At 37.4% G+C, this 143,507-nt stretch overlaps 9 protein-coding genes across 16 annotated transcripts in view; 3 read left to right on the forward strand and 6 right to left on the reverse strand.

Moving 5' to 3' along the window:
* The window catches only part of LOC120111326 (LIM domain-containing protein WLIM1-like), a 9,940-nt gene extending 5,676 nt beyond the window's left edge, over positions 1 to 4,264 (reverse strand). The window contains exons 1-2 of the mRNA XM_039128131.1: positions 3,734 to 4,264; positions 480 to 576 (exon numbers count right to left, since the gene is read on the reverse strand). Of these exons, the coding sequence (XP_038984059.1) occupies positions 480 to 576; positions 3,734 to 3,877 (241 nt within the window). The 5' untranslated portion in view covers positions 3,878 to 4,264. The remainder of the gene's footprint in view (positions 1 to 479; positions 577 to 3,733) is intronic.
* A 3,887-nt stretch (positions 4,265 to 8,151) lies between these two features.
* On the forward strand, positions 8,152 to 71,166 carry LOC103710026 (nuclear-pore anchor). 4 transcript variants are annotated; one of them, XM_008795599.4, is made up of 49 exons: positions 8,152 to 8,694; positions 8,814 to 8,960; positions 9,742 to 9,840; positions 11,551 to 11,679; positions 11,751 to 11,843; positions 11,932 to 11,997; positions 14,834 to 14,923; positions 15,119 to 15,196; positions 15,432 to 15,556; positions 19,847 to 19,946; positions 20,055 to 20,147; positions 23,900 to 23,948; positions 24,441 to 24,544; positions 24,613 to 24,681; positions 24,968 to 25,111; positions 25,209 to 25,313; positions 25,525 to 25,638; positions 27,006 to 27,084; positions 27,341 to 27,384; positions 27,490 to 27,563; positions 29,316 to 29,418; positions 29,688 to 29,822; positions 29,904 to 30,002; positions 30,323 to 30,364; positions 30,459 to 30,512; positions 32,651 to 32,830; positions 32,927 to 32,974; positions 46,241 to 46,291; positions 49,136 to 49,219; positions 49,301 to 49,375; positions 49,484 to 49,668; positions 49,759 to 49,861; positions 51,648 to 51,764; positions 53,419 to 53,511; positions 57,253 to 57,405; positions 57,488 to 57,541; positions 59,343 to 59,456; positions 59,557 to 59,634; positions 61,126 to 61,275; positions 61,357 to 61,428; positions 64,528 to 64,683; positions 64,769 to 64,822; positions 64,941 to 65,070; positions 65,146 to 65,207; positions 65,279 to 65,386; positions 67,119 to 67,181; positions 69,169 to 69,349; positions 69,430 to 70,667; positions 70,805 to 71,166. In XM_008795599.4, the coding sequence occupies exons 1-49, from the start codon at positions 8,389 to 8,391 to the stop codon at positions 70,880 to 70,882; spliced, it is 6,168 nt and encodes a 2,055-aa protein (XP_008793821.2). In that variant the 5' UTR covers positions 8,152 to 8,388; the 3' UTR covers positions 70,883 to 71,166. The 4 variants fall into 4 exon arrangements, with proteins under 4 accessions (XP_008793821.2, XP_008793822.2, XP_008793823.2 ...); XM_008795600.4 differs by having other exon boundaries at positions 64,941 to 65,058; XM_008795601.4 differs by having other exon boundaries at positions 64,941 to 65,028.
* Positions 71,167 to 72,308: 1,142 nt separating this feature from the next.
* On the reverse strand, positions 72,309 to 79,809 carry LOC120103657 (succinate dehydrogenase subunit 7, mitochondrial-like). The gene is made up of 4 exons (XM_039128133.1): positions 79,456 to 79,809; positions 79,298 to 79,366; positions 78,820 to 78,922; positions 72,309 to 72,646 (listed from the first exon to the last, which is right to left on the reverse strand). Exons 1-4 carry the CDS (start codon positions 79,510 to 79,512, stop codon positions 72,588 to 72,590), a joined length of 288 nt encoding a protein of 95 aa, XP_038984061.1. The 5' UTR covers positions 79,513 to 79,809; the 3' UTR covers positions 72,309 to 72,587.
* Positions 79,810 to 80,663: 854 nt separating this feature from the next.
* Positions 80,664 to 88,233, reverse strand: LOC120111327 (mitogen-activated protein kinase kinase kinase NPK1-like). Its single transcript, XM_039128132.1, has 17 exons — positions 87,837 to 88,233; positions 87,685 to 87,726; positions 87,474 to 87,539; positions 87,272 to 87,382; positions 87,120 to 87,200; positions 86,945 to 87,022; positions 85,389 to 85,471; positions 84,168 to 84,249; positions 83,941 to 84,041; positions 82,987 to 83,026; positions 82,783 to 82,842; positions 82,645 to 82,694; positions 82,384 to 82,531; positions 81,934 to 82,152; positions 81,413 to 81,753; positions 81,163 to 81,233; positions 80,664 to 81,080 (listed from the first exon to the last, which is right to left on the reverse strand). Exons 1-17 carry the CDS (start codon positions 88,158 to 88,160, stop codon positions 80,977 to 80,979), a joined length of 2,001 nt encoding a protein of 666 aa, XP_038984060.1. The 5' UTR covers positions 88,161 to 88,233; the 3' UTR covers positions 80,664 to 80,976.
* Positions 88,234 to 90,051: 1,818 nt separating this feature from the next.
* On the reverse strand, positions 90,052 to 102,237 carry LOC120111328 (NLR family CARD domain-containing protein 3-like). 3 transcript variants are annotated; one of them, XR_005512504.1, is made up of 18 exons: positions 101,774 to 102,237; positions 100,717 to 100,929; positions 100,343 to 100,401; positions 100,046 to 100,183; positions 97,881 to 97,955; positions 97,685 to 97,768; positions 97,509 to 97,570; positions 97,266 to 97,335; positions 93,969 to 94,044; positions 93,748 to 93,878; positions 92,932 to 92,991; positions 91,284 to 91,358; positions 91,101 to 91,205; positions 90,931 to 91,026; positions 90,768 to 90,848; positions 90,568 to 90,669; positions 90,349 to 90,493; positions 90,052 to 90,259 (listed from the first exon to the last, which is right to left on the reverse strand). XR_005512504.1 is itself a non-coding variant. In XM_039128134.1 (17 exons), the coding sequence occupies exons 1-17, from the start codon at positions 102,114 to 102,116 to the stop codon at positions 90,425 to 90,427; spliced, it is 1,839 nt and encodes a 612-aa protein (XP_038984062.1). In that variant the 5' UTR covers positions 102,117 to 102,237; the 3' UTR covers positions 90,052 to 90,424. The 3 variants fall into 3 exon arrangements, 2 of the variants coding, with proteins under 2 accessions (XP_038984062.1, XP_038984063.1); XM_039128134.1 differs by having other exon boundaries at positions 90,052 to 90,493; XM_039128135.1 differs by having other exon boundaries at positions 90,052 to 90,493; positions 100,717 to 100,936; positions 101,774 to 101,957.
* A 5,735-nt stretch (positions 102,238 to 107,972) lies between these two features.
* LOC120103906 (GPI ethanolamine phosphate transferase 1) lies at positions 107,973 to 114,378 on the forward strand. Of its 2 annotated transcripts, none has more exons than XM_039128137.1 (3): positions 107,973 to 108,371; positions 108,476 to 108,621; positions 110,927 to 114,378. In XM_039128137.1, exons 1-3 carry the CDS (start codon positions 108,266 to 108,268, stop codon positions 111,065 to 111,067), a joined length of 393 nt encoding a protein of 130 aa, XP_038984065.1. In that variant the 5' UTR covers positions 107,973 to 108,265; the 3' UTR covers positions 111,068 to 114,378. The 2 variants fall into 2 exon arrangements, 1 of the variants encoding a protein (XP_038984065.1); XR_005512505.1 differs by having other exon boundaries at positions 107,977 to 108,371; positions 108,476 to 108,681.
* Positions 114,379 to 114,503: 125 nt separating this feature from the next.
* Positions 114,504 to 123,190, reverse strand: LOC103710020 (IAA-amino acid hydrolase ILR1-like 1). Its single transcript, XM_039128136.1, has 5 exons — positions 122,344 to 123,190; positions 121,292 to 121,417; positions 120,195 to 120,509; positions 115,238 to 115,366; positions 114,504 to 115,142 (listed from the first exon to the last, which is right to left on the reverse strand). The coding sequence occupies exons 1-5, from the start codon at positions 122,779 to 122,781 to the stop codon at positions 114,762 to 114,764; spliced, it is 1,389 nt and encodes a 462-aa protein (XP_038984064.1). The 5' UTR covers positions 122,782 to 123,190; the 3' UTR covers positions 114,504 to 114,761.
* Positions 123,191 to 124,551: 1,361 nt separating this feature from the next.
* LOC103710018 (peroxidase 31) lies at positions 124,552 to 126,857 on the forward strand. The gene has a single exon (XM_008795589.4). The coding sequence runs from the start codon at positions 125,496 to 125,498 to the stop codon at positions 126,519 to 126,521; it is 1,026 nt and encodes a 341-aa protein (XP_008793811.2). The 5' UTR covers positions 124,552 to 125,495; the 3' UTR covers positions 126,522 to 126,857.
* Positions 126,858 to 127,573: 716 nt separating this feature from the next.
* On the reverse strand, positions 127,574 to 137,185 carry LOC103710019 (chaperone protein dnaJ 16). 2 transcript variants are annotated; one of them, XM_008795590.4, is made up of 11 exons: positions 136,658 to 137,184; positions 136,021 to 136,144; positions 135,706 to 135,788; positions 135,488 to 135,599; positions 135,300 to 135,404; positions 133,701 to 133,751; positions 128,752 to 128,838; positions 128,541 to 128,649; positions 128,286 to 128,434; positions 128,135 to 128,188; positions 127,574 to 128,034 (listed from the first exon to the last, which is right to left on the reverse strand). In XM_008795590.4, exons 1-11 carry the CDS (start codon positions 136,810 to 136,812, stop codon positions 127,816 to 127,818), a joined length of 1,248 nt encoding a protein of 415 aa, XP_008793812.1. In that variant the 5' UTR covers positions 136,813 to 137,184; the 3' UTR covers positions 127,574 to 127,815. The 2 variants fall into 2 exon arrangements, with proteins under 2 accessions (XP_008793812.1, XP_026661586.1); XM_026805785.2 differs by lacking the exon at positions 128,752 to 128,838 and having other exon boundaries at positions 136,658 to 137,185.
* Between the last annotated feature and the right edge of the window lie 6,322 nt (positions 137,186 to 143,507).

Raw genomic sequence — 143,507 nt, forward strand, 5'->3', positions numbered from 1 at the left:
TTCTAATTTTTAAGAATAGAAAGCAAAATCTTTGTTGATGTTCTTTTCAAATTCTCAAAAACACAAATATGTTTGCTGAAGTCAAGTATTTTTATTTTTCGTAAATGCAAAAAGTTCCAACCTTTGGTGCTGATAGTGGCAGTGGTGGCGGCGGCGGCAGTGGTGGTGGCAGCAGCATGACAGTAGCAGTGGTGGCAATGGTGGTAGCAGTGGAAGCGGTAGCAGCGGAAGCGGTAGCAGCGAAAGCGGTAGCAACGGCAACAGCAGTGACGGTGGTGGACAGGGTATTGAGTTTCCTAATTTAAAGTGAAAGCAAGATTTACTTGTTTTCTTTTTTTTAAGAAATAGTGAGAAACGTTTATAAAAATAGAAAATAAAAGTAGTAGAGCCAAACATGTTATTTGTCTAGGTTTTTGTGTTTCTGTTTTTAAGAACAGAAAAAAGAAAAATAAGCATTGTCAAACAGGCCCTAAAACAACCTTCGAAACTTTTATCCAAGCTGCCAGTCATTTTAAAGAGTTGGTCATAATGAGGCTTGCAGTACAGAACACCATCAATGGAGCTGTAATTGCTGAGCTGCATCATTAAACATTAAAAAGTGTCATTCAGTCCAATAGCATAAGATAACCAGATGCCAACTGATAAATATTATGCATAGTTTTCTTTGTATTCAAAACAAATGTCATGTCACTCATGAGATTGCAAAGGGCATTTATAGATATATTTACAAATAGTATGTTCTAGTTATGCATACTTAAATTTTTCCCTGAAACAGATAATAGAACATCAAGCTCCTGATAAAATGAGAAAATTAGACAAATGCCTCAGAAATTATAGTAGCAGCACTTTGTGAGCAAATAAATGAAACCCAATTATCTGAAGGGCCAAACAGATACATTTAAACTGTCATCGGAACATTTTACTCCCTTGTTTTATTGTTTAATATTGTTCATGCAAACCAGGGTACAACGCATTGTTGAATCCAGCAACCAGCCAATCTACCCAATTTGCTAGCCAGATTGCTACCCCTGTCGAAGAAAGCTATCCATTGTTATCCATTAAGCATGCGTTCTTGAATCCACTTACTAGTGCTTTCACAAGAATGGAAAATTATGTAATTCATGGCGATACAGAAAGTTATGGGACAACGGATATCTTTTCTTGGTGATGTAACTTTCACTTGAAGTAAGCATCAAAATCAAATAGCATGAAGTAGAAAGAGAAATGAGAAGGAATATAAGTTGCCTTGCGGAATAGACTCTTCTTCTAAAATTTTAATATGTTTCATTTTCATATTCTATTGAACTTTTCCAACTACTACTCAAAAGTGAATCTTTATCAATCAAGAATTATAAGAAATTCCAATACAGAGTAATAAAATTAAAAGAGTCTCCGAGTTAAATCAGCACGTATTAGTTAAAGCACCATAAGGATGTCTTGCACAAATGAAGTTACATACATACTGAAGATTGGCGAAATTTCATATCCATTACACTTGCAACATACTAGCACGGTAGCAGCTTATGCATGTAACAAAGCTAGATAGGTCCATTTTTGTTTTGAGAAAATTTGATTCTTTTTCCTTCTCTTGCTCGAATTGATACCTAGAAATGATAAATTTGCTAGTGCACAGGTTGAATACTTTCTTTTATAATAAGGAAAAAGATTTAATCACTCTGAAATTGTCCTTCCTGTTCATAGCTGAATGAATGTTGATCAAATTAATGCAAGACACAATCATCTCTGACTAATTACCCTACTGTACAGAGTTCAGAGTACTTCTATATCTGGTGGCCATAATTTTAGAATCCAATCCTAGAGAAAATTCACCATTTGGGGCCTAGCCAAGCAACTTGATCCCCTCTTTCCCATGGAGAAGGTCCAACGTTCGACTTGTGTTGTGTATCCGGAATTTCTAACTTATGTGGCCGTGGAGACCAGTGGAACTTGATATTAGCTAGATATGGTCAAAACAGTGAGGGCTGTGCTCAGATGCAGGGTCAAGGAGATGATGGAGGACGTGATGGAATGCTTAATCCAATGATGAAGCACAAAATATTGATTAAGATGGACAATAATCTAGAAAAAGTTGGTTGATTATTGATATGAGGATATGGCATGGTCAGATGACCTATTGGACCCACCCAAATCATTTGCTTGACCATCAGGGCCAAGGTGGTGCAGGCGGGCATTATTTGTATTCAACCTAATCAGACTAGAATTGCCTGTCTAGGACTCATATTAGAGAACAACCCCCCGCCCCGCCCACCAAAAAAAAAGGGAAAGGAAAGAAAAGAAAAGAAAAGAAAAAGAAAAATAATCCCCTCCCACTCTTCTCTTCCAAAAGAAGAAGAATCTGTGAAATGCTTAGCGTAGAACAAAATCATAGCTCTGTAAGACAGACAAGGACCATTATAATATACCTTTCATATGTCACATGTAATTTTTGTAAGAGTCATATAATCTGTTTTGCTCAGATGCCCTTTGTCTATGGGACTTGACACTAGTTGGTTGCAGACTAAGGGAGGTATCAAAGACCTGAATTTTCATTCTTTGAGGATTTGTTCCTACGCAAAAGTTCATGATCTCTAGATCATGGATAAATGTCCTTGTACTTGTAACCTATTAATAATTGCTAAGCAAATGTTGTTACAACCTATTAAAAATTGCTAAGCAAATCTTGTTATTAATTTTTTTCAAGAAAATGAGGAAATTAATTGATTGCAGCAAGGTAAGGCACTCATCAAGAATGGTTCTCTTTTTAATATAGCATAAACCATGCAATGAAATAAGTAATTGATTATTTACTTGCTATTAGCATAATAGGGATTAGAAGAATGGAAAAAAGAATCAATCAATTAAATAAGTGAGTGATTATTTACTTGAAGCACCTATTAGCATAATACGGATTAGAAGAATGGGAAAAACAAAATGCCCGTGATGATGCCCACACGGATATTTGTTCCGTGTACCTTAGTACAAGATCGAAAAGTGGCTAGCTTTTTTTTCCTTGTATATTGTAGTCAACTATGCAATTACGCAAAACTTATCGAAGAAACATCTAAATTACATAACCAAATTAAATTTTAAAACATGTTTGCCAATTTAACAGGTTAATTTCAGAAATTCACTCATAGGTTGACATAAATTTAATTCGGAAAAAAAAAAAAGAATGACAGCAAATGAAAGAATGAGTAGATTTTGTCAAGTAAATATCCAGTAGATATTACACATAAGAGGCGCAGATCCATGATAAATAATACACAGGAATAAACATTTTAAAGAAAATCGTGCACCAACTACAGAAGAAGAGAACGCAAGACATGCTTAGATGGTGAAATCAAGAGACACAGTAGAAATCAGACAAATCGGCAAAAAGAGTAGAGCCAAATAAAAAAAAGAAAACAAAAACGATCAATTACAGCAGCCATGGCAACAGTATTCCAATCTGATACGCACCAGACCAGAGCATACCTTTCCTATCTTATTGCTTTCTTGGGGGAAGGATGGTACAAGGAAAACGGAGACGCTTATACTTAAAAAAAAAAAAAAATCGAGCCAAACAAGATGTAGAAAGAGAAAACATACGGAAATAAATTGCGCCTAGATTAAAGAAAAACGTTCAAGAATAACAGAAGCCAGGTGGCAGAGAGGCAAGAAATCAGAACAGAGGCGAAGAAGACCCAAGAAGGCAATAAAGATGGCAGAAAGGAAGAGGATGAAAATCAATTACCTTGAGGGTTCCTTTGCAGTGGTGGCAACGGAAGCAGGCCTTGTGATAGACCCTTCCATCAGCGGTGAGCTGATCCACCAAATACACCGTCTTCTCGCACGCCTTGCACTTCTGGGTCGTCCCACCAAACGCCCCCGACGCCATCTCTCTCGTCCCCCGACCTTCTCTTCCAAATAAAAAAAACGAAGCGAAAGCCTGTGGTTTTTGGACCGGAGAAGGAAACGAGGGAAGAAGAAGAAGAGAACGGGAGGGGAGGAAGAGGAGAAGAGAGATGGGGACGAGGCGGCTTTTCTTTGTTACTGTCAGAAAGAGAACAGCTCAGCAACGCTGTCAGAAATAACGGCAGCACGCGAGAGTTGGCGATGGCGCTGCTTTAGCCTCTATAAAGTATTCTTGTTCTTATTCTAATATTCGACGCACTTGGCCTCGCCGGATTGTCATCACGGGCGCTTTGCTGTGGTAATGCCTCTGGTTTGCTGTGCGGCCCGCGACGGCTTTTTCTATTGTTCGCTTTTCGGCTCCCTTCTTTTGCTTTCGAGGACGGACGGCGCCATCCCGGGTTTAAGCGTAAGCGTGCGAGCGCGAGGCTGCCCCTCGCAATAAAGCGTCATGCCGGCGCTCCGAAAGTCCAATGATGGATGGACCCGCCAAAACAGTACACAATTATTTTACTTTGATGGCGAGAAAAGTAGCTTCTCCGAGCGCCTTCTCGCGCCTGGCAACGCCCCGTGGATGGCAAGAATGCGCGCGGCAGTCCAGATTGCCCTGATATCAACGGACACATGACACGCACAGCAATTCAAAAAAAATAAAGGAAAAATATATAAAATATAAAAGGACTAATTGGGTTCTCAGGAAAAAATAAAGAAAAAAAATATGATTAACAAAAAAAATACCTTAAAATTTTTAAATAATAGAGATAGACGGAATGATATAAAAAATCTAATTTTCATTGATTAAACATTAAGATTTTTTTTTCAAAAGTATTCTTAAACTTTTAGATAAAATGACATAAATTTTTTTTATTAAGAGCACAATAGTTACTTCATGCAACTTTCTCTAAAAAATAGATGATTGCCTAAATATAAGCCACTCTAGAATGTCCGATCTCTTATTGTCAATCAAGCATGCAAAAATTATTTTTCTAAGCATAATATACCCCGGCATCAGCTTTTGAGAAAAAAATCGGTGAAAAAAATTCTTCCCACAAACTAAACAAGTCTAAAGATAAAGCGCAAATAAATATTTTAAAATTTAAAATTTTATATTCTCAACTAATATACTAATGGATTTATGTAAACAATCCAAGATAAATATAAGAGTTTGCATAGAAATAGACTACTGGAGTCCTTGAAAAATCTAATTGTATAGTTTGCATAATTCTAGTCTTGTAGTCCACCTAAAAATAAAATCCTTTAGTTCTCGAATAAAACATTTTTAATTTATAGATTTGTGCCTAACACAAATTCATCTAGATTTTTTATTTCTAGACAGTTGCTAGAACAAAAAACAAGAAAGAGAAAAAATGACAACAAGCTTTTAGGTAGGGATGAGCATGAAATCAAGCTAGGTTAAGTTGTAAATAAGTTTTGATAGAGTCTATCACAATTTCACTTTACTTGCTTATGCTAGGAGTTTGAGAATGGGCTACTATCCAAATATGTTGCAAGTTGCGTTCGCATCAATGTTGACTACATATCAACAAACATCTTAAATGGATCATGCACAAATACAATTAGATCTTATTGCGTAGGGCAATATGACATTGGATGTATTTGTTGATGCTCACATCACTTTGGTGCGATCGACTCAAGTCTTTTGGGAGGCAAATAAATGAGATAATCAATTTTCGTCAATCAAAATTTGCTTGGAATTGGATCTGCCAAGTGAATAAAACTCTTACTTTTTCCCAGCCCTTCTATATTCCTATAGTGGATAAAATGTAATTTTGATTTATATTATGTTTATTCAGATCTCAACATTATATAGAAGTGAAAATTATTTCTATTTTTTTAATTTTCTTGACACCTCTAATTAAAATTTCTTGCCAAGGAATCATAAGAGATCTCTCTATCTCTCTCTTTCCACCCTGACCAAGCTTTAGTCCTAAAAAAGTGATGGTGAGAGACCCCATTATGTGTATGCAAGCAGTTTTCTTGCCATGTAGGAAAAAAAGGATTTGTATAACTTATGAAATTTGATGCCACGTATAGGTTGGTTGTTATGGAGCTGTTGGATCAGTAATTTGAGACCCTATGAACTTTTCACGTGCATATAACGAGCCTCTCAAACCATTTTCCATATTAAAAACTCCTTGACTTTATTAGCATGTCAATCCATGACCTTTCATTCACGATATCCATTTCTTTTCTGGATAGTAGTCAATTTATCTCAAAATAATTTAAAATTTATGATTGAATTCACTTGTTGCAGGTCCCAAATCTCGGCTAGCCACATTCATCCCCCCATGAATCTTAATTAGTATATAAATAAATAAATAAATAAATCAGTCTCCATTGTAGAAACTTGCTTATCCTTATCTTTAAAACACATTGCGTCTAGATCCCTGTTGCTATGTCGAAAAAATGTTGAAATATGCACTTTTAGACTTTCAAGTCTTCCTAGCCAAACTAGGATGAGCAAATGTTTAAGCTTAGGTGGGTTGGGTTCAATTTGAATCTAGACTGTTTCCACTTGTAGCCTAAAAGCCATTTTGGGTTTGAGATGTACATACTAATTCAACATGAAAGCTGGAAATATACATCTCGATTCAACACGTCCATTCGATGAGATGATTTAGAGTTTTTGTCCTAACCAAGATGTCAATTTGTATTAGTACATGGCATCCATTGATATAATATACATATATTGGCCTTTATTATCTTAATTGGTATAAACCAATAATTTTTGAGATGTTTGGTAGTAGGGGTAGCAACAAGTAGTTTCATGTCGGATTGAGACATGGATCTTAGGAAAAAATGTCAACATAAACTTGCATATTTATTAAACACGTTATAAATCCGAAATCGAATACGATTTGTTCATTAAATAACTAGCCTAACTTGTCCTTCATAGTCTGTTTAACAAATAGATCAACTACGTCGTGTGTGTATATATATATGGCTAGGTTAAATGTAACTTAAACGGTTTGACTAGGTTGAATAGGCCATAAATGAGTTCAATCAAACCTTGTTAAAATCGGTGTTCTTCGCTTTAGCCAAATCCAAACATATTTATCTTAGGTATGTTACAATCGGGTCATAAACTGCCACTTATAGTCGACAAATATTTTTAATAAAAAAATGTATAGTAGTACTTGCTAAATTTAGATTTACATTACCATTATAGATTCTTTGCCAACATATCAATTAAGATATTGAAAACTTTTGAACATTTTCAAATATTCCCACTTTCCATTCCAGTAAAGATAAATCAGCACATCAGTTCATCTTTTCTTGATCACCCACTGGATCATCTTCTTAAATCTCCCTGCTTTCTATTTAATACAAGATAAAACAAAGATATCTGTTCCTTTTTTCCCTTCATCCACGGAGATGATTGGCATCCAACCGTTGGCGTATCCAGAACGAGGGCCAAACTGGTTTTTGTGCAGCATGCATGGGAATTATGGTTTATTTACAGCTCTAACATCCCTTTAATCCCTATTTACGTATTTGTTGGTATAGATATAGCTCTAAAATCTGTTTCCCTTTAAAAATCCTGGACCAACCAGGTTTAAGTTCTTGGTCAATTACAGGTCGGTCTGGGTCCGCCGGAGCCACTTTCTCCCCAACTAGCGCCACTGAGGGACGGGTAAGCACGTGCAAGCCCGGCCATTCCATCAATCCTTCCGCCAATCCCCACCAGCCCATCCCAACGCGCCCCATCAACGCCATAAAACGGTCTCTCAAGCCTAGTCGGCCCAAGCTGGATTCGTCATCAAGGGTCCGAGCTTCAGTGTAGCGGCAGCGAAGGGTTATCAATTTTTGATATCTCGGCTTTTGGAACAGAGCTGCGGGCAACCTAGATGGGCATGTGCTATGCGCGATGCATGCTTCATGCTTCAGACGAGTTCAGTCATTCTGGAAGATGACTCGGCCACGGTTACCAGTTGGGTCTAAAAGAACCTGAACGGTGTCGGCGGAGTTTATTCCTTGCTCAGCGATATTTGGATGATGGTGAGTGAGGATGTTACATTTCAGGCTACACATGTATATTGCGAAGCTAACAGGGTGGCCGATTGGATGGAGGTATATGTAATGAGCCACTCTCGAGGCACCCTATGGACTGGAGAGGAAGGGTTGTCTACAGCGTTGTCTAGAGCGTTTCACGATCTTTTATTTTCTGATTCGATAGGGTGTATTAGTAATGGCCGCTTTAGCGGGGAAGGAAAAAAAGAAAAAAAAAGAAGAAGAAGTCGGCCCGCACCATCGAATGTACCTTTAAATGGCGCTCCGAGTCCCCCTACGCCACCACTAGTCCGCTCTGCACCGCTTAAGGGAGAGAGCGGCTGTCTTCGCTCTCGTCCTTGCCCTTTCCTCTCCCATTTCCCTCCTCGTTCCTGATCCGCCCCGCCGCCCACCCCACCTTCCTCGGCTTCTAAACCCTAGGGTTAGTGCTCTCTTTCCAAGGGCGATAGCCATCGCCCGTCGATCATGCCGCTCTTCCTCTCCGAGGAGGAGTTCCGGCTCCTCTCCCACGACGCCGCGGCGGTGGCGGAGAGGGCCGATGCCGTCATCCGGGACCTCCGCTATCAGGTCGACACCGCCAAGGCGGAGAAGGACGCCGCTGCCATTGCTGCCGAGCAGACCTGCGCTCTCTTGGAGCAGAGGTACGAGTCCCTCTCCGACGACCTTGCTCGGCTCCGGTCCGAGAATGCCCAGCTCTCTGTCTCTGTTGAGCAGAGGCTCTCCGAAATCGCTGAGATCCAGGCCGAGAAGCACCAGCTCCATCTCAAGGCCGTAAGATCCCCTCACCTTCTTTCTTGATTTTTGATTCTTGAATGTTCTCAAGGCCTCTTGCCCTATCCCTGCCGATCGCCATTCTCCTCATTCGCTTCTTGATTCTTGGTTGTTCTCAGATTGGAAAGGATGGAGAGATAGAGAGACTATCGTTGGAAACGGTGGAACTGCACAAATCCAAGCGCCAGCTTCTGGAATTGGTTGAGCAAAAAGATGTGGAGATCAGGGAGAAAAATGCCACCATCCAAAGCTATCTTGATAAGATCGTGAGTTTAATTCTTTTTTCATCGATGCTTGTATTGCAAATGTAAGATAGCATACCTTGGAATATGAATTGGGAAGGCATTTTGATATATATTACTATCTTTAGATTTTATTGCATAATTTACTATTTGATGCGTTTTTGTCTCCTTTATGCACTAGACATATCATCCCCTCACTTCTCATCACTAGAGAGGTCAAGTTTATCAAACCCTTATATAATATGACTTTAATGCTATATATGATGTTATCTATTGAAAGCACAAAATATGTCAATTTTTACAATACATAATGTTTATGTGATTTGTTATGAGCTGAAGCGACTTCTTCTGCGCTTCACTTGAGTGCTAAAAGGAAAAGAGTTGATGCCCTGCATACATTCTAGATGTCTTGCATACATTCTAGATGTCCTGCATACATTCTAGATGTCCTTGATGCTGGAATAGTAACGCTGAACTAATATCACTGCCTTCTGGCGATGGAAGAACCTTTGTGCAATATACCTGTCGATTTTTAGATTAAATAGGCACCATTAGTTAACCTGGTGATTATTAGAGGCGATGATTTTGCAAATTTGCATATAATCAATATAAGAGTTGTGACTTGCAATTCTAGAGTGCTATGATATGCTGGGTTGCTATTGGCACTTTTTGCCTGTCGCATGTTTGTCTGGGTCACTTGTTATGAAAGGGCACCGCATTGTCATCTTTGATGCAATTGGATTTACCATGGTATTCATTTTGTGGTTCAAAACAAGTAAACTTCTTGCTTTTCCCTTCTCAACAGGTTAGTTTGACAGATAATGCTGCTGCAAAGGAGGCCAGGCTGAATGATAGTGAAGCAGAATTGGCGCATTGTCGTGCTACATGTAATCGTCTTACTCAGGTCAGACTAAAGTCTTGACAGGGTCTTGTTCTATGGTTGGGATATGTTGGAATTCTTCTCATATTTGTTTGTCTTATGCTGGTTTCCTTCCTTTAATTGCCAGTTAATAATACAGATGAATGAGATTGATTATTTATTTATAATTGTGTAAGACACTATTATTAGGGTTATTAGTCGGTTGTTTCTCTATGAAATTTGACTTGGACGGTCTTCGAAAAGATCTAATCAAGCCAAAATATTTAACTTCTTGTTGGGACAAAAGTAAGTTCCATTTGAATTTCTATCATGGATGGTGGACATATCCTGAACCTAATTGCAATTAGGTAGAAAGTGGACATAAATAGGCTTTAATTAGTCTAGGCCCAGCCTAACTTCTTGTAAGACCCAACCTGATCTACTAACTCAACTTGCTGGCATGTTTTCATAATTGTATTTCACAACCAAAATGGCAATCACTTGTTTTTTTTTTCTTGATGAATTCCATTGCACTCTAATATTTTGTCACCAAAGAAAATCCTTTTGGGTCATTGGTTTTCCTTTATTTACGAACAACCTTTTTTTGAAGTCTATACGATCTATTACTTTGGTTTAAGTTCCATATTTTAGTTTAATTTTTCACTTTTGCCATGCTCTTGAGATGGCAAGGCTACTAAATATCATTTTGTTGCTATTAATGCAATCAAACTACTAAAGGCTTAGAGCTCTCCAAAGCATAGGTAAATAAAAAGGGGACATTATGATCATGTATATCTTCACCAAGAAAACTTAGCTAATTATGAATGGCCATGTCTTCTTATTAAGAAACCTATATAGCTTGTCTACAAGTTTTGCGAAGCCATTCTTGAAAGAAAATTATAGTTTTTTGTCATTTTATTTATAAAACTCAGCTAATTTTAAATCAATCTTGTATTTATCCTGAGAAATAGAGGTTTCTATGTAGTTATTTTTTTTTTTTTTTAATTCTTGGGTCTTCTTATATATTTTTAGTTATCTTTTTTTGATCTAATAGCTTATAGTTTGTATATTATTCAGTTTATATAAGGTGATTATCAGATGATGTCTAGGTAATTGCAAGCCATGCCCTGTCCCATACTTTGTGACATGTTATTAAATAGTTATGGCCTATGCCACTCTTTCCCTAGCCTGTTATGATACGAGCATGTAAAGCTATCAATACATGATAACCTCATCTAATCTCCATAACTTTGAAAGATGTCTCAACTCTCAACCTTTCTGAACTTTGCAGTCCCTGCATAGTGCTCTTATATTGCATTCCAGCTACCGAAGGTAGAAAATGGGATGCACTTTTGTTCCTTTCTATTGAAAACTTATTTCGATTTTCTTTCTGTATCCATGGTTATAATCAGCACAAGTATATGATATGTTATGATGAAAATCCAAATTGTTTCCTTTGGGATGATTTATAAGTTCAATAGTCATGAGTTCCGCATCTTGTTTTAATTAAACTGGAAACTAGTCGGCATTTATTAGCATCCTCCCATCTTTTGGTAATATTCATTTACATTGTTGCTTATTCTAAAATCATTTAAAGGTTTGTGTAGCTTTGGATGGTTTTTTCTTGCTCCATTATTCTTCATCACCCCCTCCCCAAGAACACATAGCCACTATTAGTATCTTGCCAATTACTTTGTGGACTTGATTATGAAAATGGAATGGATGATGTTTACTTTAGTACATATGCATGAGCAGGAGAAGGAACTTCTTGAACGGCATAATGTTTGGCTTAATGAGGAGTTGAGCGCCAAAGTTAACAGCCTTGTCGAACTACGTAAAACACATATGGATGTTGAGGCAGATTTGTCTGCTAAACTTGCTGATGTAAGTGTGCTAGTTCAAAAATATTCTGACAATAAGAGTGAATTGTATCATTAAGAATATTTGTCTTGCAGTTTGAAAGACAGATGAATGAGTCTTCAAGCTTGTTAAAACGGAGTAAGGAAAGAGTAACTGAACTGGAGATGAGAATCACGTCCTTGGAAGAGGTATCATGTCATTTCTTTTTATTGTGATGTTGAGTTCATTCTTCTATAGTTCTGTCTAACATGTATGATCATTGTCTACCCAACCAAGGAGTTATGCTCGTCTAAGGGTGCTGCTGCTGCTAATGAAGAGCACTTTGCTGCTGAGCTATCAACTGTAAGTATAATCTCTGGTAGTCAACCTGTTTGTCAGGATTCTTTTTCAGCATCTTGTTACAAATTCAGTTCTCTTCATGCATAAAACCATTGCCTTCTTTGCTCATGCATTGGAAGGCTTTCATCTTAGTTTATTTTGTCAGTTATTATTGGTTTTTCTATTTGCAGGCTAAAAATTGTTGTTTTCCTTTTCTATTTGTACAACATAATAATATAGGTAGCTACATGAAATATTTTTCTGGGCTTATTCTAATGTGAACTTACAAGAACTAGTATGCTTCATGTGCTCCTCATTTCCTAGACTGGAAGTGATTCTATGCGCCATCATTATATCATATTAGATGTTGTTATCTACTGAAATTAGATTTTTTTGGGTGTAACCATTGTTTTGATAGTAATTAGGATCTCTAACTTGTCTTAAATAGGTTGATACGAGATCATTTGAAATCTTTTTAGTTGGCCAATTATATTGGAGGAGTGCCTTTAGTAGCATTTGTTGGAAGACTTCTTACAATGAACGTACTATGAGGGGCAATAGGCCAATATATACAAATTACAGAAGACCATGGTCTCTCATTCGCATGGGGGTATGAACCACGAGGGGATAATGTAAATACAATATATGTATACCAAGTATTGCTGGGGTACTTTTCACCAAAGTCATGGTGGATGATATCTAGAAATGTATATGAGTCTTGATGATAAAGTTAAGGAACTGTCAGGCAAACTGGATATGAGGATGTCATGGATGGAAGGATAGACTTGTTGGACGTACGGGTAGTTGATTATGATAGCCTTTGTCAATTCATAAATGATGGGATTGCTTGCACAAATATTAACACCTGTCTGTTGTGGTAATCTAAATGAAGTTGGCATCGGTATTAAGGTATCTGGGTGCCCTAACGCGTATAACGATTGGCCACCATAAAACCTGACGTTGGGGCTCTTTTGTATAAATTGAATATGTGGAAATACACATGCATATCGAAATATGCTGACTTACAGCTGTTCAACAAGGTCCCTAAAAATTGCTGTCTTCTTCATGCTTATGTTCTCCTCAGTACCTTGTCTTGGCATTTGTTTTTCACTTGGAGTGACCTTCTTAACCCAACGTACTGGTATATAATCTGAATCATAGGATGGTTGTTGGACATAGCCTGCATTGACACAACACCTCTCAACTCAGCCAAGAAACACACACACACACACACATATAGAGAGCAGACTTGTGCTGTTGTACTATTATCCATTATTTTCTACCTGTCACTCAACAATATTGTTGCCATGGACCACGAGAAGGGGGATTCTTAGTGGAAAGGAATGCTAGGATGGTGGTGGGCAGTTATTGGGTTTAGGGGTGTCTAATCAAGGCACATGCTTGGTTTATAGGTCCACTAAAATCTTTTTTTCCATTGCGGGGTTATGCACAGTTGGTGGACTTGATATTTGTACTTTGGCCATAGTGCCAGTTGCGCTATACACTTGTGAATTTGAAATGGATGATGATTCTCCTAATCAATGAAATGTTGGATTACATTCTTGGCTTGATTTTTTTCCTAATAATTATTGTTGTGAATTAATAAGTTTCTCTTCTTTAATTAAAAAGGAAGTTTATAGTGGCAGGCCTCATTGTTATATGCACTCCGAGATTTTGCACTAAGTTTCATTCCTTTCCCAAATGTGGTTTACCCTCATTACTTGTGCAACAATTAGAATGTTTTTTTTTTTTTTAAATTTATTCATTGAACATAAAAATGTTCAATTTACTACTCTGCCCTTGAATTGTAGCTAACAGTCAAACAAATTTAGTGAATCATGACTTCACCCTTAGGAGTTGCTGTACTGTATGCCATTTTTGGTCCTTTCTTGCTGTGCCCCATATCTTTTATTTTGGTGGTTGGATGAACTTGACTCCTAGACAAACTCCTGCACTTGGAATCTGTACCCAAACATGTGACTTTGGTCATGCTATATCCAATTGTTCTCCAAAGTTCATTTTGTTTTAAAGTCGGCTTTCATGCTGGCAAAAGTATTAACCAATTATTCTATTTTTGTAATGTATAAGAAGAGGCTAGCAACTTGAATTTTAGTTTTTAATTTTATAAGGTGGCCTGGTTCTCTTTACAAGCCTTCGAATTTCATTGGTTGATATTTTTGGGCTCTCTTTGAGATGTGGGATATTGACATTTTGATCGCGATTTGGAAAATTGTTTCATATGTTGTTTTGCATTATTAGAGAAATTTTGACTGCAAGAAAGTAGAGACTGGTTTGATAGGAAAAAAATGGATGCTTTATGGTATATAGAAAGGCATGACTATTTGGGTTGCATTAATGTCGACCATATTATTGGTGGCGGTTTTACTTTTGCTCTCTCTCTCTCTCTCTCTCTCTCTCTCGCGCGCGCGCCCGTGGAAGCATGTGCATAATTTTATTTATAATTCAACTGAAAAAACTTACCTCAGAGGTTAACCAATTTTACGACTCTTTTTAGTAATTACATTATATAATGACATCGTTATAGATTAAATGTATTGCCGTGGTTATGCTATAGTTGCCCAGTTTTATTTATAATTCAACTGAAAAGACAAGACTTTTCTCTTCTGTGGCTGTTTCTTTGGAGTGTTTATATTTCTGTGGCTGGTGCTCTGATATCGCTAGGTTAATCGCCAATAAGCATCGAAGAAGGGCGAAGCATGCTTTTCATAGTTGTTTGTCACTTTTTTTATTTTTTAGTGGGTGGAATTAATTTTAGGTTCTCTCTCTTTTTTTTAAACAAAGTCCAAGCTCCTTTTTTTAAAATTTAAATAATGCTGTAGTTTTTCTTTACTTGTAACAGGTCACAAAGCTTGCTGAACTTTACAAAGCGAGTTCAGAGGAATGGTCCAAAAAGGCAGGGGAGCTTGAGGGTGTTATCAAAGCATTGGAGGTGAGGATTTCATCCCTAAATTGGTGCCTCAATACTTAGCATAGTTTACACTTGTGGTTTTTCTTCTTCTTCTCTCCTTCTTCTTCTTTTTCCTTTTTTTTTTTTTGGGGGGGGGGGGGGGGAGGAGGGACATTGATTGAAAGAGGCTTTTCATGTCAGGCTATCTTCTGATCTGGTTTTCTTCTGCTAATGCAGACACATATGACTCAAGTTGAAAATGAGTACAAAGAAAAATTTGAAAAGGAACTATCACTTAGAAAAGATCTTGAAAAGGTATTGTTGTACTATGTGTTGATGTTAGTGTAGTTAAAATTCAATGCTTGTTATTTATTGTCTAGGTCTATCATAGGAATGTTGAGAAATATGCATGCATTCTCTCTCTGTTTTTTTTTGGTTCTCTGATCTATATACACTGTGCCATCTGGCCCTTACAAATTTCTGTCAGTACTAAGTTGCTTATAAAGCCTTTATCTTCTGTTCTGGAAAATGTTTATTTCTTTGTTTGTAGGAAGCTGCAGTCATGAAGGAGAAGTTAGAAAAGTGCGAAGCTGAAATTGAGATTGCAAGGAAGGCTAATGAGTCTAGCATTCTTCCATTATCCAGTTTTCGTGCTGATCCAACCTTGGAAGAACTGTATGCTTTTGTACCGATTGCACTCCCTGCGTATTAAGTCTCCGCACTCTTGTTTAGGCACTGTATTGAACAAGTAGAAGCAGATAGCAAGTTTCATATTTTTACACTTTGTTTATTTTATGACATGCCAAAGATCATGTTTTCATCATTTATTTGCAGATGTATCAAAATGTTGTTTGAACTCATGTTTGGCAACTGTAGTATGTTATATAGTTATAGGTTTGTTTGATTTTATCAATTTCTTAATAATAGTAAATGTAATCTTGAAATTCAGGGGATTTCAGCTAGTTATTCTCTTGTTGTCTGTTTACATTTTCTGTCTATTGATAAAAAAATTGAGAACATGTTGCTGAAACTACTGGTTCATGTGGTTTAGGAATTAGTATCCATATATCTACAAGTAATGCATCGCTGGTACCTTTTTTGGTACTTGTACCAGTAGTCCGGTACCATGCCTGTAAATGTCAGTACGGGCTAGTTCATGGTACTGACACTCAGTATGCCTCCTGTACTGTATATTGATTTGCTAGGCATGAGTCAAAACAGTTTGGTACAACGAATCATGATCTAGTGGGCACCTTGGGCCAATGTTTGGTTTCAGAATAAGAGAAATGAGCCCACGGAAAAAAAATGGAGACTTAATATTTAAAATTATTCAATCATTTTGATGAAATAATTTTATACAAGTTAAGAGAAATAAGTGACTAAAAAAGGTGCTTGCCAGCTTTACTAGAATCTAGCTTTTGCCCTTCCTCAAACCTGCTTTATTTTGGTGTCAGAAAGGTTATTTGGCTGAATAAAGCTGGATGAGTGGGTTTTATTCATGATCCTAGTAGGCCCTTGAAGATCAAATCATTATGATCTTTTGATTGCCTGAAAGGACCAATGTAGTATTTGGAAAAGTCGAGAGATTGTCATATTGTAGGCTTTATGTATTACAATTTGAACAATTGGTGCTAGTGATATACATGCCTTTACCCCATTTAAACCCACTTAAAAATGGAATGCCTTGTAAAAGGTTTCTAAAAGCCAACCTTTTGTTCCCACCTCCAAGACCAGTTATCCGTGCTTACCTTTTATGATCAAGTATCCTCTAAGCAGTCAGTGGATTAATGAAGGCTTCATAAACTTTAGGTTAATTTGTAATTTATTAATAGAGTACTTGCCAATCAAACATGTTCATCGGGTGGGCTGGCTTGGGCTCGAGCTGGGCTCCACCCAAGGTATAACTAAAATTAGTCAGGCCTGGGCCTAGGTCGGCCTTCAGGCCTATTTCCTTGGCCCGAACCCGATACCTACTTGGGCTTTGGGCCGCCAGGCTTAAAATTCAGGCCTAGGCCCGCTCAAAAGCCTTCGGGCTTGAGTAGGTTAGGCAGGCTATCCACCTCGTGAATAAGTCTCCCACCAATATACCTACCAAAGTTGCTTTAGTTAAAGCCATGTTAGCTGGAGACTTGCATCTAGCTTCTAGAATCCATGTCATATGTATATCTGAATAGAACATGTGTCATATACTTGGATACTTATTAATTTTTCTTGGCTTGTATCTTTTAGAAATTAGTAGACAATTAGACTTTTTTGACCCTGATTTCAACCCATTATAGTAATGTTAAAAATGAGCTTTTGTTCTTTCCAGAGACCAGCCAAAAATATACATATAGAATAACTTTGTAAAATGCTATTTTTTTAAACTCCTTAAGCATATTAGGAAGTTTGATTGAGGAACATGTTGGAAGGCCTTAAGCAATAATATCTTTCAATTTTTTCTTTTGTTCAATATTTAAATGTACAATATTTTACTTGAATATTATTTTTTCATGTATTCCCCTATCTATTTCTCCCATCTTGCCGAGTTAGGCATTTAGGGCTTGTGTCTGGATCTGATTCTGGTGCCTATGTCCATGCAACACATTGAAGCCAACTTTATCTATGGGGATGGTTAACCATATTGACATTCATAGTCATCAACAATAACAAAGATTTTTTTAAAAATCTTCTGATATGATCCAAACAAAATCAAGTACTTGAATCAAATCTTTCAAATCTTGATCTATCTAAAGGTTTTTCCTTGACTTAATATTGCTTCATTGATGCTCCCATCCAGAACTATCACACTACAGTAGTAAGTACTCTTCTTGTCAGACATAAATAAAATCACACTGTATTATGTTTGGCCTCATTCCTGAACTAAAGCATCATGGCTTGAGTCTGACTCGTGTTGCAAATAAGTTAGTGGCAAATATGCCTTTATCTGATGCTAATCTCAGAAATGTCTAGCTTGAGTTTGCATGTTTTACCAAACACGGAAGGTTTTGGTGCCAACTGTTAATTGGAAGTATATACACATGAGAAATATAACACTACATAATTTAGTGTTTGCTAATGGCTTGTTCTTAGTTTTATTAGTAATTAATGAAAAAGCATATTAGTTGAAGGTTGTAACCAATAGGATTTGCACTTAGATCAAGACATTGTAGCCATCTTTCATTAAGTTGTTTTTCATTGACATGTGAGATAGCTTATTTAATAGCAAACATGACTTCACCAAAATTTCCATCAAGATCAATGCTTCTTGGACTTCAGTATGGTAGTCAACTAAGAAGATGCCTATCCATGCTGTGGACTCCTGAAAATAAAACTAAAAAAAGACGATAGGAATAGTAACATGAAAAAATGATGTGGTTTTATAAGTTTTACAAGTATTTTTTTAAATGGTTGTCGATTGCTACTATATAGCATGTTTTATGGTCACACATAGAATATATCTATATGACACTTGCATATTTAATAAGCATACGACCTTTTTTTCATTAAGCTTATTTTTGGCTTTTGGAACAATTCAGCATCCAAATATGTATATTATTAACTCGTATACAAGTTTATCATATGTAGATTTTTTTTGGATCAACTTGACATATGTGAGCGTTAAGTGTTTCAACCATGCCTAAAGCAAAAGTGGAATGGTAACTAAGGAAGTAAGGCAACAAAAAGATGCCATGTTTTTTCTATTTGGTAGACCTTTTCCACTGTAATTATTGCATTGCCATCTTGGTCGAGTCTTCATCCCTTATTTTTTTTATTTTCTTTTGAGTAATAGTATTTTGTTCATCTTTCTGTTCATCTTCTTTGGCCTTCATATTCTCTTTCTATTTTATGATCCCTTTCCTCTTTTTTTCCCATCCAATTTCTTTCTTGTTCTTTTCTCTCCTGTCGGTTATATGTCATTTTCACTGATTTGGCGGGTTTGATAAATACTTTGCATAAAAAACAAAGGTCCTGAACTTTGAAACTTCGGATTGGACATGTCGCTAGTTAGAAGTTCGAAGCAACATGTGTAACAACAATATTGCTCTGCAACTAACAGAAAGAATTAGTAAATGTGGATTCAGTCACTTATGAACCAGCCTTAATATAAGCTTATCTAAATGATTAGATGCAAGGTTTGTTGTACAGAGCTGTACAACCTGATACCAGGTATACCGTACCATAATGATACCTTACAAGGGCTCAATTCGGCACTGTATTGACACATGGTGAGACACCAACGGTACCATGTGTTAGTACAGGGGCTTATGATGCCATTCATACTGTGTCTGGAATGTCTATATCAAACCTGGGTTAAAGGAAATTGTAACTGACTACTCGTTCATCGTTTCCAAGTATCTTTTTTTGAAGGTTTCTATGTTGTGCTAAAATTGGAACTTTTGTCATGGTTGAAGTTCCATTTATTTGTTTCCGCAAACATATATCTATCTTGTTATGCATACATTTTTAAGTTTTAATTGCTTCTATTGTGGGCTTTTGTGGATTCGATTTTCCAATTTGGAAGAAGGGGTAGCTGAGTTAGTTGATCCCTTAGCAGATGGTTAATGAACATGACATGATTCTTTCAACTTTGGCACGTCACTAATGGTTCAATTGGCCTGAGCATGGCAACATTACTATAGAACCTCTTGTTAAAATTTAACGTCTAGAAAGTAATAGAAGCATATGTTGATGTCTATTAAAATTTAACTAATCTGAACATGTTCACATTACCATCTGAACAAGCTACTATTCTAATATATCTCATGATATAATCTGATTCTAAGTATGTTTATTATAATTGGTCTTGTCAATTTCACCAATTTTTTTTTTTCATTCTATCTTTATTTTCTAATTCACATCCAAATTGAATTGTTAATTTGTTTGTTGTATTAGGCTCAGTTTCATCTTACCTGAGGAGCCAGTTGTACATTTTTCTTTTCTTTTTTTTAAGTATAACCTAATGCCATCTGGTGAAATTGACAGTGATAACACACATGAGGATGGTCGGTTGGTTGTCCCCAAGACTCCATTAGGTATTTCAGGGACGGCATTAGCTGCTTCCCTTCTTCGAGATGGTTGGAGTGTAAGATTTATCACCCCATCTTATATGTTTAATTATCGCTCTCTCCTGTGTGAATGTTTTTCTTCCTCCTTATGCCTGTTTGTGTTGATTTATTTCTTTTGAGTGTAGCTTGCTAAAATGTATGAGAAATATCAAGAAGCTGCTGATGCTCTGCGACATGAGAAGTGGGGACGGAAGCATGCAGAGGCCATTTTGGAACGGGTATTAATTTTAACCAATTATCCTAAAAATATTCTTGACCTAAATTATTATTTCTACTTGCCTTTCTATGTGAGGATCCCTAAAGTTGAACCTACTTTATCGGTTAAGGTTAAAAGCTGTCACTTTTCATAATATTTGATTCTTGTATGCATGTTACAATTTATTTAAACAATTGTAGTCTGTAAACTCCTATGCTAACTATGACATTTTTTGCTATGGCCCATGGATATATCATATTGTTTAAGAGCATGCTTCTCTATAATTTAAATTTTTATGTGTTTGGATATTTATGAATTTGTGATGAGTATATAATTTGCAAGCATTCTATAAGGTATACGGACATGTCTTGTTGTACTTGAAACAGAAATTGGATTCATTTAGTACAATAAATAAGCTGTTTTGTTTAAACCTATATAACCAATATTTGTTGGTATCTTTTTTGCTCTCCTTTGACTTTAATAGTTACTTTTTCTTGAAATTAAACTTAGTTTCTGACTTTCTGTCCAAATTTACATGACTAATTTATCAAATAGAAACTTATTTTTGAAATGTCAAAAACTGATGCATGAAATCTCGAACATGTTAATTGTTAGAACATCCTTTTGGATTTATGTGTGATTAATCAATTGGAGACATTTTAAAAGAGTTTTGTTGGACATTTCCTTGTAATAACTAATGTCGGTTTTGTTGCAAAACTTTGAAGTTGCATATAGTTTTAATTTTATAATTTTAAATATATTTAGGGCATGCTTGGTATCATTTTTGTTTCCTAGATTTATGTTTTCAAAAGCAAAAGAAGAATATCGAGGCAAAAGTTTTGTTTGGTTACTATCATTCTTGTTTTCCCTTCTTAAATTTGTTATGTAACTTTTAAAAAGGTGAAAGCATGAAAATCTTGGGTGGACATGTGCTGCTCCCCCAGTCTTTGACCTGTTGCCTTGCATCTCGCTTCTTGCTGTTATCATTGCAATTGCACCTCCACCCTCTTCCTATCCAACATTCCAACATTCTAGTTCCCTTCTAGTCCCAAATCCTCTGAACGCCTGCCTTAATCCAAAAGCTTAATTGTTACACCATAGTGATTATGGTTGGAACTGGGCTGTCAGGTTTTCATATAGCCCAGGCCTGGAACAGAATTTTTCAGGCTTCAGCTTGAGCCCATCCATGGAAATTTTTTGAAAGTGTAGGCTTGAGCCAGTAACCAAGTCCGACCAAAGCCCAAACGGGCTTGCTACTCGAAATTAAGCTCCAGTCCAAGCCCAATTTGAGCCCAATCTTCTCCTCCATCTTTTGCTTCTTTGGGTTCCTCGATGGTGACAAGGGTGTGGATGATGGGTGATAGTGCGAGGCATGATTGATTTTGGGCAATAGGGGCGATGGAATGAGGAGAGCTCGAGAGAGAGACATCGGGAGGCAATGTGGGAGTGGTGGTAGGGCGTGGGGGGGGGGGTTCGGGGGGTTAGGGTCAGTTGGTGTGCTGGATTGGGCTGAGTTGGGCTTGGGCAGGGCCTTGTTTTTGTTTGAGCTTATAATCTAAACCCAAATGCTTTAGAGCTAGAACCAAAGCTCGTCGTAGAGCCGGCTCGACTTGATGGGCCTTCGTCCAGCCCATGTCTTGTTCCAATCCTTCTCATCACCTACTTAGAGGTGAACTTGTTGCCATCTTCACCATGTCTCTTGCTTTCTTTTGCTCTCTGCTATCATAACTGATGCTCTCACTGTCGAAATGGTAATTAGAAGCTCCATCATCAATATGTGGTTGCCAAGCATCCCTCTAACCAAGTGCAATCGTGACTTGATAGGCGCTCGACCTCCACTTGGCTTCTGACATTGGTGGAGACTTCAAGTTTCCATCATCAGAGGGTGGACACTGCTATACCAGCCTTTTTGATCTCCTTGCCTTTTCCTTCTTCCCTGCTTCCAGGCTCCTCTCACTGCATCCTCTGTTGCTGCCTTCATGCTTCGTTACCCTAGCAGGAACATGATGAAGAACTGCTCGTGAGGCAAGCTATGTGAAAACTGAAAAATGCTAAGGATATGGTTATTTTAGGAACATGGATACTCCTGTATTAGAGGTATAATGTTGGGAATTATGCAGGATTTTATATAGTTTGACGGTGTGCTCCTATTGGTTGCGGCCATCTTGATGTTCAAAATGGCGAGTACTGCTTCTAACTTCAAAGTCTACAATGGGACTGTTGCATATAAAGTTCTCAATGTTATATTTGCATCAGTCATCTGTTTGTAATGTGTTACCTCCCAAGTTTGATATGATTTGTTTTGTGATGACAGTGTAGAAGCTGGGCCTAAGGCCAGTGACTTTGTCTTCACAGAAAGGTGTCTGGTGCTTAACCTTCTGTAAGGTTGTGAGAGTTTAATAGATTTTGCATTCGAAGATGTGAAGTTGGTGCAGAGGAGATAGGTGATTGAGATTCGGCATCCAATTGGGCTGGTTGGCATGATGGGTCCTATATTTAAAAGTACTATTTTTTTTGAGTCATTAATGCAAGGTATGCCGTATTGGTACCGGTAGGCGTATCAGTCATCTTTTGGACCAATATGGTTCCGGTTCGGTTCCTTAGGCGACCCAATATGGTTCCGGTTCGGTTCCTAGCTCATGCCTGCGCGTTGCACGATTTCTAGCTCGTGCCCACGTGGGCGTGCTACCCAGCGCGGGGAACCACGTGTGGGCACAGTTCCCAGCGCGTGGGCGTGCTGCCTAGGGCGCGCGTCTGGTCCGCACTGGTACCAGGCTTGTACCGCTCGGTTCCGGTCTCAAACGGGTCAGAACCGTTTTCCACGCTTGAACCGGACTGGTCAGGGACCGGACTGGCGGGCTGAACCGGCTGGTACGGGCTGAACCAGCTGGTTCAACATACCATGCATTAATGTTTGTGCAGATTCTTCTCTCTCTAGTTCTGAGTTCATCCTGTTCAACTGGCGCAAAGGCCTAGGATGAACTTAAACGGTTGTTCAAGCAATCTTTGCAGTTGCATTAAAAAGTTAGACATCTTTAAAACTGATACAAAATTCCTTTAACAATTGTTTTAGCTGAAATCGTACTTATTAATTTGTTAGCTGCAAGTTTATTTTTTACCTGCTGCAAGTTTTTGAGGATTCCAGTAACGACATTATGGTTCCGTTTTGTGTGTACCAATCCCATTTCTTCAGGATCCGTTTGCTCATTTTTATGGATAACTCTCATGTTACATTTGGAAATAGAAGAGTTGGCATCATAGGCATCTAACAGTTTGGTTGCTGCCGTGCATAAATGTATAGTATTTTGAAACTTGTGTTAGGAGGTAATCCCACAATTAAAGTTAAGTGTTTTCGAGTATTTTTGTCAAATGATGTTGGTCATAATAAAGTAACCCCTTATATTTTTAACTTATTGGTGACTACTATTTTTGATGTGCTAGATATGAGCACCCAATAATTGTCACAATTATAGATGCTACTAATTTGCTATGGTGCCTTGATGGAATACAGGTAGATAAATACAAAGGTGAAATAGGTAGTTGAGTTGACCTCTATTTCTGCATCTTCTAATGACTCTGTTCCATAAGAATTTTGCCTAACAGATGTTGTACTTAAATGTGGCACTCTTTTGACTTAAAGATACATGCTTAGAGACTGTTTGTACCACTAATTTCTTTAAATGATAAATTTCACATGATTTTTAAGAAAGATGATGCTAGGTTTTTTTATTTGTTCACCTGTGATGCTAAAGTTTTTCTACTTTGATCCTGCAGGTACTACATGAAATAGAAGAGAAGGCTGAGATCATTTTGGATGAACGAGGTGACTTTCTCTTATACGATACCTACTTGCTCAACCACTTTGTTTTTCTAGATGAAATATGTTATGGGGGGTCTAGAATACTAGATAATCACTATTATTAAATATTCAGTTTATTGCTGTTTTTGCATTATTCGTGTGATTAAATTCCAAAAGGTGGTTTTCTGAATATTAACTTTTGCAGAGGATTGTCCTATTGGCATTCTGAAGCCACTATAACGCTATCTTAACAAATTTGTAGGCCTAATGAATTAAAATTAAAAATTAGTTAATTCACAACCTTATTTTTACACAACAGTATTGCTCACCATTTGCTATTCCTAAATTGTAAAGCTTTCAATGAATTTATTTTAAACTATATTTAAAGGTCCTTAATGTTTATTTATATTTTGACTTGATTTTTAAAATATTATTTTTCTTTGTTATTATATAATGTATAACGAGTGCACGAGCCTTTTCCTTGTCTACTGAAAAACTTTGTGTTTATTGTTTCAGCTGAACATGAGAGAATGGTGGAAGCATACTCTTTGATGAATCAAAAATTGCAGCAGGCACTATTAGAGCATGATAATTTTGAGAATACTATTCGGAACTTAAAGGTACATGGTCTTTACATTATTCTATTATAATTTTAGTGTATTGACTTACGTTGAAAGTCATTTTTCAGTCTGAGTTGAAGAAGCGTGAACGTGATCAAACTATTGCACAAAAGGAGATAAGTGATCTTGAGAAGCAGGTAAGCGTTTGTTAAATACATCTCTAGTTGTGGCATATGAACAGAGATGTAGGGTTGCTTCATTATTCTTAATTTAATTGTTTAGTAGGATAGCTTTTGCAAGCTTTAGTATGTGAAAGTAACCATTTGTGAAAAACTGATAGGTTAAAATTCGACTTTGGTATAATTCTGTTTGTTTAAATTCCTTTTCTATGGTTACTTTGAGTTTATGTATTGGAGTTTTCTCTTTTTGCTAACAAATCATGTTGTTAAGTCCTTTTTTTTGGTCCGTGTCTATCTGTTACAGGTAACAGTTCTTTTGAAGGAATGCCAAGATATTCAACTTCGCTGTGGTGCTACCCCTCAGTTTCCTGGTGAAAAATCTGTGACTATGATTTCAGTTGATATTGATGATGGCACTGATGCTAGGAACAAGATCTCTGAGCCCCATGTGAGCAACTTTAGCTTTCAAACATCCGTCTTTCTTATCTCGTCTCTTAACAATATAGCCATGTGTTCTGATGCAATGTATCAATTAACTGAACCAGATGATGTTTAAGGACATACATGGATTAGTGGAGCAGAATGTCCAGCTCCGAGGCCTTGTGCATAGTCTTACAAGTGAAGATGAAAAAAGAGACTTTGAACTAAGGGTGAATATCAAAACTATCGCATGATAGTCGGCAACTTATTTCTAGTTCCACTATAAGTTCTTAGATAACTTCCAGTCCATTTTCCTTTCATGAACCAGCTTAACATGGAATTTGGTTTGTTAATTTGAGCCGCGTTATTTTAATTTACTCTGCAACTTAGATAGAGCATTGTTCCTATTATAAAACTAATTTTTTCCTCTGAGCTTTTCAGGAGAGTTTCCAGATTGAGCTTCAGAAGGTCACTGATGAGGCAACTGCTAAGGTTGAAGCAGTGCTGAAGAGATCCGAGGAACAAGGGCACATGATTGAATCTCTTCACAGCTCTGTAAGTTTTACCATAGTACATTGTTCACTTTGGTGTCTGGATAAAATTTGACTGAAGACCTACTTGCTCATGTAGGTCTCTTCCCCCTACATTGTCATGTAGGTCCAAATCTGTCACATTTGTTATTTTATTATTTAAATGGGAAAGGATAGTAGGATGGAATGGGCTTCTTGATTGATGAAATTCTTCTTCTTATGTTATTACAAACCTAAAACTTGTTCTCTCATCCTTCTCACCTTCTTCTTTCTCCATCCATTTCCACCGTCAACTCTGCTTCCACCTTCCTCCTTTTGTCTTCATCATCACATCTTCTTTGACCTCGATTTCCAGTTCACCATTATAACTACATATGAGAACCATGATTGTTGAGGTGTGCTAAGAACATGTCAAGCCCTGTGGTTGTTGGTGATGCTTCGGAGGTTCATAGAGCCAGCATTAAGGTTTGCTGGACCAGTATCGGAGCTCGTAGTGGGAAGAGGGAGGGAGGGGGAGAGACTGAGAGGAGGGCTTACCTGGGAGCGACAAAGAGGTGTACGACAAGAAGACTCATGGAGAGAGGGAAGAGGGAGAATGAGGAGGAAGACAGAGTGAGGGAGGGAGGGGGAGGGGGGAGAGAGAGGAATGGATGCGAGGAAGAGGGAGGGAGGGAGATAGACTTGGTGGGGGGCACTTACCTAGGAGTGACGACGTTTGTGGGTGAGGGCAAGACGAGCATGAGCAAACAAGAGAGGCGAAGAAATGGAATCTTTGAAGCTCAACAGAGGGGGTTAGGGGGAGGGGTTTTATAAGTGGGGGGCTGAACTGACTTGAGTGGCTAAATCGTCATGGGTTGGCGTCAGCATGGTTTGGTACAGGCGAACCGCTCGGTTCGGCAATCACTAGCCAGCATGGTCAAGGACGATGTCCATCAGTGAGGCATTGAGCTCATGCGGGGCGTTTGCCTAATCTTGGTTTGACAATCTTCATGGTCTTCACTAAATATATGAAATGGTATAATGGGTTAGAGCACCTGTCTGACCAGATATGTGCCCTTCACCATATCCATGGCTATGATGGGAGATCAAGGCAGACTCTGGCTTTGCGGAGTCGGTAGCCATAGGAGGAAAGGAGAATGGAGAGATGGTGAGAGTGAGGAGTTTAGACATTGGAAAGAACAGAATAGTTTAACTTACTGGAGCACATTCCACTGGCTGTTAATATAGTTAATTTATTGACTGGCCAAGTGTTGGACACTTGGACCTATATGCCGTGTAGATGGAAATGACCTACATTTTGGTGTAGGTCTAACATTCCTCAAAAAATTTATTTTTCCTGTTGGTCAGACACGTTATACATTCTCAGAATATCCTGCCTGTATCTTTGATCAGGTTGCAATGTATAAGAGGTTATATGAAGAAGAACGTAGGCTTCGTGCTTCTAGCCATGTTTACACTGAATCTGTTCCTGGTAAATATATCATGCGGGCCTTTCTCTCATTTATCCTCTTCTAAATTGCATTACTTATGTGTTATGGCTATCTCCTTAATCTTTAACGAATGTCGGTATTCATACATTTTATCAACATTATTGCATAAAATTAAGTTGCAGGTGTTGGTGGCTACTGTGAAATATAACCCTCTGTAGTTCTCATTTTGAGACTAATATCATAATGTAAGATGACTTTTTTCATTTAGTGCTAATTCTTAAAAATGAATTTTTGCAGGAGATGGAAAGAAGGAGCTTATGCTTCTCTTTGAAGGTTCTCAGGTAATTTTCTGAAAGATATTTGTTGATCATGGTCTTGCTTATCAACATTAAATTTCTACCATATTCTTCCAATGTTATTATTATCACCGTTTGTTTAAACAACAGGAAGTTTCAAAGAAAGCATATGAGCAACTAACTGAACGCGCTAGAAATCTTGAAGAGGATTTGGCTAAATTGAGGTAGCTGTTTATTATTGGATGGCTTTTGTCTATATTTGCTTAGTTAAGTCTACAAATATGTCAGGCAGAAAATGTGTAATGTTTTTCCACACTCGCATTCCTTGTAAATTTTTGACTGAAAGCATGAAACTGAAACTGAATCTTGCCAGTTTGGATTGGCTAAAACAGATCGACAGCCTGGGTAGTTTTGGAGTTTTCTTCTGAAACTTGTTTATTGGCCATATTTATTGTATTTATGGTCAGTTCTTCATTTCTTCAAACTCCTAGAAGCATTTCCCAGAGAGTAAAATTGAAATTTACAAGTTTCCTGAATTTCTGGAGGCATTATGAATTTGTGGTATTGTGTTTCAAAGAAATTTTAAAAAATAATTTTAAAAAAAGAACTGGCTATCCTGGCGTAAGGCTAGTAGTAAATGATTTTTATATTTATATTGTAGACACCAGATGTGGCAGTGCAGTTCTGTTTCGCAAGCTTGTTCAAATCAGTAGTCCATGTGAATTCATATTGGCCCATAAATTGGTCAATATTTCAGTATGAATATGATTATAAATATTGAAGTCTATATGGTATATTATGTTTTATTGACTATTATTTTATTTTTTATTATTTTTATTTTGTCTTACAATTATAAAATATAATAAGTAAGTATATTTTATAATTATAAAATATAGTAAGTAAGTATATTTTATAATTATAAAATATAATAACATATTTAAGTTCTAACATTTGAGATGGATTGATGAAACTTTAGCTAGCTCACTAGGTGCTCAGCAGCTGCAATGGCTATAACAAACATTTGAGATAGTGCCTCTTTTTTAATTGGTGACTTAGTTGTAAGAATTTATTATTTATGAGCCATAGTAATTTCATCTATCAAGGAAACTCTTACACAAGTCGGCTCAGACTTAAAACTACATATTGACTCGAGACACTTATGTCAATAGTCAAAGAATTTATGATTAACTGTTTATTGTTTTCCAATCACAATTTTATACAACTCAGCTTAGACTTAAGGTAGATATACCCTTTTCTTTATGACTGCTCGCAGTTTTCTCATCTGTTAGACATATTTGTTTAAATGCTAACAAATCAAAGAGCACATTACTTTGGTATTTTGACTATTATTATTTCTTTTAATACCTTGTAGATTGGAATCATTATCTAGTTCCAGACTATTTTATTTGCTTGTTTTATTGGGAGTCTTAATTATTATGAAAATGTATACTGTTTTCATAATATTTCTTTTGTGTTTTTAGGACAAGTCGGAGCTATGTAACTCTCTTCTATATTTTGGTTTGTTTACTGTTTCTCTATGGTTATTTGTCATTCTAGGATGATAGGTGATCATTGACTGTATGATGCAAGTATACAGTCAAAAAAATTTTAGAGAATGACTGGAAAAATTAAAAATATCTTTTTACGAAAATATTAAAAATGGATTTAATTAGTGCCTTGTGGACCCAATGCTGGTCCTGGTACCAGCCTAGTGTGCTACATGCCTGCACTTGAAATCTTTTCGCTATGTGATTTTGATATTTTTTCAGAGGTGCTTATCAGTGCATAGATTAACCGAGCAGTCATCTGCATGTGGAAGAACATGTTTATTCTTTCTTTTCCTCATCTTTCTGTGCTGCGAATCAGTAAATGCTAGCTCCTGTACTTCTAGTTCTCCAATATTAATGTTTATATTTGCCCTCTTTTCATGCCTAGTTTTAAAAATTGTATTGGGTATATTCTTATGTTTCAATTAGGGGCGAGCTTACATCGATACGTTCAGAGCGTGATAAGATGATCCTGGAAGCCAGTTTTGCTAGGGAAAGACTTGATAGTTTCAAGAAAGAATTTGAACACCAGGTAGCTTTTAAACATATCCTTTCCCCTTTTTACGTTGCGCACTTTGTTGGTTGTCCTATGGCATCTTTTATCATCATTTCTCATTTTCATTTCATTGGATTTTATGTTTACACTGTACTTAATTGGATGCTTTTCGTTTATATGCAAGGCAGGTATCGAATGTTCACTATTAACCAAGAGGAATCCATTTTGAAAAATGTGTTCTGTTCATTTAAAGATTATTTTATCGTTGTGTCTGGTTAATGCATTGTCTTTTTAATTTACTGCAGAGAAAGGAGGCAAATGCAGTTTCAGCTAGAAATGTGGAGTTGACACACTTGCTGGTTGATTATCAAAAACGTCTCCGAGAAAGTTCTGATTCTTTACAAGCCTCGGAGGAGAATTTACGAAAGCTTTCTATGGAGGTAGGGAAATTTCCATTTTTGTATGTCAAAAAGCGTATGCGGTGATGAGGGTCATCATACCATATATATCTATGTCAACAGGTGTCTATTTTGAAGCACGAAAAGGAAATCCTTATAAACTCGGAGAAAAGAGCTTCTGATGAAGTTCGCAGTCTGTCTGAGAGAGTGCACCGTCTGCAGGTTTTAGCAACTTATTTTGATTGTCATCACCTAGCTATGTTTTGGCTTGGTTTCATGACCATCCTTGCTATTTTTATTTCTATTGCATATGTTCTTGTGATTCTGGTAGTGTGTATGATTATTTGTTGTGCATTTCTAGGTGTGTATTTCTAGGGTGCATTTTTAATGTGTTATTGCTTGTGTCTCTATATACTTACGTGAGTTTGTGGCTTGCACATATGTTTTCCTACTTGGTTGTCATGTCTGCTTTCAGTGCAGTTGACTTTATACAATATTGAGATGGTGTTTTGCTCCTTTTTGATTTGTTGATGTTGTTGCAGTCAAGCCTGGACACCATTCAAAACACTGAGGAGGTTCGAGAGGTATATTTTTCATAATTCATTTTCTTTTATAATCTTTTCTTTGACTTCATATTTCTAGTCATATATTTACAACATCTGTGCATGGATAATGCAGACTGCAAGAGCTGCAGAGAGAAGAAAACATGACAAGTATCTAAAACAAGTTGAAGTAAGGCTACCATTTTGTGTCCATACTGCTGTATCGGAATCATTCTTTATAAAGTCAATTACTTACTTTCTTGTCTATACATGGACCCCAATCTCACCAAACAAATGGACATGCTTCCCCAATGCAGTTTGGTCTTGTTCTATAATTTGGGGCTGTGCAGACCTCAATTTCCCTTGTCAGTATACTTCTTCTTCCTTATGTGTGGTGTAGGTACTAAAAGCATATGAAGGTTCTGAGAACATCACTCAATAGGGATTTTGAAATATTCCACTATTATATTACTAGCAATCATCTTGGTTTCATGAAAGAAATATTGGAATGTTTTTTTTACAAAAGAGACTGTACTTTCTCTGATCTCCACAAAATGAATCATTAACCGGACCATTCCTTTCATTAAATGGACAGTTACTGCCCATATTAACTTTGAGGAAACCATTGAGATTATTTTTATTAGTGGTGTTGCTCTGTAACTTTCCATGTGTTTCTCCTTTCCCCCCCCTCTGCCTGGGCATACAAGGGAAAATGTGGCACCTAGTCAGAAGGTGGGACTTGTGCAGGTGCTTGGGTAGATTTGTGTTAAAATATTTTCAATAAAAGTTACACTCAAATAATATATTATAATAACAAGAAAGTTAGAAATTGTATCAAAAAATATTAAACTGTAAAATAGGGAAATTACGAAGGCACCTTCTTATTTATTCTAAGACCTAGATAATTGAATATGGCATTAATCTGTAAGATTAAAAATATCCCTGTTTAACTGTATAATAGTGTTAATATTTGATTCATAAGATTACAAATGCCCCCGGGTAAATGTTTGGACCTGGTTTTAGAATTTGGTATGGAATGCCATTTTGAATTCTGTGCTTCAAATGTGCACCTTTTTCATTTGGGGTTACTGTGGGAATCATGCAATTGACATGGGCCTTCCATTGTGATACCCTTTGCATTCTGAAACCTTACCAATGGGATTTGAGGCAATTTTTGGAGGCCTTGCCTTGAGACATGAAGCAACAAACCTAAAACAATCCTTTTTTAAAGCAAAGATTGGGAGTAGACAGTTAATATAAACTTAATGAAGCTTCTAAGCTGCAAGTATGCTTTCTTGGCACTGCTGAGAAATAGTGTTTATAAGTTGATGTGTGATATGCTTTATATCCTGGCCAGCCTCACGTAATACCTGATCTTTGAAGAATAGCCAAAACCTGTCTCTCCTAAGCTATGTAGGGCGAGGCAAGTTTCTTGCACAAGGTGGCAGGGTCACATACTGGGTTTGCCCAGGTGGTCAGGTCTGAGGAAGGACAGCTGGAGGATCACATAACCTCAGGCAGTTACCTTTTCAAATGTTGCTGTTTTATCCTTCTTAATTTGTTCTGTTTCTTATTTCCTACTTTAAGGACCACTTTAAACATCATTTGTTTTATGTATACATTTCTGAATCCATTTCCCTTGTTGACAGTCACGTTTTCCAGAACATTTTATTCACTGACGTGAACATCTGTTGTGGTATTATTTTAAAACTAACTAGCTTTCATGTCTTGTATATTTTGAGGACAAGTATTTCTTTTTCAACCTTTAGGGTCTTTTCTTTTGACCATTGTTACACATCTCTTCTCTCTCTCTCTTTGTGTTTGTCCTAATTAAGGTTTAAAGTATTCGGTGTTCATAATGCTAATCAGTACCTTACTGGTACATTATGATACGTTCTTGACCATTGTTACACATCTGTTCTCTCCCTTTTTTGTTTGTCCTAAGAGGTTCAGAGTGCTGGTGTCCATACCCCTGCCATTACCTTACTGGTTCAGTACGATACTGGAAGGTGACGTGGTATGTCTGCTAGTGCTGGCACCTTCAGAATTGAAATGTCATACCATGTGGCTGTACAGTATGGTATTGACTATTGAGGGGCATACCAATGTTGGTACCTTACTGGGTTCACTATGAAATCACTATGATATGGCTTGAAATTATGATTACTACATTACTACTTTTCGTCATCATTACTCGTGATCTTTTGTGAGGTTTGATCATCTGACGCCTTTCTTGCATGTATGCTTAAAAATCTTTTTCTTTTTTAAATTATATTACATGTCACGTTGTCCTTACATGAGTGCTTTATTTAAATCTCTTCTGTTCAGAGAGATTGGGCAGAAACTAAGAAGGAACTTCAGGAGGAGCGAGATCATGTTCGTGCACTAATGCTTGATAGGGAAAAGGCAATGGATAATTCCATGAGACAGGTGGATGAAATGAGAAAAGAATTAGCTGATGCTTGGCGAGCTGTTGCTTCAGCTGAATCAAGGGCTGCCGTGGCAGAGGTTTTTCTTATGATTCTGGAATGATAAAGCACTTTAAATAACAAATTCTTATGCTTTTGCTGTAAGTCTGTAACTGAGGTTAATGTTTGTGTTTAGGCTCGGTGCTCTGATCTGGAAGCCAAACTCGGCTGTACGGAGAAAAAGGTGGCTGTTTAGTCATTTGTTTCGTTAATTACTTTAATTTTGTTTTCCTAATAAATTTTTTTGCCTTTACATGTTATCGACTATGTTGCAGCTTGATGTTATGCTATTGTCTTGAATCTCTCAGGATATTTCCTATACGATTTTTATTTTACAATGTATTTTATCTTATTATTCAACTGACTATCGTTATTATGTGGCTTGGCTGATGCATGAATGCATGAGAGGGCATAGAAAATATTCTTGTAGTAAGTCTCTATGTTATCTTGTTCATTATTTTGCATTTAAAAGACCATTTCATAGCAAGGTTTTAAATATTGGTAGGAAGGTGGGGCGTCCCACCGTCCCAAGTGTTGGGACGAGACGAGCCATGAAATGGCCCGCGATAAGATGGGGCATCCACCTTTTGGAGTGCTGGGATGTAGGGTATCAATCCATGGGAAAATTGGGATGGTCCTATCCCACAATATTTAAAACCTTAGTTTATAATATGGTAAGATTGAGGCTAAGGAGTCTTTGATGGCATTCTAACAACTCCTTAATTAATAAAGTTGCATAGAAAAAGAAGTGTTTTTGAAATAATTTTTAAAAAATTAATGAGCACAATGCATGGTGGTTGTGAAGACATATGAAAGGAGCATAAGATTACAATTTTTACACAGAATTTATATAAGCATTCGAATGAGAGGAAGTAAAAATCCATGTTTATTAATGCCCTAAGAGTTCAAATACATTCAGAGGATGAATTTTTTTCTTTTGGTTGGTTGGGGGGGGGGTGCAAAATATAAACTGTTAGTGAGTGTTCATCTGAATGGTATTGGAAATTTAGATGGCCTCCATAGGAGGTTGTTGCCCAAGGTGACAATCCAAGAGGGGGGGGTGAATTGGTTTCTTCTAATTTTGGTGCTTTTAAAAACTTTCGTAATTAAGTGCGGTGGATGCTTACTTAGATTATTTGAGTGAGTTAAACTAATGCAAGAATAGAAGATAATGCAAGAGAAAATGAAAGCACAAACACAACGCAAACACAACAATATATAGTGGTTCGGTGCTCTCCTTAGCACCTACGTCCACTCCCCAAGCGTCCCCTTGGGAATTCACTATAATCTCGCGGATTACAGTTGGATTATTTTCCGGGGTCACAATCCAAAAACCTTTGTTGGTTTTGCGGGCTCACCAACGAACCTATACACTTGGTTTTCCGGGTTCACCAAAAACCTTTGTTGGTTTTGCGGGCTCACCAACGAACCTATACACTTGGTTTTTCGGGTTCACCAAAAACCTTTGTTGGTTTTGCGGGCTCACCAACGAACCTATACACTTGGTTTTCCGGGTTCACCAAAAACCTTTACAAAGTGTTTAACAAATAAAAAAGAAAAGATTCAAACTCCTAAATGAGCATATAAAACAATATGAACTACAAAGAAGAGTTAGAAAGTATTTATCGCTTTGAAGTCGCTTTGCTCTTCTTTGTCAAGGATGCTTCACTCTTCAAGGGAGGATGGAGCTCTTGATGCCTCTTTGAATCTGCTCAATCCCTTTCCTTGATTCTTGAATGAAGCTCTTGATGAAGGAGATTAGGGCTCTTTTGTTTTCTTGTGTATTCTTTGATATCCCACTCAAAAGTTCTTCTCTCTGATGAATAGTGCCCCTTTAAATAGTTTCCAACCTTCCTTGGACAAGCCCCAATGGTCAGATTTGAAAAACTAGCCGTTACTCACCTTGGGAAGGACAAAAAGTACATCTGCAGAACTAGCCGTTACTGTTCAGCCCGTGTTTGGGTCGGCTCAACCTGTCCTTGGGTCGACCCAATTTTGCCTTGGGTCGACTCAAACATTCCTTGGGTCGACCCTCTCAGAAACCACAGAAACCTCAATTTCAGCCTTCCTTCCCATGGGTCGACCCAACCATTCTTTGGGTCGACTCAAAGTTCACTTGGGTCGACTCAACTTCTTCTTGGGTCGACCCTCTCAGTAATTCCAGAGAATCATTTTCTGTCTGTCTTTCTGTCTTGCCTTTGGGTCGACCCTCTCAGGGTTTGGGTCGACTCAAGCTTGGGTCGACTCAACCACTGTGTGGGTCGACCCTCTCAGTAAATCCAGAGAGCATTCTTCTGTTGTGTTTTGAGGTTCTTTGGAGGTTGGGTCGACTCATGCTTACCTTGGGTCGACCCAACTCACTGTTCATTTGTGCCATTTTTGCAGGAGTGTGCCAGATGACTTCTTGATGTACCGGGGTCGACCTAATCAACCTGTGGGTCGACTCAAACCACACTTTGCTGCATTCTCAAGGTTAGATTCATCCAAATGAACAAGGCCATTTATCCATTTTCAATTAAACAAATATACTGAGAGTAATGAACTTATAAATGAAGTATCAATTTAACTTATAGCATGCTCTAGATAATTGCTTGTTAATCATCAAAATAACACTATCATCCTCAATCTCCCCCTTTTTGATGATTACAAAATAAAGAGTATATGCCTATTGATACTTGTCTTTAAAATCAGTTTATAAAAGGGATTAAACTGCTGAATTTCAGCTTTTCATATATACTTGTGAAATCTCCCCCTATATCATTTAAATGTTGCCAATTTGACTCTTTGAATTGCTCCCCCTTTCATTTATAATTCATTAGCGATGAAACTTCAAAAAAATGAGATAAAACATGAGTTTCAGGTTATGTATCGAGGTGTGAAAGGTGCGTGCCAAATTCTGAAAATATATGTGCCAAATTCTGAAATTTGATATAAATTTTTGACTTGATCATTTTCATTGTTGCAAATTGCTCCCCCTTGGATGTATATGCTTTCCTATATGATTTTCAATTTGTTTTACAAAGTATTTCTCTTTCTTTCTTTACTTCTTCTCTTAGTTCTCTTTCTTTACTTCTCCCCCTTTTTGTTACTCTATTTACTTTATCTTTACTTCTCCCCTATTACTCTTTCTTTACTTCTCCCCCCTTTTGTTATCATCAAATAGGTACATGGGAAAAGATGCAATAAATAGCAAACATTCAAACTTCATTGATCAAAATAGGAACATTTGAGTACATTCATGTCCAAAAACAAAAACAGATACAATGTTCCTTAATCAAAGTTTAAAGATACATGATCAACACAAAATACATATGAGAACTAGATACATATCCTAGGCTCTAAACAAGATCGTGAGACTCTCCCGGATCGCTTGGCTACGGCTCTCTTGGGTCCCATTTCTCTAAGATCTTAAGGTAATATACTGTTTGGAGATGTTTGGAGGAGTTTGGAGAGTGGGGAATAGAGTATTCAGAAGAGGACAAGGGCAAACAGTGCCCTAACAATGCTCTCGGGTCCCCCTTTTAACAGTGGGGTCCCGATGTTGGGTCGACTCAAGAAATTTCTTCGGTCGACTCAACGTTGGGTCGACCCTATTCTGGGTTGGGTCGACCCAAGTGCAGAACTTTTCTTTTCTCTTCCTTTTTGCTTCTAAAAATTTTTTCTTGCTTCCAATCCGTATAAATTCTTTCTGGGACAATGATACATGAGTAAGGAATCTATAGATAACAAGTTTGACTCATGTTTCATGGGTTTTTGGAAATTGGAGGAATGTATCATGAGTTTTGTAAATATGTCGGCTAATAGTTTTTCAGTGCATATATGATCAATACATATGTTTCCATTTTGCACGTGATCCCTAATAAAATGATACCTTATTTCTATGTGTTTGGTTTTAGGAATGAGATATTTAGGATGTAAGCCAGAAGTGATCTCTAAATGTAGATTCCAAAGATAGTTTTGAAATCAAGTGTAGATGGAATCTTTTTCAAGTTATTTCAAGGAGTATCAAGAATAATATTCAAAGAAAGGCACGAATGAAAATCCAACATTTTTTTTTTAAAAATATATTAAGTATATAACAAAATGAGAGCAATCTAATTAATTTTCAGAGTATAGTATAAGAGCAGATAAAGATCAAAACTTATATACTCGAAAAACATAAGATTATGTTGAATCCTTAATTCTTAATGATTTCAAAGTTCTTTCATGATATGAAAATATTGGAGCATAGATACCAAAATATGAATTTATGCAATGTAGGATACATAAAATTCAGGGCTTTGAAAGTTCTATTAAAGCTCTCTTAAAGACTTTCTTTTACTCCTTTAAAGATCATAGCATCAAAATCAATTAAAATGAATTGGCTCAGGATTGAAACACTAAAGTGCAAGCCAATAAAAGCTCATTAGTGGATTCCAAAGTAAATTTTCAATACTAAGACAAATGGAATCCTTTTCACTTAGTTTTCAAAACAAGTGATTTACCGATTAAGTACAGATGAAAATCCAACTTTCAAAAGATATTCAATGAAGCACGAAGTTTAATACCACTTTACATTTAGTATTCTTTCTCTCATCTTTAGTTGTGAATTTACATGATTAAGTTCTATATGATCTCTGAAATTTTCTTTCTCCCCCTTAATTAATCATTCCATTTGAGAGTTTTAGAATTTGAAGATAATGTTCAATAAAATTGTCAATCTCGAAAATATATTTTATTTTCATAAGACTCAAGATTTGAGATAAGACAACCTTTATAGAACTCATCTCAAGGTATAAACTTATTATATAATTAAAGCAAGTCTTGCAATATAAGGAGGTTCATCAAAATCAATCCATAAAATTCAAGGTATGCATCAAATTAAGGTAACTTTAGGATAAGATACTGAATATCTAAAGCTCCCCCTTAAAAGATGCATTCTTCTTTAATTATTCTTATCTTTTGTTGAATTTCAGATTTTAATGATAAACGTGAATAAAACTGAAACTTTATGATATCAAGAATGTAGAGTGATCTAGAATTATTCAAAATTTATAGCAATCACTCTTTTTAATCTTTTAAGAACAAGTTATGCTTCCTCTTAATCTTTGAGAAAATGTACTGAAATATTAATCAGAAAATGATTCATTTGAAGCTCAAATTCTTTCAAAAGTATTTACATTTTCTTTCTTTTAAGAATCATTTGAGTGAGCTGAAATATTTCTAGACTTAAGATCATTCACTCTTTTAATAATATATATATACATATATATTTTGATGGAAGTCTTTAATAATGTAGGAGAGGAAAAACATATAGATGATCATTGAAGTATATATATTTATAGAACTCAATTTCTTAATCAAAGTTTTTCAGCAATGTATATATGAAGCACAATAAATCTTTTCAATATCAAAATAAAATCATATATTAAAAATATTTGTTTGCAATCAAGATCATCGAAAGACACATCATTCAGACCAATATTAGTACACTTTGAAGATAAGAAATGATATGTTTCAGATGCGTATCGGGGCAAGCAATCAAGGCATCAGAATTATTCTATTTTTCTTAAGCTGTAGTTTTATCTAGAAATTCATATTGAGTTTAAGCTTTTATACAAAATCAGATTCTGAATTTCATAAAGATTCTCAAGGAGGCTTTCAAAGTTGTAATTTGAGATATGTATCTTCACATTGTAACTCATCTTAAATCATTACGATTGAAAACACATATTTCAAACATATAAGAGCATATTCAGAATATTCGTATTTATGTTGAGTTTTGGTATGAATTTGAACATTATATACCAAAGTTAGGCAAGTTGAAGGATAAAACAAAATCAATTCATTTTGCCTAAATAGAGATATCCTTCTCTTCTCCTTTTTATAAATTTATTCAACTTTCAGATTTTAAAGATGATTGTGAACGACAATTCTGAAATTTCTTTTCAATAATACCAAATAAAAATTTTATGTAGTATTTCAAACATTCAATCAAATTGTCCAAGCATGGAGCATTACAAAATATTGAGAACCCATAATTCAAGACATTATGCCATATGCAAAATATATTATGTGTTAAGTCATGCATTAAAATATTAAGAACAAGCATGTCAATGATCAAAATCAATTCTTTTCAAATAAACTCCTCCTATTTAAATAGAATCTTGCACTGATTTCATCCTTAAAGTGTGTTTTCAAGTGATTAAAAATTTGACTTGATTCTTCTTATATACTTTCATTTTTACCTTCTTATGCTCTATACTCTATTTGCTCCCTATCCGGTGGAGTTGGAAGGGGCACGAGGTACTACCACTAGCCTCCCTCTTGTGCCGTCTCTAATATACCCTACACCAAATAGTTGGGTCAAATAGTGCCGGGTACTACCACTAGCCTTTCCATTGGCACCATCCCTATGATGAGCAATATAGAAATGTTAAAATGTTCACTTCAAGCTCTCCCTTTTAAGTGTAATTAATTACGGATTTTATCCCTTTCACTAGTCTCACAAATGTGCCGAATATATTATGCTTGTTTTGCTTTTCCTTAAGATTGAAGTATTTGCCTTTACTTAGATTTTACTTCTCTTGAATAATATCCATTTTCTTTTCTTTATCTCTCTCTCTTTTTGTTATTCTCAAGTAATTTACATGAAAGAGCAGAATAAGGAAATAATTTTATATGCTGCATATAAATGTATATCATGCAAACAGCATTTTCATTATGCCCAATGATTCATAGCTTATCACAAGTTATTTTGAATTAGAGATTTGAGGCATAAACTTGTGTATTTCATGGTTATGCATTATATAGGAAAAAGTAAACTTCAATTTAATCACACCATGAAACAATCATTACTAGCATGAGAATGAAGCATGATATCAAGATGATCAGCAATTAAAGTTTTAATCATGCTACCATATAATTTCAGACTATTGATTTTGCTCTACTAACTCACAAGAGAAGAGTTTAGATTACCAGTGCATTTAGCCAAATACCTTTTAGATTCTTTACACCCTTGGCTGAAGAAAATCTTCCTCTTTTTTTTTGTTTCCAAGGGAATGTTTATTGTATCTTTCATCGAGGTATCCTTCAAGTTGAAATTTCTTGCTCACAAATCCTGTATCATTAGCAAAATCTTTTTCTTTTCTTGAAGGCAATTCATTAGGTTCTCTAGGATACAAAAACATTCATACAACATATTTCTTAACTAGATGACTCAACATGAGACATGACACTAATTGAATTTGAGTCACTTTACTCAAGAGATTGCCTAAATATAAGCAAGCACAAGTCACTTGAACTAAAGAGATAATTTTATTAAATAATATGGTTCAAGGACACCCATGTGAGGCAATAAGAAGATTTATCAAAGTCAAACCAATTTCTTATTTTCAGAAGCAATTTAGCTTAAATTCTATTTGCTTAAGATAATTATCAATAAGATATACCAGTTAAGTTTTAATCAAATTATCTTAAATAGTTGTTTCTATCAAAATTCTGGTTATGATTCGGCTTTCAATACAAATAATCTTGTTTCAGAGAGATAGGCAATTTTCTTTTAGATTAATTAAGATTTTATATTTGACTTATGGGAGATGGTTCAAAGGAATTAATATTCATACTTTTAGAATATTTTTATGCTCAGATTAAACATGACGTTTTAACATTAATCAGTAGAATTTGAGATAATTTTATGTAAGGATATTAATCATTCAATCAAGGATACAATGATTATACTAAATGAAACACTTTAAAGATCAGATTTATTAATCTTAGATTTTTAGAATAGTCTTGAGAATTACTTATAAAGGAAAAACAATCCATTGTTATAAAACTTTTTAGTAGAATTCCCATTATGATCACGACACATTAATCATTTATGATTGAAACATATGATGCATATATGCGACTTATAGAGTAAATCATAATATATTTCAAATAATCACATAAGGAATGAGTGATATAATGATAAATTATACTCATACCTTCACAAATAATGAAATAAGATTTCATAAGTATTATGCTCAATAAAGTTTTAACATGAAGATATGAAATCAGCATCAAGTGTTTATACTAGAGAGGGAATTTAGATTTTGTAAACTTGAAGAAGAAGGTTATATATATATATCCATTCATTGTTTTCTTATCATGATACAAGCACTAGAAAGTTTCCTGCTAAAATCGTTGAGATAAGATTTAACATATGAGGCATTTAAAAACTTTGATGCAGAGAGTATCGTAATTTCATAAAAAGATAATTTCAATACACGAAGTAGAATGTTAAACCTTATACTAGATTTAATGAATAAATTGAGACTTATCTTTAATTATGTGTCAACGCACCCATTTGTATGAAAATTTCATTTGTTCCATGGGTAGCTTGGCACATCTACATCTACACCCTCATATTTTCATTTTGGGTACCCAAGCTTGCTTGGGTCCTTGAGGGTTAGTGCATATGGTTCCTTTTGGAATCCAAATCTGTTTAATCGTAATAACTTTACCATTTGATTTATTCGTATTAGAACCATAGGTAAAGTTGTTATGCCCATTCTTTTCGTGTTTGAGATAAGTTATCTTATTTAATGGTTTGCTTGGTGAATTGATAATCTTTTTCTCTAGAGATTTATTGTTAAGTAAGGAAGTCGAGCCAAATTTTGATTTATCATAATCAACATGTTGGCTTTCAAACATCATTTTTAATCTTTTTGAACTTACAGTGAATTTGTTAATAAAAGATTTTAATTGGTTGATTTCTTCATTTAGGTTTTGATTTTCTTTAATTAAATTCTGATTTTTCTGAATCAATTGTTCTGAATTTAACCTTAAGCTTTCATTTTCAGAATTTAGTTTGTCTTGTATTTCAGCAAAAGAATTTCTTTCTTTTGAAATTTTCAGATGTAGCTTTTTATTCTTTAAACTAAGCTTCTTGTATTCTAAGTATAAATCAGAAAATGCATCATGAAGTTCATCAAATGTAAAATCAGATTGAGCTTCAGTATGTACTTGATTTTTGAATGAGAAATCACTTTGTATTCGAGTACATACCTCATCTTCATGTGCCACAAAGCAAAGATCTTCAATTTCAGTTTGCTGCTCTTCTTCTTCTGAGCTAGTTTCAAATTCACTAGAAATGTTAGTGCATTCATATTTAACTTCAAGCATACTCCATATTTCCTTAGCAGTCATGCAAAAAGATATGTTATTAAGTTCACTATCATCCAATGCACAATATAGAATATTCATGGCTTTTACATTTTGCTGAGCCATTTTCTTATCATGATTAGCATTTGTATGTAGCCCATTGACTATGATACTCCATAAATCATAGTCATGTGCTTGAATGAAAATGCGCATGCGTGCTTTCCAATGTGTGTAGTTTATACCATCAAATAGTGGAGGTCTATCAATTAATTGTCCCTCACTTATAGAACATCCCACTTGGGTTGTCATGATCTTTAACTCTTGATTGTGAGATCAATAATTACTATTGGAGCACCTTGCTCTGATACCACTTGTTGCCCAAGGTGACAATCCAAGAGGGGGGGGGTGAATTGGTTTCTTCTAATTTTGGTGCTTTTAAAAACTTTCGTAATTAAGTGCGGTGGATGCTTACTTAGATTATTTGAGTGAGTTAAACTAATGCAAGAATAGAAGATAATGCAAGAGAAAATGAAAGCACAAACACAACGCAAACACAACAATATATAGTGGTTCGGTGCTCTCCTTAGCACCTACGTCCACTCCCCAAGCGTCCCCTTGGGAATTCACTATAATCTCGCGGATTACAGTTGGATTGTTTTCCGGGGTCACAATCCAAAAACCTTTGTTGGTTTTGCGGGCTCACCAACGAACCTATACACTTGGTTTTCCGGGTTCACCAAAAACCTTTGTTGGTTTTGCGGGCTCACCAACGAACCTATACACTTGGTTTTTCGGGTTCACCAAAAACCTTTGTTGATTTTGCGGGCTCACCAACGAACCTATACACTTGGTTTTCCGGGTTCACCAAAAACCTTTACAAAGTGTTTAACAAATAAAAAAGAAAAGATTCAAACTCCTAAATGAGCATATAAAACAATATGAACTACAAAGAAGAGTTAGAAAGTATTTATCGCTTTGAAGTCGCTTTGCTCTTCTTTGTCAAGGATGCTTCACTCTTCAAGGGAGGATGGAGCTCTTGATGCCTCTTTGAATCTGCTCAATCCCTTTCCTTGATTCTTGAATGAAGCTCTTGATGAAGGAGATTAGGGCTCTTTTGTTTTCTTGTGTATTCTTTGATATCCCACTCAAAAGTTCTTCTCTCTGATGAATAGTGCCCCTTTAAATAGTTTCCAACCTTCCTTGGACAAGCCCCAATGGTCAGATTTGAAAAACTAGCCGTTACTCACCTTGGGAAGGACAAAAAGTACATCTGCAGAACTAGCCGTTACTGTTCAGCCCGTGTTTGGGTCGGCTCAACCTGTCCTTGGGTCGATCCAACTTTGCCTTGGGTCGACTCAAACATTCCTTGGGTCGACCCTCTCAGAAACCACAGAAACCTCAATTTCAGCCTTCCTTCCCATGGGTCGACCCAACCATTCTTTGGGTCGACTCAAAGTTCACTTGGGTCGACTCAACTTCTTCTTGGGTCGACCCTCTCAGTAATTCCAGAGAACCATTTTCTGTCTGTCTTTCTGTCTTGCCTTTGGGTCGACCCTCTCAGGGTTTGGGTCGACTCAAGCTTGGGTCGACTCAACCACTGTGTGGGTCGACCCTCTCAGTAAATCCAGAGAGCATTCTTCTGTTGTGTTTTGAGGTTCTTTGGAGGTTGGGTCGACTCATGCTTACCTTGGGTCGACCCAACTCACTGTTCATTTGTGCCATTTTTGCAGGAGTGTGCCAGATGACTTCTTGATGTACCGGGGTCGACCCAATCAACCTGTGGGTCGACTCAAATCACACTTTGCTGCATTCTCAAGGTTAGATTCATCCAAATGAACAAGGCCATTTATCCATTTTCAATTAAACAAATATACTGAGAGTAATGAACTTATAAATGAAGTATCAATTTAACTTATAGCATGCTCTAGATAATTGCTTGTTAATCATCAAAATAACACTATCATCCTCAGAGGTATTTCCTTCAATTTAAAACACTGAACAATGGTTACGGTTGTTCACTGGGAAGGCATTTTAACTGTTCATTGGTTATGGTCCAACTGTGATGTGTATTTATTTGATTAATTGAGTGCTACATGTGCTTCATCGTTGATTTGATTAATTGTTTGATTGTGTGAACTGAACTGATTGAGCAGCAAAATATCCATTTCTTTTATAGTTCGCATTATTGGAGTGTCTTGTTTTAGCAAAACCACTTAAGGTGATTCAATGTATATTTTTGGTGTTTGAAAATTGAATACTGTCTCGAGCCTTTCTCATGACAAGTTGATTTCTATTTTTTTCTTGAAAGGGTGTCAAAATGGTCAAAAAGCCATCAATACCCTCCATTGTGTATGTGTGCAAACTTTTTATGTCATCAGCTGGTCTTTCAAGTGGTCATATTGGTTAGTTTAGACGGTTCAAATGAAAACACATTCGATGAAATAGAAATACTTAAATCTTAAGCTGTTAGTAACAATTCTTTGACAGTGACACGAGCAACAAGAAAATAGAAAGCAAAAACAGCTAAAAACTACAATTGTTGTCCGATTATCTGACCCATTTTGAGTAGTGCTACATGAAGTATGTTATAGCAAATATTTTGAAAGGAAATATCTGAACTCTTTTTGGCTTACTTTTGGTCCACTTAAGTGGCAGGGGACCATATACTGCTACTATTGTATATATGCAGCATTTTTAATTACCTTTTTATGCTTCGCTTGTAATTGAAGGAACTTTCTAGATTTGATGAAAGGACTGTCTTCTCTACACCTAATTCTCTACTTAGTTTGCCTGTGCTAAAGACAGGTTCAGTAAAAGAATGATTGATGATATGTACATAATCAATTATGCTTCGCCATATCGGCTCGAACCAGGTGGTACGGGACGCACCATACCGGTACTCGATACAGGTGGCGTACCGACATTCAGTACACCGAAAAGACTTTGTACCATACCATACCGACACAATGCTCGTGTGGCACTAGTGCGGGGTCTGATATCGATACGGCGAACCTTGAATCACTTCTTATGTATGGCAACTATGTGCAGTTACGGACCCTTACATTGTTGTGTGTTGTGCAAGTCCTAGGTGCAAGGTTCGCTGTTTTGGGGGTGGATCGGCACGATTCCACCCCTTAGTTCAAGAAACTAGCGAGGGAAGGGGAGAGGGAGAAGGAAAGAGAGGCAAAGAGAGAGAGGGAGGGGGAGAGAGAGAGATGCAAGAAGAGGGAGAGAGAGATAGGGGGCTCAGAAGCCCTCCTCTCCTTCACTTCGCTTGTTCGCAGGCCACAGTTTGCCGACTTCACTTAAAGAAGGGCAAAAAAAATTAGGGCCAAGCCCGTGTTTCGTTCGAAAGAAAGGCTTCGTCCAGTGGGGCGTGCGAATGAGCGGAGGAGGATAGGAGGGTTTCCGAGCCCCTTCTCTTTCCCCCTCCCTCTCTCCCCCCTTCCCTCTCTCTCTTTCTACTCTCTTTCCTTCTCTCCTCTTTCTGGCTCCCCTTTCTCGGCACACGACAAGTCGGTATAGCACAATGTCATACCGTACCGTATTGCTGGGATGGATCCAGTAATTGACCTTGCTTTGGTGTGAGTGCTTCTTTACATGCTCCACAATGAAGTAAGAAAAGAAAAAAAATCATGTGCAAAATATGAAATATTTGGCAGATGTAACCATCAGATTCCATGAGGGTGAGCCCTAGGGCAACAGTAAGGTTTCTCCTTTGCGACCTAGTTGTCGTTGGGTTCAAAATATGGGAACAACCTCTACTCATGCGGAGGTAAGGCATGTTTGTGCCTCTTGAGTCCCTATGGTGGCGGGAGCCTTGTGTATTTGGCTGCTCTAACTAGCGGATTCCATCTGCAGTCATATGAAGACTTGCTTCTTTGAAGTGTTTTCTAGCTTTTGATTGTTCAACTACATGAGAGTAAATGCTGCTGCTTGTTTTAACTTAAGGAGGCCATTATTAATTTTGCTTGTATGCATATTCCAAAAACTTAAATAATGTTTCTTCATGTGAGATAACTTCATTCTTGTTTTTTTTCCCTTGATTGTGTGCTTTTTAAAGTGTGTATCGGCAACACAATCTTAAACTAAGAGATCATGTAATTTCCATTTGGCCATGCTAGATAAAGGCTTATGTGCCTTATTTTTCTGTGGCAGTAATTTGATACAAAAGGCCTGACATGAAATTAATAGATGGCAACAAATCATTCTCCAAAATTGAGGGTCTAGATTTTCATTAGTATCCAACTTTATCTTGAGGTTTTGGAGCTTATCAATTTATTATTGTTATTGTTATTTTTATTATTATTTGCTACACATGCAGGTGATTAAGAAGAGCGGTGGAAATGATCCTTCAGCATTTTCTACAGATGAGGTATGGATATCTTCTATTGAGTTAGTTTCCCTTGTCTGGATATCCAGTTTTCTAGTTCACATATAAGTAGGTTGAGAATACATCATGCATGGACTATGCATCTCGTATGAATTTGGCATTGATCAATTTTATGGCATGGAAGTTTGCATTTATGTATGTGTGAAGGTCTAATGAACATTTTTATAAATCGTCTCTGCTTTATCGAGGTAAACTAAGTTTACTATAGTTATAAGTGGCCCTTTTCTTTAATCCTGATTTTCTTTGATATTGGCCTGTGCATACCTTGTGGGCCCAGTCCATGGTGCAGGGTGTGCTGCTTAGTGTCCATCCATATGGACCTGTATTGACATGTGCTGGTTCAGTTACTTGTGTATGAAACTAGGAGAGCATTGTTGACTATAGCATGATCAGTGATCATTGTTGCCATTGCTCATAGCTTATGGTTTACATCTGAAAGTTAGGCATTACTAAATTACTGTGCGTGGCATTACTAAATTATCGTATGGATTCCAACCCTACTTGTGCTTTTTCAACGTCCTTACTCTTGTTCTATAACTACCATTTTTGATTATTCTAGTTCTTAGTTGGTCTGCTATTGTTTATCATCTTGTTCATGATTATCAGGGTGGCTTCATGGCCTTTAAACTGAGTGCCCTGCATGCCTTGCGGTTAAGCTCTTAAGAGGATTGGGTAGGGACTTGGATGTCTTTGAAAAGAAGATGTTGAAGAGGAAAAATGACTAAGAGAAATGGAGAAAAAAGAAAGCAGAGGAAGAGAATTAAAGCAAAAGAAAATATGAAGAAACTACTTAACATTGGTAGTCAATTTGTGCTGCATGCTGGGACTAGGTCGTTTTTGTAGCTCTGGTGAAGCCACAAGGAGGAGACATGCTACATTTAAGACCGTGTATCATTATTGAAGTAAAAATACTGTCACGCAGAAACTTTTTTAAGGTGATTGAAAATTTCTTGTCAAAAGTAAAATGATGGGTGTTGAAGGATAATTGTAATTCGAATGGCTTGCAAACTGGTGGCAAGTATTAGAATTATAGAATTGTGCGGCGTACTAGGTCTTCAAAGTATTAATATATAAACCAAGGTTTTAAATACCAGTGGCAGTACCGAACTTCTAATGTTTTTCCACTGGAATGGTATAGTATTGGTACTGGCATATCTATCAAAACTGATAGATTCCAGAAAATTGAAAACCATTGATATCATTAGTACGGCCGATACCATATTGCTGGTTTGCGCTGATAAGGACCTGTACATACTAGTACGGTTGTTATATACCCATCCAGCGGATTTGACTTGAAATTTTTTTCATGTCATCCTTTCTTATGATAGAATGAGGGTGGCAACGTTAATATGTTTTGGATACCAATTTGGTCAATTTCTGCAGCTCCTTTGACTTCAAAAACACTAATATTACGTCCCATGTAATTTGCAGTCTAGCCTTTGATTTTCAAACCTTTGTTCTCAGTTCTCACACGCTTATATATTCCAATTGATTTATTTTTCTGGCCTAATTTTTTTCAATTGATTTTATGTTGCTTATATACAACATACCCAAAAGGACCAATTTTTGAATCTCTATGGACAATTCATCCATTAATCTGAGCTGGAAAGCATTCATTAGGCAATTGAATCATTCATTCATTAGGGAGCTGTAACAATGTATCTTCATTCATTTAATTTGTTGGTGTCATGATTCTTCTTAAGCACTTGTCTGACTTCTTGATACTGTATGCCATCTTGTTAAGTTGAATCATTAAGCCAACTTAATAGCTTTTATATATTGATTGACAATAAGTAAAATTGATTGGGATTATTTAGTAGATTTTACCTGGTATTTGAAGAATTTATGTAAAGCAAGAAAATTTAGTACTTTATACAGTTCTGTATGGTGAAATGTGTGATTCGCCATGGTTATCACTCATTGAAGTATCTATGATTATATTTGTTTTGGTGCCTTTCATCACATTGCATGGGAACTAGCTGCTTTTAGTGTCAGCTGAAGGCATTTGTCTCTATTCTTTTTTTTTTAATTTCATTTATTATTTTCCTTTCTTTTCCTGTTCATTTATTCTTCTTCTTCTTCTTCTTCTTCTTCTTTATTTTTATTTATTTATTTTTTTTTTTTTTTGGGGGGGGGTTGCCTAATGTATCTTCTTGTTGTTTAATCTCCCCCTTCGCTTTCAGAAGATTCATACTGTGTGACCATCTATTGACTGGACTGATCCTCCTAGTTTATGCCCTCTGCCTGCTAGGGCATTTGACTATCGAATAAATCTCTATCCTTCTTGTTGGTTGGATTTTTGTTGGTTAAGTAAATTTCAACTGCCACAGAAGATCTTAAGTTATTTTTGGGAACTAAGAGTGAACGGGTCAGTAGAAGAGCCGAAACATATCCATGATGATTTCTGGAACCCCTCGTTCTGTAACTACTCTTATCTCATGGTTTTATATTTGATGGTGTCATATTTCTGTTTTTTTTGGTAAACATTCAGCTATCATATAGAGTGATATAGAAAGGATGATATTATAATTATGCAATTACAACAGAACATTTGCATTTAACTTATAGAATACTACTGGCAGATGCATGGATATTATGGTTTGAAATTTTAATGAACCAAATATGAACTTCAATATAGTAGTCATTGGTGGCTACTTTATGAATTCTTTTGCAGTTATCGTTACCTTTAGATTCCATCTATCACAAGCTGTTTATTTTATATATGCATATGAAATGTTACTAATCTAATTTCTTGCTTAGTAGCTTTTGTTAGTTTGTAAATTTGTTCCTGTATCTGTTTTTCACTGTGCGAGATGATACTACTAGGTGACTGGAGAGTCATGGAAAGTGAAAGAGGAGATGGAAAAACTGAAGGAGGAAGCACAGGCCAACAAGGATTTTATGCTACAGGTGACTTGATTATATGCCTTCTCCTGTTCTTATTTTCCTCCTTTTGATTCTCTAAGGTCTTATTATGATCTTTTGTTGTAGTACAAAGAAATAGCATACACGAATGAAGTTGCATTGAAGCAAATTGAATCTGCACATGAGGAATACAAGGCCGAGGTATGCAATTTCTATAAGGTTTTCCATGAGCTTATAACAGTGTGGCTTTCATCTACTTACTAATCATGTATATTTAGCAAATGCTTTTGAATCATGTGTTTAATCCAGGCAGAGAAATTGAGAAAGTCATTGGAAGATGAAGTTCTTTCTCTGAGGAATAAGGTGTCTGAGCTGGAGAAAAACTATGTATTGAAGTGTGAAGAAGCGGCTTCGGCCGTGGAATCTAAAGAAAGAGAACTTTCTTTTGTCTTGGCCGAGACTTCAGGCTTAAGGGACGAAATTGCTCAAAAGATGTAATTTACTGTACTTTTGGTTACTCCTTGAACTATGTTATTCTCCCAGCTTTCATTAACTCTTACTAGTTTGCGCTTATCTTATTGTAGGACACAAATAGAAGGGTTGGAATTTCAGATATCCTCTTTGAAGGATGATCTTGATAGGGAACACATGCGTTGGCGAACTGCCCAAGACAACTTTGAGAGACAGGTATCACCCCTTTATGTGATTAAAATTTTTGAATTTTTGACTTTTCTTTCAAGTGTTTTGAAGGAGTTTTCTTCTTCTTTGCGGCATCTTTTCTAAGTTGAATGTGGTTATATACTGTTTCCACTATTTAGCTACAATGTTATTCTCCCTGCTTCATTTGGTCGCAGGGGCAGCAAATTTTCTGATTCTTGTTGGATCAACTTCAGGTTGAACAAAAAAATCTCTCAACCCGTGTTCAATGTATTTATAATAGAGTTGGGAAGAATAAAACCCATACATGACCCCTTTTTTATCTGAATTTTGCCCAACAGGAGAACCCATATAGAGCTTCACTTATCAGTTTTCAGAAATGAAGATGAAATATGGTCCAGGATAGAATTCCATGTCCAAAGAAAGTGAAAGAGTTGTATGTGTGAGAGAGAAGACATAATTAAATGGAGAAAAATGTGATTAATCTTGTCCGCTCCACTTCTGTTTGAAATATTTTTTGTTCCTTCTTTTAACCATTAACTGCAGACCTTGCCAATCACCTGAGCTAAGACTCGAATAGCCAATGGCCCATTGTGCTATCACTAGCTCATTTCTATACCTAGGACTGGGTTTTAAGATCTTGTCCAACCCTTAGTAGCAGCAAACTTCTACTTAGGGCAACGTACCCCCTTCAGATACTCCCTAGAATCTTGAACCTGGATCTGCTTCCTATCCCCCTTACAAACTTAGAGCTGACCAGTTTATTTTGTTGGTCATGGCAAGCTCAAGCCTGAACCATTTATTAGAAACTCACACCTAAACATGTTCATGTTCGGCTGGTTGGCTGGTTCAAGATAGAAATTTCCATCCTTCCGTGGCGTACTTTCCTAAAAGAACTTTGGAAATTCCCATCTTCAAAAAGAGGGTACCTGGTTAATTATCTCAGATAACTGATAGTGGACCCTGCTCTAAGTATTTAGCATACTTTCCGTGGTTTTGCATAACTTGATTGTTATAGTGCCGAATAGATATGCTCAATTTGGAAAGTGGTGTGCGTCGTTTGTCGTACCCGCTTCTTGATATCTTTGAAATTATCATGATCAAGGTTCGTTGTACCAGGCGTACCATACCATACCGGTATCGAACTGGTATACAATCTTGTATCGTACTGACATTCGGTATGTCTTGCCATCTCGTACCGATACTATAATAGGATGGCACCGATACAGGGTCCGGTACTAAGATGGCAAACCTTGATCATGATTGTATAGTTTGCAATTGATTTTGTTGGAGGGGGGATGAGTTGTGGTTAAAACCCGGGGATTCATGGAGATCACACATTAAAGAATTATTATAATAATCGAAAGTCATGATGGTTTAGTGTATTTGTGTTTTTTGACAAAAGAGAGCTGAAAAGAGACTTTACCAAGGAACCTTTTCACGGTTGACAATGGAAGGAATATGATGCTACCGGAATCTTTTGATTCAGAGAACGACCAAGAAGAAAGGGTTTAAGGGCCATGCATTTCATTAGTTGGATTTTGATCTTCATTACTATGAACTTCTTGTGGCATTTAACTAGTAAATTTCATAGGTATGCATATGTTCTTGGGTTTACTATTGTTATTTCTAAATATTGGAGTGTTTGTTTCTGTGTTTATGGGCCATTTTATAAGTTGGGGTCAATGGTTTTTTAACGAACTTCATATTTATGAGTTCTTTTAATGCGAGTATGATTCAGTTAAGCTTCAACATTAGTTTTTATCCCCCAAACTAATTTACTCTGAAGGTTAACAGGCAGTTTTTTCTTTTCTAGGTTGTTCTCCAAGCTGAGGCAATTCAAGAGTTGACTAATACTTCTAAGGAATTGTCTTTGTTGCAAAGTGAAATAGCAAAGCTGCGGAAAATTTCAGATGCACAAAAGGCTGAAAATGTAATCTTTCCATAATCTTTCCAATCACCAATACTTTTGACTACCCAGGTTACACTTTATCTAGTTTATTATTGGTAACATTCTGATGGATTATATAATTTGCTGGTGAGTTCCACTACTTCTGGGACAATTCATTATGTGGGCACATTTGTTCGCCTTTGTGCTGTCATGCTATGTCTTTCTTTCTTGGCACTTCTATAATTATATTTTGCATGCATGATTGCAGTTATTGCGAGTAAAATTAAGTAAATTGCTTTCATTAAATTGCTGAGTTGATGTTGGGAACAGTCTTTTTGCTTTATTAACTGGCCGGCTATACATTATCATCCTATAATACAATGATCTACTGGTGCTCAAATATGCAAAATTTAATGTTGTCATTGATATTTCTTCTTGATTTAAGTTAGCAGGTCCACCAACTAGTCGTTTATCTTCTTCTTCCTCTCAAACTTGGCTCTATATTAGAAGGCTAAATGAGAAGTTGCTTTACCAACCGATTGAAATGAGCATGGAAACTATGGATTCCAGTTCCTGTGCATCAAAACATTGCCATACTCTGTGGGATCTGCTAAACTGTTTTTCTATGCTGCCATAAAATGTTTAGTCACTCAGTTTTCAAAGTTCTTTTGGTCCAATAACATCAAGGCTGTCAGTGGACACTTTCGGTTTCTCTTAACCATGTGTACTTTAACTTGCTGTTTTCCTCCTTATGAGCCAGTCAATAGGTGGCCTGCCTCAAGTGCTCCCCTTTCTGTAATGGTCAGACTTGTGGCCATCTTAAGAAATTATTAAACTTCATAATGATGAAGTTCGAGACTGATAAGTACAGAATGATGACTGCTCATTCTCAATTGATTGTCCCATATCTGTTCCTCATTTGATGTAATCTCTCATTTTGACAAGCTGTGTACTGGTTTGGTTAAGACATCGTCGACTTTTGTGCACCCATGAAACCAATGTACGAACATGTCCTTTTTAGTATGCGGAAAATGCAAGGATATAGCCTTTTGTTAATACAATGATATTTCATATGCGTACAATGTGTTGATACTTGTAGGTATCAACTTTATTAATATCTTGATTGCACTTGTTTTTGTCAAGGTTGAATTTTCTGTCCATGTACCATGATGTGCTCTGGCTGGAGAGTTAATCAATCTCAACTTCTGCTGTTGAAAAAGTGACAAACATGGATAATGTGGCATCAGTTTGGAGATGCTAGAATGGAGTTTCTTGGGGTCTGTTTATGCTAGAATTCATTTTTGAACCTATGAGAATTTTTACGCTTAGAAGGATTTTGTTTCATGAGATAAATTTGTCAATTTTTTCTCAGTTTCAATGTCCACTGATCATTTTGTGTTGGGTTTCGAATTCTAAGTTAAACATGGATGGGGTTTCTGAATGCACAGCAGAAAAATTGAGGATGCAGTTTTTTCTCTCCTATTAGATGCTTCTTTCCTTTTCATAGTAACAGAAGTTTTGTGTTTTTTGGTCATTTTATAATCTTTTTGTGAGAAATGTTCATTTATAATATCAGATAGTCAAATTGCATTTTGAGGTTTGAAGAAACCATTTAGGTGTTTCTTTGCTTGTTCCGCATGTAGGCAATATATTCTTTTATTACCATTTATCACATACCTTACTGGACAATTTGCAGGATTCTCTGAAAGCATTGTGGGAAAAGGAAAAATCAGAGCTGCAGGCACAAAAGGATGGAGCTGAGAGGAAGTACAATGAAATAAATGAGCAGGTATGCTTTTACGGGTAATTTTGTATGCAAATCAATGTATATTATGTCTAAACCCCTTTCATAGTCAAAAAGTTAATTATGATTAAGCATTCGTGATTCACTTATCCATAGATCTCATTTATTTCCTATATATGTTTAATTTATTCATATTCACCATAAGGGTATATAAATATGCATGAGGATTTGCTTTACATGCAGCTGTTATTTGTTAGAAATTTAGTTCAGTGGCCTGATTTATTTCAGCTAAAACAGTCCTATTTTAAGTGAATTGTGTCAACAGGTGTCAGAAATTTGCCTATAATGTTTTTCATTTTAATAAATTTTCAAGGTGATATTCTGAATGGTAACTGTGATGGTGGTTCTATAGAGTGATTGCTAGGCTTCATGAGACATCAGCAATGAGGTTTTTCTGACTTGAGGAGAGTGTAGCACAATGTTGTGTTCATTTATTGTTAATCAGAACTGGAGCAAATTTGGATTTCATTTATCACAAGAAAATTTAATTGGAGCGAGGATCGCCACCTCTGAAAATTTGTGTGGCGAGGATCCTAAAGCAGACGTAAATATTTAAAGTTCAAGTGTGAGAATTTCATCGATATGGCAATATTTCAATTAATCCTACTGCTTCTTGGTTGCATGTAGCTGCATGCTTGTAGTAGTTGTTTCCATTTTCATGCATTGAGTTGTTTTTTTTTTATTTGTTTTCTTTAAACACATAAAGTGGACCATGGCTTCATTTGTGAAGTGCTTTTGAATTTTTTAAATATTTTTATATTAATTTGTGCCACAGTTTGATTTGCTTTCATTTAAACTGTCCATGATTTCTAAACAGCAGCAGAACTTACAAAGAATCATCATCACGTGTCTGATTGAGCATCTTGTTGTTCTCGATTTATTGAGTTTTTCTCATTTATGTCTTTGATGAGTTGATCCTCAATTTATGGTGATCTTTAAAGGTATCCGAAACTGAAGGTCTGTTTTTCCATAAATTACGTGGTTCGAAATAGTTTTAAGATAGTGGTACAATGTGAAACATAACCAGCCTTAGCTCAGCTGGTTGGTTTCCCTCTCCATTTGAAAGTGGTCCTTGCCTCCTTGGTTGAAACTATGTTGGTGGCTTCTCCAGCTTATACTCAGAATTGATATAACATCGAACAATTCCTGGGTCAACATCTTAGGCCTCTTTGTTTATTACCTGTTCAGTTTCTACCGGATGGCAATGTTTTTGCTGATTCAAACATTGTTATGTGAGTTTTACAAAGCTGCAACATTCATCAGAGAACACATAATATGAATGATTTCATTTCTTAAACATATCAAATATAGATAATTCCATTGACATTCCAACATCTGTGGTACTAATTCCATATTCCAGAATGTGCTCTCAGCTACCACGACATAAGATTAGCTAAACTTGCTGTGTCAAGGGCTTTATCGCATATGGTTATGGTATTTAGAGGACCTCCTGAATCCACTAAACTACCTAAAAACCCACCCCTCCTCCCCCTACCTGACAAGGCCCTTGGCCTCCTAGGCAACTTTAAAACCCTCATCCCCCAAGGGTAAACCTGCATACCTTAGCTCATCTAGCAACATCTAATCATAATTTTCATTTGTTTTTGTGTTGTTGTAGGCTTGTCTTTTCTAATGAGACCTCCTCATACTTTTATAGTTTTATTTCACGTCCATCGTTCCAGATGCAACGCAATACCACCTTTTCTATACTCACTGTTTTAGAAAGTGGATGTTGTATGCGGGTTGTCAGGGGACCATATAGTGCATGTACGATATGCAGGCTGCATATGCTGATGCATATACGGTTACTATTTTTAGTATTTGAAAATAAATACAATATTTTTAGTACAATAAAAACAACAATAATGATAGTATTTTTTTTAGAGGATAGTACCAATATTAATAACAATAACACCTTAATTACTTATTATCTAATACTTGATCGCAATGATTATAACATATTCAACATTTTAACACTATTGATGCCTGTATCGGGCCACCTGAAACCTGTATCAATCCTAACCATCGACCTCGCCTACATGGGCCCACATAGAGTGGGCTATATATGTAGTTCTAGAATGCCAAGCGGGTTTGCATATACCGCCATACGATGCTTAAGAGGCCATATGCAGCTGCACAGTGCTAAGTTGACCGTATTTTTGGTCCATACGTGGTATGACCATATATACTACTGCATATAGGCTTCGGTGCAGACAAGGGGCTGCCTATGCAACAGCGCGCACCACATTCTAAAACAGTCTCTATGTGCCCCATTCCTCACTCTGTCCATCCTTGTTTTACCACGTACCCATTTCATCATTCTTCTCTCAGCTACGCCCATATTATTTGCTTGGATTCTTTTTGTTGGCCTAGATTTTGGGCAACACTGTGTTGCCGGCATTATAACATCCTAGAAGTAGCTCTGGACTAAATAATGATTGCCAAGCAAATGAAGAGATGGTTTCTTTTAGCACTTCATTGGAAATGCTTCATAAAAATTGTTTTCTTGAACGAAAAAGAAGATAACCCATAATTTCTGGTCCTTGGGGGCAAGATCACTGTGGCTGGAAATTTACTTGTGCCACAACTACAACCAGTACTTCTTCACTGCTCCAGACGTCCCTTTATTGCTGATCGTTGGTGCAAGACCACTGACTAGAAATTCACTTGTGCCACGACTACAACCAGTACCTTTTCACTTCTCCGGCATACATGTCCTTAAAATTTTCAATTTACAATTAAGGAACATTTCCTTGATGGAAATTTTTTTTGTTCTAAATGCCACCTGGATGGAATTCGAAGATGCCAGTTTAAACCACTTGAGTTACTAATTGTCAGGAATTCAAAAGTTACAATTGAAACTATTCAATTTACTAAGTGTAAAGCCATGTCCTTGATTAATAACTGTCTGCTGAACCAAGAAACAATAATAAATCATATTGTAACAATGACATATTTAATATGATGCTGTAAAATGGTAGCAAATGGTCATGTCATGTCTTATAATTCATAGCAGCACTCCTTACACAGAAACCCAAGTCTTTATTTAACTATTTGAGATGATGGAATTCATCTCATATCACAAAAACTATGCCATGTTCTGTGAATTTTTTTGGATATGTATTTATGAGTACACAATTAACCTGCTTGCTAAGACAATCCTGAGAATATAGCAGCCCTACCAAGAATCAATCTAATTACAGTTTGTCAAACTCCAAAAAAGAAGTTCAACCTATGAAGAGAGATGCTGAAGTTATAAAATGCTGCATGATACTCAGATATTAGTAACTCCATAACTTAATAACTCCTCAACTTCTTATCTGGTACAAAAAAATTTGAAGACAAGCAGTTTCTTTTTATATGAAAGTCCAATGGGGAGTGTTTTTCTTTCTTTTTATTTCCTTTAACTAGGTCTAGTATATTAAATGCTTGATTCCCGTTCTGCATGTGTGCATGTATGGTGTTTCTGTGGCATGTTATATGAATGTGCTGCTGCTCAAACTGCTGGTTGTGCTGGGTAAAATTTATAGTTTGATTTTCTACAAGACTATCTCACTGACATCTCTACTCTTGCCGATCAGCTGCCTAAATGTTAAAGTGCTTTGTATCAGCTGTATTTTTACCATTCTGTTCTGATGAAAATCGTAGTATCTCTGTATAATTGCACTTTTGCTGCTATTTGTAGTTCGATCTTTTTTTTATTGTCTGATTTATCTGCTCTGTCAGAATAAAATATTGCACAATCGACTGGACTCTTTACACATTAGATTAGCTGAAAGGGAACAAAGTTATGCGGGATTTTCTTCCCAAAATGTAGATTCAAAAGCTGAGAGTGACTTGCAAAATGTTATCAGCTATCTTCGCAGGTCAAAAGAAATTGTAAGTGGATTTATCTGAATCACTTTGGACAAATACTGTTTTTGTTTCTAGTGACTTGAAATTGGCCAATCTAATAATGCAGGCGGAAACCGAAATATCCTTGCTGAAACAAGAAAAGTTGCGGTTACAATCACAAGTATGTACCCAAGAAATTTTCCTCTTTATTTGCTAATGACCTAAATTTAAATAAAATGTACATAGTATTCTTAGATACATACTATGCAAAGCTCTCTTCTCTTGAAAAACTTGTATTGTCAGAGCACTTTTGGTTAGGTTGTATATGTTGATATTAGCTGTGCTGACCCTACTTCAAATGCTTCTTTCACTTAGATACATCACATGTAATCCAATTTTTGCCATCCATTTATCAACCGTGTGCCTTGCTTCATGTGTCAAATGTTAGTAATGAAGAAAACAGAACTTAGAAAGAAAAACCTTAGTTGAAACACTTGTACCTAGTCATTAATACTTCTTTGTATGTTCTGAACCAATTTTCAAAATTGTTTGCTCATCATGCTTGGTTGGCTGATCAAAATATGGGAAAAGGGTATTTACCCCTGGGGATGCACGGTGATCGTGTTGAATTTTCTATAAGGATTTTTCTTTGCTTAGCCAACTTTATGTCAGTTTTTGCTGCAGCATCTAAAAGTTGCATGTTCTCTTATAAGCCTGTATATGGAAATATGGTCTGACGCTGTCTGACACATGATACACTGTCCATTATTGTAAGATGGTACCACTGATGTGATGCAATAGGATATGGTCTGAATACTTGGAGTGGAACATTTGTCCTTGTTGGAGATGGACCTATATGCATTTTCAGTTCTGTTGAAGTGGTATATGTATCTAGGAGGCTGATATGATATAGCACAATAAGCTTTTTGGTGGTTATGTTTCCATTTAATAATTTTTCAAATATTTTGTGCATAAATACAAGGAAAACTGATTTCTCCCCAGCCTGGTGCATCCAACCCCATGCGCATTTATTCATTTAACTAGTTAATTCATGATTTTGTTGCCTCCAATTCTGACTTAAAATCAGTTGAAATTATGTTATGGAAAAGAGGTGGGCTCTTGGTGCTTTTAAATTTAGAGCACCAGTAATGACGCTGAGAGGTGTTTTTTAAGCAACTCACACCATGCCCAAATGAAGTCTGTGTATAAGCAGCATGCCAGATTGATACGGTATAGTGCACCACATTAATTTACTATGGTATGGGATAGTACTATGCCATGGTGCACAATATGGTCCTGTGTCTTTCTGATGAGGTAGGATTTTCAGTTTATTGTACCATTTGATTCGGAATGATATTTTAACTTTGATGTGTCTTTCCAAATTTTGTTTTATGAATACCATTTAGATTTTTTTGCCCTCAAATTTGTTTGGTTGTTGATATTTGCTGTCTTTTCTTTTGTTTGCATTTGCTATATACATAGTATAACACAAGTTTACTGGATAATAAAGTTATAAAACTTAAATTGGATATTAAGCATTATCATCATCTCATTTCGTTAGAGAGGAATGAATGGCCTTTATGCCATAAAACATTATTGAAAATAATTTGATCAGTTTGAAGTCTCCAGTTTGCTCTCGTACTATTATAATGAGTTGTGTTTAAACCTCTAGGTTCTTTTGAATTAATTATTGCAGATCACCAAGTGCTATATTATTCTAGGAATTCTAATCTATCTTCAGTGAGGAGTTTTTTTTTGTAGAAAAAATATTTTATTACGCTGATTGTATGGTAAATGTTTGTTTTGTTATGTCTAATTGCTTCATGCTTCTTATAGACATGAATCAGTTTTTATTAACAATTTACCGTAGCATAAGTTGGTACTTAATGATGTAGTGCCTTATAATATATCTTGTGATTCTGATGGCTGATTGCTTGCTTCTATTATTGTGTTGACAACTGGATGTTTCTTTGTGCTTGCAGCTTGAGAGTTCTATAAAGGCCTCTGAAAGAGCTCAAACCTTACTACATTCTCAACATGAGAATTCTAAAGCAATATTATTCAAAGATGATGAATTCAAGTCCCTACAGCTTCAGGTGACCTTCTCGTTCTCTTTTGGATCCTCAGAACATTTGATTGGAGTAATACTTGAAAGGGTGCAAGCATAATGCGCCTCCCCCAATATTATTTTTTCAGGTGAGAGAAATTAATTTGCTTCGTGAAAGCAACATGCAGCTTCGAGAGGAGAACAAGCATAATTTTGAAGAATGTCAGGTTTGGACAAACATAAATTTATAATGATCATTTCTATGATCATTGAGTTGCATCTGCATATCTTTCAGATGGGAGTGTAAGAAATCAGTTGCCCGATAATCTGAGCCAAATCAAATCTGTTTTTATGAAGTTGAATCAAAATCCAAATTCATGCTTGCTTTTACGTATAAATAGATCCAAACCTGAGAACTCAAAGATCATTTCCTTCCCTTTTTTCATGTTTTTGACAATCTTATCTTCCTCTCTTTGGTCCCCACCCTGCTTTGAGCTGTAGGCCCATTCCCTCTCCTTATCTCCAGTTCTTAGCTTGCCCAGGCCATTGTGCGCCTCCCCCATCCCATAGCAATTCCTCACCCTCTTTCGCAACCCTGCATCCCCCTCCACGCCTCACTTGCCCATGCCTAACCTGCCAAATTTTCTCTTCACGATCTCTTAACCCTAAGCTTCATCTGGAAATAAGATTACACTGGAACTCAATCCACGCTTGAGGCTGAGTAGGTGTAGGATTCAGGACAGGACAAACTTAGTAATTCAGGCTTGAAATAAATTTTGGTTCTGTTTGGGCCACATTTAGCCAACGCCAAGCTAGGCTAGTGATCCTATTATCTGAATTATCGTTAAAAAGTACATCATATTATTTGCATGTCAAGATAAAGAGCTACACACATGAAATGTTCCGACTCCCTCTTTGTTTATCCTCTCCGCTTCCCCTCGTTCCTTCCTCTCTTCCCTTCCTCTGCGACCTTCATCACTCCTCACCTCCCCTGCTTCTTCACCTCCTCTTTCTCCCCCTCATCTCTTCTGTTTCCATCAGCTTTCTGTTCCATCCATCAATCCCTCTAGTCGATCACTCTCACCTCCATTACCTCTTTTCCATTTTTGACTTCTTATCCCACCATTGCTAGCTACAATACTGCAACTTGCTTTCCACCTCATGCCCATGGCCACCTCAACCCCATTTATTATCTACATTTGTAACACGTGCCCCTTATTGCTATTTGCTATCCACCCTTCACAGCCTTTTCCACCTCTCAAATTGCACTCACTCCCTTTCTCCTCCCAAACTACCTCAAAACCATAACACCCTTGAGCTCCCTGGTCGAGAAAGAGGAGGAATCAAGCACAGCTTTTCTCCTTCCCCACTCTCACTCCCATTAGGCTGCGCTAGAGATGAACCAGACAACATTGAAGGCTCTGCAAGTTTGTGTCTAAGATACAAAATATGATCTAAATCTGATTTAATCAAGAATTGGTCACTCATTGCTTACCAAGTTTTGAGTTCATGTAAGGTTTTATTCAGATCCCTATGCAAATCCATATTTCAGCTGCTCCGACATGCACCTGTTGTCATTCTAGTTTCTAGATTTGTGTTAGCTGAATTTTTTTATTGAATTACATAAATTTTATGCCACAATAATTACTATTCGAATGCCATTTTTCAAACTGAGACTGTTTCACTCATCAAAGTTTGATTTATTGATGTATATGTAGAAACTTCGTGATGAAGTGCAAAAGGCTAAAATGGGAGCTGAAAGATTTGAAAATCTTCTAAAAGAGAAGCAAATAGAGTTTGATGCTTGCCAGAAAGAGGTTGAGATGCACAGGATGGAGATAGGGCATCTGAACAATAGGATTGTTGAGGTATCTTTAGACTTAACACAAAAGAGTGAAATGGTATTCACAGTTTGAACTCTGCTCAAGTTGATATTAATTATATTGCAGTTAGTCGAAAGTTGTAAAAATATTGATCCTGCGGAACATGAACGAATGAAGGACGAGCTCCAACAGATTAAGGTAGATCATGGCTCTTATCCTTTGTCTTTGTTATACTTTAGGAAACTTTGATGGCATGGTGTGGTTATTTATAATCATCCAATACCTTTTAAGTTTGGTCGTTTATTTTTTTTTCTGAGATTTTATCCTGACGGTTGGTTTCTTAAAGTGTTACTGTGGAAATTCTTGCACATCTATCTTGAAATAACAGGGTTGATTCAAGTAGTCTGATATCAATTTCAGCCCCTTTCTTTTGGTATTGATTTTTAATTGATAGTTGTAGCTTGATTGATTGATTTATGGCCCTTTGTTTCTGTTTTTTTATATATTATTTTCTTCAAACTTCAGGGGAAGCATGAACTTTCGTTAACTTACGTGTAACATATTCTTGATTTCCATTTCAAAAACGATATGTTAAGTAGTTTGACTTGAGAAACATAAGTCAGCAGTTCTTACATTTTTTTTGTTCGAAATGGAAATTTAGTGTTCAAACTAATCTGTATCTATATATGTTTATGTAATTAATACATTGAAAACTAGACTTCATCCTTGGTATTATGTATTCTTTTCTAAAAATTTGCACTTCTCAGAATGGTGCTTACTATTCAAAATGGTAAAATTTTCCTTTTGTTGGTTTTGGGAGCAGAATTAGCCTGCTTAAAATATTATTACTGCCTGGGTCTATGATCCTCGTATGAATTGTCAGCTCAAATCTTCAGAACAAATTCTGGACAGAACTATTACATCCATGAGCTTCAAAAAGAAATATGTATTTTTAGATTGCAAATAGGTTGGCAATAGATAGTGGGCCTTGGTGCAACAGCAAGGTTGCTTTATTGTGACCTGGGTGTCTTGGGTTCAAAACATGAAAACAGCCTCTTTGAATGCGGGGATAAGTTTGCGTACATATGACCCTCCCCAAACTCTGCAATGGCGGGAGCCTCGTGCATTGGGACGCTTTTTGTAGATGGCGGTGACGATGAGTTGGTCTAGGTTTGGCCAAAATAATCTTCAACCCATGCCCCTCTTATTTATAATCATTTTGAAAAGAACAAAGCCATACAAACCCCTTTATTTTTATGATCCATACCTAACTTGCCAACCTAATTATGACTTGTCAGTAATGGACTCCCTTCAAAACCATTATGATAGTCAGTGTAACATTATAATGGCCTTTATGTAAACATGGCTTTTAATATATTGTAATAAGGATCAATCATCCAATATTCTTCAGTCATCATGTTACGTTGTTCAGCAATCAACATGCCAAATTTTGATTTGCTAGCAGGTTTCTAGGCTAATACAGGTAACTGTCCGGTAGATGATGGGGTTATGCCGTTATGGTGCATGTGACGGACACCTGTTAGGATATAGAGTCCAGGAGATAGTCGCCGTGAACACACTCAAGCACACCTGGGAGTTATTTAATTGCGCACAAAGTAGTGAAGGAAATAAAAGCTTAAATGAGTTGTAACGTTATGTACAGTCCTACCATTAGTTATGTAAAACAAAATCTTACCGTGTTTTAGTGTCTAGAAACCTTCACTGCTGGATTCCTTTGAAATTCCAAAAATCTCATTCCATCTAGTGAATTATGTTGTTTGTACCTTGTACTGCATCCATTTTGCTCAGAGGCATCGTACTATGCTATCATGTAGCAGAGGCCCGGACTAGGAGAGGAAGATGCCTGACATTGTTGTAAAAATGAAATGCAGGCGCTAAGATTGATTTTTCAGCACATCCTAGATACATGTAATTGCATTTGAATAGTAATTTTTTTGAACACACTTTAACTTGAATTTCGGAATGTCTTGAATTTTGCTATGTTGTGCTTTGATGACTGATATAAGGTGTATAGACTTGCTCGTTTAACTATATAAAGAGGTCTACCACATGAATTAGTTTTTCATTAGGTGAAGCCAATTACAGTATAAAAATGGTTTATTTTTTTTTGAGTAAAATCCTAGAAGGGACCATGTGTTTGATTTTACTGTGTTGTGCAGGAAAGTAATATATTTGTAAGGAATATGGTATTTGTTTAGCTTAGTTGAGTAGTATCGTTACTTATCATTCCTATATCGCAGCATATAAAATCAATATGTTGCAGTTTATGTAATAATGTCATGTACCACATGTATTCTTGTAAACTCTAATTTGAACCCAAAGTGCCAACATTATGAATCCATCTTAATAATATGGTATAAATCATTGTTGGCTGTTCCAAATTCCTTATCATTTTTCTACTCATGCTGGTTAAGGCTCACTCTTTCTCATTAATGATCCTTAGAAATACAAATCATTGCCCTCGCCATGGTATCTTAATTTTACATGACCTTGCAGAATCTTTAGCTCTCTGGCTCTTAATCCTCAATGCCTGCTTTACTATGACCTTATTCATTTCAAAATTTATTGCTCCTACTTACTGTTCATCTGCCTATGCATTCAAACCCTTGACAAATACCAATGACTTCATGCTTGCTACTTCCCTACTTTGGCTTGGTTCATAATCAAAATTCATCAGAAATTAGCATCTTTGTTTTCTTCATGAATGAACCAAAACTTGTCTTATATTGGTGTGGTGCATAGGTTGCACCTCTTGTCTGGAGGGACAAAAATTGGGTAGACATGGTCTAATAGCTAGGGTTAGGCTTTAACTGATATAAGAAAGGGTTAGGTAGCAAAGTAAGATCATATAGGTGATCCCAAATTTATAGAACATTATTGCTCATTATTTTATTTTTTTTTGGAGTGTCGCTTTTTATCATTTTAACAAATGGCTGATTTTGAGGCCGTGGAAGGTTGTCTTTCTAAACATTTCGCCCTCTTTATTTGGTGAACTTTTCCTGTTTTTGGAGTCATACTGCTGTTTCATACCTCCCTTTATTTAAGTAAAATTTTAAATTAATTACCAGACCTATTTTTGCATGTTTGTGTTAAAGCTAATGGCAAAGCCCACCTGTCAGTTTTTCGATCATGTAAAGCTTATCAGCATCTTGAAAGTTGCATTGGTTGCTAAGCTTAGCACAGGTTTCCCGTAAACCTTAGGCGTTGTATTTGGCATATCATTTTGAATTTTACTTGGTACTCACTAGTATTTTAATTTTGTATGCGACGGCATAGGTCCTGCTGAAAGAAAATGAGATGGAGGTTCAGTTGACAAAAAATCTTCTTTCCGAGAAACAAGAAACTATATCAAACTTGGAACAAGCCCTTGTGAAATGTCAATCAGAATTAGCTGAACAAGTGAAAAGGTTAAATGATGCCCTTCAAATTGAGGTAATTTACTCTAAAGGCATTCAGATGGTATATTTATGCATTCGTTGGACTTAGTAGTGACCACATATTTTACTGTAACACACAGGCAAATATCAGACAGGAAAATGACAAACAGAAGAAGATTCTTTCTATTTTGAAGGTTGTGGTTTTTCTGTGGAACTCATGCCTGAGCCTAAATTCATGTTTTAATTACTATAAATTTGTGTTGTTAGATGAAACACACTAATTTTTTTTGCTTATTTTTTTTTGTGCTTCAGAAAAAGAATGAGACCTTGACAAAAGAGAAGGAAGAACTGAACAAGGAAAACCAAGCCCTTTCGAAACAGATAGAAGATTTAAAATCAAGTACTAATGCCCTTTCGAAACAGATAGAAGGTTTAAAATCAAGTACTAATGACCATAGTGCATCTGTATACTGTTACATGTATTGTTTTCTTTTCCTAATCTGGTCAAACTTGGCAGCCAAGAAGAACACAGCTGACTCAGTGGACCAGGCCGCAAAGGAGAAGGACACCAGAATACAGGTCCACATTCCATACTGAAAATTTATTTTTTTTTGTTCTTGTGGATGTTTCACTAACATATGAGAAACCAGATACTGGAGAAAACTCTAGAGAGAGAGAGGGATGACAACAAGAAAGAGAAAGCAAAGCGGCAAAAGAATGAGAAGGCAGTACTTGATATTATGCAGACAGTAAACAAGGTTTTCTCTATGACTGATGTGTAGCATTTTTGTTCTATTTCTGTATTAAAAAAGCACGTTGCTTCTATATTTTTTTAAGCGCTTGTTAAAAATTGAAACAATTTTTCAACTACAGGCTTATCTAGTCATGTTTGCAATGCCTGATGTCAAATTAAATCTTCATGAATGATGCTTCTTAGTGTTATATGAAGATGGGAACTTGATGTGCAAATCATGTGGTTTCTGTCTTGTTTACATAGAAGGACAGGGCTTACAAGTCCTAAATAACATAAAATGACTTATCTTTTCCAAATAGCATGGATATGCCACAGCCAATTAGCCAATATGTAGTTTCACTTCTCTCCCATTAAAACTATCTATGTATAGTTGATTTAAGGCTACACCATATTTGATGGGAAACTTAGCTGATATATCATGTTCTCTGAAACAAAATTAGGAGCAAAGTTCATATTGGATCTTGATGCTTGTGTTCTTCAACTTAGATTAATGAGAACATAGTTTTTGGGATTCTTGTTTGTTCTACGTCACCATAGAAGTTACTTAATTCTCAATTTAATTGTTATTTTTCTCAAATCTGTGCCTTTATATTCAACCAACTTTTATTCACTTGGTTTTAGTTTGGGTTAGAGCACATGGGCTTCTATTCAGAGTCAGTTTTCAGCTAGGAAATTTCTGTTGAAAAATTTTAAGAAAATGTATCAAAATTAAGTAACATAGGAAAAAAACAAAGAAAATGAACTGTGTTAGGCAAAGAATTTACAGCATGTTGAGACCTCTTTAAGTACTATTTTCCTGATTTCATGTTAAGTTGGTGAAAAAAGTAATTAAAAAAATAAAATGTAATGAAGATAATGTTGCTTATTGATTGCAGTTAAGGATGAAAACAATTTAGTGCCTTTGGATTTGAGTTTTAAGGAGCAAACTATGGCAAAAACTTTATTTGAAACAGTTTTCCTTTAATTCTAAATCCTCTCAAAACCCATAAATGTAAGTTTGACTTGGAGCAAATGATTAAAAAATAGAAAGAAATGAAGAAATGGCAATAAATGGCATAGATAGCCCATATGTAAGTGAATTTGGCCTCATAGGCCAGTTTTGCTAAAAACATAAAATCAATCCTATTGCGGATTTGTTCTGGGGAAAATCAAAACTTTCCTGTTTCAGTTTCATATTTCTGGAGTTTCTGACGGGACTGGAAACCTGAATCAGATTGTTCTAACATTTTTACCATGTGAGTGTATCCATATCTCATAATCTCTTCAGCTAGGAAATAATTGTGATAATTTATACAAAGCCAGAATTCATGGTCTGCGCCAATTCATTGTCGAGTTTAAAATGCCTGCTTTGAGACCTAGCAGAGAATTATGACAATTTACATGACATCAGTAGCTTGGTAGAGAAGTATAGTAAAGAAATTTGAAGTAATAGCCTGGTAAATATGAACTTTCTGCTAGTTAAGGGGATCTCACAATAACAAAATGACCTGCTTATTTTAATTTTAAACAATCAATTCTTAACTCCAAACGGATTGCAGTATTTGAGAAAGAAATCAGAAGCAGAACAAAAGCATCAAACAGAAATTCACGTGTAGTCTTTCATGAAAGTAATCAATTATTTAGAAGCTTTTTTTGCCCCTCTCTTTCATATATGCATGAGCAAAATTGTTGTGAACTTTCAAATAAGTCACACATATAAAGAAATCATGGCTAACTTATTTCTGTATCATTTGTAGGATAAGAGAAGGCTTGTAGAGGAACTTTCAAAGCACAAACTTGCCATACGTGCTGTGGTGGAGGTATATATCATTCATTTGACTTCTGTGCAGTTTTCGTTTGTTCGCAGGACCTTGACCTTCTGTACTTTAGTTTGCATTTCGTCAGTTCATAGATTTTGCTTCTTTTTTAATGTTACATCTGCTTTGCTTATTCACAATGATCCACACAGCTGACTTGTTAATTGTGGTACTTCTTTATAAACTCTTCCACTGGACTCTTGATTTTGATAATTTTAAAAAAGATGCCTTCGTCAAAATTGATGGCGAGAAGATACTAGAATTTGATTATTTCTATTATCTTGGATTCATTGTGCAATAGAATGCAGAGATTTTTGAGACATAACTGATGGTATGTGAGCTGATGGATGAAGTATACAGCTGCCTCTGAGGTGTGAAATGACCGCTGCTTAATTTTGACAATTCTCTCTCATTGAAGGTTATAGTTATCAAGCTGTGTATTTGAAGGAACGTTTTTCATGGATGTGCATCCATGAAACAGTCTCTTTCTAATCTAGCACATTGCTAAACGAGATCAGCAGGTTAAAAGATTCTTTTGAAACCTGGAATATAGTCTTCTGATATTATTTTTGTTTAAGGCTCAGTGCTTTCTAGTGATTGCACATCATTCTTTTGCCATGTCAGTTGATTTATCTCACTTTTTTGTAGGAATGTTCTCATTTGTTTATCCATAACCTGGAAATTGAGAATAATCTTTCAAATAATGTCGGTGTTGAGAAATATTCTTTATTTTGGTGGGTCGAAACCTCCAGATGTTGGTTGGTACTTAGTCCTCAAACAGTGGAGTTATTGTACTTAGTCCTCAAACAGTAGAGTTATTGTACTTAGTCCTCCAACAGTACGGTTATTGGACTTATGAGCATTGACCAATACTCTATGCTCCTTGCATGGTGGCATTGTGGCTTGGTGGGTTTGCAACCCAAGTATTGAGCATGGCTGTGAAAGCTTACAGTAGAGAGTTATACATGCATGTACTCTCATATATTCATGCACATGCCCATGCATGTGGATGAAGAGAGAGAAAGACCGGACCACCTTTCTAAAGGAAACTGTTGGTATCTTTAATAAGTGAATTTGAATTATAGAATGGAGCTGGGCGTCTTCCATCTGTGTATTTCAATGTGCCAGCTGCTTCTTGTTTGTGCGGTGGTGGCTGCAAGATCAGCAAGCATAAATGGAAGTTATGGTCCTTAGAGCAAAGAGAGAAGCTGGGAAGGAGTGAAATAAATGAGGAAGCAACAATCATGGATCAATGTTGCTGGCTACTGGAGTTTGTTAGGTTCATATGTGGTCTGGTGATAATGACATCATCACAATCTATGTGGAGGATCAACTCTGTTTCTGTAAAAATTTTACATCTAAGAATTTGTTTATTAAAACTATCTTTTTTCCTATTGAATAAGGTTGGGTTTCAGGTTGGTCGTTGGGTTGCCAATAGCCTAGCAAAAATGTTAGTAGGTCAAACTTTCATTCGTGGAGCTTGTTATACTGCCAGTCCAATTAGTTTTTGATGGCTTATGAGCCCTACTGCACCCCAAGAACTACTACAAATTGGAAAGTGCTTGGAATAGCTCTTATATTTGCAATGACACCAACTATAATTGTATTAAAATGTCATTGGATGCCTTTCTTGCCAACATAACATGGTAAAGGAACCAGTATTCACGAAACCATCCAGTTTGCACCTCTCATGCTTTTATAGAATGAGAAACCATGTGTTCATATGTATGTTTTCTTTCTGGAGGAAGTCCACATATGGTTGTGCATTCTTACCTTCTTGGATTTATTTTCTCCTCTTACTTGCAAATGTTCCAGTTCTTGTTTTGCAATGGAATTTTCAAGGCTAGATTTCATTCTTTTTCCATATATAACAGCACATTCTTTTTCCTTTTTTTTCCTTTTTGGGGGTGGGGGTGTTGCACATTTCTTTTTGGTTGTGTTTGTATCCTTATTGGATTTATATTTTTGTTTTCTTTGCGATTGTGTGCAGGGAACTGGACTAACTGATACTCAACTTCCTCCTGGGTTTAGCTTGGATGAAGAAACTCATAAATACTTCTTTTCCACTTCTAACTTGGGAGAAGCAGTGAATTCCCTTTTAAATGATGGTCAGGGAAGTCATCCCCTCACTTCAGACACATCAACTGTGGATACATCCATGGCCGCTCCAGGTTCTGTTCAGTGTGATTCACATTGGTGTGTTTTCAAGAAGCTTCACAATTATAAGTTGTCTTTTTTATGCTTTCTACAGGTCGGCAGGTTCCCTCTCAGCAGGCGAGACTTTCTACTACACCTCATGTGAAAACAACACAGGAAAAAGAGAAAGGGTCCGCTGTGGTCAAACCAGTTAGTGAAGCCCGTAAGGGAGGGAGGCGGCTTGTACGTCCTCGTCTTGAGAGGCCTGAAGAACCTCAAGTTGACATAGAAATGTCAGGAATGGAAGGGTCTACTGCAGCAGAAGAGGGAAAAGTTGGTACATCTCATGAACCAGAACTTTTAGGTGACATTTCTTCGCGACATCCATCTTCTGCTCGCAAACGCCTGGCTTCATCATCAGCACCAGAGCTAAGAGAAGAGTCTGTTTCACAAGAAGAGACCGGACCTGATGTTGCACCTCCATTGAAGAAATCCAAGGACTCTGATGTCCAAGAGGCCTATGAAGGAAAAACCATCGCATCATCTTCTGAGAATCCTGACACAGCACCACAGTCATCTGTTCCATCTGTTGATATTTCTGATACACAACCACCTGTGGAAGATACGGAATCTGATCAAGCTCCAGCCTTGTCAGGCGAGGATATTGTGGACACGGCGAAGGATGATGCTGCAACAAATGAAGAAATAGAGGAACATCAAAAGCTATCAATGGATGGTGCAAATCAAGAAGATGACATTCAGTATGAAGGGGATGCAATTGCAGAAGAGGTTGCTGATAAGTCTAGAGCACCATTGGATTTGCTTGATGAATGCTTAAAGAATGAAGATGGAAGAGAAATATTGCAGTCTTTAGCTGCAGATGGTGAAGAAGAGAGGGAAGAGGGGGAATTGTTGCCTGATGAACCAGAACAGCAACAAGAGGACGGTACATCGGTAGAATGCCAGCATGAGTCTGCGCCTGGTGATGGAGATCGGACTGGGGATGAAACTGGGGAGCTTGTTGAGGCTGCCTCACCTGAAGTTGTGAGTGAAAGTGTTGATGCTATGGAAGAGGTTGCTGAAGGCAATGATAACAGTGATCATGGTGCTCCTGATACTGTGCAGAGTCCACAGACATCTGCAGGCATATCTGAGGTTCCACCAAGCACTCCTCCACAAAGTGCAGTCTCGGAACAGCAGAGTGCCAGCACTGTTGCGGATACAGAAGAATCACGGGGCCACAGAACAATAACCATATCTGAGAGAGCTAGACAGAATGCCATTTTGAGACAACAAGCCAGAATGACAGCTCAGCCACCCTCAAGAAGAGGCAGAGCTGCTGGGAGTTACAGGGTACATGGTCATCTTTCCCTTGATCTGTGCATCAGTTCAAAGTTACCATTTTTCTTATTGCTTTATCACAGATGACGACTGATTATTGGGATTTCTTCATTCACGAGTTTATAACATATAATATTATGCTTTTACAGAGAGATGGCAACCGGGGGGGATCACGAGGTGGCCGAGGGGGACGTGGGTCAGCATTTGGTGATAGAGAACAAGTTTGATTGATGGGCAAATAATAAGCCCTTAGACGTTTCATTTATATTTCCTGCACTTGTAAATTTGGCTTCAGACATGCCTGGGTTTGGCGGAGCCGTGCTTTAATTTATAAGTTGCTAAGATGAATGTTGCCGTCCATATGTATTGCTCTTGATTCTGCTTCTTTGAAGCACTTTGTCATAATCTTGGTTCAATGTTTAATGTCATGCCTAGTAAATTTTACCGAACCATAACCCTAGCATGTCATTAGATTCAATGCTCACTGGAGAAAACTTGATGTTCAAAACTAGCATTGATGTCAGCGTCAATTGTGCTCTGTAGCGTCTTGAAGCTTTTGTAATTTCAGGGTTCAAGAGGTGGCTCAAGATTGCGTGAGATAGGATTTGAGTGATCCCATCCTAGAATGTTGTGTTGCCTAATGATTACGTTGACTGCATCATGCTCCAGCCCTGATATGGCATGTTGTACTTTGAACCCGTAGTGTTTTTTTCTGCAGCAGGCCTTTCTGGAGATTTAAGAAGTACTACCAAAGTTCCTCATTATTTGTATATGAAGCGAGTAAGTTGTACAATTACATTGGTTTACTTATTTATATTATTCGTCTATTTCCATCTGCTGCTTACCACCCATCTTCTAGGGAGGGCGTAAACTTGCGTTGAATACAGAAAATATGAGTAGTGTATACATATACGGAATTTTTGTCTAAGCTTTTATATATATTTACGGAGGAGTGCTGGGTCTTTGCCTTTGATCTTGATCTCCAAGGCGAGGTGTGTAGCCAGATTTTGCATGGTTCAGTTGTAGGGGGAACGATGATCATCAATCATGATTTGATTTCAGATTTTTTGTATTTTTAATTATAATATCGTTCTCAGAAGATTTTCTGGAAATACATATTAAAAATCCCTGCTCCAGGCACAAACTTTGTTCCCTCAATACCCAGGCACAAAATTTAATGATTTCGCTTAGAATAATCACACCATACGTCATATAATTATTATAGTGCTGAAATGACTGCTACCACCCTGCGGCGGCAGAATCATGGCTTCAGCCTGCACGGATCATTTGAGAGAGAACATTTTGAAATTTAGAAAAAGAAAAATGCAGAATCCACCAAACGTTTAAAAGCTACACAGATCAACTGCCTAAAGTTCATAAGGCATGTTAACGTCGCCAGCATAAAATTTACTAGAAATTTCTATGCACATATCACAACCTAGGCCTAACAGTCCCTATTAAGAGTTGCCTCGACCACTGATTTGTTACATTTGGAGTACCTCGGAGATTTTTTGAAAAAATAGGATATCTAATAGCAAAAACCAAAGAATATATGGTCAAATGAATCTAAATGTAATGATCGGTGATGATATCTAAAACACTGTCTCACAGCCATTCATCTCATAGTAGACACACATTCTTTCAGGAGTGTTCAGTGCCTACTGAAGCGCAACTTATGAGCAAGTGATCAGAAAACTTATTTGACAATCTCGGAAACTAGATCCTCAATTTACAACATTCGATCTTTTGTCCAAATAAAAACTGACTGCAATATGAAAAATACAACCATTTTGAATACCATTGTTTGCCAAGTATGGCTGATGTTTTAAAATGATTTCCGGTGCTGTCCGACAAAGCAATGCTAAAGGCAGTCTGAAAAAAGCACATGACATGAAGGGAAAACCATTCTTTTATTAGGCAAACTTGATATTATTAGGGCTGGCTTTGCTCCCCTCTTGTTGCCGCCACAGCATATATCTCATAGCTGCACGCTGAAACCAGGAAACAAAATGATTGTCTCTTCTGAGCACTTGTGAATGCAGTTATCAGAACAAGAACATGATATTTATCAATTTTCTACCCTTAAATTTTGTGAAATTGGTCAAACTGTTATTTTAAGACTCTAATGTATATTTGGTGATGACACATGACAGCTTTTGGTTATTGCAATGATTATACATTTCATATGAATCAGAACAATGATACAGATTATGGTAGTCCCCCAGAAAGTGCTAATAAAGGCCAACATATGCTTTCCCTAAGATATTAGGAATGGAACATATAAGAAACCCATGCTCACAGAGACAAAATATCTAAAATATATTTCTTCAACAGTGATCCAGACAACCATCATCTTATGACTCTTGTAAAATATTGAATCACTGTCATATGGCTGGTATAAGCAGTAGATGATACAGTCAATATCCTTCGATGCAGAAATGCCTAACTACAGCTTTGGATTTGAATTACGATGACATGGCAGACCATTAACACATAGCAGCAGCAATCCTATAGAGATCTGAAATGAGTTGGGAAAAAATGCACAATCAGTCACAGCACTGGACACGTGATTTCCTATTCAAGTAAAGGTTTCTTATATACCTAAATGTGTTTGCCCTGAAAAACTGTAACATCACAAATAAAGGAAACCTTGGACTTGGTATGTTGGTATTTTAAGAATCTTATTTGAGGAGAATCTGCAAGTTTTTGAGACAAATCCAAGTTATGATTTCAATCTGAATTAGTGTGACTTCTGAGGTAATCAGCTTGTCCCTAAGAACACACACACACACACACACATGCACACATGTATATATATATGTATATAATGTGTTGATACCATTGTTTGATTAGGATCATTGTTATATTTAACCAATGGAATGATGGGAATCAGAGTTCAGCTAAAACCAAGCAAATGGCAAGCAGGGTTTCTCCTTGTCAGACTTCGGCCACAGCAATATTGAAAGTCTCTCCTCCACCAAGCTACTGATCAGATGTTGCAATCCAATGCTTTCCAAGGAAAAACAACGTTTCTAGTGAATACTACACTCTCCAAGTTCTCACCTTTAAGGCCTGATTGACAAATGTGTGAACCAATGTTTAAAAAGGTTATACGCCTAAGGTGTTCAAACTCTCAACAGGCTAAACCATGGACCTGCTAAAGGCATATAGCATTGAACCACATAGATTTAAAAAAAAAAAAATTAAAAAAGAAGAATTTTAAGAAATTATGCGATAACAGACGAGCATGTTAGTGCTGTCTTTGACTCTATAGTCTATCCAGATGCAGAGACAGGATTTTGAATTTTTTGGGGGGTTGGGGAGGGGGGATCATGATTACTTAACATATGACATAGAAAAATAATCTCCCAAACCTAGTTCATTTTCTTCATGAATTAAAAATTTAAAGATCTAAACTAAAAAATCTATACCAGTGAAACTTTTTGACATTATTTAGAGATATTTAGGGAAAAAATTTCAACTTTTATTCACAAAATTTTCAATTCTACCTATCATTTGATCATCAATGTGAATAAAGTTAAACTAATCGAAGAAGATAATCACCAGCTTAATATCAACCAAAATATAGATGTATATAGCATGGTACTAAAGGATGGTTTGTCATGTATTATTAATGATTAGGCACTCATCTTTTTATTAATAGTTCAAATATCGAAAAACTGTTAAGTCCAAGAAAAAGTTGTACAAAAACTAACGTCATTTGAAATTTTTTAATAGAATCTCCTGATTTAACATAAATTGCTAATAACTTACATTTTAATAGGCTTAGGATAATTATATGAGCCACTTTGAGAGATACAAACAAACAACCAATTAATAAAAAGAACCCCAATCATTTTAAAAAGCAAAACATGAAATACTAGCAATTAATAAATCTAACTAAACGAATATTGTGTCTCAAGTCACTAATAAGCAAGGTGCATGAGTTAAATACCATAGATAAACATATTATGCACAATATTATACTATGACTAAGCAAAAAAATCTTGTTTACCAAACTAAATCATGAGAGAGGATGGAAGAGGGGTGAGCCTAGACAAGTGGCCCATGGTCAACTAGAAAGATGAAAAAGAGTCAGAGAGCTGGTCCTTGGTGATAGGATGGGATAACAAGAGGACATTGGAGCTTGGCCAACGGGCAATAGACGCACATATGAGAGAGAGATCTCGCATTAAGGGAGTTTGAAGAGGCTAGAGGTGCAAGGTGTGTGAGTGCCAGCCATCTGAGAGTGAGCAGGCAAAGGGGGGGAGAGAGTCCTAGCCTAGGTTAGAGAGGAAGCACGGCATGCAAACCAGGATGGGGCAGCCTCCACATATACGAGAGTATCATATTTCTATTGTATTTACTTTCTTCTTCTTTTTTTGGATGGGAAGGCCTTGGGCCTAGATGAAGGGGGCCTGGGGATTTCGAATAAGAGAAGGATGGAACTAGCTAAGGGGTATACAAGGAGTTTTTCAAAGTGAGGGGGGCATGTGCCCCCTCGCCAGCCCTCCCTCGTCGATATGTTGGGTCTAGGCCGATCCAACCTATAACCTAATACGTCCCATTTCCTGACTCGATGACACAAATTTCAACCCAATCTAACCCGACTCTAATCCCTCTCCTCTTCTCTTTGAAGATCAAACAAAAAAGAGAGAATCATTGGATTCGGAGTCAGCACAACTGGGGGCACCGCGCTTTTAACTTCGAGGTCGAGGTCGGAGTGAAGAGGAGGTTGATGCAATTGAGGGTGTCGTGGACCACGGAGGTGACGACAAGACATGGCGGTAGAGGGCGATGAGGGTGTGGAGGAAGGCGACAAGGGGAGGGATACATTGGGGAGGCGACATGGCCGAACAAGAGGTCCTTGAGGCGGTTGAGGGCAAGGAGGCAACTAGATGGGATGACACAAGCAAAGACGAGCTTCAAGGAGCCCATGCCTATGTCCACGGTAGTAAGAAGGTGGAAGTGGGGCAGTGCTGTGACCTCTATGGGCGGAGGGGGTGGAGAAGAGGGCAGTGCAAAGAGTGAGTCTTACAACAAGGAGATGAGATGCCGCAAAGTTATTGTAATCTAGATATCTATTTGAGTTCTTGGGTAGTGTCAGTTTCTTGGGCAAGTCGGATCAGGTCCAATTTCGGGTTGCATCGGGTCGGGTTGGGACCTAACCCTACCTGTTGACAAGTCGGCCCCCTTTGTTTTCACCCTTGACTCCATTACAATCTTAAAACGGAAAAAACACTATAATAGAAATGCAAAAAGTCTAGCAGTTACAAGACAAATTATCTTACCATCTTAGGCTTGCCATCCGCATCCACATAAAACAACATTACATAAGAATTAAGGGATACAAAAATCCATCTCTTCCATTATAAGATCAATGAACACTTCGAATTGCATGCCATATCTGTATCCAATATGAATGATATACCAATCTCAGTGGATAAATTAAAATACATACTGGTTACTTATTTTAAACCTTTTAAACAAAATTAAAAACAGACTCTTTACACTTCACAAATAGCTTCAACATACTTAGCGGAAAGGTTTAAGGATGAAGGTTTTCTCTTTTTTTTCTTTTTCTAAGTGAATATTAACCTTTTCAAGGATGGATTTGATGGATGAATAATTCTAAATTTTGTGATTTTGATGTTAACCTATAGTGTACAAAGTCATTAAAGGCACAAGGCGTAAAGCAAGGCGCGTAGTAAGGTATACAAGTATATATATACACACAAATATACCTATATGGATTTGTGCTTGCTTTGTGTTTTGTTTGTTCGTACCATTTTCATTAACAAATATGTTTAACACCACGAATTCATTTTATGTATATTTACTGCATATATATCTGTGCATACATGTAAGTAAGCAAAAACATACATATAAATATGGATGTATTCACATGTGTATACAATATATGAAAGTGTATATATGTAACTATATGCATGCATGCATATAATGAAATCATGATGTTATTTGATAATATAGATAAGACAAACATACACAACACGTAAATCCATATACAAACACAATAAATAATTTCAGCTATACCCATAAATGGTCAAAAAAATGCAAATACAAACACATAAGAGACCAATACAAACCATCATCAGGAAAAACAGTCGACAGGCACAACTCACCAGCAATCATCATAGTTACATACACACATAGACAACCACAAAAAAGGCATGCCATTTTGTGGGGTTGGTGCTTCATTGAAACGCACATTTTGTGCACCCAAGTGAAGTCGCCTTGATTTGAGGAAGAAGAGGTGCCAGCGCTGCACCTAAGCATGCCTTTGACAGCAGTGATATAGCACACACTAGGTATAGTGAATTTGAAAATGACTAAATAATGGAGTTTCTGAAATCTATATAGCCTTGTCGATGAGCCCCAAGAGATTTTGAGAGGGCCTTGTCTTGTGTAGCTGGCTGTGTTACCTCATCACTTCAATTTTTAAGAGTTCCTACTTCCTAGAGTGTCCACTTTTGGACACCCAGACAACACATGGCACAACACTCTATGGCACTCCAAAAATGTACTGCCCTGTTTATGTCGACTGGAAGTGTCTTCACTTGGCCCCTTTTCTTTAAGTGCTCTACTAAAAAACATTTTATTGCAATGGATTGCACTTGAATTTTCAACTATAATGCCATGAATAGTTGATAGTCTTAAGTGTGCAAACTCTTCTAGTGAAGTGTCACATTTAAGTTTCACTTAATTAGAAATGCTAATAACTAGTCAACTTGCGCTTATTGTTTAGAAAAAGGTTGTAGCTACAAAGATGACAATTTTGAGCCCCCATTGGCATGCCAATAATTCATGACCTTGGCAGCCTAAAGTGGCATCCAAATCTATGGCAAGCTGGCCTATGTATTTAAGAGGGGTCAGGAGTTCTGTTCAGCTTTCTTCTTACTCCAATTTTACTTTTTTTTTTTTTAAGCATTGGAAAGTCTCAAACTTTTTAAAGATTAATCCCTAGTCAATAGATAAAGGGATAGACGAATAGAGATGACAGGAAAGAAAGGAAAAAAGCTGGGGCAAGTCTATACCATAATTGGGCGGACTGGTCCCCATTGTGTACAACAAAATAACTTTGAAATCACTTCGGACCTCCTTGAATCCCAATCCTGGTCCCTCGTCCCCCACATCATGGAATGGATGCTACACATGGCCCTCGCACACCCCAATCTCTAAGTGAAGGTTTTTTTTCGAGAAAAAGTCAATAAGTCAAGAGATTGAGTTGCAATAAAACAACTAACAACTCTCCCATCCCATGTAAAACTTAATTATCACTAGACTCCAACACTTGAAAGGCATAGTAGACTTTTCTAAATAAAAAGAAAAGATCAGCTAATTAATTAGATGACTTCAAATCTAGAGACTTGAAAGTTCTCCAAACTTTCACAAACTTGATGACCCAATCCTAACTATTTTACCCTTGCCCTCTCTGTCAAATTTCTCTCTTGACCACCCCCAGCACTCCTCACTTCCTTGACTCACATCAGTCAGCTTCTGGACACCCAAAGCATTAAACTTGCTTGTCACTGCCAAAGTTCATCAAGCTTTGTTAAAAGCTTAAAGATATCCCTCTATTATCAATATATATTTCTCCAATTAAGTAACACGAACCTCCATAAAATAGGAAGCAAGCCCATCCATTTGTCCTTTAATTTGGACCCATGATATCTAGTTATCTTATCTGGTACCAAGTATCAGCATGTTCCTAATACTCACCAGCAAAGATACATTAAGAACAGTAAAGAACATGTTATCCATCTAAATTATTTACAAGATGTATGCATTTCCACTAGCGTTGAATGAGTTGAAAAGAAGTTATTCTTCGCAGTTCGCACGAACTGCTCTAAAAAAAACTTATGCACATGCAAGTGCATGCATGCACAGACACAAGAAAAAGACAAAAACAAATAACATCACTCATGTGTCCATAAGTAAATAGCGTGGACAATTTGGTAGAAGCATTATCTGTTTCCACAATCAATATAGAATCACCGAACAGAACACATTAGACAGCAAAGCAAGTTTCTGCTAGCATAACGAACACATGCATTTTGGATGACAAAATTGTATTTCATAGTAAGAATTGCAATTAAGTCAAAGATTAACAACAAAATCAATCATGTTTGCTGATAAATCATACCAGCAACGACAATCACGGTAAGGACGTCCCCAATTTTCGATACACGCTTCACAGTATTCTTGTACGATTTGAACTTCTTTAGCGCGGGATCTTCTTCCAGGAGCTGCGGTATCATCCATTACACAACAAGAATTATGAGATGAGCAAGCAAGCACAAGAATAAGATGATCGCATGATCATGGAGAAGGATAACAAAAAAATTTAATCGACTGTTGCCCAAAATTGATCAAAGCTCAAAAGTTACAACGATCACATCATCGTTAGCGCCCACCAAGAGGAAACTCATCAAACCAACATTCTGATCTTCTTTCCCCTCATCCCAAAGTAATCGTTAACCCCCCAATCATGAGCCACAAGAAAGCGATGATTGCGATCTACAAATCTTACAGTTAACAAGACCGAAACCCTAACCACCAAATTTTTGCTAACTTCAGCAGGATGATAAATAATAGAAGACAAGAAGGGGACGAAGGCTCACCGCCTTCTCGCGAGCTCCGAGCTCGATGTGGTATCCCCGGTGCGGTAGATGGAGCGCTGGCTCCGCCTTCTGCAGCAAGAAAGGGATCGGGGATGAGAGAGATGGGATCGATCCGAAAGAATAAAATAGAGAAAAGATGTCGTGGGGAGAGTAGAGACCTGGGAGTGGAAGCGTAAGCCTGAGAAGAGGGAGGACTTGGAGAGAGAGCCGGCCATTGCGACGCCGCGCAGCTCCGGACCTCGATGGGCTGCTTCACGGGAAGGTGCTAAAAGCGCAGGGAAGATGGGGGAAAAAATAAGAGCCCTGAGGCTTCGCCACCCAATTTAAGAGCAAGCTCGCCCCGACCTGGCTCTAGTAGGGAGAAATGGTGCATGTGCCACGTGTTCCGTAGCCTCGAACCAGCGAAGAAGACCCAACCTGAAGGCCTGTGGCTAATAACTGGTTGCGGTCCCGTTTGTGCCACGTCCCGCCTTCTACCCTGCCTCACCTTGCCTTCTCCATCTTTGGTGCTAGTATTTTAATAGCTCGGTGTATATATAATACGGGACGTGTGGTGCTATAAATCTATCTGAATTCGTTCTTTTTCCTAGAGGGAGGCAAAGCCACCGCAAAATTGTAGACTCAACAAAGGAAGATACCAAAAGACAAACAAGGAATCATCCATATGTCATCTTGATTCCTTCTCTTAAAATGTGGGTGGTGTGCATGGAAGCTTTGATGCACTTGATATCCATGAGATATTGATGCCTGCTACTATCTTTTACATCGATCCAAGTTGAGGAGTCACCTTACAGACATACAGTAATTACATTATAATGGTGTGGACTGCAAGCTGTTCCAGCGCAGAATCCAGCCTCAAAATAGTCTCGGATGACAAAGCTTGCTCCAGCGCAGCCTTCATGAACAACTCCAACAAAGTAGACCTCTCAACCAAGAAATGGCTACAGAGAGGAAACACCATCAGGCAAATTTAACGCACCCCAATGTCCAGGCTGAGAAGAAGGCAACAAAGACCGTGTGGGATCGCAAGAGTTGCTACGGAACTCCTCAGCTAGAGAATTCATTCACCTCAAACGCTGAATCACATCAGATCAAAATGTTTGGAAGGGTTGCTCAGCTTTTTTAGCTAAAACACTTCGAGACCAGTTTATAAGCAGAGGGGTACCACCATTAAGCTAATTTTGTTTTCAATATTACCTTAATTTTTGTTTTCTTTTGCAATAAATTTCTAATATATTTATTTTATAGAACGTTTTACAGTCTTTTTTTTTTTTAAAAAAAAAGGGAGAAAAATCAGTCTCCATTTAGAACCCGTAACAAGCATCTCAGATGGCATTAGCATAAGCCAAACATGATACAACATCAATTTGCTAACATGCCGATTGCTTTGCAAAACAAACATAACATCATCCTTCCTTGTATCACATTTGGGGATCGACAGATCAACATGATGTTGTTTTTTTTTTTTTTTGTTTTGGTCATGCTCAAACCAGCAAAAACCGCTAGCCGTCAGGGCTATTATATCTTGCTTCCACGTACCAAGGGTGGCAGGTCATATTAGTAGGACCAATCAATGATGAAAACCTTTTTGCATTTGCCACCATGTGTTTTATATTGATCGATGACCAGATGAGCAGCAGAGAGTAGGATTAGCTAAAAGGGTCAGTAGGTTTGTACACTTATTTGGCCGGAGATGTGGGTGGCAAGCGGTCTCTCTTTTGATTTAGGCCTCTGTCCTTCGGAGATATCTTCCCAACAAGACCTGCTGCCTGGCGCATCACCTCTGCAAGCAGAGCCATTGATGAAATAAGAAGAAGATAAGTAATGCAAATACCAAGATTGGCTTGTGAAGCTTAAATAATTACCTCTTTCCCTCTCAAGCTCCTGATCCAACTCTTCTTTCCACTTCCTCCGTCTCTCGGAAAAGCTTGCATTGCTGTTCCCAAAACGTTATTGCAGATCAGATGAGAAAGAAAAACAATATGTACATGCTAGGGGAAAAGGAAAGGTGAAAGATTTTCTCCAATATATTACAATGACCTAAAGGGCCAGTCAAACATAAATATCCTTGCTTCCCTTATAGTTCACATTGGAATATAAGATTGTTTAACAAACCTTAGGCTGGTTGGTTCTTGGTGAGCATCTTGAAGAAGACCTACCCCCCGCTCGTTAAGCTGAGGAGAAGGGATTTCTCTCGGAATCTGATTATTCTCCTCGCCGCTGCTTGAGACTCGCCTACTGCAGTTCCCAGGGGTAATTTTCTTCATGGTATCAGCCCATGGGGAAGATGCCCCATATATTACTTTGTTGGGTGATGACTTGCTTTTGGGTGGTAATCTTGAATTATTTTTGATGTTTTCCTTGCATGTACTCCCAACTCCTTGAGAATTTGCAGCGTTCAAGGTGTTGTAGAACTCTTCATATAAAGGGTCCTGCAGCTTCTTCAGATCAAGGGCCTGAGATGGATGGAAGTTCAATTACATGTCAGTTGCAAGTTATACATAACCAAAGCACATTATTTTAAGTATATGAGAAGGCTTTGATAATAAAACTGCTTGCTAGTCTTTGTTCATATGCATTATATGGATAAATCAAATAATAAGTCATTTTTAAGCACAAGAACTGTTAATACAAACCTTCTCATCCAGGAAAGCCTTAATTTTTGTCTCTGTGACTTCATCATCTTCACATACTTGCTCACAAGGGAACGTAAAACCATTTTCCCCTTCCTGACCACCACCAGAAGCACCATTAGTCGGCATGCCCAAGTCGTCTGAGTGCATGATTCGTTGTTCTGGACTGAAGTCAAACTTGCACGGCCAGTCATCAAATGGCTCCGACATTGGATTAAAGCTCTGAAATCAATAAATGAGTGCAGATTTGTCACTTAACTTCAGCAAGCAGTATAATGTACATTAATGCAATCTCTCTTCTTTCTTTTTTTTTTTTCTTTTTTTTTTTGTGTGTGTGCTGAAAGCAGGTGCTTCATACAATGTGTGTACGAATACACCCAATAAGGTCAAAATTAATGCAATCTCTTTTAAGATGGTATAAGTAAGTTACTCATAGAGAAATGAAAATCTTACCGATCCAACCACTGGAAAATCATCTCCATCATCAAACCGGCACATCTCATCATCAGTACTTGCCTTCCAGCTAGGTCTTACTGTTGAGGCCTTCTCAGGATTCATGGTGGAGCCACTGCCACATGCATGCTTCACATTGTTCAAGCCTCTGCACATAATACAAGGTGTCAGATTAAGAATGTAGCAGAAGAGCTTTCTCAAGTCACCAATGCATAACAGAGACAATTTAAAAAATACAAATATCATGAAAATATTCCTCACAAGCTATCCATCTGCACTTTCGATGATGGAACCACAGTTTTGGAGGGTTCCTGCCATGAGACCGTTATCAGGGAGAGGAATACTTATATATGAACCGAATGATGAAAAACATAACCAATTTGTAGTGGGTAGGCTGACCTTAACTGAAGAATGATATAATGGATGCGGATCATGAAATTCCCCTGTAACAAAGGGATGCTGCACAGAAAATTTCAAGGAATAATACAAGATATGAGTTGAACTTTCCACCATAATGGAGATATCTGGTCATCAGGATGATGATTAAATATCATTAATCAATTCTTCCATGATCTGTTAATTTGAAACAAAAGTCGGTATTACCTGCAGCAAATCAGAAGCACTCGGCCTCAAGTTTGGTTCCCTGGAAACAATGCAATGCCTGTCCTCAGACTTCAGAGACAGCATAAGAAAAATAAAGTATAACCCAAAAGGCAGCATATTGAACTTTGAGCTTTTGAGCTTTTTAAATAGCAATTTCAGAAATATTCATTGAACTTTGTCAATAACAAATTGCAGGAGGAAAAAGCAGCAGCAGTTATCAGGTCAGCATATTAAAGGAGGTCCATAAGGTGCAGGATATATCAGGTTTAGGGCACAAAGCTGATCTGGAACAGTCTCCATTATACTCAAACTTCACAGTGAGCACAGGTGCTCACCACCTGATATGGTCAGTTGGGACTGGGTAAATGAGAGAGATGGAACACAATACAGACCCTTCAGAAATATCAAGCACCTACATTTGTATGTATAATCCATTGAGTTATTAGTCTTCAAACATTCAAAATAGGCCCTCCGTAATCCCTATGATATTGACTTTGTGACAACTGCTGGCTTGGGTTCGTGTGAAAGCTGGATGGAAATGGCTTTGACTATAACCAAATTTATGGTGAAAATGGATAACTACCATCAGCTTGGGTCACTCACAATCTAAGAAGAGACGGATGGAAAACAATTTTCTCTAAACATGTCTAATGGAAAAAAAAAATTTAACAACAATAGTAGCTAGGTCTGGACGTATGTATATCAGGATATTAGCCATTAGACTGGATTCCGGGTGCAAGCTTTCCCGGTCACAGGACATAATCAATGAGGAGAATGAGTATATATCCACTTGAACATTATTTAATAAGAGTTGACAATAGTTATTTACAACTACTACAATATTTCTAGCAGTGCTTGTCAAAAGTGAACTAACCGCCTATGTGACATGCCTACCATCAGATAGGCACACTTTGGCATAAACAAACCAAATAAAAAAGAAACAGCAGTACATACTCTTGTAAGCATTTCAAAAGAAAATCCTTGGCCTCTAAAGAAAGATGCTCTGGAATTGGTGGGTGTGACTTTGTTGTGCCAACATGAAATAAAGCTGCAACCTGAACAAAATTTGAACGTTTGGCAACTGAATATTTATTTATAAATTTATTGCAGACCTGATAAAATTCTACAGAGGAGGGAGAGGAGAGGGGGTGAGAGGGGGAGAAAGAGAGAGAGATATTAACCTCCTGGTATTGCTGGCTCCAAGGAGGCTTGCCAGTGGCCATCTCAATAATGGTACAACCAACACTCCAAATGTCAGCAGAGCTGGAAGAATTTACACAGAATTGCACCAAAATAAGTTACAGAAGCAGGAAGGCTGTCCATAAAACTGTGTGCATGATAAAGCAATCTATAATGATCAATAGCCAAAATGAAACTTAATGTGTCTGGAAGTACAAGATATGCTCAAAAAATCAGCAGAAATGGACTGTAATGGAAAGAAGGAAAAAATATCAAGAATTCTTGAGCTATAAACCAGGTGTGATATTTTATCAATATAAATCAGTATCCTTTATGTTTGACCTACATATTGAATCACAACATCATCGTAATATGATATGAGGGAAATAGACAGCTTCCATCTCCCTTATCAATGAAATTCTTCTCTTGGTGCAACAATTACAGATGCCTTAAAAAAAGTATAGCAAAAAAAAGAGGTAGGTTGCCCCCCCAATTATCTCAACTGACATTTTGGAATCGTACAAACTTTAGGATAGTGATATTCCCTAAAAAGAGGCAAGACCTTATTGCCTAAAGCCATGAAATTTTTTTGTAATGTTGAATCAAGCAAAAGGGAAGTATAACTACGTACTAGACATCTAAAGTTCCTCTAATAAACTTTAGGATAGCGTAAATGCACAGGAAAGTTCAACATCTCTTAGGCTGCATTGTCATAGCTTTTGAATTATGCAATAGAATTATTAGGGAATATCAACATCAAACAAATCTTCTTGCACTGCAAGAGGGATAATCTATGAGTAATGATCTCCTTTTTCTTGTTATCCCAGACAGGATCAATTTTCATTCTCAGATTGTAATCGAATAGAAACATTTACTGGGACAACTAAGGAACAATCATATAACCAATATGGAGTCACAACATACTTCTTCATGAAAAAAATCAGAAAACAAGATGGTTGAATGACATAGAAGCATAGAAAGTCCATTTGATGTCTTGTTCACTTTGCAGATATCTACGATTTCCCAGAAGCATGAAAAAATATTTCAAAAAATAAATGGAAATATAACCATCGATTAGTAAAGCAAGATGCCACAAATAAAATATAAATGATAGGCAGAAAATAAGTTGCAAGTTCAAAATCCAAGAGTACATCATTAAATAGAAAGAAAGAATATAATGTTCCAGAAATAGTTAAAAATACAGAAAGGATTTGGATGCTTACAAGCTATGCCCACTTTGAACAATCACTTCTGGTGCCATCCAATAAGGAGTACCTTTCATTGACTTGGCAGCAGTGATGGTTGCCTAACAAGTTCAAAGGCTTATATACTTATAAATGCTTCAAAAAAGAAAAGTATGAAAAGAACGAAACGGAAAAAAAATAAACAGTACATAAGTGGTAAAACATATTCCTTTTTTAAGCATTAAGTGCATTAATAGTAAATATCAGTAAAAGATGACAATGATTCAAAACATAACCCAGTTACACATTATTTGCTTCTGCACCATATGACCATTAGGCCCATCTCTATTAGAAGTTGACAGGAAAGGCTCATATGGACAGGGTGGCCATTATCCAAAAATAAACCCTCCTTGATTAAAAATTTGTATATTTTCATACAGCACCATCAAGAGACAGGAATACAAACAAAGGACGTTAACATATAAACCCCAATCAAAGTTTAAGAATACAAGGACATCCACTAAAATTAAACTTAGCAGTATTAAAGTTTCTGCACAACTCCACAACGAAATTGCAGATTCCAAAAAAAAAAAAAAACTGAGAATATGTTAATATTTAATTAGCATAGCAAACTTCCAGGAGGCTACTAAACCTCAAAAAAGAGCATTGCAAAGCTCCAGAGTTACAATATGTGCGTTCAGCAGGATTTGACTTTTCCAGTAGAATTGAGTGAATATACTGCAGAATAAAGCATCAGTCTGCCATTCAGCTTATTTATTATTATTGATTAGTTTTCATCCCATGAAAAAATAACTTTAACTTGTAAATTATATATGTCACCAACTACTGGATGTGACGCCCAAAAGCCATCATAAAGTTCCTACGCATTTGGGGAAAAGGTAAAAATAAGAAAGAATCTGCACTTTTTGGCTAAAGAAAGGTGTTTGCCTCCCCCCTCTTTTTCTTTTAAGGCTGTAATTGAGTTGTCAGAAGTAGCAAGAGCCTTATCCAATTTGGAGTTGATTAAGACCTAGATTCTGGGCCAATGGAGAACTGTTTCAGCCAGATACTACTTTGGCACAATTGCAACCGAGTATATCTAGCATAACTGTCAAATTAGTTCGAATTGCCTAGTCTAGAGCAAAATTGGGACAAACATAAATGTGATTCAACCCCCAGAATTTGTCAAGTAAAATAGTATGTCTGGCATAAATCTCACACGTGGGACCAATTCTGATAAACTTTGATCATGCTGGACCATATATGATGACAAATATTCATACATTATATGAGTCAATAGCACACAAAATTGATCAAGCTTCCAAGACTATGAATAGATTCTATATACTCTTATTTAGTGCCACATGAAAGGGTCAAATCCAACTATCTGGACGGCTCAAAAGTCAAAGGAGATCATCTGGAAAGTCAATGGTGATCAGTTGTGCTAGCAACTTGGATCGATATCTAAGAATTCACATCATTCCTAAGAAACAGGCTTGTGCATTGAACCTACCACAGTAAACTCCTCAGAAGTCAGTATGGTCTAGTAAATTATTAAAATAGGCAAAAAGGCAATACTTCTTTTGCTCCCATACCAGCTTAGCAACTTGCTTAGATGCCCCAAAGTCAGCAAGTTTAATGCACCCATTGTTATCAACAAGTATATTTGCACCCTGAAATTGGACAAAATCCAAACAATTTTCTATTTTCAGTGAGAATAATAAACAGAACAACAAAGCCACAAGGAACTATGTTGGGAAATGGGCATGCCTTTATGTCCCTATGTATGATTCCATTACGATGAAGATACTCAAGGCCCTGCAACAGCTGCTTTGTATACATTCTAATAACCTGTTTAAAAGAGGAAGTTACTGACATTCCACATATGACAATTGAAGTATGAACGAAAAACAGTCACTTACAGCTTCAGGAAAGGACCCAAATTTCCCAAGCAGTGATGAAATTGATCCACCTGGCACAAATTCCAAGAGAATATTTAAGGTCTCCTCCTCCCTAACAGTTCCCAAGTATCTCTGTTCAAGACCCCAGATAAAAATTTAGGTGAAATCAGCTAAGAGAACAGATAAAACATTTCATGAGAAAAAGGCGATCTGCTCCACTTACAACAATATTCCGGTGAGAAAGCTTCTTTAAAAGCTTAACTTCTTCCTCAAGCTCCCTTATATGAGCCTACACATTTATTTAAAGGATAGCATTACGAAAGCAAGTACAAACCAACACTTCTATATACGAAAGAACAACTTATGGTGTGATTCAAAAATTAAATAAATAAACAAAATCAAAATAGTAAAGAAACAAGGGAAACGATCCTAACTTGAGCTTTCTCCCTGGAAGCATTGTTCTTCCCGATCAAAACCTACAAACCAGAAACCAATCCACAGTCAGCAACCCGGATCAACAAAGATCAAATCTTTAACCCTAACCCCAACCCAAACCCAGAAAAAAGATTTAAAACAAAATGAAGACCTGTTTCACGGCGAGTAGCTCTCCAGAATCGAGATTCATACCCATGTACACCTGGCCAAAGGCACCGCAGCCAATGAGTTCGCCCTTCCTCCACCGGATGGGAGGGGCGCCGTCCTCGGCGGCGATCGGAGACCCCGGAGTTAAGGGTGGGGCCTTGTGGAGGAACCCTAGCCCTAAACCCAACCCAACTCTCGATTTTCTGAGACAAAAACCGATCTTTTCCACGATGCCACCGACCCCACCGCCACCATCGGCGGCCTCGTCGCCATTAGGGTTTGGTCGGAAGACCAGAGACCTGCGAACCGATCCGAAGATTTCTTGCATCGCGATCGCCCCGCTTTCTTGTTCTTCGCGTTAGGGCTCGTCGGCGCCCGCAGTGGTGCGGAGATTTCCGGCGTCGTACAGAACGAATGCCGTATAAAACTGGCACTCCAGTATCACTTTTTAAATTTTTTTATCTGACATGCCGAGAATGCCCTTATGGACCGTTACGTGTGATGAAAGTGGGGCCCTTTTCCTCCGGTCAGACGCCCGACATTTGTTTTGTTTTCCTTTTTTTCTCCCGGTTCAGATTTACCGTCAGCCTCCGACCTTGTGACAAGCTGGAGATCAGACGGGTCGGGTTAGACATGGACATCTGACCCAAAAAAAAAAAGGGACATCCTAGGATAGAACGTAATTGAGTGCTGTCTTCCTCACTACCCCACAACATATATATGTATATAGAGAGAGAGAGAGCTGTTTTTTTCCTATTCAGATGTGTTCCATTTCCCTGATTCTTGTTCAATGTACACTTTGAATTTTTGATTTGTTCAATAGAAGCAAAATTGGGTTATTGTAAAATTAATTAGGAGAAGCATATGGATATAAAGGTTTCTAAAATTCCCCCTTCTCTTTTTTTTAAAATCAAGGCGAGGGAAGGGGTATTATGAACAAGTATTACTGATCGAATAGTCAGCGAGACTTGATTGCATTACTCAAACATGCATGATGTCCATAAATTATGAATTATGGGGCTCCCTTACATGCACAAGAACAGTTCTCTTACCACCTGCTATAAAGAGATTGGTACAATTATTGGATTTGTTGCACCAATATTTGTGGGTTCAATGAATTTTTGGTATGCACATAATGGACACCGCAAAGCTTCATCCCAATCTACCCGTGCCCTAAGGCCAAAAGGCTACTACCAACTTGAACCTGGATGTACTTGTCGAGTTTAGACCCGTATCGCAAGTAAAGCCAGCATAGCAGGATATCTAGCCGTTATTATTTCCTAAAGACCTTTCTCATTGAAATAAATCTAGGAAGCAGCTCTGACTGTCATCATGTATGTTTTAAACTTCGGGCATCGGCACAATCATGTGAATCTCTCTGTTTTGGTGTTTATTTAATCCCTGTTACTGGCGTATCAACTGGTTGCATCACCATTGGTTGGTGGGAGAAGGTAATTATGGGTTTGAATCATGCTGCAATTTTTTTGGAAATAATGGATTTTTTCAGGTGGAGAGTTGGTGGAGGGTTCAGGGCTTTCTTGATGCTAGCATGCAACGTATTGAAATCAAATGACACAAGCTGTCATAAGAATTTGTATTTCAGAAAATTAATATAATATAAGTTCTCCACCATATCCAGGAGTACTTGGGAATAATTTACCCAACCTTTTTTTTCCCACAAAATCACTATTCCAATTTTTTTTATTCCACTTCCAAACGCAACCAAAATATATGTGCATCCCATTACTAGATCAAAATTTCGTCCATGCCTAACTTAAATTAGTTCTTCTGAGACAGTGCCCGATCCACTGACAAACCAAGGATAGAATACAGAGAGGGCTTCTATGAGAGAGATCGTTCGATCGACCCAGATATCTGCTGTGATGGATTTATAAACCTTTGTCCCATGCCTGACTTTATGAGTTCAAGTACGAGACAGAGAATATGAACGGGCTTTCAACGAGACCCAGATACCTGTTGTCGTGATTTCAAACCAATTCGTCGGATCGGTTTAAAACACGAAGAGAAGCATCCCTGGAATTCCAGTCATAGAGTAAACAAGAAGTCTCCACACAGTCCAGGGCCACAAAGTTTATACAAATTTTAAATAGGATTTAACTATAAGTTTTCTATAAGCAGCTTAAGGGATGAGCACCATTGGATTAACTTTTCTATAAGCAGATTCAACCCGAAGAATAGGAACAACCCACACAATAAAGTAAGAAACTACAAAAGAATGATTTATTATCAATTATTAAAACAATCCAAATATGTAAATTTTACAAAATTATGAAACTAAAATTTCAGAAAGACATAGTACACATGCATTGGCACTGTCTAGAGGCAGATGCTGATATAAACTAAACAAATCAAAATTTTCTTCAGCTATCATGCTGCATGCTCTGCCCAACTCCCCCACTTGCTTCTCTAAAGAATTTAATTGAACTGATAAATACCTCATCAGATGCACTTACTCGGAGTGAAACCATATAAACTAGTAATGCAGTAAGCCTTACATATGTTCATGCATCCATGTGGGACAGGAAGAAAGAATACGAGGCAGTCAAATTGGGCGTGCCAAGTAAATGAAGGCTAAAAGTAAATGTTGATTTCCTTCTCGCTCATTTCATAAACATGGTCTTGAGCCTCCGTCAAAGCAACCTGTGTTGATTCATATACTACATGACTACAAGTTCTAAAGATTCACAAGGCTAGAGAAAAAAAACAATTATAACCTGTCCGTATTTGGTAAGGAAATTGCTTGCAAGGTTCAAGGATGTGACAGCAAGATCTTCATTTGCTTTGAGTGCTTGTGCGAGAGCAAATGCTCCTTTGTCCTGTTTCCACATGCAGAAGATTTTCATATTGTAGAGATGCTAGCAATGTGAGCAAGCCTGGCTGCAAGTTTCAAAAGCATGGTAGCCAATTAACATACTCTTATCTCATTGAAACCTAAATCAAGTGATGTCAGAGCTTCGTTGACAATCTTCAAGCTGCGAGCCAAGCATATTGCACCCTAAAACAAAGTAAAATCCATGAGACAAGCACACAATTTATAAACACAGTCACTTATGCATGTATAAAGCATTGATCAGTACATCATCTCCAAGTCCATTTGCCCGCAGGTCCAAAGTAGATAGTGTGGTATTGTACTTCAAACAATCGGCAATATACTCAGCACCCTTTGGTCCTATCTGCAAAACAATCCAGGGAGTAATGTAGGAGAAAAACTTCAATAAAATGAGAGAGCATTAAAAGCACATGTTACCTGACACCAACCAAGCTTTAGTGTCTCTATCTTCCCATGGAACTTGAGAACTTCACATAGAGCCTTTGCCCCATCAGGTCCTATTGGGTTGTAGCCTAATTCCAACTGAGAAAATAATAACATCAGACTTGGCCATTAAATAAGGAGCTTAGGTACAAAAACATCCACATGATAATGGCTCACTGTTGTGATGGTTGAATTATCTTTCAGAACACTAGCTATCGCACTCGCACCACTTGCATGAATGTTGTTACCACCCTGAAAATGTGAAAAACTTCAGAGAAAGAAACAAGTGCGTATGTAATTGAAGAATACCAATTAAATTCCTATTTTTTTAACAGGAACAATCATGAAAAAAACGGAAATACAAGAAGATACGGAAATAAACATGATAAACAAGTAAACTGAGAATGGGAATAAACATGATATACAAGTAAACTGAGTATTGGAATAAATATGATACACAAGTAAACTGAGTTTTCCCATCCAATCTCTCCCCCACAAGCACCCACAGAACTATACGATGACTTGAGACGTGCACATTCATAAAGAGTCATGCTAAAACTATATGCAAATAAAGATTGATAACACATGGGTGACATGTGCCTCACAATTATGATGCATGGATCCACCAAGAAAACCATGTGAGACTGATACAATATTTTGACAAATATGCTGTACAATCCAGAAGGTGTTATTCACCTACAAGGGCATGTAGCATTTCCCTAACTTAAAATTTTTCCATAACTTTCTTCCAGGATAACATTTGATTTCAGTTTGTTCTTTGCACATGCCAATACATAGGAGAATCATCATTATGGAAATCAAAAATGCAACTGGTTTTTATATCAACAAAAACACGTGCTCACTTTCAGAAGGCTAGATGTCTCAAACTCTGCTTCAAAACTGTCTAGTACACAAGTATTATACCAAATTACCAATTTTATTCAACTTTACCATGAGACATGAACCATAAACTGGACAACTACTGTCGATTTTTTCCCACAATAACTGAGTCTCATGTCACTTCACTTGTCAGTGATGTCAACACTTGTCCATGTCTCACCAAAATCATATGAAGCAAAGTGCTTAGCTTGTGGGGAATACCCAAGCACGAACACAAATCATATCATGAATCATTTCAAAATCAGACTTTATTTTTGGACTTGCTAAGAGAACTAAAGGACACTTTTAGAAATAGAAATAGTAGGCACCATACTCTCCTCTGTTTTAAAGTATATTAACATGAAACATGACACTCCATAAACCACATTGGTGCCCCCGAGATCAAGGATACAAGAAAGCACAAAAGACCGTACATAAACAGTTGTATTGCTTAAATATACTAGAGGTATTTTGCAATATAAGTGTGCTTTAAGTTCTATCTGGTACTGGTCCTCAAAGTAGTGCTTTGTGGAAAAAGAAAAAAAAAACACCTCAAGCACTATCAATGTGTCAAGTAGAAGTTTTCAAGTTTGATCAGTACAATATGTGGTAAATAAAAATAGTTACAAAAAATTTTTTGAAGTATTTGGAGAAATGAACAAACCGCCATATAAACAAAACCAAAATATTTTTTGAACACCATCTGTGCATGAGTATGATTTGATCAAATTGCAGAAAAATGATGTAGAGAAGCACAGTAACGATTGTGGCGGCTTAAAGGTGGAACAGAAAAGAAAGGATAATATATCAGCAATTTGAGATGGATCAAACAGCTGATACAGAAATCTGTAATACTAAGCAAACCAATTCATTTTACCAAGATATGAAAAGTTTATGAGAATACTAAGGAACACAAGACTGATTGGAGGGGGCTTTCCAATCTTACCAAATCTACGGTAGTTATTGTTCGGTTCAGCTTCAAAGCATCTGCAATTCTTTCAGCTCCCTGTTGAAGATATGTGTTATGCATCACAAAATAACAAAGACAATTTTCATATCCAACATATATTTCAAATAAACATAAACTCAATATAGCATCCCATGACTTTGAAGGTTGATTTTTGGTACAATTTTTCGACCAAAAAAGAGTGAAAATGTACAGTTTGTTACCAGTTCTCTTATTTTACTACGTTAAGCATTATTTACACAGAAGTCCAAATGCACAGTAGGTGATCCAAACCAAAGATCAACATCATTCATCAAGTTGTACATCTTAAAAGACGTGGGCCAAAATCCTGGTGCTACAATTCTCCCAACCCCAGCCCAAAATAAATGATTTATCGTAAGTGGAAAAACCATACATCTTGTGAGCATTTGATGTATAGGTAACAAGTTCTAATAACAACTGAAAACATGAGTTTAGGCATTTTGGATGATGTAGATTGCGATGACAATGCGGAGTGATTCAAGGCTGAAGCATTTTACGTTGGTTCCTACCAGTTAAAGGACTAAACATCCAACATTTTCATTGGTGTATGCTGATATACATTGAGGCATTTGGAATATCACTGATCAAATTCTTACAAAAAAAAATACACACAAAAACATTGAAGCAGTTCTCTTTCACCAGTAGGAACCAACTAACTTCTAAAATGAACTGGTTAAATTAGTTTCCTCAAAATGAAATGCATCCAATCCCTAAGGCTATACATAATCAGTGCTTTCTTACAAGGTGTTACTAAATCAACTCATGAAACAGTACCTCGTCGCCAATGTCATTCATATAAAGGTTCAACCATAGCAAGGATTTGGTTTTCTTGATAAACTCAGCAACGTGGAAAGCACCTTTGGAACCAATGTCATTGTTGCCAATATCTAAAAGTGTTATTTTTCCTGCAAAACAAAGAAGGTCAGGAGAGACCTATAGAGTAAGAGGTTCAAAATATCAATTAATCTTGACCCATAAAAATGTAAAAGGTAGACCTCTATGGGCAGATAAACCCGACATCAACGCACGTATGCCCTCATTCCCAATATCATTCCCATGCAAATGAAGTTCCTGGTAGCAAAAAACACTTTCAGCCATGAAATATGTTCTGCGATGTAAGTCATCAATTAAACAAAAGAGCAAATTCTATTTCCTTGTCAAACCAAAAGAAATAACAAGCTTAAAGTAAATCATTGCAGAAATGGCTAATTTGCATTGATCAAATAAATTGTTTGTGGCGATGCTCCTATAGCTAATTAATAAAATTGCGGATCTCCTCCTTAATTGAGTGGAGATGAAGAAGAAAAAAAAAATCCAAGTAAAAAATAATATCTTCTAAAGAACAGAAACCCCTATATGATCATCCTTGGTTTTCTCGGCAAGCATTCACAATCTCTCATATCATTCAATGAATCTAGAAAGTTATAAAAACAAAAAAGATCACAAAATGATCACTTAATAAATAATCCCTATCAGAGCAGCATCTGCATTTTCTTAATTGATAGCATTCCCTTTTCCTCTAATAGCAAACATGCTGGTGTGCTGTCACTGATTGGTATTTAAAAAAGTGTAGCTTGAAAGACTTGTCCCATCTGCTGCAAGATTAGCTTTGTCGATTCCTAGCAGTCTTTCCTTTCATATCTAAATGGCTACTGAATATCTTGACTCTTTCTGTGGCAGAAGGTCCAAGAGGAGTAGTTTTTGAAAGAAACCCCCAAGCTTGCAATCCTCATCATATTTTGGTTGACATTCCTTCCCATCATTTAGAAGGCGGCATCAAAATATTACTCAAGCTAGTGCATATGACAATGTTTTTTTACTTTCATCTCATTCCATCACACAACTGCAGCTAGTGACAGCTAAAGTTTAGGTCTTCAGCTTGGTAAAATAACATCTATCCAACTTCTCTATAAATCCCTAATAATCCAGTGTGTAGGAAACTGCTCTCTTCTGATCCTGCTTCAAAGATCATGCCGCTCTTGTTTGTGAGTTCACCTTTAGAACCAGGAGATTTTCAAAGCCATATGTGATGTTCATACCACAATCAGTGATTGGTTTTTCACCTAAGTTGATGAGATAGAAATAGGTTTGAATGCAAAAATTGGTAAGGCAGAAAATTATGCGAAACAATGATCTGAAGAATTGAAAAAGAATATATGGAATACAGAGGAATTAGAAATGAAAGTGAAGCACCAACCAAAGTTTAAAGCCAAAGATAACCCAACAGAAATGGAAGTAAAGCACCAACACAGTTGACCAAAGGTTCCTCTACATTATTATGTGATAATTCCATGCAATTGTGACTTTAGGAAACATTTTTCCCAAATCAGAATTCCCGAGATGCCTAATGGATAACATTAGTGGATACTAAAGCTTAAAAGTGTTTCTAAAGGGCTTAAGTGCATATATGGATATGAATTGATAATATGGATATGAATGCATATGGAAACAAGGCTAGAAATATGAGGAACACCGTCTAAGAATGCAATAATGAAAAACTGATTAAAATGGCATCAACTTGTGTAAAGAAATCCATAAAGGCCTTTGTAAAGATTAAATATCAGATTCCAGTCAACATTTTAGAGGGAGAAGAACAAAAATAACGTGGATGGTACTTATGTTGAATAAGCAGGAAATGGTGGCAGTGACTTGATGAAAATTTGACATTAAGATTCTGAAATCATGGGATATCAAACTTCAACTTTTCTAAATTGATCAAAAACATAAGACCACATGTATTTTACTGGACATCTTGATAAGACCCTTCCAGGATTCCATCACTATGCATTACCCAGTAAACAGCCGAATTAGATTTAGAAATCCTTGGATCAACACCTACCAACTTGATCAATAATTTAACCTCTAGACTTGTAAAAACTTACAGGACGACCTTCAGATTCTGTACAATATCATCACTCACATTTTTGCATTCTTCCTTTGGGTAAACTATTAGAATAATTTTAGATACAGTCTGAGATAAAGAACGCATACTTTTGCCTAGCTCAGTTTATAAACCTGCGCCTGCACAAGAGTTTAACATATTATTTGTTCATTTCTAATTCTTGTAACAATACCAGATCACTAAGCATATTTCAATTGGTTGAGCTTTCAGCAAAGGCTCCCTCAATCCTGCTTAGTAATTCAAATAAGCCCCTGAGAAAACTTCCAAATCAACCATAGAATTTCAAAGTTATCACTGAATTCTCATCAACCATGTAGAAGATCACAGATGCCCATAGGCCATAGCCAGCAATCCTTATCTTACATATATAGGGTCCTTCATTGAATCGATCATATGTGACTCCTATCTAAGGTCATCTGACGCAAGCATACAGAAAAAAAAGGGGATAGTTCCTCACAAATTCCTTGCAATTGTATCCTCACAATTTAAGATGGCCTTGGTGGAGCTTTCTTGCATTTCTTCTTCCACAAATCAGTTATCTAGACCTTTACCGCCAACAAAATTTTAATAGGGATTTATTAAATATAAATCAACCTATTCGATGTTACTCCCTACAACCAGATCTAGGCTTGAAACCAGAATTTGATCTAGGGTGTATACCTATCTTGTATATGAATCATCAATCATCACATATTTACAGAACTACTATTTCATTACACTTCAAAAATAATTGACTACAAATATTTAGAGTCATTCATCACATTTAAACACCAGTAAAATAGAATTTAAAAGGTGTTATCAGAAGAAAAATAAAAGGATAATGTTTGGAATGCATGGTTCTAAGAACTAAAGGAAACAAATCAAACAATATAGGTCATATTGTGTAAAAAGAGGATGGTGAAGTTGAAATTTGAACAAGAGTATGCTTTTGTGCAAGATATGCATCTTGAGGGAAAGATGTCCAAGAGAAAAGCTCTAAACCCAAAAAGATAATTTCACTTGTCCATTGTGCATGAAGTAGATAGTAGTTTTGCAGCATTCACTGAATTAAAAAAACATTATTTCAGTTATATGAGTATAACGAAAACTATAACCACCAAGTCTTGACCATGCTATATATGATCTGTTTTACGAATTATCTATACTGAATATGTATATTAAGATATTGTCCAAGTCATTTGCTTGCCTCCTTCAAGATGGATTCGCTGTTTGCAGAACTACCTATCGGTTGATGATATAAATTGGATAAGCATTTCAAGAAATTTGGTTACATCTTTGCAGTTCATCTAGAAGTTAACATGGGATTTTCCAATAATTCGCAAAAAAGGAAGATGCATAAAGTTTGAAACAAAAGTGAGAAAGACGCATAAAGTTTGAGACAAAAGTATACCCTTAAAGACTTGTTCCCTTCAATACCTTTAGCTAGACTTGCTGCACCAAGTGGACCGCCATAGTTGCCGCTAGTTAAAAGTCACATGCAAGCATTAACAAATGAACACAGGTATGAACTACCAGAAACATTTAAAAAAAACTACCATAAACATGTTGAAGTCTGATCAACAATGATGCCGATATGCAAGAAAGCAAGCACTAAATGAAGAGAAATAAGAAATATGTGTATAACATCACTAACTTGAGATGTATTGACCGAATTGCATTGTTTTCAAGGAGTGCTCCAGCAAGACTTGCAAACCCCTATTCCAGTTTCACAAATAAAAGAGAATATAAGAACAAAACATGTGTTTGCAGCTAGACATGGTCATAGTAAAAATCTTCGAAAAAAAAAGATGACCGACAACAATGACTTACAGTGTAGTCAATCATGTTGTTGTTAAGTTCTAAAACACGCAAGGTTGAGTTCTTTTTCAGCATCTCTGCTATAGCCCTTGCTCCCTGCATAGAGAATGTATCAAGCATATAAAAATTTCACCATTCATTAACCACTATTTTACCAACAAGCAGCATTAATCAAGATGAATGACTATAAAACTTGAATCGAAGTAACCTCATCTCCTAGACCAGTACTGTTCAGCTGGAGTTTTTGAATACCTGCATTCCCCATTAAAATATCTGAAAGGCACTGCAAACATCATCCAATCAATCTCAGTAATTAAAATTATTACTCAGATGCCAAGCAACAAACCAAAAGTTTCTGCAAATAACCTATTGCTAACGGCATAGTTCTGAAAACAAAAAATCATGGATAAGTTGGGTAACATCATACATTGTGCAACTATTGTAAGTTTGTAACTAATAAGTTAAGCAAACAACAACGGAAGAAAATGATACATAGATAATTTAGTTACAAGAAATATTACAACTCCTGTACAATTGTTTGTAACTGGAAAATACATATACGGGCAAAAAAGTAAAAAATAAGAATTGAAAGATAAACTGCTGGAAGAGCTGGTCAAAGTACAGATTTTAAAGTTTCTCCTGATTGATTAATGAATTGACAAAAAATTGGTAATCCTTAATGCATGATAAAAAACCAAACAATTCAACAATGTCAAAATGCCTCATCAGTTCTATAGCTTATCTTTTACATAATGACAGATTTAAATCAAAGGAGTCAAAATCATTTAATTCTTCAAGAAGAAGCAAATCATATTCAAAAAGGAGAAGGAAATATGATGAAGTATTTACAATAAATATCACAGCCAAGATAGCCAAACAAGAATGTAAATTAAAAGCTCATTTCTGAGACACACAAAGAATACATTAGCAGGCTCAAAAGTTTCCTCGCACATCTCACTAAATAAATCCTGCAAGGGAACCATTTCCCTTTTGGCGTGCTTGACAATAACCCCACCAGCTAATAGTATCAAAAATTTCTCTCTATATTATCTAAAGGAAGCTTAGGATGACGCCAGAACTTGGTATCCACTTGATTTTAGTCAACAAGTCCCTTTCCACCTCCATCATAAAAGCTTCTAGCACAAATATTTTAAAGACAAGCATGATGCAGCTCTAACATGTTCTCTTGTACCAAGCAGCAGCTAGTGTTGGCTTCGACTATACATAGTATCACCTTTCCTCGATACTTTGACAGATGCAATCCTTTCTACAAGCAATTTCACTAACGGTCTCAAGTGGATTCCATGTATAATCTTCTGATGTCTCCAAAATTTGAAATCTCCCTAATTAGTCTTATGCAAGGTCTGTTGAACCATCGCAAACCAGGTAATTGGGAGCCCACTGAACCAAAACAGCCAGGAACAAGGACAGTACAGCCACCATAAATGAAACAGAGTTAGAACTGATTGGAAGCAGACCAAATCGAGTTGGACTGACCAATTCCACCTAGTTATGGACGGTTTTGACCCGGTTTACCAAGGTTGCAACTGGCTTATTTATAAAACCCTGATCCCCTCCTGATGTTTAATCTCTCATGGGCGTGCTCTCTTTTCTCTCCCCCCACCTCTTCGGGCAACAACACCATGGAAGACCTCGCCGACAGCTCTGACCTTGATCAATGGCATTCGGCCCTATATTGACGATCTTTGATCTTGATCGATGAGCCTCGACCTTGATTAATGACCTTTGACCCCTGACCGACGAAGACCATCCCAAATTAATGAGCTCCAACCTCGATTGACGACCTCCAACCCTTAATCGATGACCTCCTGCCCTCGGTCAATGACCTCCTCTCCTCGATTCGCCTCCCTTTTTTTATTAAATCCTTCCTCCCCTTCTCTCTCCACCTACTTATCTCTTTCCACTTGTTCACTCTCGTCGTCTCTTGATCGGCGACATTACGCGACCGTGTTTTGATACAATATAGTATGGTACCATATGGATCCGATACCTGACCGATATGGGTCACGATACCAGTTTTGCAAACCTTGATTTTTTGTTTCAATTGTTTTAAGGAAACTTCGTTCTATAAGAGACTGTAAGGATGGATTCGTTTGAATTATTCCACCAAATTTCATTGTTGTTCATCTTTTTAGTGCTTCATTAACAAGGTAACTTGAAAACCATTACTAAAAGATCATATATAACAGCTGCGGAGCTTTACAAGTTCTACACCAGAGATAACCATAAAAAAGTACAGCCTTAAAAGATGATGAAAACTGTTTGAACAACCTCATGCAATTCAGCAAGCTAGTATATATTTCAAAATGCATATTAATAATGATAGGTAGTAAAATTTGAGCAAGAAATGACCTTAGCTCCTTCATCACCAATGGCATTTCCAGAAAGGTTCAAAGTTTTTAATACAATATTTGTTTGAAGAATACCATCAAAAGCTTTTAATCCAACTGCTGTTATCCCATTGCCAGAAAAGTTTACTTCCTCTGCATTCTGAAATTAGGTAGCATGATGCATACAAGTTACAAACAAGCCATTTAACAGCGCATCCATATAACTTTCAAATATTTCCCTATTCTTTAAGCTCATAAGATGTAACTTACAATAGCCAAACAAAATTTAAGGCTATAACCAAGAAACAGAAGATCCAACCTGATTGTAGCCTAAGCCTTCAGCAAGGAAGAATAGCCCATCATCCCCAAAGTTACGACCTATCAAAAGCATGAACTTGGTAAAGCTCCACTAATCTCTTTGTGAAAAAGAAAATGAATAATTTCTTTCCGTAGAGAAGGAGAAATAAATTATACAAAGATGACAGAGAAATTAGGTTCAACATAAATAGAGTAAGTTTTATTATTAACCAATGTAGCATGCAAAATAGCTAAACAATCATCACAAATAGGTCATGCTATCAATCCAAAAGAATCATCCTATCAAATGGCATAAACTTGACTGGAAACATACAAAAGTAGTACACAATGAATCAATAATTTATGATATAAGTAGCACAAGTCTAGGCAACTCACCTGACATGTCAACACTTCTAAATGACCTCAATTCTTTGGCAAATTCATTGAGCCTCTGTCTGGATTCCCTTTCAATTTTGAGACTATTACCTGATGGCAAATTAGTTCCTGGTGCGAATGACCACTTTATTCCAGGTAAAGAGGATCCTGTCTCCGCAGAAGTTGGATACTTCGGTTTTGGCACAAGTACTCTTTCAACCACCTTCCATAAGACTGTCAGCTGAATAAGCAAATCAGTAGCCAGTCCAGATTATTACAGAAATATACGGTGATTGATTTTAAACAATATGATGGGTGTACGTGTATGCACACATGTGTGCGTGGTTCAACATGAGTTTAATTGTTCCCAAACCAGCTAGCCCAAACACCACATAAAATGAAGAACTTTGAAAAAATTACGATTTCAAACAAGATGATTATTCTAGTATAGAATGAACCTTAACCAACAAGCCTTCTCCCATGTATACAGGATTGACTCTGTGAATATAGGCATGGTGCTACAGTTAAGAATGTTTTGCAACTGGCACTCAATCCAAAACAAATCCTTTATGATGGGGTGATACATTCCTAGCAAAGGCAACTCTGAGCAAGTAAGCAGCCTGCCTTGAAACCCTAAACTGCTAGTTGACAATTGAAGGATATTCTAGAGTACTAACTCCATTCACTTTGGTGAAGGAGGCTGAGAAGATAAGAAATCATAAGGAGAGGTATCATGGCATGTAAGATTCGCAAGAAAGAATCAAAAACAATAAGATTGGAGGATTAACATTTTCAACTACCGCACACTTATATCACAGATACTAAGAATGGCATCAAGTGAAGAAACTCCAGATTCTTCCGAGTTTCAGACATATTAAAAACCACTTAAGAAACACCAACAAAACTGACCACAGATTTCTAAGGAGAGAAAACTGATGCTATTAGATATAATATTTCTATTTTTATGCTAATAAAGAACTTTGCGTGCGGTCTCCCCGCTTTTGGAGATGATATCAGCAAGATGGGCAAAAGGAAGACAGGGAAAGGAAGGTCTTGGGAGGATAAAAGGATTGCATACCGAAGGTAACAGCAAGAAAAGCTCCAGCCGGCGCAACGAAGGAGGCAATCTCCTTCACGGGCCCCGAGGGCAAACCCCTCACGGCCTGAGACTGCCGGTAGACTCTCCGCCCTCCTCCTCCACTTCGGCTCGGCCCACCGTCGAGCACCTCAGAGGCGGCCCTCGGAACAAGGGCCACGAAGCGTCGCCCCCTCATCCTGGCAGGAAACGGGTGCGGAAGGGGAAAGAAGAGAGGCTTCTGTCCCTGGAGCTGGTGAGCTGAGCGAGAGTAAGAGGCCGGGGCGAAGGCTCCAGCGCGCAGATCCGGTTTGAAGGAGTAGGAGAACAGGGCGGAGGGTTCCATTGGAGAAAGGACGCTATTCTTGAACTTGACGGCTAATGGCAGGGGAGGAGAGTAGAAGGGTTCTAATATGGCTTTTGTTGGGGTCTACCGTCGACTCTGATTCGCGTTAGAGGAAAGAAAAGAGAACGGAGGCGAGTGCGAAGGATGGAGAGATCAAACAATTACGGCGGGGAATGGATCAGGTCGGACCGAGGCCTGGTTTCGGGCTCTATTCTGGTCAGATCAACTGATACGGGGATGCCAGTCCAGTTGGCTTAACCCCGCAAACCCAACCAAGCTCGAATCAGGCTCGCCTGCTCCGCTGACAAGCTCAAAATTTAGGACCAGTCTTAGTTCAACTCCGCTTATGAGCATCGAGGCATAATGCCAAACAATGCATTTTAGGGATGAACCTTTTTCTATTTGGTTGTGAAGCATTCGACAAACACGATTGGCGGTTGAACATCTAAGCTTGTCGCATCTTCTAATGTAAGGGTGTAATGGAACCGAGCTGAGCTGGGTCGAGTAGCTAGAGACTCAAGCTCAACTCGATTCAAAATACTTTAGCTCGAAATTCAACTTAAGAGCGATCTAGTTTTGATATCTAAGCTCAAACTCGATTTGATTAAAAAACAAAAGCAATACTCGAAATTGATTTGACTCGATTCGAATATCAACAGAGCTATACTTAAGCTCGAGTTTAAGTCTTGGTCATAATTAAAAAATATAGTTAAAAGTTTGGAGCTAGGTTGGATTTAAAAAATATAAATATTATATTTATAATTTTAAGTTAATAATATATATTGTAAAAATAAAAATTTAATAATATTAAAAAAATATATACTTGATTAACTCCCGAATGTTCGATTTAAATATTTTGCTACTTGAGTTCAACTCCATAAACTGTTCGAGTTACTCGAGATTGAGTAGAGCTTGGATCTGAGTTGAGCTCGAGCAGTGTCACGACCCCCGCCCCATTCCCGGCGGGCCGCCGCGACGGTCCTAGGGTGCGGGTAGGCATAAGGCCACCAGCCACCACGTAGAACCCTACTACCTATTAATCATCAATAAATTCTGAAAATTTTGGCATGATGCATGCACAAAATGATCACCTTTCCTATGGTGACCTGTCAGGATTATCTCAATACATACAACACACTACCTGTCAGAGCAGCAATCACATAATCTGTCACGTAATAAACCTGGACAATATATAGCAATACATTATCACAGGCACACAATTGATCTGCACACATATATATATATACCTGCTTCCCAATCCATCCATGGTCAAACCCATATCCACAACAGGATCTATGACTGTAACTATGCACTATATACAATAGAAGGTTTATAATACACCAAAAGATATAAACCTCTATCTACATTATACTATACTATACTATGGAGCGGCACAGCTAGCAGGCAATCACTAATCCTGCTCCTCTCTATACAATACCTGCCCTGCAATCAAAAACACCAAACTGGGGAGTGAGTATATAAATACTCAGTGAGTGGAGTAGAGAGTACTATGCACATGAGACAAGATATAATCATGGCTCGAGATGAAATCTCAAGATCAATAACAAGATGAACATGATCTCAACATAGAGAATATGGAGTAAATCATCAATATCACCACAATCAATATCAACTCATCTGAAGCATATATGGAATAATCAAGTAAACATATATGCTACTCATGAATATGCTCAACAGATCATAATGCTGGAACATACAAATCAGGTGTCAATATGCTGAAATCATCACTAGACAGCTATCGGGAGGTGGGTTTTACGCCCCAGGCGAACCAGCAACAACTCCCTACTGCCATATGCATATATCGAATATGACACCACACCAATATGTAAATCATCACTAGACAGCTGTCGGGAGGTGGGTTTTACGCCCCAGGCGAACCAGCAACAACTCCCCACTGTCACATGCATATGCAGGATAAGACACCATATCGATAATGTAAATGCTAGACAGCTATCGGGAGGTGGGTTTTACGCCCCAGGCGAACCAGCAACAACTCCCCACTGTCACATGCATATGCAGGATAAGACACCATATCGATAATGTAAATGCTAGACAGCTATCGGGAGGTGGGTTTTACGCCCCAGGCGAACCAGCAACAACTCCCCACTGTCATATGCATATGCAGGATAAGATACCACACTGATCATGTAAATGCTGGCCAGTATCCAGAACAGAAATCCATCTCACATCTACATACTAAACGGCACCTCGCGGGAATTCTACATCCGCGGAAAGCCATATTGCACCTCGCGGGGTCTTACTATGCCCGGCGGCAAGCAGAATATAAGTCGTAGGACCGGCCGATCCTACGCCTAGGGCCGTGTCCCCCCCTAGGAAGGGACTGGGCTCCGCCCACCCAGAAGGCTACTATGTGCACAAAGGCCGATGTTCAACCCCATCGACTATAGGTGTCCTGCAGATACTGCCAAGCCATGCATAAATGCCATAATGTACCCTCCCAATACTCTACTAAAAAGGAGTATGATCAAGACTACCACTCACTCGATCATGACCCAATCATAAACTAACATCAGGGTTAGGAGTGAGGGTCAAGGAAGTGCAATACAACTCAATATACCACTAAGAAGGCTCTACAAATCTTTGAAATGGAGGAAATGAAATCAATTTACAAAAGAAGTTATTTCACAATTCAGATCAAATTTAACTACTCATAAAGGAGTATAATCAAGGCTACCACTCATAAGTCTTTGAAATATAGGAAATGAAATCAATTTACAAAAGAAATCATTTCACAATTCGGAATCAATTTGATTACTCATCAACCCCTCGTAATTCCTCTCAATGTTCCCTCAAATGCATGTACAGAATAATCAAGCATAGAGAATCAAGATTATAGAGGAATCTACTATAACAATTAATCAATAAGCTCAGGTGGAATCAAGTCACACTTGGCAATATTTATGAAAATGAATAAGGAATGTGCTCATGGTGCAAAGTACAAACTCCCACTCACCTGTCAATCCGGCACAGCCCTGATACGCCTCCAAAAATCTACAGCAGGCAGTGGGGAACTTCTTCCTCTTGTTCCCTAGCTTCTTGCCCAACTGTGACATGCATTTACCATACATTTAGTCTTGTATCAAGGTCATAATCTACGTGCCAATTATAATATAGGAAACTTTAATTGATTCAACTCTCCTGTTCCCTAAATCTTTTCTTTTCTTTCTTCTTTTCCTTTTTAATTAATTAACTCACCATTTATGTGTATTAGGGACTCCTTTGCATGAGTACAAGGTCTCTTTTAGCTTGATCTAGGCTTAATACTCTATTATAGCATGAAATCCCCTATTTTCCACCCGGATGAACAGTAACCCGAACTGACAGTGGGTTACTTCATCCCGATTTTGATCTACTTTCAGGACTCCAAATTTGATGAAATTTTTACCTAACATTCTACACTCATAGAGGATTCCAAAGAGATAACATGCATCATCATCGGAGGCCGTTTGACCCCCTAAATAATTTGCCGAAGTTGGAACTTCGACACAGTTTTTCCGTAGTGCCGGAAAAATTTGTTAAAATCCGATTCTTCCTCTTTTAACCACCTCTACAACCCTTATCCGACCCCTCTAGACTATATCCACCCTTTGTATAGCCTAATGTCATCAAAAGACTAGATAGGGACGGATATTTATCTTTTTCTTTTTGGAAATCGAGGTCCTTGCGTAGAGAAGAAGGAGATCTACGTTTTTCCCTTCAGCTGGAAGTGCAACCGGGATCCCTTTCCTCCTTGAATCCCCTTCCTCTTCTTCTTTCTTCTTCTTCTTCTTCTCTTTTTCTTTCTTTCTTTCCTCTGTTTCACGCCTGAGAACCCCCTCTCTGTGACTCTCTCTCGGTTTCATTCCCGTGAGCCACCAACCACCCCATTTAAATCACATCAAAGCACTATTCACCTTTGTTTAATATTATTAAATTCCCATTTTGCCCCTAACACTTCAACATATCTACAACTATGCCATTATCTTTTGATTCCTTCCAATTTTACCCCTTATATCAATTTTAAAGGACTATTCTATCCCTTTTTATATAAAAAAAAAAATTTTGGGGTTATTACAAGCAGCTCACGAGCTATTTAGCTCATTGGCACCCCTACTCTAATATATATCATGCAGAGTTTATCGATTATTATGATAGACTCTGATGTGTATCCATATATCATTCCCTGACAACATGAGCCATTGCCAATGAAAATGAAAAACGGACATCATTAACCTAAATTTGCATTTGTATACACTTTATAGTACTCATTATTTCAATATACACTCTACTTTCTATCTCCCTCAATGTGCTTGCATGTCTAGAATGCTCATTAATTCATTAATGAGATCTTGTCCCCCTTGACAAAGGCCGGATTTGAATTTCTTATCTGGACCCTTTCGTCAATTGGATCTATGGAGATACATACTTAGATCCTTCCGAGACCAATAGATCTGTTTATTTGTTGCCTAACAAATATATTTGAGTGTTTGTTATACTTTTAAAGGTGCGGGAGCTTGTTTTTGGCCACAGTAATTACTATTGAAGAATCTACCTTGATCCAAAATGGCGATAGAGTAATTTGGCGCGAGGCATGGAAGAGATGGAATGGTGCTTTTTCTACCAAAAAAAAAAAAAAATGTAATGGTGCTTATGTCCTGTTGTTTGGATTTTCTTGATCTAATCTCCAATCAGATATTTTGATTTCACTCCCTTCTCAAGCGATAAATCTATCAAATTTAACCTTTATTTTCCAACTTCGAGGGAGGCTAGCATAGTAAGGTTAGTTCAATAATGGAACGATAGAAATCCTGCCATTCCAACACGAAATTAATATAAGATCATGGTCAGTGAAGAAATTGACCTTTCCATTAGATGGAATAATCACCAGCTCACTGAATCACGAGATATTATATATAATAATATATTTATGACTATGTCGATGGTTATAGCTATTTGAAGTAGATCATCTACAAAATCCCATCTCAACCTAATGCAATGAGCAATTTTTCTATGAAGCTATATTTTGAGATTGTGGATAAAACCACTCTAATACTTCTTCTAATTTAGAGATCGAGCACTAAAAGTGCATGAGAGATGGTACATATAGATGTGATCAATCACTTTGATTATTTATTATTTATGTAACTTGATAGTACAAATTTTTAATTTCAAGAGGTGGATTTAAGATTTTAGCACTAAAATCTATCCTCACATTATTTTTTTTAAAAAATAAAAAATATGTGAAACTTCTAGACCTTCATTATATGTAGGGCTTACAGTGGAGGATCCTTATCCATTAGAAAGCTTCAATTATGTATACACATATAGAGATGAATTTGGTGTTTTATTTAAGAAAAGAGAGTAATGGATAATAAATACATTATCATCAAACTAAGAATAAATTTGCTAAATATACTCACCAATTAACTACTCAATTATAATAAAATATAATTATTTTTAGATAAAAATGAAAATATATCATAAAATAAAAAAATCAATTAAAAGTAATTTCTAAATAATTATAAAAATATATATTAGAAAATGATTGCTTGAGATTCACGGTTTAGGGCTTGAGGCCAAAACCCCCTCTTTTACGAGAAATTGTTATATGGACCAGGTCCAATGGATCAATCCAAATTCTGAGGCACATGTACGGTGAATAACAGGCATCCGTATTTGATCTTGCATGGCTTAAATTAAAAAGGGTAATGTGGCGAGGGACTATTGGGCTGGTCCACTGGACCTGGTCCATCTGATTATATGACGGGAAGCGGGAGTGGAGTTGTGAACGCGGCATAAGGGTCCACGCCAACAACGGGCATTCGAACTCCAGCACCTCCCGTTCGACCCTGGCCGCATCTTGAACGCCCGATATATACATGTTTCGTACTTCCCACGTCACTTCGGGCCCCACTGGTTTCCCCAAACCGAATCAGCGAATATGGCAGAGTGCGCCATGGCCGGAGGGGGGTTCTTGGAGGCGGCGCGGCCGACACGCTGCGGCCGCGGCCTCCCGCTAGCGGCTGAATCAGCGGCTTGTCGGCCCGTTGGGGAAGCAGCGGCAGCAGGTGGTGAAGCGGCGGGAGCGGTGGCTGGTGGCGTTGGGGATCGCCCTCGACGCCGTCTACATGCTCAGCATCTTCGACATCTACTTCAAGAACCGCGTCGTCCACGGCATGGAGCCCGTCCCCCAGCCCATCTCTCCCCCCGCCAAGCGCCTCGTCCTCTTCGTCGGTCCGTCCCCCTCTCCTCCCTTTCTTGATTATTTTCTTTTCTCTTCAACGCGCTAAGATCGATTTTTTCCGACAATGTGGGTTTGGATCTGAAACTGTTTGCAGCCGGCGGCATGCGAACGGACAAATTCTTCGAGCAAGAATCCGAGGGGCAGCTCAGAGCGCCGTTCTTGAGGAGCGTGACGCAGTCGAGTCCCGGTCATATTTCCATCACGGCGGGTGTCTATGAGGATCCTAGTGCAGTAACAAAAGTGTGGCCTTCTTTGGATAGCCCGTGATGATTTACTTTCCGTTTCTTGAAATATTTTTGAGTATGTTGTCACTCTCAAAGTTTCGCCGCCCCGATCCTTTCTTTCTTTCTTTTGTCTTTTTCTTTTTTTTTAGTTCTTGAAAGCAAATTATTGACCCGTCTTTGTCTTTCTTTAAATCATGAGATGTTTTCATGAGCTACGTGCTTTCACATCAATGAATGTATAATGATCTCCTGTATATGTTTTAATTTGTGGTAGTTTGCTAAGAACTCTAGTCCACCTCAGATGATAAACATATTTCATGTCGCTTGCAGGGTGAAAAGCTAATCCTGTTAAATTTGATTCAATTTTCCACTGAAGTCGACACACAATTGCTTTTGGAAGTCCTGATATTATTCCTATATTCTGCAGTAATTTATGTCAAAGCACCTGGAGCTCACACAGCCCTGATTTTCAAGACTCCACAACAGGCTAGGTCCACTAACATATATCGAAACAGATTGCCATCATAAATGTCCAGATTGGGATTTGGAATTGGCATATGTCATGATACTAGTTTTTCTTTTTGACAGTATACTTGTATGGAAAACCTTTCCTTTGTTATTGATCGGTAGTATAGGCACCAAATGTCCAGTATGAATGGAAAAGTGGCTCTAATATTTTGATTTGTGAGTTTTCTCCCATCTTATCTTCAATTTATGATGCTTCCCATCCCAAAATATTTTGAAAGTCGAAACACATTTTCTCTCTTATTCTTACAAGGCTAGTTGAGTTGCTATAAGCAGAATGAGGTAGAACCTCATAATTTATTTTTGAACAATAAATTAAAGATTTCTCTCATCAGAGTCACGAGAGAAACTCTTTTATGACACTTCTTTGTTGACTATTTTAAAGTATTCATTCTCGGCATTTTAGCTGAGAAGGTACGGTAGATATTGATGACCTCAAGGCTGGATGATATCATGTTCTATCATTTTGCCTTTATAGATGAGTTTCTTGCCACCTTTTTGTAGCCAGGGAAGCTTCAGTCATTGAAAGTTATTTGTGCCACCGACCAAAATGAGGGAATAAATTTTGATGACACTGGTATATTATGTCACAGTTTTAGCAATACAATTAGAAAAAGCAGACATGGGGGAATGCTTAAGAAGATGCGAATCTTTAAATGGATAGCCAAATAAAGTATATGAAATATCTTTTTGTTGTTGTTGGAATTGTTTCATGAATCCATATAGCTATATCTCTATAATGGATGGAATGTATGTCTATGTTCATCTGTGTTCTGTAGCATGTCAAGTAAGAGACAAAACTGGTGTGTTGACTGACATGGAGCTATGGTTGTCTAAGAGACTAGTTGATCTGCTGGTGATGGAAGGTTTTAGAGTAAGAAGATCGATATGAAGAGGAAAAGCAGAGAGTATAGTCTTCGAAATTTTTGAAACTTGTGATCTGAATGAAAGAATTCCCAAGGAGCATTACTATGAATCTTTTGCCTAGGATAGAAGTCTTCGATATTTTTGTTACTTTATAAACTGACAAAAAAAGGAGCATTACACAAGTTGGAACATCTGGTAACTTAGGGTGTCCTAATTCTAACATGCAATTCTGACGAGTAGTTGCAGCATGACGTATTGGTCCATCATCTCCCTGGTTTCATAGCATATGCAAATGCAAGCACTTGTGCACACGAACATATAATATGCGTGCATATGTATGTATGAACAGTCACAAATGTACAGACAAGACATGCACATGCACAAAAAGATGCAACAAAGATATGTGCATAATGTATAGATACAGATACAGAGATGCACATGCAGACAGATGCAACAGACTCACATTATACATATACATTGAGATAAGCAAGATTTTTTTGTCTTCTTCTAGTCTGCTAAGTTGATAAATTCTATCTCATATCCTTTGGATCTTACTTAACTCTGAGATATGACTAATAAGGATGAAGGAATGCCATGGGAAACCATTTTCCTCTCACTTAATTGCTATCTTCATGATCATGTAATGCCCTTCCTATGAAGTGCATATTATTTGTGAAATGTTTGTGGAGGATATTCAAGAATTTTATATTTGTTGGCAATTAGTAGATTCATTCTTTTGCATTTCACGCTGATGAATGCAGCTTAGAAGCTGCTGCATCTCACATGTTTTGATTATCTAAAAGATCCATAAGAAAATTGTTAACTCCTTAATGTTTCTACCTACCGTGACTATAAATGGAAGCACTAGATAATAACCAGCAGTAGATAATGTTTGCTTTGGAAGTCATGATATTTCTGTTTATGAACAGGTTCGCAATGCTGGAAGTTGGATGGAAATTGGTGATAGCATCAACCATTTTGAGAATATGAGTGCCCAAGTAGTTTTTGTATTGATGCTTTTTGCCCTCCCGAATAGATATGCAAGAGATATTGAAAATCCATCTCTGTAGTTGTCCTTATAAAAAGCAGTGCAATGTATTTCTGATTTCTAATATTGGGAATAGTGGCAAAAGGGTTCTGATTTCTTTTTGTTAAAGGTATTTAAACATATCACCAGTCGAGGTTTTATACATGTCCTTTGGTATACATGGTCTAACTACTATTTTCATCTTGATTTTAGTTTGGCTGTTTCTTTATTCTAAGTGTAAATCAGTTCTTAGATTGCGAAACTTTTTTTGTTTCATACTTACTTTATAGTGTTACAATTTTTTGTTTTAAGTTGTTTGTAATGGAGCTTATATTTCTGATCAGACCATGATGTTGTCTTGATGGTGTTTAAATGTTAGTAATTGTATTATATACTTAATGAAATAATGATGAGTTGTTGAAGCAACTTAAGTGCAAGGCTACATTGTACTTGTTTAACTGAATGCCATGGCTATATATGAATATGTTGATGACTGCAAACTCTGTTGTTGATGACTGCAAACTCTGAACAGAAAGAAACACATGAGTCACAATGTTCCATTGTTCACCATGCTATATAGTCATACATTTGATGCAGACTCCCCTGGACGAGCCTAAGCAGATTGGTAAGTCTCACCAATATATGCACCCCCTTTTTATTGTAAACTTGGACTTCGTATTATTGTAAAAACAAATATGAAAGAACACTTTTCGATTAAAAAAATCCATGCTTATCACTTCATCAAACATTCTGTTTGACAAATTTTCCTGATCGAATCAAGATTTATGGGTTTGCCATTCATTCATTTGAAAACATGGCATGGAGCACATCTCTGTCAAAACTGTAAATTTAAAACATATCTACAGACCAATATAAAATAGGCAAAATGGTCTATGTTAAAACAACTAAAAATGTTTAATGTAATATGTTCTAGCTTATATTTAGTTGCTTATTAACAAAATTATGCGTATTTGTTTTGCAATGTATGCCAAAGTGTCAGCACCTCAGTAGCAAAAAAAAAGCTTCTATTTAGGGTAACACACCTGCTTCAAAAACTTCTAGGAAACTCAAAATCACACTTGCTTCCTGAGTGCTTCCTTAAAGTGCTTTCAAAATATTTGCTTCCTTGCACCCACACCCATATAGATTCCTGCTCTTTCTCCTGATTTTAGCAACTAAGCTTGGCGTGATTTAGCAAAGTGCTTTTAACATTGGCGACCTCTTTCTGTTATACAACATGTAATTCCTTGATCCTTGAAATAAATTCTACAACTTATCCTTGTCTAGCTTCTCTACTTCACTAGCATTCTTATAATCTGATTAATGCAGCACCTTTCTTTTATGTTCTTTGTGTGGCACCCTGACTTTGCTAAGAACAATACAACAACTTTAGTATGCTAGCTCGACAAAATCTCAACTCAAGCCTTGCGTAATTGTTTCTATATTATTACTTTTTTGGGTTATGGTTTCTGTTCACTCTATACATTCATTGATCATCCTCTACACTTTTAGCTGTTTTCTGTGTGGATGATATATCATCACTGCTAATTATAACCAAAAGTGATTGGGCTGCCCACTATTGCATCTCTCAAGGCAATGATTCATTGACTCTTTGAGATGGGAGACCTAGGGTATCTTTGTAATAACCGAGGACCTGACCGGAAAAAGCTAGCCATAAGGTATTGTATGGGGTCTTCGGCCGTGCTTAAGTATCCAAGACCTCTCCAAAACACAACTGATGTGGGACTAAAAATATGACCATGCTGGTCCTTAGGATCTGTGTTGATTAACTTCAACTTGAGGCAATTCACCAAGTTGATTAACTCTTATTCAGCCTGAATGTGCACTTCAAAATCTCATAATAATATCAATTTATAAATTTTTGATAATCTTTCCTTTGTTAGTACTTTTTGTCTTTTGATTGCAAACCATTTTTATATCCATTCATGTTACTGTAGCATGGTTGGAGCTCTGCACTATCATTCTCATGACTAAATCACATAAACAATTAATGAGGTCTGCCAACATATTTATTCTTTTTAATGTCTTCTTTTCTTGACTAGGGCAAGAATTTTGTGCTATTATTTATATTAATCTTGGATGCGATTTTTTATATCAAACCACCTCCATTGTTGTCTAAGTATATTTAGATGCGCGTTAGCTTGGATATCAGGATAATTGTTCTCCATAACTATTTTTTGCATTTTTTTTCTTTTTTTCACCGGCCTATTTCAGAAACCTAAAGTAATCATTTATTACTTTATCATTTTTAAGAGTGACATGCACTTGATGCTACTATAGCTTGATTCATCATATTGTACAAGATATTACCCTCCCTCTTTGAGTATGTTTATTCTGATTATTAGGTTGCATAAAAGATGTATATAGCTTTGCTTCATGTGTAACTTCTTAGCATGCTGAACTTTATGGCTCCATGAGTAGTAACAGTTTGAAGCATGGTCTTCCATGGCGCTCGGTATAAGGTGTACCGTACCGATAGAAAACTGCTACGAAACACACCTTCAAGTCGATATAAGCCCCATACCGAGGTGCATACCGGTCCGTACCGAGGCGTACTGAGATGAAAATTGACAAAAATGGTTGGAAAGCTATTTCGATACAGGGGTATATCATACCGTACTGAACCGAGCCGAACCGATAAAGTTCTGATATTGTACCCTATACCGAGATTGCGGACCTTGGTTTGAAGTAGTGGTTCTAGTTGGGGATTGGTACATAGGATATTGATACATACTATGCTGCATCGAGACATGGTCTGGTAGTTGGTGCTGGCACTAGAAAAGTGATACCAACTACTGTATGCTGGTACAGCAAAATACCAAGGGATGTATCAAGCACCAGTTCCTAGTGGTACAATATGATATATGCCTGGTGCAGACAGGTATGAACTAGTAATTCAACCCTTGCCCCCAATGTACCTCTAATATTACTTCTCATGGTTGTCTCCTAGCCTTTTGAAGGCTAGCATTATGCAGTTCTATCATCTTTCATCGAGGCTTCTACAAGCTTGTTTCCCACTAAAAATGTTTATGAGTGTGGAAAGTAAGATAAGAAATAAAAGAATCAAAAGCATCAAAAGACCTTTGTTGAATTAAGTCTTGCTTCCTTTCACTTGTTCAATTTCATTTTCCAGTTCATCTAGCATTAAATATATTATGTCCGGTAAAGACCTGACCATATTTATTACCAAAGTTGTGAAATTGAATTGACAAACATATCCCTGTTGTACATATTGAGCACTGGAAAGAACAATTTCAGGTGTATAAGCTGCTCTATTTTATCTAAATGCTCTAACAAAATTGTTTTGGTAATACGCTAAGTTATTACTGAATTTTTTATGCAGGAGACCATGACTACATGAAGATAAGTAATGTTAAGTTGATTCATGAATTAATTCTGAAATTGAATATTATAATCCACAACTTCTGGATGCAATCATGATGCCTGAAATTATTAACAGCAAAATTTATTCGCTTTTCACATGAAGCCATATAAAGAGTATGTTTGGTGCCATCATCAGGCTTTGTTACTTGCAATATTTTGTTCTTTAGTAGGCTACTATATTTTTGCTCAGCATAGTGAGCTTCTATGCAAAACAAAGACATGAGAAGGATATTTAGTAATGCCTTTTTGGGTGTAGAACTGTTGCATTACCTTATACAAATACGATAGGAATTGAAGATATCTCACATGTTAGAATTAGAAGAAAAGTTAGGTCATTGTGCATTACTGTAGGTTGATTGAAGGAGATAAACATGTGCGAAAGCTGCGTGTATTGCTGCTCCAATGGGAAGTGCATCCTCATCGATAGTGTAATAGGGGCTATGTTGTGGGTGGATGGATCCAATCTTCTCATTTCTAGTCCCAATGAATAGCAGGGACCCAGGTATCTGCTCTAAATAGAAAGCAAAGTCCTCGCTGCCCATCACGCGTGGACTCATCTGTGTATTTTTGTTTCCTACAATTTCTTTGGATACTTGTCGCACATATTCATAAATTCTCTTGTTGTTTACAGTTGGTGGAATTGGAGGGTGCTGCAACTCAAAGAATTCGAGCCTTGCTGTGCATCGATATACTGCTACTTGTCCTTTGATAACCTAATACATGTGAAGGCTTAAAAGAATGATTTCTTTTCTTATTTCATGATACAAACATGTAACAAAATTCAAGTTAAAAAAACTGCAAGGCATACCTCCTCAATTCTTTGTTTTAGTACATCAAAACTTTTTTTTGTAAAGGCTCTAAAAGTCCCACCAATTGTGACTGAATCTGGAATAGTACTGTATGAGCTACCTCCATGGAAGTTGGTTACAGAGACCACCTGCAGTATCAACATAATTGTGCTCTTTCAAATGCTAAATGCCAGCTCAGCCTCTGTAAGAAAGTACACAGAAAACTATACTTCCTATTGTTTACGGTGTTGAAGCAACTTTAGTTTATATATCTACAGTGAAGGAGCTGCTAGCATATTAAAGCATGGTTGAAAATGATAATTGTCTATATGGTTTTGAATTTTGATCAGATAATGTACAATTAAAATAATGGCAAACGAAAAGTTAAAAAAGAAACTCAGGAAAAGATTTGTCATTTTGCAGATTATAATTCTTTGTAATGAACATGAACATCAATTTGCAGATTATGACCAATGCAACTCACAAAATGAATAAGCAGTGCCAAACAGCTTGATTACTAGGGGGGAAATCCTTTGTAAAAGGATTACAGTAGGGCAGCACGGGTGATGTATGTTTTGGTGGCGAGGGGTGTTTTGTATTTTGGGGCAGGGGGGGGCCGTGGTGCAATTAGAGGTGTTTAATGTACTTTGTGAAATCTTTTGCTTCTTTTTTTAATATAAATGATTGAGAACTAGTTAATGAGAAAATATGATTGTTTTATGCTAAGATTCACCAAACCACTACTGTATTGGACCCCTGGTGCATTATTGGTTCGGCATGGTATGGTCGAATGGTATAGTAAGCATCCCGAATGGTCTGGTTCTGCCCTTTTCCAGCCGGTTGTTGTCGGTTCGGATTCCATTCCGGCCGGTTCTTAGCCGGAACCAAATTTAATAGACGAATTGACTCGGTTCCCCACCGGGTCGGCTCGGTACGGGCTGAACCAGGTGGTTTAGTCTAGTTCGGCCTACCTTTGGTTTGATAATATCTTAGGAATAGTTATCCATTGGATAAGAGAAAATTTTGCTTTAATGAGTTCAATTTTATTAACCTTGCAAGTACTCATGAATAAAATTAATTGTTATCAAAGGAACATGTTTGTGATCCTTCATTAGCACTCAAAATATAGACATATTCTAGAATATATAGATATTTTTACCAAATTATTTTATAGATAATGTAGGTTACATTAACTGTTGTAAATATAAATTTTTGTTTTGAAGAAATGTTCAATTGTGTTCAAATGATACCTTTATTTGTTGGTATTCCGAAAATAATTTTGAAATTAGTCTCTCTTTTTTTCTGAATGGCATGCCATCTGATTTTTATAAATAATTTATTAGTTGACCAATTATCATATGTAACTTTTAGCTGAAATCTAATTTTGTCATATGGGCTTTATTGTTCGTCCATATGTGATGGCATGAAAAAGAAGGGGATTTTGTGGGTTGTCTTTCCAAATTCTTAACTATTAATTGGAAATTAAGGAAACCTCATTTTATCCTAAATATAATTAATCCTTGTTTTCTTCAGGTAGACCAATGGATTTGTTGAATATTCGCGTAATTGATGGATATTCAAGATTGATTTGTGATTTGCAAAAGGGAAAAAAAAAGAGAGAAAGTGACAGTTGTGCAACAATGTTTTATTGACATCATGTAGACCACAGATGGATGACATGCCTCATTGATTTGTCTTTTTGTGATTTGAATCTACACTTTTCCACCTTGAGTTGGGTTAATTCAACTTGACTTAGGTTATGGTGTTTTATAATTAGCTGGGGGGATTGTATAGACTTTTACCAACCGTGTCATAGCTTACTTATGCATTTTAGGTTGATACAAGCCAATACTGCCGCCAAATGTTAAGAACAGCTACTTTACTGGTGAAAGGCTGGCATCAATTTTACTTGCACAATCGTGCAGGGGTCAAGTGTCCAGATATCTAGACGAATCTGACATGGAGACCTTTTAAAAACTGCAAGAAGGATGTGTCAGTATCTTGTAAATGTGCTTTGTTGTGTAAAGATGTATGTGTATGATGAATGATGAACTAAACCTAATGCTCCTTGAATTCATATGACTGATAACATATTTGCTAAATATTATGTTATAGTAAATAATTGTCATGTTGAAGTACCAAAAATAGACATGCAACGATAATGAGATCATGATTTCATGATATGAAATGTCTAAGAGTGTCATGAAGTGTCGCAGGTATCCAAGCATCCAATATGTCAAAAAACTAAAAATTTCAAGTGTCCAGGTAACATTGGCTTGCACCATACATACTACATTCTGGTTGGTAAAAAGACATTTCTTTTTTGTATCCATATATGTGAGATTTTTGGACAGATCCTGAACAACAAAGAATTTACATTTTCTATGTGCAAGAAAAATTTGCATTTTTGATTAAAAGAATTGTCACTGCTCTGTTTTATCAGAGTGTGACATATTTGTCTTGTTTAGCATCTTCCATTTTTGATTTTTCTGAAATTCTTTGTAGGTCATCAATTGTTCTCTGTGTTGTCTTGTTAATCAGTTTTAGTCCCTTATTTCATTGTGATATTTATGCTTCTCGTACAATCAGAAATCATGGTTTTAGATACTTGATGACTATTCTTGAATCACTCAACTTTATGCTATAAAGAGTCTTGATTAAGTGCTTTGAATGTTTCAGGTCATAGTAAAATAACACTCATTTTTGGAAATTCGTTTACTGTAAAGAATGATTACAGTTAAGTTTTAAATTTCTGCTGTACTGACACATAATAATGGGATTAAATGTAAAATCTTTCGCGCAAGCATTCCTCAAAAACTCAGCATCAGGTGAGGAAATTGCTCCTAAATCCTTAATTCTCATTTTAGGCACAACTTTCTCATTATTAGCATACTGACGTTGGTTTCTATCACTACAACTTTGGTCTTTTGATCTAATATAAACATATTCTTGTTGTTTGCATCATACATATTCAAAATTTGATAAATCAAAAGATGAACCCTAATCCTATTTTGTTTCTCTTTGTTCTAATATATGTTGCATTAGTGATGCAAATATTTCAATCTGGTGACATCTAAAAGTTCCACATGTTATATCACCTGATATGAAGAAAATAAGCTCTAAAAAAAAGAACATTTATTAGATGATCATTTTATGATAATGAAGAGTCGAATTCTAATTATGTCTCGGTTTACAGCCAGTTTTTTTAGTTACATTCTCAATTCAGTTTATCATAGAGGAAGAAAGATAAACTTTTCCTGATCATGATTCAAGTATTACTTTCTTCTGTTGTGGAAAAATAAATAAATTATGTCATATTCATTTAATTATTTTTGCTTTAAATTTTATTTTACCCTATTCAACTGATGCTCTAACAAGTCCAAGAATGTTTAGGTGGTTCATGGTAGACTACCCAAAACATGGCCCTGTTAGATGAAAAATTGTTCTCTTACAAAGAATAAGTACTTTTGTATCTTTAAGAAATGATGAAACTGTGGTTTTCTTTTTGATGTTCATTAGAATTGTGAAGTTTGATGGTATAATTGATTATGAGCTTCTCCTTATTGCAAATTGGTGGATTCTGGCTTGTAGAGTAGTTTGAACTCTTTCATGGCCATTGCTTCAGATCAATGATGAAGTGCTTTTTAAATTGGAGATGTACAGGAAGCCCATATATATCTTGCTGTTTCAAATGAAAGTGGAAGTGTGGAACCGTATATTGTTTAAAGAAATTCAACACTGCTTCGCAAGACTTGAGCTACCCAACAATAACATGACAATAGTTTCACGGTTTTAAAATAGATATGGGATTGGTGTGCTGATTGTTTATTTGGATGACATAGTTCTTAAAGTGAACTTGAAACAGGATAGAGGCTCTTGACCAGAAATGATTTATAAAACAGCTTTAAAGATTTTTGTTTCTACCTGATGATTATGCAATAACCTTCTATTCTATTGTGAAAGATTAGTCCGTGAATTAGCAGTGCTTCTTTGTTTAGTGCATATCTTGAAAGATGCTGCAACCTCAGGTATTCATATAAATCTCAAGGATTGAAAAGTAAAAGCAGTTGGTAGTTACTTGCAAATGAAGCTGATATTAAAGCAGTTGGTAGTTATCTTGAAAGGGTTCTCACCATTTGCAAACTAAAGTGGCTCCACTTCTTGACAAGTTTCATAACTTTCACTTGAGTCGATGCCACTGGCATGTGATAATTAAAGCAGTGTACATGTTTTTTGTGCTCTGTTGTTTTACAAGTTGTACTGAACTTGATTGCTACTTTGTACGCGATAAATCTGTGATCTCTAGTATGATAAGTTGATAAATTGGTGAACTACTGAAGCACTCTGGAATAATCAGTTGCAAGTTTGTTTGTTTCTTTTTTTTTAACTAGGTTGTCGTTGTTGGTTTTGACCTGGGGTTCTGTTCTTATAAATATATACTTCTATGATCTTTTTCTCAGATTATTTGTTAATCAACAGTTTGATATTTGATGTGTTCTGTGACATGCGATAATGTTTGATATAATTATGATTGGGAATATTTCCGTCATTTGACTTGCAATTACTCAGTCAAGTTATATAAAATATTGTAACTTCACAAACTGTAATATTCCTACACTCCTTGATGTCTTTTTCTATTAGTTTTGATTCTAATATATTAGTCTTCTTGTAATTACTTTTATTATTACCACCTTTTGTCCATTGCTATACAGAGTTACACATTGTATTGCTGAACAGATAGCGCAGCCTGGTAATTAGATTTTACACTGATTTTTTGTTTCAGAAACGCGTAACTGATTCCTAAAGCAGTAGAGGAGGTCATAATCTCAACAAGGAGAATTCCTCCTTTCCTTGACCACGAAAACTGTCATCCATGCAAAGTTATAACTGTACTTGTAGTGCAATGACATTCTACTCGGTATCATGCATTTTGGACTCACGTTATTTAGTTGAGGATTAAGCAGATAAAAGACATACCTGAGAATCCAGAGGATCTGCTTCCCTTGAAATAAGATTTTGTAAGCTAATTATTGATGCAGATGCTGCCAAGATAGGATCAACTGAGTCCTGTGGTGCTGCTGCATGACCTCCTTTTCTACTAATATATGCTTCAAACATTCCACATCCAGCTAGAAATTCACCAGGCCTGGAAGCAACAACCCCAGTAGGATAGGCATAAGACACGTGCATGCTAAATATGGCCTCTACATCTTTCAGTGCTCCTCCTTCAATCATCTGTATTGCTCCCACACCTCTTTCCTCAGCTGGCTGGAATATAAGAACTGCTGTTCCCTAGTGTAGCAATGAAATGAAAATCATATATTGTCAAAGGAGTATAACAGAGAGTTCATCATTGTTCCAAAATGAGCCGTAAAGCTGATTTATAAATGAATCCAAGTAGATAATTTCGAATTGTAGTATGTGAAATCCTTTTTGGTTGAAATAATTCCGTGCCATATTAATTGTGTCTGCACATTTGGTTTCATTATATGGTATTTGTGTCATATAAGAGAATTGGTCATCAAAAAAGGGTGGCGCAATGCAGGAGACAAGGGAAGGTCAGAGCCCTCCCTCCCCCCAACACCAACACACGCACACATGAGGTGGTTGTTTTTATGTTTGAAATGTCTGACCTCCAGGTCACAGTAAAGCAACCTTTCCGTTGCACCAAGGCTCACCATCATAATTAGTTATCTACTAAGATTAACTTTTGGAATGGTGGAAGGATGGCTGAATAAGTCCATATAAAAGAACATTCTTAAAACATTTTTGAATAGAGTGTATGCATTCTTTATTGTGGGGTTGGAGATGCAGTTAGATTAATGGATATCAGATCTTTCCAAAATATCTGAACTTACATATGGAGAAACACAGAGATAGATTAGTATGGTTCACATGAAATTAAATGGGGGAGGCAAAGTGTATGAGCACCACCTCTTGACTGCTATATAATTGATGAGAATTGAAGATTATCAAGGCTTGAAGAAATATTTATCAGAAAATTATATACCACCTCTTATGGGTTACATGTTAGATATAGCATTACAATTTAGTAAAGGATGTTAAGATGTTACCTGCAATGTTTCCTTGATATCCTGCAGTATTTTTGCTGCCCCCAGAAGCATACTAACATGTGCATCATGTCCACATGCATGCATTTTTCCATCTATTTTGCTTTTATGCTCCCATTCAACTAGTTCCTGCACACATAATATCAAAATATTAAACCTGTAGTTTCAGAATAATCTTTTTCAGGACATTGCACATAAATTGTTGTGAAATCAAAGTTCAATATATATCACTAGTTTATTGCAAGTCATAACTGATCTGTGTTACATTTCGATATCTTGAATGTTCAATCAGAACGAGCTAGAACCAGGTATCTGTGGACTGATTAATCAAGGATATTAGCTTGGAAAAACGGGGAGATGGATGATACATCATGGATAATCTTTAATATAGTAATGATCCAGAATAATGTAGGCTGTGAGAAGACTTCATTGTGAATCAGTGTGTAAATGTGTGTGTGTGTTTTGCATCTGTGCTTTTACTATCATAAATCATCACTTTTCTTGATTATGCAGTCTGCAAGTAAATCCATAGTTTTGAAAAGCTTATTAAACATGATATTCTTCACTAAGAACATAGCATAATGCCGAATCTTTAAATGTGATTTATTCAAATATGAAGCATATAGGAGAGTGTGGTTTTTTACCTCTTTACCTTTGGATTTTGGATCACTGAGCTGGTTCATTTCAACAATAAGCAACTTGAACATTAGTCCTAGAAAGACAAGACTGGGCTAGTTTTTGCTTGTGATGTTTCAACCAAAAGTAATGACAGCAGCGTATATTATAGATATCTAAACAAGATCGATATGTCCAAAGGCAACATGGTTGTTGCTTTCAACTTTGGACACTGATATCATTTTCTTTAGTGGCTTATTAGTTTCTTGACTGCATGCTTGTTCCATTTCCATCAGCCATGCCCAGTAATTATCAAGGTATAGTAGTATATTTTGTCCCACATAACACTGACTGGAATGAGCACTTTTATTCTGGAGTCCTTTTTATTAGAGCTCTATTTCTCATCTGTCCATGGAAAGGAAGCAGAAAAAAGAATTTACCTGAATTGCCAAAGCATCCATGTCTGCTCTGAGTGCTACAAAGGGTGGAAGTCCATTTCCTACGGTGGCCACTACGCCAGTGCCTGCGATCGGCCACCTATACTTGACGCCCATGAGGTCAAGCTCTCGTCTGATGAGCTCACTTGTCTGCAGCTCCTCATGTGCAAATTCTGGGTACTCATGGATCTCCCTCCTCAGCTTCTTGAGCCAGTCCACAGTCTGTCGAAGATTAGCCAGCCTAGCGATCTCATCTATCAAGGAGCCATCTCTTACAAAATGAGGATCCTTCGAAGTTATTTGGCCGTCCTTTGATGCATTGTTGCTGCCAAAAGAGCCTGGGGCTTCAGTATCTAACAATAAGGATTCCATGCTCAAGGCCAAGGATGCCACTGAGAGGAAGATCACAGAGATGTTGAAGTAGCTCGTGGACTGCTCCATGCTACAGTGAACTGGTGAGCAAAGCAAAGAAATGCAGCAAAGAGCAGCTTAGATTTTCTCCTTTCTGTTCTTTTTGGTACGGTAGCTCTCCCCTTTCTCATTTCATTTAGCCGCTTATAAAAGTGGCGCCGTGTGAGTTAACTAATACGGCCGATAAGTCCTACCTTTTTTTTTTGTTTGTTTTTTTGGTACTATTATCACAGTAATATATGTGTGTGGGGAGGCCTCCACGTCATCACAGGGGCCGATCATCTCAGAAAGTTCATGTTCATGTGTCACGAAAGGGTGATGATTCGTTTAGAAAAAAAAATCTCTCGTCCACTGCCATATACACAAACACAAGGTCGAACGCGTCTCCGTAGCACGCTTGATTAATGGTGACTTGAAAAAGATAGTAGGGGTTCATGAATGCTGGAAAAAAACAAAAGCAAAAACAAAGCAACGCATGAATGCATGTTGGTTTATGATTGAATTGGTCCACGCTTATAATAATTTTTTATGGTGCAGGATATATTCCGGACCTACTTCAAATTGACAACTCGTTGGACAGCTACAGTGGGAAGGAAAATCATGGTGTTTGGGTCCAGCCAGTGCGCTGGAAAAGCACAGGAGTGCAAGTATGGTCCCAAATTTTTCATTTTAAACGTGGGGGTATGCTTCCAGTCTTGGACCACATGGTTGCATTCCAGTTGATTCCATTGCAATGTGATGCATACGATGCGGGTGACCTGTTAGTGTGGGAATGGTTGATGGGACGTTGTCCTACAAGCTTGTCTTACGGGCTTCTTTCTCCTACTGCTGCTACACACACCTCTTACGGAGTTACGGGCGAGTAAAGATAGCATTAATGAAGTTTGGAGACTTTGCTGGATGTGAATTTCTTCCTTGCCGCATCTCTTGGTGGCTTGTGGGTCTCGCACAACATTAATTTTGGAGAACTCGGAAAAGAATGGTTCATCTCAGAGTTGGCATACGATCAAACGCCATCATATGGTTCCTTTTGATGAGACCTTGCTCGATTGAAGATAACCAGCCAAGACCGCATCCTACCTACCTGAAGCGACGAGAAAGATGTCCTTTGTGAGTGAGTACCAAGAGTTATGCATTAGCATGCACACTGCAAGTATGAGATATCACGACTAGGATCTCATACATAAAAGCTAGCCGGTGTGGATAGTTCGTTCTGATATTATCTGTTACGATTTAGGATCTGACTCAAAAACGCTAGCGGGAAGATATCATTGTCGTATATATTGCTCTTATCCTCTAAAATCAGGACATATTAAAATTCCAGAACAAAATGGAAATGACCAATGGATTTTTCTTCTTCTGCTAGACTTATCATAATCAACAAACTTCGAGATTTGTGAAACATGCGTGACATGGACAAGACTATAGTGACACGAGAAAAGAGTGATTGCAGGCCAAAAATGAATCTCAAAGTCCATGCTATACTACACTTATGAGATCCAAAAAAATAGAAAGTGAGTTTCACATTGTATGGAGAATTTAATTTGCATTGGAAGTTGCTATCATTTTCAGTTAGCTACCCTCTCTAGTTATACAACGCGTCTCGGCTAAACTAGCCATGATTACAAGCATTTTGTAAGATCTAAAGACATCATATCTAAGCAGATGCTTTTAATTCGTTCACGTATTTTCATATTTTTTGCTTTCATCATTGCTTCGTTCCATCTTTTGTTTTTTTTTCAACACAAAATTGAAATAGTAATGAAGCTATTTTTGTATTTTTAATAATCCAATGATCAATCTCATTCAACTTTTTCATATATTATTGGTATAATCCTTTCTTCTTTTTCTTCTTCTTTTTTTTTCTTTTTTTTTTTCTTCTTTCTAGGTCTTCACACCATGCACATGCAAGTATAGCTAATAAAATTAGAAAAAAAAAAAACTGACGAAGAGAGTAAGAAACACCTGCCAGGTGATGCGCCGCGAGGGACACCACCCAATTGGCTGCCGTGTGAGCTTAACCTTGGTAACAAACTAACAATAAATAAAACAAAATGCGGAGAACCAACACTGAGCTTCCAGAACTGCCTTCCTTTCCTCCTCTCCCAAGTAAAATATTGGATGGTTGGTGACGAATACAGCATTATATACATCCTTAACCATCCATGCAACTATCCTCCATGCCTACGCTCCATATTCCATTATCCCCAGCACCACTGCTTACCTTACGTGTGTCATCCATGTATCAAGGATGCTCACCCTGAGATTGGCATCTTCTCCTCGTAGATTCATAGATGGTGCAATAAACTCAAACTAACACAATCAAAACGGTCGGCAAATTTCGAAAGTAATATACTCTCTCCTCCCCCCACTTCTTTCGTACCGCGATCCACGCCCTCTCTGTCTCGCTCTGTTTTTCTCTCCCCTCATCACCTCGAGGAGTTGCTTAAAAATATATATCCAAATAAAACCACTCCTCAGCTCCCAATCTCTTCCCCCTAAAACCTCTCCCCGCCACAACCTCCCCTCCTCCCCCATTTCCTCTCCTCTCCTCCCCGTCCTCTCATTCTTACTTCCCACTTTTCCCAAAACGGAACCGATCTGCTTCCCCTCTGACCGCCCCGCACCCCTCTAAACTCGAGAGGAAGCGGATCCATTCGTTAAGATAAAGGTCGAAGAATTAAAGACCCTCCCGAAATCCAAATAGAAGGAGAAGGAAGGAAAAGAACTGAGTGTTCGAGAGGATGGCGAGCCATCTCCAGCGCCGGGTCCATTCCTTCTCCTCGGCCCTCCTGGCGGCGGTGCTCGCGGTGGCGGTGGCCCTGTCCTTCGCGGCGCCGTCGGCCGCGAAGCTGACGCCCAAGTACTACCAGAAGACGTGCCCCCGGGCGGCGGAGATCGTGACGCAGGTGGTGACCAGCAAGCAGATCGCCAACCCGACCACCGCCGCCGGCACCCTCCGGCTCTTCTTCCACGACTGCTTCGTCGGGGGCTGCGACGCCTCCGTCCTCATCTCCACCAACGCCTTCAACCGCGCCGAGCGCGACGCCGACATCAACCTCTCCCTCCCCGGCGACGGCTTCGACGTCGTGGTCCGCGCCAAGACCCAGCTCGAGATCGAGTGCCCCGGCATCGTCTCCTGCTCCGACGTCCTCGCCCTCGCCACCCGCGACCTCGTCACCATGCTCGGCGGGCCCTTCTACCCCGTCCTCCTCGGCCGTAAGGACGCCCTCGCCTCCAAGGCCGACACCGTCGAGGGCAACCTCCCCCGCCCCAACGTGACCGCCTCCCAGATGATCTCCATCTTCGCCGCCAAGGGCTTCACCGTCCAGGAGATGGTCGCCCTCTCCGGCGCCCACACCGTCGGCTTCTCTCACTGCAAGGAGTTCGCCCACCGGATCTACAACCACAACAATCGCGGCCAGAATGCCTTCGACCCCTCGATGAACCCCAAGCTCGCGGAGGCGCTGCAGAAGGCCTGCGCCAACTACCTCAAGGACGAGACCATCGCCACCTTCAACGACATCATGACGCCGGGCAAGTTCGACAACATGTACTTCAAGAACCTGGCCAGGGGCCTGGGGCTCCTGGCGTCCGACCAGATCCTGATGTCGGACCCGAGAACGAGGCCCTTCGTCGAGCTCTACGCCGCCAACAACACCGCCTTCTTCAACGACTTCGCGCGCGCCATGGAGAAGCTCAGCGTGCACGGGGTGAAGACCGGGAGGGAGGGGGAGGTCCGGCGGAGGTGCGACACCTTCAACAATTGATTGATCTGAAATGAGATGTCCTTCTGCTCCTTTGATACTTGCTGCCGTTTTGTCTGGATTGGAATAGATTAATTAATGCTCGAGGAGATTTGAGCGGGAAGGCATTTTGGCTTTGAAGTTGACACAAGGGATATGATGAGAATCGGAGAGATCACAATTATTTTTATTTCTGATGAAGTTGTTACTAATATAAGTGTTATATATTCATATTTATGTATCAATTCAATTCCTTTGGCGATATAACCTCCGGTGATGATTATAGTGTGAGGTACATGCCAACCTGTTCATTTAGTCTAGCCTACTTTATAAAAGGTTTGGTGCTTAATTTCTTCCCCCCGACCTTTTCTCCCCCTTCTTTGAATCTAGCAGAGTGAAATGGTTCCCAGTGAAGAGGACCCTGTTGCCCATTAAAATAGGGGCATTGTATGAAGATGGCAGATAACGAGGCTTAAGACTCTCTAGTTTGAGATCTAGATGATGATACCGAACAAAAAGGAATCCTGATATTCTCCAAAGTAGTTCAAGAAAGTATTTCCTTCAGCACTGCAATATTGAACCACTTGGAATGCCATTCTAACTGGCTTTCTTCAGAATTTTCGGAGCCCAAAGTAGTCGCGTGGAATGAAAATAAGTGACAGAATATAGAAAAGGGATCAATGCAGGCTGTCCTCGTTGCTTTCGACCGCCAAAAATAAGAAATACAAAAAAAAAATGCTTTGTATTGGCCAATCAAAGAGAGTTGTATGAACATACATTGCCTAGTTGGGGAGACTCCCCCGTTTAGACGAACACATCTGCAAGATCAAGTTGGTGGGTCCGCACTCTGTTGTTCGGATCTTGATCTACTTACCTAGAGATAAAAATATATGCCAGCCGAGTACGATTAATCTGCCCACTCTCGAGAGCTGGAAACAATAAATAATCTGCAACATGGAGGTGGACCACGACTTACAAATTCTAGCATTTAAGACCCCCCCTTCAACCTAAAGCCAGAGCAGAGACCAAACGAAAAGGCAAAAAATATGCCAGCAAAAGGTCTTTCAGATCTTCTCTGTCAGTATAAATTCAGAACCTCTGAATAGAAACAAATGATGGCGAGGAATGTAGGAAAAGAACAAAAGGAAGACAGGATCAACACATTTCACTCAGGTAACTACTGAGCATACATGTGAATATTCGGAAACTGTAAATGAAAACATAGTATGCATAAGCAAGAAAAATAAAGCAGGACAAAATAGCTGAACAATCTCTCACCTTGTTTTTTTTTTTTTTGATGTACACCCTCTCACTTTATTCAACAGGGCTTCCGCTTGTCAACCTTCAAGTGAATATTGAACCATTTCCTCCTTTTTGGACGGTCTCTTGACTTCTTCTCTCTTGTTTGGTGGTCATCTTCACTTTTAGACCCCCTAAATGATGTTCTGATCTTGCAACTACTAGAATTCCGTTTTAGAGGTGAAATGGTGGTGTAGGAAGCATGGATGGTGTTCCGTTCCTTTAGGAGCTCATCTATCTAGAGCAGCGATCGAAAAGAAAGAAAACATTGTACGGTCAATGGGGGATAACAAAACAAATGGAGCAACCGAACCAGAATCACAAGAGGCTGAACTCACTGCTTGCATTTCCTGTGTGTATCTGCTTGTCATCTCAGTGAACAGCGCCAACACCTGTCAATCACAGCATGCAGAAATACCACAATTAAAAGGTAAATGTTGGGAAAAGAAATAATGCAAGTTAAAAATGCACTCAGTAGGAACAATAAACCTCTCTGTACTCGGTCTCAAACTTCGATATTTCTGCTCTTTTGGTTAGGATTTTTGCCTCCACATCTCGGAGTTTTTCCTTTTCAGCTGAAAATGGTTCAGCAGACATGACCTCTATGGTGTAGTTTGCATTTCTAAAGAAGTTATCACCTGCAAACGATTGTTGAAGATAAACGTAAAGCTTACCATCAAAAAATATAGAATTCCACGATAAGGCAAACCAGCATGCCTGTGGAACATAATATAAGCAGCATACCATAGACAGCAAATATGTGGGTGCCAGCTTTCAGCTCATTTATTTCGCATGGTTGGAATCCATCCAATTTCTTGAAGAAGGCAGCATCAGGATCCTTCGCAATTGCCATCTAGGAGAATAAAATATTCAAGTTAAGAGAAAAAGAAAATCAGATGCAGCACTTTGGAAGACTAAAATTTGCCTGTAAAGTTTTTAGAAGATATCCTCTCACCGAGTTACTGTGATCAAATCGGTAAACAGGAAAACAGAGAAAGAACATTCCTGCAGAAGTAACCTTTCCTGTCTTTATACTGTCTTCCTACACCAGACTGGATGTCAGATATGTGCATCCTACCAACTAAATCTAATCCACAAATATTATAAGTCCTTTCAATCAGAATATAAGAAATGCTGGATCATATCTACTAATCTACGTATTTGTCTGCAACATTCTGTAAAAGGTGGTTGTGGTTCTGCTTGATAAAAGGTCGCAGTTAGTCAGAATAATGATGATGATGACAGACATGCTGTTGCAAATGGATATCAACTGAATTTGCACATGATAAATATCAATGAAGAAATAATTAACAAACATCTTTCAAAAATTGTGTATAAGCATTTCCTATTCCACATCCTTATGCAGTATAATGTGTCACAGCAAGATAGATCCATATAGTTGGATTACCATTTTATCAGTACCAATGCATTGACAACTCTTCCATTAATTGGTGTTTTAAGACGAACGGCGAGCACCATCAATGTCATGATACAAAATCAATATTCTAATCAATATGATGAGTTGGTGAGATCTGGAGTAGGACAATAACGAAGTGCGAGACCTTGTTGAGCTGCAGAAATAATAGGGTACATATTAGTCATCAAGATGGTCATGTAGGTGAAACTCCAGATATTTGGCACTAATGCTGATTGAATAGATGTTTTGGTCACTCACGGCAGATGCTGATTGTCTGTGGTTAGGAGGTACTGAAATCCATGTAGCATAAACCAAGAATTAGAACAATGGTACTCAAAGAAGGGTCACAGGGTAAAAAGCAAGTTTCACACACTTGGTAAATGAAACGAGGCTAATCTTGTGATTCTCAATGAGTTTAAAAGAAGAGCAAAGAAGATTGGGATATTACAAGGTTCTACAAATCTCTTATAGCAGCATAGAAATGATAAAATGATCAGTGGTGACTCCAAAATAATGACTCGGTGGTAAGAACAAGAGACTGCCAAAATAAGAAAATTCAGAAAATGCAGATGTAGATGACAGTGTAGTCAAGGATGGAACCTGGACCTTTTTTTTTTGGGGGGGGGGGGGGGGGTGGTGAGGGGGGGAGTGTTAAGTGGATTATTATGCTATGATATTTGATGCGATAGCACATCAAATGAATTTTAAACTAGCCTATCTATCAACATATTCTTAAAAATATGAAATCAATAATATATATATATATATATATATATATATATATATATAATCCAATTTACTTTTTTAAGAAATATATCTAATTTATTGATATATGAATGATAATAAAATAATGTCCACTTAAAAATGAAAGTAAGATTGTCTTGTATTTGATTTCCTAGTTACAGCTTCACTGAGAAATGGAATTAGACTTTAGCGGGATTGGGCTACCATGAGAAATGGACAAATATAACCAAAAGGTTAGAAGCGGTGTTTTGTGGAACTCCTGCTTTACTCAAACTCAAAACCCACTCGTACTTATGCATTTGGAATCCCAAATGAACAGGGAGATGAGGATTTAAAATCCTTTTTGGTTAAACAATAACTAGCTGCCATGACAACCCAGTGCTAGATGCCCGTACTAGCATGGCATGGGAAGTGCCAGCTGGCATTTAGATCCATGGTTTTCAGATGTAAAGGACCATAATAAAGGCTTTGGAAACGTGGAGACATGGCCAGGGACTCCCAACAGAAAAGTAGTGACTTCAGTTGAAGGGTGGGGGAGTAATAAAGAAAGCCCAAGGGACTTTCAATCTTTTGGAAACAATTTAAAATGCACGCTCAGAGTCACAGTTGCGATGGCAAAATTGTTTCAGATCACTAAATAAAACAAAGGAGATATGTGATGGAAGGGTTTACAATTTACAAAAGCAATATCCAGATGAAACCCTAAACATGGAATTTTTGCAAGATTTTGAAGTCAAAACATCCTATGTTTTGTTTCACTGTGAACCCTTTTCTGGAGAATGCGAGTGAATAAATCTTCAACTTGCAGCATCCCATTCCATAAACAACACAAGCATGAATGAAATAATCTGGAACTTCATTTCAGACACCAGAATTGGGTAAAAATGACAAGAAAAAAGGGCCTAAAGCACAACCATGATCTAAAGCCATGTAACTTGACGAGAAAGCATTGAGTTAAATTAACTAATTATGAAGCAGTTGAGTATACGCTTATGCGATACGATAAGCAGGAACCCCTCAATAAACATGAGCCTGTAGTGATTATAAGTCAGCATGGTTTTAATATTACCAATACACTCACATTTAACAATTTTCTTTTTCATGAGGTAATTGTCTACTTTACGAATTCTAGTGTTTCCCTTATATCCCATCTCCAAGTTGGTGGAAATAAATATGCTAGCACTACACCACGAATCAGAACATTTTTCAACCTATGTTCAGCTCCTTATAGAAATAAGAAAACCCACGGAATAGTCAAAAAAAGAAGACAAACATTTCTTTATTTCATTCAGTTGTTAATTTCCAACTATAGACATATCTGACTTTATATGCCAAACACTAATACAAGGTACTAACATTTTAAAACCTAATGGCTAATGGAGTAGAACCTATGACATGCCTCTCATTGATACAGACAACAGGTGTTTGGCATGCAGATGCTGTGTGATGGGTGGTCATAAAATTCAGAGTTATCAACAATTAGCATCTCATGTATTATAGGAGTTTTGTATATGAGGGGTAGGGGTGATGCAGATTTTCAGAAAAAAAAATAACTGGGAAAAAATAAAGATAGGGGTGATGCAAACGGTTTTGTGGATCATATGCACTTAGAAATATATAATCTAGACATGTTCAATGATGTCATGGAATCAATCATATAAGCAAATAACTTGATCCTTCCTGGACACTTGATATGGTAAAATTCAATACACTAGCTTTGATAAAAGTCTCCATGTTGCTCACCCAAGAATTTGTTCATGTTCACAATTAGATAATTTCGATATTCTTTTTGTTATTAAATTCCTTATCTTCTTTAATAGGTGTTGAATGTCCTTGATTAGAGGATTGCTTTCAACAGAATGCAAACTTTCTTTCCATATGGAAAAATGTATCGGATACTGATGATCAAAATGTAATTCATTGTCCCTTGCCCAAACAATCTTCTGATGAGTTGGTTGTTATCTCCAAAGTCCTGGACATTATGTCCTCATCTTTTTTGTGTCTATGAGTCACCGTACAATTTATTACTTTCATTGTACTTCTCACTTTTATCAAGCCTCCATATTATGATTGCAACATATCCTCCAGTTGTTTTTGGCTTTCCTAACTTCCGATATGGCAAAGTACGAGAAACTGAACATCAGCAAGATCCAGTAATTATCTTCCTATATAACAAAATTATCTATAACTGAAAATAAGAACAATTGGTTTTGCTTGGGAAGTCAGACAGGTAAGATTGGATAGACAGAATCACAGTTTTCAACTAGACCTTGTTGAGCAGTAAGATGTTTTTTCTTTCTTTTTTCTTGAAGAGTAAAAGTAATTTTATTGACATGGCAGAGAAGCGCAAACAAACTGTCATCTTTTAGAATACAAATTCCCCATACTATCTTCATCTAAAAAATTTCTTAGTTTAAGGGGACGAAAACCAGTATGACAATACCTCATAATGATTTTATTGGAAAAACCAAAGAGGAGCTGTCTTAGGTCAAAGATCAGCTCCCCTGTTACCTTCGCTCCAGATATGTGTTGCCAAAAATCAACTGAAGATGCAGTAGATTGTCAAATCTCATTAGGACTACCACAAATGTATCAATAAAGCCTTGATTTACTAGACATCCAGCCCATGCAAACTTTCAGGCCAAACTCTATTATGAGAACCAAGAAGCTGAATGTTATGGAATGGAAAAGGCATCTCGACATTCCATCAAATTCGTGTGATCAGAAGCACTCACAGGTTCAGCATGATGGAGGATCTTTAGTTGTTCCTTTATATCCCACAAGGACCAGGAAAATGAGGTACATTTGGGTTCAATGTATTTAGTTCAAAACAAACATCCATAAGTTTGTTCCAGCTCAAATTCATCTATTTCAGGTAGACCAGATTAATGGAACAACTCCACTTATCCAGGACAATCAACTACTGCTAGCCATTTTCACTCTTTGAGTAGCAATCATCCATGATTTTATTAACATCACAAGCAATTAGATTAAGAATTCTGCACCTTTGAATAGATTGATCTAATAATATACATTGTTGCGCCACCCAGATTTGCCAGATAGTTGTGCGCAATCTACCTAAAATATTATATGATTCCTTTTTCTCAAGAATTTAAGCCAGAGTCTGGGATTAAAATAAGGAAAAAATTAATATAATTAGGAAAGCACTCTGAATACATGAAATATACTTAGACATCAGTTAAGCATCTATGTAGATATAACAGTTTATTATATTTCTGAATGAACTAGTGCAAGAGACAACAACATGATTTTTTTGGATCAGGCATCTGACACACGTGCACTGCAAGTACACAAAAAGGTGTGACTGATTATCATTGTATCAGCAACCAGCAAAAGCATTCAGTGATTTAAGCACATAATAAATCCAAATTTTGCAGCATTTTATAGACAGAATTGCAACTGCATTTTGTAACTGAGATTATAATGTTTCAAAACACATTATCCAAAATCCTTTATTCTACTGAAGGAAAGAAACTGCCTATTTTCCCACCTTGTTGTTTCAAATTTCACATGACGAGTTAGAACCTGACAACAACTTAAACATCCTAGCACAAATTATATCTACCTAGAATGAGCCAACTGCAAATTTCCACATAGTTTCACACGACTAATGTCAAATTAAGCCACACAGAGCAGAGGAAAAGACCAAAAGGAAAAAAAGGTTAAGCATTTGTCAACAGTAGCTCTGACACGAGTTTTTGCATGACAACAGGATGCCCTACCTGTAATGCAAGGCTCAATCCACCGTTCTCTTCCTGCTCAAAGTACAACAACTGCAAGCAAATATAGTACGTCTTGAGTAAAAGACAGTAGCTGGAAGTGCAATTGAACCACTAGAGCTAATAGACATTATCTGATTTCTGAAATATTAACTACTTCAGATGCAACTTAAAAAGCACACATGAATAGTACAGTTTGTGCATGGAAATAAATTCTCCTTTAACTACATCCACACAGCCAGAGTCAAATGGATGAGATGACTCATTACTATGAAATGCAGCAACCAGATGATTAAGTTCTCCTAATTTATAATATAAGATAAATTTATATCAAACCACCTAGGCAACTCAAATTCCAAAATTGACGAAAGCCATGCTTCCACATCCAAAACCATTGTAAACTATAAATTAGGTTGTTTATTTTACTTCATTATGTATGTCTGATTTACAAGGCTCAAATCTCAAAAAAATGCTCAAAGAATCCAGTGTGAAACTCCTCAAACTAGGGAGTCTAAATATTGGTTAATTGGGAAATCCTTTTGATTAGAAAAGTTGAAATTTTCCTTGATTTGGAGTCCAAATTTTAAAATGTTTATGTCAAAAAAGAGTCCTAGTTTGGCAATAATTGGATTAAGAAGGTTTTGGATTTATCAAAATAGTCTTTTGGTGTCATGTAGTGCCTCTTTGTATAGGGCTTGGAGGAGATTAAAAAAGTGAATAATGAAATATAATCGTTATACATTTCTAGATTTATTTAAGGGATGAAAGTAAGGAAGTGCTTGTAGAGATTTAGTTACCTTAAAATCCATAAAATTAGTTTTGGAGCTTAGAAATCCTTCTAGCAATGTCTATATTTCAGTTCACATTGAGTCACATTTATAGTAAATTTTTGTTGCAGTGTTTCTCGTTTGATGAAAGGTTGCATTAGAAAGGTTTTGAATCTACAAGACTGTCCCTGGTGCCATTTAGTTGTCTTTTTATGTTAGTAACAAGGGGAGATCCAAATATTTTAATAGATAATCAATTTTTGAAAGAAAAAAACTTTCTTCTGGTAGCCTTTCTATTATCCCTCCATTTCTATTCATTCCCTTTTTTGTTCTTCACCTTCTCACATTTTCATCCTTCTTTTTATACTCGAGTAAAAATCTAGCAACCCTGTCCTTAAGGCAAAATCAACAACTTGCTCCTCATATAGGGAACTAAACTTTCATATAGTTTCTTTGTGTAAATATTCAATTCCCTGAACTTACCCTTTTGTTGACAAATTATAATAAAATGAGAACAAAGGAACAGAAAGGACCCTCTATGTAGTTAAAATATCTGACAAAACGAAACACTAGATCTACAGATACGAAAAGCACCTGATGTTACAATGACACCTCGTTTATAGAACTCATCCAAACTTTACTGGAGCAGCATATGGTATTTTAGTGTACTGAAGTAGAGCTATAGCTAATCTCACTCTAAATATTGTTATATTGTTTAAAAGGATACTTATGTTTCACCAAACTTTAAGCAATCACATGCAGAACCTTAATGTGGTTTAAACACAACAGATTGACAGCTGTTCTACTAGAATATAGTTGAATGTTGTTGTATCACCTTGAATTTGCTTTTATCAGCTGCATGCACTCGGCACACAAATCCCATCCTTGCCTCCTGCTCTGTTATTTCTACGGAATAAAAATGAGCAGACTGCTTTTCTACCTGTGCAGCATTGAAACATTCAGAGATCTCCTAGACTTAGATGTAATAATTGCAAAAACAAGAAGAGGAGAACAACGCCTCACCTTTCTGAACAGAGATTGCCCCAACTGAAGCGGATGAATGGTTACAGCACCATGCAGTGCTTCCTCTAATATGGTTGCTGATACCATAGTCTTAATTGGCACACCAAGTTTACTGACATGCAATACACATGAAACAGATATGATAATAGAAAATCACAGCATAATGCATAGAAATATAAGGAGATACAGAACATTAAGCGACCAACTTCCACTTTTACCTAAAAAGCGCAGCGAACATTGTGTTCACAGTACCTAGACTTGACAGATCAAGTTCCATTTCTTGGCCATCTGATTCAACAGCCTGGATGAAGAAAACTTACTGTGCCATAATTTCAGATAAGAAAATGGCTAGAAGACTGAACATAATATTCATTGGAAGAGTCAGAAGTACAAGAAATTCTGATAAACGCAATAAAGAACTACAGTGGATGTCTACGAAAATTTAATAAGCAGCCTAACATCTGGAGAGAAATGACTAATCTTTTGGACTAAATACAATCTAAACATATTCTGCACACACCTACATAAATTACCTCAAAACCAGATGCGTCGTACTGACGCCTTTTGTCTGGATCTGACAAGATATTGTATGAATACGTGACTTCCTTGAATACATCAGCTGCTACAGGATCGTTAGCATTTTTGTCAGGATGGTACCTGAAAAGCAACAACAAACAATAACGAGGCAATTTTGAGCACTATGCAATCATTAATGATCGAAAAAAATAATTTTATTCGATATAAAATTTTAATCATCATCACAATCATTAAGCCCTTTTAACTTTAAGGCATTAGGATTTGGCTATTCAAAACAGCGTTTGCTAATCGTTGCTATTCACGATGAGTTAAAAGAAAGTAGCACAGTCATTTGCGCATATATTATGAACCATAAGCATCAGTGAAAAGAATGCTATAAACAATTCGTAAATCATGCCTCAACTGGTTTGCTCTTATATTAATTGTTGGTGGTGCTATTCCTGACCTTCACCATAAAGTTAACAAACATAGTTCAGACTAATAATTTGTCTCTTATATGCTATGCAAACACTTGGCCTGTGTTTCCAAGGCCGTAAACCCTCCATGTACGATGTTTTAACATTTTCACTTGCAGGATTAGCACCAAGAAATGAAGAAAATCTAAGTGGGAGAGGATAAATTAAGGGATCCTACTTGAGAGCCAATTTCCGGTACGCGCTCTTGATTTCCTGATCCGTGGCATTGCGACCCACCCCAAGAACCTCGTACGGGTCCTTCCTCTGTTGCTGCTTCGCGGCGGCATTCCCCTTCTTCTCCGACTTCGACGAAGTGAATCTCGGCGCCGGCATACTCCCTCCCTCCCTCCCTCCCTTTCCCTCGAGAAACCAAGCAAACAACCCTAACCCTAACGAAATCAGATCCCACGGAGCTACCTGTCACCGATGATTCCCGCCGGAGAGCACGGATCTAACGAGGGGAATTCGCGGCCTCCCGATCTCTCATCTCGAAATCAATCTCGGAGCGAGGAAAGGGAACGCAGGCTCCCGCGATGCCACCGACGAGAGAAAGGGGGAGAGAGGCACCTCCTCGACGTCCTTCGAGCTAGAGCCAAGGAATACAAGGAAACGGGGAGGAAGGAAACGGGGAGGTAGGGCGGGGCGAAACGAAGAAGAGAGCGAGAATTTGGAGGGGAGGAAGGGGGAAGAGAGATGCGCTTGTCCTGCTCCCCAGGAACAGGGATCCCGTTAAACGGTCCCTCTCCGCGACACAGCCGCTCTCCCAAAGAACAGTACTTAGATACTCGAGTGCGCATATAATTTATACGCGTGATGATAGATCCACCGTCAAATGCTTCCGGGCCACCCATATTTGACGGTGGATTCATTAGCGAGCATAGAAAGTTGTTTACGTTCATAGTTTAGCTGAGGGACGGTTTCGTCTCGCTTGCCCCCTAGGTCACGTCTGGCCTGGCTGGATTCGAAGGCCCATACAGGGGAAATTAACATCGGTTCGCCCGACAGCTCTCCAACTTGGAAACATCCGGGCCGTCCGAGGTTGGAGGCTTATTGGAATGGAGGACGGTTGATCGACTGGCTCTTCTTTTTGTCTTGTCTTAAGTATGATTCTTTCCGAATTTCTATGTACGTGTCGAGTACTCGTTGGGCCTTTTCCCACTCTCTTGTTGGGCTGTTTGTGCTGATCCGGAAGTTGGGCCGGGGCTATGGACCGGCAAGCGTGATGCTAAATTCTGTACCCCATGGCTGGCCCGCGAATCTAAAAGAAATCTATGCCATCTTTGGGGATGGTAGATCTCGCGTGAAATGGTTGCCTAGTTAACGGTGACTTTTATTCTCTATTGCTCTTTTACGCACGCTACGAGTTGCAAATCTATGAGCAACATGAGAATTTAGCATGAGTTATGTGACTTCTTATTTTGCATTGAACTTGTGCATTAACAAAACTTTGGGACCTTTCTCGCGCCCATATCGAAAAGACAAAGCCAGCTTTTCTTAGAATTCTATCATAAATTTCATGTGGAACTCCACCTTGTCTGACCTAATGTGATCTATCTAATGGCAATAACAATATAAAATAAGTTCGTAAGGAGGGTTTTATTTATAAGCTCGGCTTTTTAGGGATTGCAGGAACATTATCCATGATCTCTTCAATTTTGATATACTTCATTCTTATTTTCCATAATTACGTTTTTTTAACAGTAATATATTACTTTGTATTTGAAAGGGAAAAGAAAATAATGAGACTCAAATATGTAATGTTTACATTAGAATAGCTCGCATGCAGATAACCACTACTGAATCAGATTTTTTTTTTTCATTTGACTTGAATTTTTTGTGTATGTGTGCGCGAAATTACCATCATTAACAAAAGCACTTTTGAAAAGCATTTCTTTAAATATATAAATTTTTTTTTTTGGGTATAACGGCGACTCAGACCATACGGGTGTGGATGCAACCAACAAAATCCGAAAATAACAAAGCAGATAAAGCACCCGGCACTGTGTCACGCTTCCTCCAAATAAAACCATCCGAATGGTGAGCTGCATAGGAAGCAACTCAATCAGCTGCACCATTCGCCTTCCTATAGATGAGTGCGGTTTGATGGGCACCACACTCCTGCAAGTCCGTAAATGTCAAGTAGTAGCGGCCTGCTCTCGCCTGCAAAACTCCGACCCCGGATCCAATCAATCACTATGTCGAGTCACCCTCGAGGATGAGCCGGTCTGCACCTAGTATCCATCGGGTATAGAAAATGTCCTCCCAAGCGGCTCTGAGCTCAGCACAGACCACCAAGGAATCGAAGATCTGCTGACCCCCCGCCGCCGGTAGTCTGTACTCATGATCTCTGATGACGAAGCCTACGCCTCCGTCTCTTCCATCATCGGCCACTACCATTGAAGTTCATTTTCAGAAAGCCAGAGAGTAGGGGCACCCAAGATACAAAAACATATCTGGACGCTACAAGAGCAGAAGGGGGCCCAAATGTCCCTGGCCATTCTGGTAGGTGAAATCTCAACGGTGCTAATGAACTCCTCCGCATGCAAAACTGCTCTGGCCACCACCACCCTCGGGGACGAGCTGGTGCTCTCAAAGACTCGGGCGTTCCTGTCCAACCAAAAATGGTAGGCCAGGTAGGCAGCACGAGTCTCTCGCTCCTCCGACCCAGACCCTAACACTGAGGCCTCCAAAAAGTGCAGAAACTCCTCAATGGACGACCATCTTCCAAAAAAATTAAAGCATCACATGCATTTGTCTTGATGTTGGTTTAGACATATATTGCAACTGCAATTGTTGGCACGCATTTAAGATGTAAATATCTCAAAAAATTAAAGCATCACATGCATTTGTCCTGATGTTGGTTTAGACATATATTGCAACTGCAATTGTTGGCACGCATTTAAGATATAGCACTTTCTGAGTTGTATGTATTTTTCTTTATAAAAAAGATAAATCGTCATAAGCTAGATGATACCATTGATCTCTGAATTTTCTTCTATTTTCTAAAAGTTAAAACTCCGATATATTCCTTTGCACATCGATATTATTCATTTCTACTTCATGGAAGTGCTCCTTTCTAGATTTTCACTATCTTGATACCATGTAGAGTGGACCTTATTAAAGAGCATGCAGTGTATGCTATAACAAAAGTAGCTAAGCATCCAAAGGGGTGAGGATGGGTTGGGCTATTGGGTTAAGCTGAGAGCCAACTCGGATGCAACATGACTAGCAAATACCCAATTCAAGTGGATGATGAACACCTACATGAACGACTAAACTCGAAGCTAACATGACTAAAAGTTTTTAATCTAAATTCATTTTCGGTAAGATCAAATTAGATTGGAATGGGTTGATTTAAGTAGGGTTTAAGCTTTACATTATAGGTTATATTAGGTTTAGCAGGGGCGTTGATGCAAAGGTCAGACATGATTAAAATCTTGCCTCGACTACAAGTCATAATCTCAATAAGTTATGGTGGGCATCACCCATCTTCCTTTTTCTCTCCTCTCCAAAAAAAAAAGAAAAAAAAAGAGAATTATATCTACTTTGAAATTATTTAATATATCATAGTCTTGGATTGGTGTTAGTCAGAAGCTATACCATAGACGTCTAGATTAAGTTGGTTGGGCAAGCTTTCGACCTGAACCAGATTTGTCTTCAAATTGGACCGACAAATTTCAGTCCAAGCCATTAAAAGAAAACATTAAAGAAAGCTGTACAAGAAGAAAAAAAAAGGAAAGACAAGAATTAACAAAGAAGAGAGCACTGAATAAAAAAAAAAACACTGCTTAAGAAAACTCAAGATCTTTTATTTTTTTTAAAAAAAAGGAATTTTGATATATCAATCAGCATATTATTATGTTAGATATGCAATTGCACAGATATGCTAAAGTGACATAACCATGATTTAATACATGAGATCGATGATATGAGTCAATAATGAGATATTGTGTTTCCTTTTCTGTATTCTTACTGGGATTAATTGCCATAATATGATATGCTTGGACTGGACCTTGAGCTACTCAAGAGAATCTGAACTTAGAGTTCTAAGTGGGTGCTTAGCAATTCATGGAGCATCTTCAACATGAACAGGATGGACACTTGGCATGGTGAGAGTGATTACTGTTAGCCTAGATGCACAAATATAATTAAATATTTCTAATATTTAAAAACAATAAATAAGAAGAATAAACTAGCAAATAACTAACCTGACAATATAATAATAAAATGAAGAAAGAGAGAGAAGATGGCCTGTGGATCGAAGCACGCTGATGCGCTGTCCCAGAAAAGTTTATGCCCCCCACGCACGGGTCTGCTGGCACAGATCTCCTAGAGATACGACGACCCAATACATAACCACGTCTTCCCCGTCAGTGCGCCTCAAGGGAAGAAAGAAGAGCACGTTCACGCTTGCAGATAGCTCAAAAGAAATTTAGAAAAATTATGAGGAGAAGAAAAATTTTCTTTATTTCTTTTCTCCCCAATGATCCCTAGAGCCTTTTTTTATCTAGACTCTTGGAATAGGGAGAAGAGAAAATTTTGATTGTCCTTTGAAATGATCCCTAGAGCCCTTTATATAGGCTCAGGCACGTCAAAAGAAGAAGATTCCCTTCCCGCGGATTGATGACGTGTCTTCTTGTGCTCCTTTGATTCTTCGGCTTATTGCATCTTGGCCGTTCATGCTTCCTTCCTTCTTCGAGGGGCCTTTCCATGTTTGCTCCTGCGCTGGATACATGACACTTGTCATGGTTTGCTTTCATTAGAAATTCTTCCATGTTTGCTCCCTTGCTTGTGCACGGATGCTTGCCACTTGGCCGTTAACCAATTTTAGTTTTCAAATTTTAAATTATTTGATTTAATTCAACAATCCCCCACATAAATTATATATTTAAAAAATTTAAAATCAAAATAAAATTTTAAAAAAAATCAAAATAAAATGCTGAGTATCTTATATTATGTAATAGGTGTAGGTACCTTTCGGTTTGAACCTTCACTTAGTGACAATTGATTACCTCTGTGGAGCCAAGGTGGACTATGCCTTGAACCTTGGTCCATGGCTCAGATTTCATCAACAGCACACATAATATAGCGTGAACATGCTCGAAGCGGGTTTGCGCTTTACGGCCATGCGCAGGTATCTCTTCATGTGTGTTATTAGGGAACAGCCCACTTCCCACAGTCGCGGCCTCACGACTACACGCATATAGATGAATCCTGAAAAAGGGTACGAGCAAGTAGGTACCCTGCCTCATGGGTCTCGGATTCATTAAGAGTAAAAACTCAACCTAACCCTTGCTTTTTATGAGCACTGTTGCCCTAGGGATGGGAAAAACAAATAGTGCTCCTCATTAGTCACCTATCTAGCTTGTTTCTACCCATTGAACCTTTTCAGGTTGGGTTACCACCGTGGTGACTTTACTTATGGGCTTAGCCCCATCCCCCTCGACAACTCTAGAACCACTGTTCTAGACAATCCTTTGGTAAGCTGATCAGCTAGATTTCTTTCGGATCTTACAAAATTTAGTGCAATCAAGTTATTCTTTAATTTGTATCTCAATGATTTATGGCGCACTTTCAAGTGCCTATTCATTTTCACATTTGCATTTTCTTGATTGCATTTATCTATAGCAGATCTGCAGTCACAATGAATAGATATAGAAGGTAATGGTGAAGTCTCAATAGGCAAATCTATCAGTAGATCTCTAAGCCACTCGGCTTCAATGCTAGGGGTATTTAGGGCAATCATTTCAGATTCCATGGTGCTCCTAGCCACTACAGTTTGTTTGGTAGACTTCCATGATACAGCTGCACCTCCTAAAAGAAAGACAAAACCAGTGGTGGATTTGGTGTCAACTGTATCACTGATCCAGTTGGCATCACTATAGCCTTCCAGAACAGCAGGATAACCACAATAGTGTAATCCTAGAAATATGGTACCCTTAAGGTACCTGAGAATTCTTTCTAGAGCAGTCCAATGATCATTATTAGGATTGTGAGTATATCTACTTAGTCGGTTCATAGAGTATGCAATATCAGGTCTGGTATAATTTGCAAGAAATCCTAAAGAACCAATGATCTGGGCATACAAGCTTTGATTGACTGGATCACCTAAGTTTTTCTTTAGATGAAGAGATGGATTATAGGGAGTAGATACAGGATGACAATCAGAGTAGTGAAACTTTTTAAGAATTTTCTCCACATAGTGGCTTTGGGACAAAGTTATTCCATTTTCATTCCTTATGATTTTAGTATTAAGGATTAGGTCTGCTTGTCCTAAATCTTTCATGTCAAATTTTAGAGATAAAAATTGTTTTACTTCATTAATAATTTCTAAGTCTGATCCAAAAATTAGGATATCATCTACATATAAACATAAAATTATAATTTTGTTATTCTTCTTTTTATAATATACACATTCATCTGTGTTATTAATTTTAAATCCATTAGTTAGAATTATTTCATCAAATTTAAGGTGCCATTGTTTGGGGGCTTGTTTTAGACCATAAAGAGATCTAATCAACCTACATACCTTTTTCTCTTGACCTGGGACAATGAAACCTTCGGGTTGGTTCATGTAGATCTCTTCATCTAGGTCCCCATTCAAGAAAGCAGTTTTAATATCCATTTGATGTATAACCAGCTTATGAATGGAAGCCACGGCAACAAGAATCTTAATAGTAGTGATTCTAGCTACAGGGGCATAAACATCAAAGAAGTCAATCCCAGATTTTTGAGTAAAACCTTTGGCTACTAACCTAGCCTTATATTTGTCTACAGTTCCATCTGGCCTAAGTTTCTTCTTAAAGATCCATTTACACCCTATGGGTTTACTTCCTGGGGGTAGGTCTGCCAATTCCCAAGTATGGTTTTGGATTATAGATTGCATTTCATTATCTATTGCTTCTTTCCAGAAGGGGGCATCTAGAGATTTCAAGGCATCCTCTAAAGAAGTAGGAGAGTCTTCTATTAGGAATGTGTAGTAGTCTTCTCCAAAGTTCTTTTCAACTCTAGTTCTTTTACTTCTTCTA

The sequence above is a fragment of the Phoenix dactylifera genome, chromosome 7 (genome assembly GCF_009389715.1).
Source record: "Phoenix dactylifera cultivar Barhee BC4 chromosome 7, palm_55x_up_171113_PBpolish2nd_filt_p, whole genome shotgun sequence".
NCBI classification, from domain to species: Eukaryota; Viridiplantae; Streptophyta; class Magnoliopsida; order Arecales; family Arecaceae; genus Phoenix; species Phoenix dactylifera.

Bases quoted from the DNA above. Each gene is read 5' to 3' on its own strand.
- LOC103710026 (XM_008795598.4), top strand. From the start codon at position 8,389: ATGCCGCTCTTCCTCTCCGAGGAGGAGTTCCGGCTCCTCTCCCACGAC. The intron at 11,998-14,833 runs GTAAGTATAATC...TACTTGTAACAG, and splicing joins TTGCTGCTGAGCTATCAACT to GTCACAAAGCTTGCTGAACT. The intron at 30,003-30,322 runs GTTTTAGCAACT...ATGTTGTTGCAG, and splicing joins AGAGAGTGCACCGTCTGCAG to TCAAGCCTGGACACCATTCA.
- LOC120111327 (XM_039128132.1), bottom strand. From the start codon at position 88,160: ATGCAAGAAATCTTCGGATCGGTTCGCAGGTCTCTGGTCTTCCGACCA. The intron at 87,383-87,473 runs GTAAGTGGAGCA...GGTCTTGAACAG, and splicing joins TTTCTCACCGGAATATTGTT to AGATACTTGGGAACTGTTAG. The intron at 84,042-84,167 runs GTTAATATCTCT...AATTTTGTTCAG, and splicing joins GGAGCCAGCAATACCAGGAG to GTTGCAGCTTTATTTCATGT.
- LOC103710020 (XM_039128136.1), bottom strand. From the start codon at position 122,781: ATGGAGCAGTCCACGAGCTACTTCAACATCTCTGTGATCTTCCTCTCA. The intron at 120,510-121,291 runs GTAACATCTTAA...TTGCTACACTAG, and splicing joins ATATCAAGGAAACATTGCAG to GGAACAGCAGTTCTTATATT. The intron at 115,143-115,237 runs GTATGCCTTGCA...CACATGTATTAG, and splicing joins TAAAACAAAGAATTGAGGAG to GTTATCAAAGGACAAGTAGC.
- LOC120111328 (XM_039128134.1), bottom strand. From the start codon at position 102,116: ATGGAACCCTCCGCCCTGTTCTCCTACTCCTTCAAACCGGATCTGCGC. The intron at 91,027-91,100 runs GTAACATGTGCT...ATTGTTTTGCAG, and splicing joins TAAAGCTTGGTTGGTGTCAG to ATAGGACCAAAGGGTGCTGA. The intron at 90,494-90,567 runs GTTATAATTGTT...GAATCAACACAG, and splicing joins TCCTTACCAAATACGGACAG to GTTGCTTTGACGGAGGCTCA.
- LOC120103657 (XM_039128133.1), bottom strand. From the start codon at position 79,512: ATGGCCGGCTCTCTCTCCAAGTCCTCCCTCTTCTCAGGCTTACGCTTC. The intron at 79,367-79,455 runs GTCTCTACTCTC...TTCTTGCTGCAG, and splicing joins GCTTACGCTTCCACTCCCAG to AAGGCGGAGCCAGCGCTCCA. The intron at 72,647-78,819 runs GTATGATTTATC...TCCTGGTTTCAG, and splicing joins TACCGTGATTGTCGTTGCTG to CGTGCAGCTATGAGATATAT.
- LOC120103906 (XM_039128137.1), top strand. From the start codon at position 108,266: ATGCTCAGCATCTTCGACATCTACTTCAAGAACCGCGTCGTCCACGGC. The intron at 108,372-108,475 runs GTCCGTCCCCCT...AACTGTTTGCAG, and splicing joins GCGCCTCGTCCTCTTCGTCG to CCGGCGGCATGCGAACGGAC. The intron at 108,622-110,926 runs GTGTGGCCTTCT...GTTTATGAACAG, and splicing joins ATCCTAGTGCAGTAACAAAA to GTTCGCAATGCTGGAAGTTG.
- LOC103710018 (XM_008795589.4), top strand. From the start codon at position 125,496: ATGGCGAGCCATCTCCAGCGCCGGGTCCATTCCTTCTCCTCGGCCCTC.
- LOC103710019 (XM_008795590.4), bottom strand. From the start codon at position 136,812: ATGCCGGCGCCGAGATTCACTTCGTCGAAGTCGGAGAAGAAGGGGAAT. The intron at 136,145-136,657 runs GTAGGATCCCTT...GTTGCTTTTCAG, and splicing joins TACCGGAAATTGGCTCTCAA to GTACCATCCTGACAAAAATG. The intron at 133,752-135,299 runs GTGATACAACAA...ATTTGCTTGCAG, and splicing joins CTGATAAAAGCAAATTCAAG to TTGTTGTACTTTGAGCAGGA.